Source organism: Bombina bombina, chromosome 5, assembly GCF_027579735.1.
Source record: "Bombina bombina isolate aBomBom1 chromosome 5, aBomBom1.pri, whole genome shotgun sequence".
Classification (NCBI taxonomy): Eukaryota; Metazoa; Chordata; class Amphibia; order Anura; family Bombinatoridae; genus Bombina; species Bombina bombina.
The window spans coordinates 72,396,307-72,540,485 of NC_069503.1; the positions used below are offsets into that span (position 1 = coordinate 72,396,307).

The 144,179-nt window shown below is 39.0% G+C and overlaps 1 protein-coding gene across 1 annotated transcript; it reads right to left on the reverse strand.

The window, feature by feature from the left end:
- Positions 1-17,230: 17,230 nt before the first annotated feature.
- Positions 17,231-117,908, reverse strand: LOC128661325 (uncharacterized). The gene is made up of 5 exons (XM_053715594.1): positions 116,252-117,908; positions 93,395-94,060; positions 91,311-92,548; positions 75,976-76,216; positions 17,231-19,193 (listed from the first exon to the last, which is right to left on the reverse strand). Exons 1-5 carry the CDS (start codon positions 117,872-117,874, stop codon positions 17,508-17,510), a joined length of 5,454 nt encoding a protein of 1,817 aa, XP_053571569.1. The 5' UTR covers positions 117,875-117,908; the 3' UTR covers positions 17,231-17,507.
- Between the last annotated feature and the right edge of the window lie 26,271 nt (positions 117,909-144,179).

Genomic DNA, 144,179 nt, shown 5'->3' on the forward strand with positions numbered 1-144,179 from the left:
TTAGCTGTCGGCCGCTTCGGTAGCTTACGGCTCCATTTTTAACGACTCAATGGAAGCGAGGCCTTAGTGAGGTGTAAGAAAAGATTAAAAAGCATAAAAAAGAGGAACAGGATAAAGTGCTTCATATAAAAAAAATCATAACCCCAAAAAATATTGGGTGGGTCTCATGGACTCTTGCCACTATGAATTAAATGAATTTATCAGGTAAGTTCTTATATAAATTATGCTTTTCTTCTTGTAAGTTGCAAGAGTCCATGAGCTAGTGACGTATGGGATAATAACCCAAGATGTGGAAGTCCACGAGTCACTAGAGAGGGAGGGATCAAATAAAACAGCTATTTTCGCTGAGAAATGAAATTTAAAAAAAAAAATTAAGTTAAGTTTTCTTAAAATTTTTTTTTTTTTAAATCATAGGCATTAGAATCAAACTGAGACAGCTGCCTAAAGAACCTTTCTACCAAAGGCTTCTTCCGAAGAAGCAAACACAACAAAATGGTAAAATTTTGTAAATGTATGCAAAGAAGACCAAGTTGCTGCTTTGCAAATTTGATCAACTGAAGCTTCATTTTTGAAAGCCCAGGATGTGGCGACTGATCTAGTAGAATGAGCTGTAATATGCTGAGGAGGAGACTGCCCCACCTCCAAATAGGTTTGTGAATCAAAATCCGTAACCAAGATGCCAAGAAAATGGCAAATACTTTCTGACCTTTTCTGAAACCAGAAAAAATAACAAATAGACTAGAAGTCTTTCTGAAACCTTTAGAAGCCTAAACATAATATTTCAAAGCTCTTACCACATCCAAAGAATGTAAAGACCTTTTAAGAGTATTCTTAGGATTAGGACACAAGGAAGTAACAATTTCCCTATTGATGTTATTAGAACTCACAACTTTTAGCAAAAATGTAAACGAAGTCCGCAAAACAGCTTTATCTTGATGGAAAATCAGATAAGGAGATTCGCAAGAAAGAGCAGGCGATTCTAGCAGATGAGATAGCCAAAAGAAATAACACTTTCCAAGAAAATAGTTAAATATGTAAAGAATGCATAGGCTCAAAAGAAGGATCCTGCAAAATCTTTAAAACCAAATTGAGACTCCAAGGAGGAGAAATTGATTAAATAACAGGTTTGTTACGAATCAAAGCCTGAACAAAACAGTGAATATCAGGAAGCTTAGCAATCGTTCTATGAAATAAGACAGAAAGAGCAGAGGTTTGTCCTTTTAAAGTATTTAGGCTGTGTGTGGTGGAGTTTATTCCATGTGTAATATGAAATTCATTAAAACATAACATTTATTATTAGTAAGTTAAAAATGTTATTGTTGTGGACCATGCCACCGTTTAAGCTAAAATTCTTCACACATTATTTACAAAAACGAAAAAAGAAAAAAAGTTCCACTATAATAAAGAAAAAAGAAGAAAAACACACTGTGTGCTCTCAAAAGCAGAGTGAAACTCCTTATACCGTATTGAAGTAAATCATATAAACAGTTAAATAAAATGCTGGCAGCTCTAACAATCCATTGAATTTATTATAATACACAGGGAGAGGTGCGGATAAAGGAGACAATTATTTAGCCTTTGACAAAGCTTATGCGAAACGCACATTAGGCGTTCGCACTGGTGCTCTCACTAATTGTTTTATAAAATATTAGAAACTCTAGACATAGCTGGTAACTTTTAAAAACTATATAATGGTAAACTTGTTGGCTCCGTTTTTGAGCAGTAACAACTTGATTTAATGGGAGATGGGGCGGTATTTGGTTGCGGTGCAGTGACTCACATTAATAGATAAAACTGGGATACAGGCGACTGATGTATAGATTTGATTCCATCAGCCAATCAGAATATTCCTACCTTAATTCCGATTGGCTGATAGAATCCTATCAGCCAATCGGAATTCGAGGGACGCCATCTTGGATGACGTCCCTTAAAGGAACCGTCATTCGTCGTCTAGTCATCGTTTGAAGAGAATGTTCCGCGTCGGCTTGGAAGAAGATGGCTCCGCTCCGCTCCAGAAGAAAGAAGATTGAAGATGCGGCTTGATAGAAGACTTCATCCCGATGATGGACTTCCGACTTCAGCCCGATGATGGATTTCTTCAGCCGCCGCTTGGATCCAGACTTCAGCCCGAGGATGGACATCACTCTTCAGCCCCCCGCTTGGGCTTGGATCAAGACTCTGGACCGATCTGTGAACCCGGCGAGGTGAAGACAAGGTAGGAAGATCTTCAGGGGCTTAGTGTTAGGTTTATTTAAGGGGGGTTTGGGTTAGATTAGGGGTATGTGGGTGGTGGGTTGTAATGTTGGGGGGGGGTATTGTATGTTTTTTTTTACAGGCAAAAGAGCTGAAATTCTTGGGGCATGCCCCGCAAAGGGCCCTGTTCAGGGCTGGTAAGGTAAAAGAGCTTTGAACTTTAGTAATTTAGAATAGGGTAGGGCATTTTGTTATTTTGGGGGTCTTTGTTATTTTATTAGGGGGCTTAGAGTAGGTGTAATTAGTTTCAAATTGTTGTAATATTTTTCTTATGTTTGTAAATATTTTTTTATTTTTTGTAACTTAGTTCTTTTTTATTTTTTGTACTTTAGTTAGTTTATTTCATTGTAGTTATTTGTAGGAATTGTATTTAATTTATTTATTGATAGTGTAGTGTTAGGTTTTATTGTAGGTAATTGTAGGTATTTTATTTAATTAATTTAATGATAGTATAGTGTTAGGTTTAATTGTAACTTAGGTTAGGATTTATTTTACAGGTAATTTTGTATTTATTTTAACTAGGTAACTATTAAATAGTTCTTAACTATTTAATAGCTATTGTACCTGGTTAAAATAATTACAAAGTTGCCTGTAAAATAAATATTAATCCTAAAATAGCTACAATGTAATTATAATTTATATTGTAGCTATATTAGGATTTATTTTACAGGTAAGTATTTAGCTTTAAATAGGAATAATTTATTTAATAAGAGATAATTAATTTCGTTAGATGTAAATTATATTTAAGTTAGGGGGGTGTTAGTGTTAGGGTTAGACTTAGCTTTAGGGGTTAATACATTTATTAGAATAGCGGTGAGCTCCGGTCGGCAGATTAGGGGTTAATAATTGAAGTTAGGTGTCGACGATGTTAGGGAGGGCAGATTAGGGGTTAATACTATTTATTATAGGGTTAGTGAGGCGGATTAGGGGTTAATACATTTATTATAGTAGCTGTGCGGTCCGCTCGGCAGATTAGGGTTTAATAAGTGTAGGCAGGTGGAGGCGACGTTGAGGGGGGCAGATTAGGGGTTAATAAATATAATATAGGGGTCGGCGGTGTTAGGGGCAGCAGATTAGGGGTTCATAAGGATAACGTAGGTGGCGGCGCTTTGCGGTCGGCAGATTAGGGGTTAATAAGTGTAAGTAGTTGGCGGCGACGTTGTGGGGGGCAGATTAGGGGTTAATAAATATAATATAGGGGTCGGCGATGTTAGGGCAGCAGATTAGGGGTACATAAGGATAATGTAAGTAGCGGCGGTTTACGGAGTGGCAGATTAGGGGTTAATAATAATATGCAGGGGTCAGCAATAGCGGGGGCGGCAGATTAGGGGTTAATAAGTGTAAGGGTAGGGGTGTTTAGACTCGGGGTACATGTTAGAGTGTTAGGTGCAGACGTAGGAAGTGTTTCCCCATAGCAAACAATGGGGCTGCGTTAGGAGCTGAACGCGGCTTTTTTGCAGGTGTTAGGTTTTTTTTCAGCTCAAACAGCCCCATTGTTTCCTATGGGGGAATCGTGCACGAGCACGTTTTTGAGGCTGGCCGCATCCGTAAGCAACTCTGGTATCGAGAGTTGAAGCTGCATTAAAAATGCTCTACGCTCCTTTTTTGGAGCCTAACGCAGCATTTTTGTGGACTCTCAATACCAGAGTTATTTTTATGGTGCGGCCAGAAAAAAGCCGGCGTTAGCTACGCGGGTCGTTACCGACAAAACTCTAAATCTAGCCGTTAATTTGAAAAAATACATTTTCCGTATCAGTTTCGGTTTTCGGCCAAGTGCATCCCGGATTTTCGGTTTCGGTCCAGAATTTCCATTTCGGTGCATCACTAATCAATTGAGTTCAAATAGTTAATAGTATAGCTGATTATTAGTATCATACTAACTAAGTGTTCAATTTCAATTCTCCCAATATTTAATGAATCATCACGTTCATCATGTCCTCGAAGTGAAAGTTCAAATGCGCCGGAAAATAGAATACAATTCATAATTTTGGAAAGAACATAACGATTTGTGGTTACTTGATCATTGTGTTTTTTAACATTCAAACAATATGCACTGACAAATTGTTGGCGAATATCAATCCTTCATAGCAAATTAAACTCTAATGGGGAGTATAAATGTGATTAGTAGCAATTATTTATATTTTTGGAGTTAAATGTGATAAATCGGCGACACCATAACTCACCCAACTTGAATCACCACTTTGTTTTTCAAACAGGAGACAATAAAAACAAGATCCTATTTGCAAAATGACTATTAAGTTAATCTCTTAAGATATTATCAGTAGGAAGTATATATATATATTTCTAATATTTAATATTATGACCAGGTCTAATATTTAAATTAATATACAAGAAGCCATACTCTTCAGTACACCCATGTCTAGTCTTTAAATATACATGCTCAGTTAAATTATATAATAATATATATATTAACCAAATGATTAATTAAAGCTGCGAAATAATAAGTATATTGAATGTACATTTATGAAAAAATATATAGTCCTGGATTTAAAGAACCTTCCACTTTATAGAGAAATAAAACCACATTTCAAATACTGTTGCCCCAGCCCCCAGTGTTCGATATTAGGCAATGCAGCCAAAGGCCGTGGCAACATTAAGATAAATGCACCAACATTTTACTGTCTACAAAAGAAGATTATTTCTATTACACTAGTGCTTGATAATTTACTTCAAAGGTAAACATTAAAACAATGTTGATAACTCAAGTACAAGTTTTGTAAATTAAGTCAATCCGCCTGTCTTTTTTTGAAGCAAATAAATCAATAACATTTTCGTTGAATTTAGTAATGTCATTTATCAATTGTTTTTCAATTGTGAGCATGGCTAGAGCTGTCAGTCTTTCCTCAGTCATGGTGCTCCTTAGAAATGTCTTAACTCGTTTTAAAGTTGAGAAACATCTCTCAGCCTCAGCAGTTGTCACGGGAATAGTTGAAATAATTTGCAACAGTTTGTAGGTCTCCGAGAAAGTACTGTCCAAGTTATTTTCTATTACAAACTGTAGAAGACTAATGGCACCATTCATATTTCTGAAATCTGGTCTTCTGTAAATTACTCCTAGTTCAGTTTTCAGGCGATCTTTCTGTAATATGTGATAAACAGCTGCTGTTTGGTCAAGAAGCTGATTTGGAAAAAATTTCTCGTAATCCGCAAATTTTTCCTCTTGGAGGGGAGAAAAAGCCGAGTAGTGAGTTATAAAAGAAAATCTGTCTTTTACTTGATTTGTGATAACATTGCATATCTCTTTAGCTGCCGTAGTCTGAGTAATGTGAATATTTTCTCTCTTCCTTTTCCTAGATGTTTCCTCTGTTTCTGATATCGTCATGGTCACTGTGTCCATTCTATTCCTTTCGTTTTCCATTGTCTGCTGGAAAGTGTTAACATGTTTCGAATAAGTGCCGCATCTGTTAGTGTTTTCTGAAGTTGGTTGTATAACCCATCTACATGTGGCATAATATTGTGAAAAACTGTAAGCCAAAACACAGAGTCTTGTAACATACGCCGAATAGCCCCTGCTTGATTTATAGCTATTTCTTTTTTCGATTTTGACTTTTTCCATGCATTCAATTAACTGTTCCCTGTTTTCAAAAACTGTATTGACGGTTCGACTCTTGAAATTCCACCTGGTGGCTGAACCATGAGGTATCCTTCTTCTAACAGTTTCATCTAGAATAGTTATCCTTTGTTGCGACTTACTAAAAAAGTTAGTAATGTCACTTAGGTTTGAAAAAAATACTCAAACTTGTTGATTCTGACTGCTTGCTTGCTTGTGAGCCTGAAACGTTGCTTTGTTTTGTTTGTATCCCTGTTTGCACAATAAAAGGTTTTTGCACCAGCTGGAACATTTCTGCTTTCTTCGTATTGATGCTGGGTTTGGTAAACCTGTTCCTTGCTGTGCAGTGAGTGCTGTGTTTCATGCTACATTGTTGCAGTATTGCTTGCTTGGCTGACAATTAAATTGAGCTGATGTGCGTAGCAATGCACAAAATGTGCATTCTTGTAGGTACGTTTAATTATAGCCTGAACACCTGCATGCTGACCACTCAAGCTTGCACCGTTGTAACTCTGGGATATCAGTTTCTCTGGGTTGTCTAGAACTTTTTCCAAAGTAGCTTGAATACACGTAGCTATAGATTCTGCATCATGTCCAGCTTGATTAGTGAATTCCCAGAATCTCTCAACCGGTTGTCCATTACCTATAATGTATCTAAAAACAACAACCAATTGGTGCTACAAAACTTGCATTTGAGATTTCCTTCTTTATTTGGTTCTGGCAAACAGTAAGCATACAGTCTAATAAATCGTTTTGAATTTCTTTTGACGTTCCTTTAAAAACAGTGGCACTAGCGAGATGTTCTTTTAGAGATGCATCAAGCTCTGCTGAGAAGTTTTTAAGACCTCTGAAAATGCCTGGATTTAATGAATCATTGCGTTCGTCATGTCCTCAAAGTGCAAGCTCAAATGCGCCGCAAAATAAAATACAATTAGATATTTTGGAAAGAACATAACGATTTTAGGTTACTTGCTCATTATCGCCTAGATTTAGAGTTTGGCGGTAGCCTCAAAAGCAGCGTTAAGGGCTCCTAACGCTGCTTTTGGCCGCCCGCAGGTATTTAGAGTCATGTTTTTAGAGGCCTACCGCTCACTTTCAAGCCGCAACTTTTCCATACTGCAGATCCCCTTACGTCAATTGCGTATCCTATCTTTTTCAATGGGATCTTCCCAACGCTGGTATTTAGAGTTGTGGCTGAAGGGAGCGGTAGGACTCTAACGACAAAACTTCTACCGCCCCTGAAAAGGCTGTCGCTAAGAGCTTTATGTGCTAACACCGGTATATAAAGCTCTTAACTACAGTGCTCTAAAGTACACTAACACCCATAAACTACCTATGTACCCCTAAACCGAGGCCCCCCACATCGCCACCACTAGAATAATGTTTTTTAACCCCTAATCTGCCGACCGCACATCGCCGCCACCTACATTATACCTATGAACCCCTAATCTGCTGCCCCTAACATCGCAGACACCTATATTATAATTATTAACCCCTAATCTGCCCCCCCCCAACGTAGCCGCTACCTAACTACAATTATTAACCCCTAATCTGCCGACCGGACCTCACTACTATTCTAATAAATGTATTAACCCCTAAAGCTATGTCTAACCCTAACCCTAACACCCCCCTAAGTTAAATATAATTTTATTCTAACAAAATAAATTAACTCTTATTAAAAAAAAATAATCCTATTTAAAGCTAAACACTTACCTGTAAAATAAACCCTAATATAGCTACAATATAACTCATAATTATATTGTAGCTATTTTAGGATTTATATTTATTTTACAGGCAACTTTGTATTTGTTTTAACTAGGTACAATAGCTATTAAATAGTTATTAACTATGTAATAGCTACCTAGTTAAAATAATCACAAAATTACCTGTAAAATAAATCCTAACCTAAGTTACAACTAAACCTAACACTACACTATCAATAGATTAATTAATTAAACTAGCTACAATTAACTACAATTAAATAAACTAATCTAAATTACAAAAACAAACACTAAATTACAAAAAAACCCCACTAAATTACAAAAAATAGAAAAGATTACAAGACTTTTAAGCTAATTACACCTACTCTAAACCCCCTAAAAAAATAACAAAGCCCCACAAAATAAAAAAATGCCCTACCCTATTCTAAAATTAAAAATAACCATCTCTTTTACCAGTCCTTAAAAGGGCATTTCCCCAAAGTAAACAGCTCTTTTGCCTATAAAAAAAAGATACAATAACCCCCCCAACATTACAATCCACCACCCACATACCCCTAATCTAACCCACCCAAAGCCCCCTTAAAAAACCTAACACTAACCCCCTGAAGATCTTCCTACCTTGTCTTCACCCAACTGGGTACCACCGATCCGTCCAGAAGAGGTCCTCCAGAGGGTCTGAAGTCTTCATCCTATCCGGCCAGAAGAGGACATCCAGGGCTGAAGAAGTCTTCATCCAGTCGGCATCTTCTTCCATCCGGAGCGGGTCCATCTTCACGACATCCGACGCGGAGCATCCTCTTCTTTTTTCATCCGACGACTAAATGACGGTACCTTTAAGTGACGTCATCCAAGATGGCGTCCCTTGAATTCCGATTGGCTGATAGGATTCTATCAGCCAATCGGAATTAAGGTAGGAAAAATCTGATTGTCTGATCCAATCAGCCAATCAGATTGAGCTTGCATTCTATAGGCTGTTCCGATCAGCCAATAGAATGCAAGCTCAATCTGATTGGCTGATTGGATCAGCCAATCGGATTGAACTTGAATCTTATTGGCTGATTGCATCAGCCAATCAGATTTTTCCTACCTTAATTCCGATTGGCAAAAGAGCTGTTTACTTTGGGGAAATGCCCCACAAAAGCCCTTTTAAGGGCTGGTAAAAGAGATGGTTATTTTTAATTTTAGAATAGGGTAGGGCATTTTTTTATTTTGGGGGGCTTTGTTATTTTTTTAGGGGGCTTAGAGTAGGTGTAATTAGCTTAAAAGTCTTGTAATCTTTTTTATTTTTTGTAATTTAGTGTTTGTTTGTTTTTGTAATTTAGATTAGTTTATTTAATTGTAGTTAATTGTAGCTAGTTTATTTAATTAATTTATTGATAGTGTAGTGTTAGGTTTAATTGTAACTTAGGTTAGGATTTATTTTACAGGTAATTTTGTACTTATTTTAACTAGGTAGCTATTAAATAGTTAATAACTATTTAATAGCTATTGTACCTAGTTAAAATAAATACAAAGTTGCCTGTAAAATAAATATAAATCCTAAAATAGCTACAATATAATTATGAGTGTTTAGCTTTAAATAGGATTATTTTTTTTTATAAGAGTTAATTTATTTCATTAGAATAAAATTATATTTAATTTAGGGGGGGTGTTAGGTTTAGACATAGCTTTAGGGGTTAATACATTTATTAGAGTAGCAGGGAGGTCCGGTCGGCAGATTAGGGGTTAATAATTGTAGTTAGGTGGCGGCAACGTTGGGGGGGCAGATTAGGGGTTAATAATTATAATGTAGGTGTCGGCAATGTTGGGGGCAGCAGATTAGGGGTTCATAGGGATAATTTAGGTGGCGGCGGTGTCCGGAGCGGCAGATTAGGGGTTAAAAGTCTAATGCAGGTGTCAGCGATAGTGGGGTCGGCAGATTAGGGGTTAATAAGTGTAAGGTTAGGGGTGTTTAGACTCGGGGTTCATGTTAGGTGCAGACTTAGGAAGTGTTCCTCCATAGGAAACAATGGGGCTGCGTTAGGAGCTTAACGCTGCTTTTTTGCAGATGTTAGGTTTTTTTTCGGCTCCAACTGCCCCATTGTTTCCTATGGGGGAATCGTACACGAGCACGTTTTTCCAGCTAGCCGTGTCCGTAAGCAAGGGGTTGCAGTGGCGGTAAATATGCCTCTACGCTCCTTTTTTGGAGCCTAACGCAGCCATTTAGTGAACTCTCAATACCAGCGTTGTTTAAAAGGTGGGGGGGGGGGAAAAAGATGCGTAGCTAACGCACCCCTTTGGCCGCCAAACTCTAAATCTAGGTGTATGTTTTTTAATATTCAAACAATATGCACTGTCAAGTTGTTGCCGAAATTCAACCCTTCCTAGCAAATTAAACTCTTATGTGGAGTTTAAATGTGATTGGGAGCAATTATGTTTATTTGTTTTTTGACTTAAATGTGGTAAATCGGCGACACCATAACTCACCCAGCTTGAATCCCCACTTTGTTTTGCAAACAGGAGACAATAAAAACAAAAGAACCTGTTAGATAATTCACAGCCACAAATCCATGGATATTTATCATATACCTCGGGTTTTAATTCTCTTTTGTAATCTCTAGTTTTACATTTTGTCACCTGGGTAAGGTTAAGCATAGGTGTTGGCCTGAGCATTTTAATTTAAATTTTTCTTTCAGTGGGCAACGTTGAAAAATGTAATTGCTTTAGCTCAGACACACTAATTTTACTAACTGCCATTTTAACTGTTAGTTTACACACAAAGAACAGTCCTTTGCTTTTATAAAATATATAACTTGTAGGTAAGTAGCTCTGCAGCTGTTATAAAATATACAACTAGAACTACTAGGTAAGTAGTTGTGCGGTTGTTATCTAATATATCACTTGTAGGTAAGTAGCTCTGCAGCTGTTATAAAATATACAACTAGAACTACTAGGTAAGTAGTTGTGCGGTTGTTATCTAATATATAACTTGTAGGTAGGTAGCTCTGCAGCTGTTAGAAAATATACAACTAGTAGTAATAGTTTAATAGTTTTGCGGTTGTTATCTAATATATAACTTGTAGGTAAGTAGCTCTGCAGCTGTTAGAAAATACACAACTGAACTAGTAGTAGGAAAGTAATTTTGCGGTGCCGGTTGTTATAAAATATATTGCAGCTAATAGAAAATATCAACTAGAACTAATAGGTAATATCTTATAATAATTATAATAATATAGCTCACTAGAGATAAAATATAAAATGGTAAATATGCAGGTTTACTGCCTAATTTTAGTATTAGCTCAGCAGCAGCACAGCAGTTAACTGTTTTTTGAAATAAAATAAAAAATTACCTTTTTTTTGCAAAACTTCTAATTGCCATCTGCAACTTAATTAATCTGCTAAAATACTTAAATGTTTAAATAGTAAGCAAGCAGCCGTGACAGCCGTCAACGGTCAACTAGTATATTAACTGCTTTTTTTAAAAAAAAAAACAAAAACAAAATTTATGCTTACCTGATAAATTTATTTCTCTTGTGGTGTATCCAGTCCACGGGTTCATCCATTACTTGTGGGATATTCTCCTTCCCAACAGGAAGCTGCAAGAGGACACCCACAGCAGAGCTGTCTATATAGCTCCTCCCCTAACTGCCACCCCCAGTCATTTGACCGAAGAAAAGCAAGAAAAAAGGAGAAACTATAGGCTGCAGTGGTGACTGTAGTTTAAAAATAAAAAACATATGCCTTAAAATGACAGGGCGGGCCGTGGACTGGATACACCACAAGAGAAATAAATTTATCAGGTAAGCATAAATTTTGTTTTCTCTTGTAAAGGTGTATCCAGTCCACGGGTTCATCCATTACTTGTGGGATACCAATACCAAAGCTTTAGGACACGGATGAAGGGAGGGACAAGGCAGGAAACTTAAACGGAAGGCACCACTGCCTGTAAGACCTTTCTCCCAAAAATAGCCTCCGAAGAAGCAAAAGTATCAAATTTATAGAATTTAGAAAAGGTATGAAGTGAAGACCAAGTTGCCGCCTTACAAATCTGTTCAACAGAGGTCTCATGTTTAAAAGTCCATGTGGAAGCTACTGCTCTAGAAGAATGAGCTGTAATTCTTTCAGGAGGCTGCTGGCCAGCAGTTTCATAAGCTAAGCGTATTATACTTCTTAGGCAAAAAGAAAGAGAAGTTGCCAAAGCCTTTTGGCCTCTCCTCTGTCCAGAGTAGACAACAAACAAAGCAGATGCTTGACGAAAATCCTTCGTAGCTTGTAAATAAAACTTTAAAGCACGAACCACATCAAGATTGTGTAATAGACGTTCCTTCTTTGAAGAAGGATTAGGACATAGTGAAGGAACAACAATCTCCTGATTGATATTCTTATTAGATACCACCTTAGGAAGAAACCCAGGTTTGGTACGTAACACTACCTTATCTGCATGGAAAATCAGATAAGGGGAATCACACTGTAAAGCAGATAACTCCGAAACTCTTCGAGCTGAGGAGATAGCTACTAAAAACAGAACTTTCCAAGATAAAAGCTTAATATCTATGGAATGTAAAGGTTTAAACGGAACCCCTTGAAGAACTTTAAGAACTAAATTTAAACTCCATGGCGGAGCAACAGGTTTAAACACAGGCTTGATTCTAACTAAAGCCTGACAAAACGCTTGAACGTCTGGAACCTCAGCCAGACGTTTGTGCAAAAGAATAGACAGAGCAGAAATCTGTCCCTTTAAGGAACTAACTGACAATCCCTTCTCCAATCCTTCTTGGAGAAAAGATAATATCCTAGGAATCCTGACCTTACTCCATGAGTAACCCTTGGATTCACACCAATGAAGATATTTACACCATATCTTATGATAGATTTTCCTGGTGACAGGCTTTCAAGCCTGAATTAAGGTATCAATGACCGATTCAGAAAAACCTACGCTTTGATAGAATCAAGCGTTCAATCTCCAAGCAGTCAGACGTAGAGAAATTAGATTTGGATGTTTGAAGGGACCTTGAAGTAGAAGGTCCTGCCTTAGCGGCAGAGACCATGGTGGAAAGGATGACATGTCCACCAGATCTGAATACCAAGTCCTGCGTGGCCACGCAGGGGCTATCAAGATCACCGAAGCTCTCTCCTGCTTGATCTTGGCAATCAGATGCGGGAGCAGAGGAAACGGTGGAAACACATAAGCCAGGTTGAAGGACCAGGGCGCTGCTAGAGTACCTATCAGCGCTGCCTTGGGATCCCTGGACCTGGACCCGTAACAAGGAAGCTTGGCGTTCTGATGAGACACCATGAGATCCAGTTCTGGTTTGCCCCATAGTTGGATCAACTGGGCAAATACCTCCGGATGGAGCTCCCACTCCCCCGGATGAAAAGTCTGCCGACTTAGAAAATCCGCCTCCCAGTTCTCTACTCCTGGGATATGGATAGCTGAGAGATGGCAAGAGTGAACCTCTGCCCATAGAATTATCTTTGAAACCTCCAACATTGCCAGGGGGCTCCTTGTTCCCCCCTGATGGTTGATATAGGCTACAGTCGTGATGTTGTCCGACTGAAATCTGATGAACCTGAGCGCAGCTAGCTGAGGCCAAGCCTGAAGAGCATTGCATATCGCTCTTAGTTCCAGAATGTTTATCAGAAGGAGGGCCTCCTCCTGAGTCCACGAACCCTGAGCCTTCAGGGAGTTCCAGACTGCACCCCAGCCCAGAAGGCTGGCATCTGTCGTTACTATAGTCCATTCTGGCCTGCAGAAACTCATTCCCTTGGACAGAGGGACCCGAGATAGCCACCAGAGAAGAGAATCCCTGGTCTCTTGATCCAGATTTAGTAGAGGGGACAAATCTGTGTAATCCCCATTCCACTGATTGAGCATGCAAAGTTGCAGTGGTCTGAGATGTAGGCGGGCAAACGGAACTATGTCCATTGCCGCTACCATTAATCCGATTACCTCCATACACTCAGCCACTGACGGATGAGAAGTGGAATAAAGAGCACGGCAGGAAGCTAGAAGTTTTGACAACCTGACCTCTGTCAGATAAATCTTCATTTCTACTGAATCTATCAGAGTTCCTAGGAAGGAAACTCTTGTGAGAGGGGAGAGCGAACTCTTTCTTTCGTTCACCTTCCACCCGTGAGACCTCAGGAATGCCAGAACAATGTCCGTATGGGACCTGGCAATTTGAAAAGTTGACGCCTGTATCAGGATGTCGTCTAGGTAAGGGGCCACTGTTATACCCCACGGTCTTAGAACCGCCAGAATGGACCCTAGAACCTTGGTGCCGTGGCTAACCCGAAGGGAAGAGCCACAAACTAGGAAGGCGAACCTGAGGAACTGATGATGATCCCTGTGTATCGGAATATGTAGATAAGCATCCTTTAAATCCACGGTAGTCATATATTGACCCTCCTGGATCATAGGTAGGATGGTTCGAATAGTCTCCATCTTGAAGGATGGGACCCTGAGAAATTTGTTTAGGATCTTGAGATCCAAGATAGGTCTGAAAGATCCCTCTTTCTTGGGAACTATAAACAGATTTGAATAGAAGCCCTGCCCCTGTTCCTCCTTTGGAACTGGGTGGATCACTCCCATAACTAGTAAGTCTTGAACGCAATGTAAGAATGCCTCTCTCTTTATCTGGTTTGCAGATAATTGTGAGAGATGAAATCTCCCCTTTGGAGATGAAGCTTTGAAATCCAGAAGATATCCCTGGGAAACAATCTCCAGAGCCCAGGGATCCTGGATGTCTCTTGCCCAAGCCTGGGCGAAGAGAGAAAGTCTGCCCCCCACTAGATCCGGTCCCGGATCGGGGGCTACTCCTTCATGCTGTCTTAGAGGCAGCAGCAGGCTTTTTGGCCTGTTTCCCCTTGTTCCAAGCCTGGTTAGGTCTCCAGACTGGCTTGGACTGGGCAAAATTTCCCTCTTGTTTTGTAGAAGAGGAAGATGAAGCTGCGCCAGGAACGAAAATTAGTCTGTTTGGTCCTTAACTTGTTGGACCTATCCTGGGGAAGGGCGTGGCCTTTTCCTCCAGTAATATCAGAAATGATCTCCTTCAGTCCAGGCCCAAATAGGGTCTGCCCTTTGAAGGGGATATTGAGAAGTTTAGACTTTGAAGTAACGTCAGCTGACCAGGATTTAAGCCATAGCGCCTTATGCGTCTGAATGGCAAAACCTGAATTTTTAGCCGTTAGCTTGGTTAAATGAAAAACGGCGTCAGAAATAAATGAATTGGCTAACTTAAGAGCTTTAAGCCTGTCAAGGATATCATCCAATGGGGTCTCTTCCTGTAGAGCCTCCTCCAGAGACTCGAACCAGACAGCCGCTGCAGCAGTGACTGGGGCAATGCATGCAAGAGGCTGGAGAATAAAGCCTTGTTGTATAAAGATTTTCTTAAGGAAACCCTCTAATTTTTTATCCATAGGATCTAGGAAAGCACAACTGTCCTCGACAGGAATAGTTGTACGCTTAGCTAGGGTAAAGACTGCTCCCTCCACCTTAGGGACCGTCTGCCACAAGTCCTGTGTAGCGGCATCTATAGGAAACATCTTTTTAAAAGCAGGAAGGGGAGAGAACGGTACACCTGGTCTATCCCATTCCTTAGTAATAATTTCTGAAAACCTCTTAGGGATTGGAAAAACGTCAGTGTAAACAGGCACTGCAAAGTATTTGTCTATTTTACACAATTTCTCTGGGACTACAATGGTGTCACAGTCATCTAAAACCTCCCTGAGCAACACGCGGAGGTGTTCAAGCTTAAATTTAAATGCTGTCATTTCAGAGTCAGACTGAAGTAACGTCTTCCCTGAATCAGCGAAGTCACCCACAGATAGAAGCTGTCCTGCTTCAACTTCTGCACATTGTGAGGGTATATCAGACATAGCTACTAAAGCGTCAGAGAGCTCTGTATTTGTTCTAGCCCCATAGCTGTCTTGCTTTCCTTGTAACCCTGGCAGTTTGGACAATACCTCTGTGAGGGTATGATTCATAACTGCCGCCATGTCTTGTAAGGTAAACGCATTGGACGCGCAAGATGTACTTGGCGTCCCTTGAGTGGGAGTTATAGGTTCTGACACGTGGGGAGAGCTAGATGGCATAACCTCCCTTTTGTCAGTCTCAGAAACCTCAGGTGATAAATCTGTAAAAGCCATAATATGGTCTTTATAACTTATAGAAAGGTCAGTGCATTTTGAAGGTAAAAACTACACTAAGTCACCACATCTCTTGTCGAGAGCTGCAAGAGAATGACTGGGGGTGGCAGTCTTGTCGAGAGCTGCAAGAGAATGACTTGTCGAGAGCTGCAAGAGAATGACTGGGGGTGGCAGTTAGGGGAGGAGCTATATAGACAGCTCTCCTGTGGGTGTCCTCTTGCAGCTTCCTGTTGGGAAGGAGAATATCCCACAAGTAATGGATGAACCCGTGGACTGGATACACCTTTACAAGAGAAAAACTTTTTGTGAAAAACTTCTAATTGCAATCTGCAAATTAATTAATCTGCTAAAATACTTAATTTTTTAAATAGTAAGCAGACGTGACAGCTGTCAACGGACTGCTGGCCCAGGCCCTCTCTCAGTCAGAAAGAATAAGAAATTAATAAAGCAAATTGTTTTAAAAAAATATATATATATTATTCCCAAATTACTCCACTTAAAGCAAATGCAAATTGTTTAAAGAACTCCCTATAAGTCCAGTAGTCCTCCTACTACATAAATACTAATCTATCTCAGACTGTATCTGTTGACTAATTTAAAAAGTAGAAAATACAATTATTATTTTTTTTACACACAATCTAGTACTGTTCTAGACTAAGACTCTGTCTGCTCAAGTTCAACACTGTCAGTGTCAACTTCAACAACTAATATATAATTATATTATAAGCTGCAGGGCTGCAGCCAAAAAAATGATTTGCCCACTAAGACAGGCCACCACAAGACAATCTTCCTCCCCGCCTGGCCCCCTTCTGCCCCTTATCTATCTCTCTGCAGATTGCAGTACTAAACACAATACCCTACCCTAACGTTGCACTGCTGCAGCAGCAATGCATTTAGAATTTTTTTTGGGTAATAACACTACCACAAGGCACAACACAGTTGAACACAGAGCTCTCTGTAAAAGGCTCCTCTCAGCTCAACGGCTATCTCCACAATGAGATTTTCATGCCGTTGAGCCGGGAGGAGCCTCGTGGGGGCCATCACGTGCAGCGTGCAGCCTATCAGAGCCAATCACAGAGGCTGGGGGAGGAGACAGAGCACAGGCTGAAACCAAGTTGCACAGTTTAGCCTGTGCGATTAAGCCTCTATAGGCATGGAGGCTGGGGAGGAGCTACGTCTGCACAGTGAATGCATAGAGATCACTGTGCAGGCATAGGGCTCTCTCTTATCGCACGTGCGATCGGATGGGGGTGGCAGTCTGGCAGAGACAGTGCACAGCAGCCTGAGGAAAGGAGTGGCTAACCCAGATGAGGTGGTGCTGTGGACAGGACTGTGACATCACGTCAGCGACTTGTCAGTCAGTGTCTCAGGCTCAGCTCAGAGCAAAATACTGTTGTGCGCTCTGAGTCACTGAGAGTGTCACCCGGTCCTAGCTCCTGCCTCCTGCTGCATCCTACTCCTCAGAGCTGCACTTGCAAGTTAAGTTAGTTAAGGCTTGTTATTTTTAATAATAAATAAGTGTGTCTGTGTCAATAAAATAATATAATAAAATAAAAAATAATATAAATAAATATATTTTATTCAAAAAATTTTGTAACTTTTTTTCTCATTTTTTTTCCCTCCTTGCCCCTGGCTGGGGGTTCACGTGTGACAGTGCACATATGGAGGAGCCTCCACTGCCTGGGACACTTTTTTCTGTTTAAATTATTGTTATAATAGATGTCCTGTGTGATGAAAATGATATTATGTAATTGGAAAATAAACAGAAATATTAAAAAAAACTATATTTGGTGTTTTATAATAATTGATTTCAATAAAAATATTTTTTCCACTTTCTAAACATGTGAAAGGTTTCTTCCCTTGTGAATCCTTTCATGGTTTTTCAGATTACTCATATGTGTAAAACTTTTCCCACACTCTGTACATGTGAAAGGCTTTTCTCCTGTGTGAATCCTTTCATGCTTTTTCAGACTACTCTTTTCTGTAAAACTTTTTCCACACTCTGTACATGTGAAAGGCTTTTCTCCTGTGTGAATCCTTTCATGCTTTTTCAGACTACTCTTTTCTGTAAAACTTTTCCCACACTCTGTACATGTGAAAGGCTTTTCCCCTGTGTGAATCCTTATGTGACTTTTCAGATCACTCTTTTGTGTAAATCTTTTTCCACACTCTTTACATGTGAAAGGCTTTTCTCCTGTGTGAATCCTTTCATGCTTTTCCAGAACACTCTTTACTGTAAAACATTTTCCACACTCTGTACATGTGAAAGGCTTTTCTCCTGTGTGAATCCTTTCATGCTTTTTCAGACTACTCTTTACTGTAAAACATTTTCCACACTCTGTACATGTGAAAGGCTTTTCCCCTGTGTGAAACCTTTCATGGTTTTTCAGATTACTAATATGTGTAAAACTTTTCCCACACTCTGTACATGTGAAAGGCTTTTCCCCTGTGTGAATCCTTATGTGACTTTTCAGATCACTCTTTTGTGTAAAACTTTTCCCACACTCTGTACATGTGAAAGGCTTTTCTCCTGTGTGAATCCTTTCATACTTTTTCAGATCACTCTTTTCTGTAAAACTTTTTCCACACTCTGTACATGCGAAAAGCTTTTCTCCTGTGTGACTCCTTTCATGAGTTTCCAGACTACTCTTTTCTGTAAAACTTTTTCCACACTCGGTACATGTGAAAGTCATTTCTCCTGTGTGAATCATTTCATGCTTTTTCAGACTACTCTTTTCTGTAAAACATTTTCCACACTCTGTACATGTAAAAGGCTTTTCCCCTGTGTGAATCATTTCATGCTTTTTCAGACTACTCTTTTCTGTAAAACATTTTCCACACTCTGTACACGTGAAAAGCTTTTCCCCTGTGTGACTACTTTTGTGACTTTTCAGATGACTCTTTTCTGTAAAACATGTTCCACACTCTGTACATGTGAAAGGTTTTTCTCCTGTGTGAATCCTTTCATGAGTTTTCAGATAACTCTTTTCTGTAAATCTTTTTCCACACTCTTTACATGTGAAAGGCTTTTCTACTGAGTGAATCTTTTTACGAGTTTTCAGATGATCTTGTGTAAAACATTTGCCACACTCAGTACATGTGTGTGGTTTCTCACCTGTGTGAATTTTGTGGTGTTCTAGCAAATTAGACTTCAATCTAAAGCTTTTCTCACTTTCTGTAGATTTGAAAGGATTCTCCTTTGTATGAATCATTTGGCTAGACTGTAGACTTTTCTCTTCTTTAATATGTTCTGAAAACTCAGTAAATATGTGTGGTTTATCCTCTGAAATAATAATTCCACTAGATAAGTCATAAATGTTGTCCTCTTGTTTGATGACTAAATTACACTCTGTACATAATGATTGCTTCCAAGTTCCTGCCAATTCACCATCTTCTTTAAATATCTGCTGTGCTATCCCCAATGTTTGTGAATAGCCATTGGTGTCTGAGACTATTGGATTTTGTGGTATCATTCTGAGGCTTCCTGGAGTAAAGGATGGATATGAACTATTCATGTGTTTGTCTAAATAAAAATAAATGTAATAAAGAAAAATAAGAATGTTTATTCTTTATAATATAATCCATCTCAATAAAAACATTTTGTTATACTCAAAAAAATGTATTCTGTTTTGTATTTTTAAATGTTTTTACCTGTAAATCACAAATTAAATAAGGATGACATAGAATGTAAACATTACTACATCATAGTAACCTAAATTACTGATTACTGATGAAAACAAGTTATAGGGCCGCATTAAACTAGGTGCGTGTGGATAATGTTCTCAGCCAGGGAACAAGTACATCTGTATTCTGGGCAAGAGGGGTGGCATCCACCATCCTCATTTAACATTGCACAAGCAACTGCACATACAGCCCTGCCCGGCTCATGCACAACCAGTTGGGTGAGAACATGATACATTAATCATCACAGACTCATAATCAGTGTGAGATGTTTTGAGAGGGTAAGAAGCAGTGACCTTATGATAATCTTTAGCTTTCGGCTGTGGTTGTTCTATTTCTATAAACAGCCAAAAACTTTATTAGTTTAATAATACTCACTGTAAAATTAAGCACACAAATCAGCAGTGGTTCTGAGGTGGGGAACACTGGGGAAGTTGTGGGTGTTCCACACATGGGAACAAGATAGGCATAAGTGCAGTTATGGGTGTTCCATGAGCGAGGACAGGGCAGGGGAAAATGGAGTTGCCAGTGTTCTAAGTAATGAACCAGGTCAAGGGGTAACTTTAGGCAGTTGTTGGACATGGTCTGTCTAAAAGGACAGAGGGGGGAGTAGTATTTTTTACCCTCCTCCTCAGCCTAATGGGGGTTGCTCCTTCTTTATAACGTCACTGACACAAATGTACTTAAAGACGCACATATAAATATAATAGTTTATATTTGTTTAATGAGTGATCTATTCTATTTTCCAAGTAATTAAAGTCAGCATAATATCTATTGTACTCACCTAACACATATGAGTTCATGCTGATAACAGGCTCCAATGTCTGTGCTCAGGAAGAAGGTTCCCTTATTCACTCCAGTTACATCAATACCTGATATCTCTCAGTGCTCTGGCCATGTCTGTAAAAAGTATATTAAATGGTTTAGACAGATAATAATAAATAATGGTTCTGATTAACTGTACGTATGGTATAATTAAAGGCACACATAACAATTTATGTGATACAGATCAGCTGTTTAGGTTATTACATATGTGCTATTGATTCAGCACAAGCATTTAGTACAGTTAGCTCTGTGGGTGTTATAATTGCCCCTTAAATATGAATCTCCCCAGATCTATACAAGATAATGGTAGAAAATCTATTTAAGTGGGGCCATATCACAACTTTACAAATATATTATAATCTTTGTTTTCTATCATTTATATGAAACAATATTTTCTCCTGAAAGAAATGTTAAATATCAGTTGTTTAAATATAAGTTACATTGGATACTGCAGTATTAGTATTGTACTTCCTACTAATTCTCACTGTCAGACATTTTGTCATGTGCTCCACCCCCAGTCCTTTAACTTCTCTTGGTCAATACTGAGTTTACTTAAATCACACTGCAATGGCGTGTGGGAGAGATAGGCACTAAAATGTTCATTTCAATTGTTATCTTGGATAGAGTTAAGAAAAACATAATTTATGTAAGAACTTACCTGATAAATTCATTTCTTTCATATTGGCAATAGTCCATAAGCTAGTGACGTATGGGATATACAATTGTACCAGGAGGGGCAAAGTTTCCCAAACCTCAAAGTGCCTATAAATACACCCCTCACCACACCCACAATTCAGTTTTAATGAATAGCCAAGAAGTGGGGTGATAAGAAGGAGTAGGAAGCATCAACAAAGGAATTTGGAATAATTGTGCTTTTTACAAAAAAATCTTAACCACCATAAAAAAGGGGTGGGCCTCATGGACTCTTGCCAATATGAAAGAAATGAAATTTATCAGGTAAGTTCTTACATAAATTATGTTTTCTTTCATGTAATTGGCAAGAGTCCATGAGCTAGTGACGTATGGGATATTCAATACCCAAGATGTGGAGCTCCACGCAAGAGTCACTAGAGAGGGAGGGATAAAAAATAAAATACAGCTAATTTTTGCTGAAAAAATAATCCACAACCCAAATAATAAGTTTATTCTTTAATGATAAGAAAAACTTAAAAACATTAGCAGAAGAATCAAACTGAAACAGCTGCCTGAAGAACTTTTCTACCAAAAACTGCTTCTGAAGAAGCAAATACATCAAAACAGTAGAATTTAGTAAATGTATACAAAGAAGACCAAGTTGCTGCTTTGCAAATCTGAGCAACTGAAGCTTCATTCTTAAAAACCCACGAAGTGGAGACTGATCTAGTAGAATGAGCTGTAAGTCTCTGAGGCGGAGTTTTACCCGACTCAAAATAAGCTTGATGAATCAAAAACTTTAATCAAGAATCCAAGGAAATAGCAGAAGCTTTCTGACCTTTCCTAGGACCAGAAAATAAGACAAATAGACTAGAAGTCTTTCTGAAATCTTTAGTAGCTTCAAAATAATATTTTAAAGCTCTTACCACATCCAAAGAATGTAAGGATCTTTCCAAAGAATTCTTTGGGTTAGGACATAAGGAAGGGACAACAATTTCTCTACTAATGTTGTTTGAATTCACAACTTTAGGCAAAAATTGAAAAGAAGTCCGCAAAACCGCCTTATCCTGATGAAAAATCAGAAAAGGAGATTCACAAGAAAGAGCAGATAGCTCAGAAACTCTTCTGGCAAAAGAGATAGCCAGAAGGAACAACACTTTCCAAGAAAGTAGTTTAATATCCAAAGAATGCATAGGCTCAAATGGAGAAGCCTGTAATGCCTTCAAACCCAAATTGAGACTCCAATGAGGAGAAATTGATTTAATGACAGGCTTGATATGTACTAAAGCCTGAACAAAACAGTGAATATCAGGAAGTTTAGCAATCTTTCTGTGGAATATGACTGAAAGAGCCGAAATTTGTCCTTTCAAGGAACTTGCGGACAAACCTCTATCGAAACCATCCTGAAGAAACTGTAAAATTCTTGGAATTCTAAAAGAATGCCATGAAAAATTATGAGAAGAACACCATGAAATGTAAGTCTTCCACACTCGATAATAAATCTCTCTAGAAACATACAGGGAGTGCAGAATTATTAGGCAAGTTGTATTTTTGAGGATTCATTTTATTATTGAACAACAACCATGTTCTCAGTGAACCCAAAAAACTCATTATATCAAAGCTGAATATTTTTGGAAGTAGTTTTTAGTTTGTTTTTAGTTTTAGCTATTTTAGGGGGATATCTGTGTGTGCAGGTGACTATTACTGTGCATAATTATTAGGCAACTTAACAAAAAACAAATATATACCCATTTCAATTATTTATTTTTACCAGTGAAACCAATATAACATCTCAACATACCCAAATATACATTTCTGACATTCAAAAACAAAACAAAAACAAATCAGTGACCAATATAGCCACCTTTCTTTGCAAGGACACTCAAAAGCCTGCCATCCATGGATTCTGTCAGTGTTTTGATCTGTTCACCATCAACATTGCGTGCAGCAGCAACCACAGCCTCCGAGACACTGTTCAGAGAGGTGTACTGTTTTCCCTCCTTGTAAATCTCACATTTGATGATGGACCACAGGTTCTCAATGGGGTTCAGATCAGGTGAACAAGGAGGCCATGTCATTAGATTTTCTTCTTTTATACCCTTTCTTGCCAGCCACGCTGTGGAGTACTTGGACGCGTGTGATGGAGCATTGTCCTGCATGAAAATCATGTTTTTCTTGAAGGATGCAGACTTCTTCCTGTACCACTGCTTGAAGAAGGTGTCTTCCAGAAACTGGCAGTAGGACTGGGAGTTGAGCTTGACTCCATCCTCAACCCGAAAAGGCCCCACAAGCTCATCTTTGATGATACCAGCCCAAACCAGTACTCCACCTCCACCTTGCTGGCGTCTGAGTCGGACTGAAGCTCTCTGCCCTTTACCAATCCAGCCACGGGCCCATCCATCTGGCCCATCAAGACTCACTCTCATTTCATCAGTCCATAAAACCTTAGAAAAATCAGTCTTGAGATATTTCTTGGCCCAGTCTTGACGTTTCAGCTTGTGTGTCTTGTTCAGTGGTGGTCGTCTTTCAGCCTTTCTTACCTTGGCCATGTCTCTGAGTATTGCACACCTTGTGCTTTTGGGCACTCCAGTGATGTTGCAGCTCTGAAATATGGCCAAACTGGTGGCAAGTGGCATCTTGGCAGCTGCACGCTTGACTTTTCTCAGTTCATGGGCAGTTATTTTGCGCCTTGGTTTTTCCACACGCTTCTTGCGACCCTGTTGACTATTTTGAATGAAACGCTTGATTGTTCGATGATCACGCTTCAGAAGCTTTGCAATTTTAAGAGTGCTGCATCCCTCTGCAAGATATCTCACTATTTTTTACTTTTCTGAGCCTGTCAAGTCCTTCTTTTGACCCATTTTGCCAAAGGAAAGGAAGTTGCCTAATAATTATGCACACCTGATATAGGGTGTTGATGTCATTAGACCACATCCCTTCTCATTACAGAGATGCACATCACCTAATATGCTTAATTGGTAGTAGGCTTTCGAGCCTATACAGCTTGGAGTAAGACAACATGCATAAAGAGGATGATGTGGTCAAAATACTCATTTGCCTAATAATTCTGCACTCCCTGTATTTACGAGCTTGTAACATGGTATTAATCACTGAGTCAGAGAAACCTCTATGACGTAGAACTAGGCGTTCAATTTCCATACCTTCAAATTTAATGATTTGAGATCCTGATGGAAAAATGGACCTTGAGACAGTAGGTCCGGCCTTAACGGAAGTGGCCAAGGTTGGCAACTGAACCTCCGTACCAGATCCGAATACCAAAACCTGTGTGGTCATGCTGGAGCCACCAGCAACACAAACGATTGTTCCTGCATGATTTTGGAAATCACTCTTGGAAGAAGAACTAGAGGCGGAAAGATATAAGCAGGATGATAATTCCATGGAATGGTTAGCGCATCCACTGCTTCCGCATGAACATCCCTGGACCTCGACAGGTATCTGGGAAGTTTCTTGTTTAGATGAGAGGCCATCAGATCTATTTCTGGAAGACCCCACATCTGGACAATCTGAAGAAACACATCTGGATGGAGAGACCACTCCCCTGGATGTAAAGTGTGACGGCTGAGATAATCCGCCTCCCAATTGTCTATACCTGGGATATGAACCACAGAGATTAGACAGGAGCTGGATTCCACCCAAACAAGTATCCGAGATACTTCTTTCATAGCTTGTGGACTGTGAGTCCCATCCTGATGATTGACATATGCCACCGTTGTGATATTGTCTGACTGAAAACAAATGAACGACTCTCTCTTTAACAGAGGCCAAAACTGAAGATCTCTGAAAATTGCACAGAGTTCTAAAATATTGATTGGTAATCTCGCCTCTTGAGATTTCCAAACCCCTTGTGCAGTCAGAGAACCCCAAACAGCTCCCCAACCTAAAAGACTTGCATCTGTTGTGATCACAGTCCAGGTTGGCCAAACAAAAGATGCCCCTTGAACTAAACTTTGGTGATTTAACCACCACGTCAAAGATTATTATTATTATTATTATTATTATTATTATTATAAAAGGTTATTTGTAGAGCGCCAACAGATTCCGCAGCGCTAAGAGAGAGTGTTGAACTTTGGGATTTAAGGATATTAATTGTGATATCTTTGTATAATCGCGGCACCATTGATTCAGCATACAAAGCTGGAGAGGTCTCATGTGAAAACGAGCAAAAGGAATCGCGTCCGATGCTGCAGTCATGAGGCCTAAAACTTCCATGTACAAAGCCACTGAAGGGAATGACAGAGACTGAAGGTTCTGACATGCTGCAATCAATTTCAAATGTCTCTTGTCTGTTAGAAACAGAGTCATGGACACTGAATCTATCTGGAAACCTAAAAAGGTGACCCTTGTCTGAGGAATCAAGAAACTCTTTGGTAAATTGATCCTCCAACCATGTTTTTGAAGAAACAACACTAGTTGATTCATGTGAGATTCTCCAGAACGTAAAGACTGAGCTAGTACCAAGATATTGTCCAAATAAGGAAGCACCACAATACCCTGTTCTCTGATTACAGAGAGTAGGGCACCTAGAACCTTTGAAAAGATTCTTGGAGCTGTTGCTAAGCCAAATGGAAGAGCAACAAATTGGAAATGCTTGTCTAGAAAAGAGAATCTCTGGAACTGGTAATGATCTGGATGAATTGGAATATGAAGGTAAGCATCCTGCAATTCTATTGTAGACATATAGTGTCCTTGCTGAACAAAAGGCAGAATAGTCCTTATAGTCACCATCTTGAAAGTTGGTAGTCTTACATAACGATTCAAAATTTTTAGATCCAGAACTGGTCTGAATTAATTTTTTTCTTTGGAACAATGAATAGATTTGAATAAAACCCCAGACCCTGTTCCTGAAAAGGAACTGGTATGATCACCCCTGAAACTTCCAGGTCTGAAACACACTTCAGAAAAGCCTGAGCTTTTACTGGATTTACTGGGATGCGTGAGAGAAAAAATCTTCTCACAGGAGGTCTTACTCTGAATCCTATTCTCTAACCTTGAGAGACAATGTTCTAAATCCACTGATTTTGGACTGAATTTGCCCAAACATCCTTGAAAAACTTTAATCTGCCCCCACCAGCTGATTTCGGTTTCTTAAAAGACTTGGATTTATTCCAAGTTGCTGAAGGCTTCCAATTGGAAACAGATTCCTTGGGGGAAGGATTAGATTTTTGTTCCTTATTCTGACGAAAGAAACAAAAACGATTAGAAGCTTTAGATTTACCCTTAGGCTTTCTATCCTGAGGCAAAAAAAACTCCTTTCCCCCAGTAACAGTTGAAATAATAGAATCCAACTGAGAACCAAATAAATAATTCCCTTGAAAAGAGAGAGATAGCAATCTAGACTTAGAAGTAATATCAGCATTCCACGATTTAAGCCACAAAGCTCTTCTGGCTAAAATAGCTAAAGACATGGATCTTACATCAATTTTGATGATATCAAAAATAGCATCACAAATAAAATGATTAGCATGTTTTAATAAACTAACAATGCTATATACGTCTGGATCCAACTCTTGTTGCACTAAATTCTCCAACCAAAAAATTGAAGCAGCTGCAACATCAGCCAAAGTAATTGCAAGTCTAAGAAGATGACCTGAATACAAATAAGCTTTCCTTAGAAAGGATTCAAGCTTCCTATCTAAAGGATCTTTAAAAGAAGTACTATCTTCCATAGGAATAGTAGTTCGTTTGGCAAGAGTAGAAATAGCCCCATCAACTTTGGGGATCTTTTCCCAGAACTCTATAGAAACAGTTGATAAAGGATACAATTTCTTAAACCTTGCAGAGGGATTAAAAGGAGTACCCGGCTTATTCCATTCCTTAGAAATCAAATCAGAAATAGCATCAGGAATAGGAAAAACCTCTGGAGTAACTACAGGAGGTTTAAAAACAGAATTCAAATGTTTACTAGATTTGGTATCAAGAGGACTAGTTATCTCAATATCCAAAGTAATTAATACTTCCTTTAATAAAGAGCGCATATATTCCATTTTAAATAAATAAGAAGATTTTTCAGCGTCAATATCTGAAGGAGGATCTTCTGTATCAGATAGATCCTCATCAGAAGAGGATAATTCATTATTTTGTTGGTCATCAGAAACTTCATCAACTTTATGAGAAGTTTTAAAAGACCTTTTACGTTTATTAGAAGGCGGAAATGCAGATAAAGCCTTCAAAATAGAGTCAGAAACAAACTCTTTAAAATTTACAGGTATATCATGTACATTAGAGGTTGAAGAAACTGCAACTGGCAATGTATTAATACTTATGGAAACATTATCTGCATGTAACAATTTATCATGACAGGTATTACAAATGACACTAGGAGATATAATCTCCACAATCTTACAGCAGATACACTTAGCTTTGGAAGACTTGATGTCAGGCAGCATTTTTCCAGTAGAAACTTCTGAGGCAGGATCAGATTGAGACATCTTGCAGAATGTAATAGAAAAAAACAACATATAAAGCAAAATTATCAATTTCCTTATATGACAGTTTCAGGAATGGGAAAGCAAAGGCATAGCCCTCTGATTAAGAAAGCAAGAGGCAAACAGCAAAATGGGGAATAAATAAAAATGTTGGCGCCAAAAATGACGCACAACGTGAGAAAGAACTTTTTTGGTGCCAAGACACATCCGGAAATGACACCCATGCGTCACTAGTGACGCAACCGTGTGTAACAACCTAGCGTTAACTATTACGCCGGAAGTGACGAACTTGCGTCAACAAACTTGCCTTCCCGCGCCAAAAATGACGCAATAAAATAATGCATTTTGCGCACCTGCGAGCCTAATTCAGCCCGCAATTTAAAGTAGTCAATTGAAAAAAGACAAACCCAGGTAAGAAAAAATATTTAAAATATTATACTTTTACCAAATATGAAACTGTCAATCTGCAAAAAAGGAAATACATGAACCTGACTCAAGGCAAATAGAAGTACAATACATATATTTAAAACTTTATATTAAAAGCATAAAGTGCCCAACCATAGCTGAGGTGTCTTAAGTAATTAAAAATATACTTACCAAAAAAGACACCCATCTACATATAGCAGATAGCCAAACCAGTACTAAAACAGTTATCAGTAGAGGTAATGGAATATGAGAGTATATCGTCGATCTGAAAAGGGAGGTAGGAGATGAATCTCTACGACCGATAACAGAGAACCTATTGAAATAGACCCCCGTTAGGAAAATCACTGAATTCAATAGGTAATACTCTCAACGTCCCTCTGACATTCGCTGTACTCTGAGAGGAATCGTGCTTCAACAAAGCTGAGAAGCGCATGTCAACGTAGAAATCTAAGCACAAACTTACTTCACCACCTCCACCGGAGGCAAAGAGTGTAAAAATGAATTGTGGGTGTGGTGAGGGGTGTATTTATAGGCACTTTGAGGTTTGGGAAACTTTGCTCCTCCTGGTAGGATTTTATATCCCATATGTCACTAGCTCATGGACTCTTGCCAATTACATGAAAGAAATAAAGAATGTGTGTTTACATAGAGAGATAATATGAGATGTTCTTTCAGTAAATTCAGTCCATTTAAAAGAACCATAAAATATAGAATTACAAAACCACAGATGCATAATAAAAATACAATGCAATAAAACTTACTATGATTTTTAAAAGAGCAACAGATTGTATTCTGATAAATGTAGTTCTGCACCTGTACCATGTGACAGCTATCAGCCAATAACAGACTCATATCTTTATAAAAACAGAATTTATGTTTACCTGATAAATTACTTTCTCCAACGGTGTGTCCGGTCCACGGCGTCATCCTTACTTGTGGGATATTCTCTTCCCCAACAGGAAATGGCAAAGAGCCCAGCAAAGCTGGTCACATGATCCCTCCTAGGCTCCGCCTACCCCAGTCATTCGACCGACGTTAAGGAGGAATATTTGCATAGGAGAAACCATATGGATACCGTGGTGACTGTAGTTAAAGAAAATAAATTATCAGACCTGATTAAAAAACCAGGGCGGGCCGTGGACCGGACACACCGTTGGAGAAAGAAATTTATCAGGTAAACATAAATTCTGTTTTCTCCAACATAGGTGTGTCCGGTCCACGGCGTCATCCTTACTTGTGGGAACCAATACCAAAGCTTTAGGACACGGATGAAGGGAGGGAGCAAATCAGGTCACCTAGATGGAAGGCACCACGGCTTGCAAAACCTTTCTCCCAAAAATAGCCTCAGAAGAAGCAAAAGTATCAAACTTGTAAAATTTGGTAAAAGTGTGCAGTGAAGACCAAGTCGCTGCCCTACATATCTGATCAACAGAAGCCTCGTTCTTGAAGGCCCATGTGGAAGCCACAGCCCTAGTGGAATGAGCTGTGATTCTTTCGGGAGGCTGCCGTCCGGCAGTCTCGTAAGCCAATCTGATGATGCTTTTAATCCAAAAAGAGAGAGAGGTAGAAGTTGCTTTTTGACCTCTCCTTTTACCGGAATAAACAACAAACAAGGAAGATGTTTGTCTAAAATCCTTTGTAGCATCTAAATAGAATTTTAGAGCGCGAACAACATCCAAATTGTGCAACAAACGTTCCTTCTTCGAAACTGGTTTCGGACACAGAGAAGGTACGATAATCTCCTGGTTAATGTTATTGTTAGAAACAACTTTTGGAAGAAAACCAGGTTTAGTACGTAAAACCACCTTATCTGCATGGAACACCAGATAAGGAGGAGAACACTGCAGAGCAGATAATTCTGAGACTCTTCTAGCAGAAGAAATCGCAACCTAAAAACAAAACTTTCCAAGATAATAACTTAATATCAACGGAATGTAAGGGTTCAAACGGAACCCCCTGAAGAACTGAAAGAACTAAGTTGAGACTCCAAGGAGGAGTCAAAGGTTTGTAAACAGGCTTGATTCTAACCAGAGCCTGAACAAAGGCTTGAACATCTGGCACAGCTGCCAGCTTTTTGTGAAGTAATACCGACAAGGCAGAAATCTGTCCCTTCAGGGAACTTGCAGATAATCCTTTTTCCAATCCTTCTTGAAGGAAGGATAGAATCTAGGAATCTTAACCTTGTCCCAAGGGAATCCTTTAGATTCACACCAACAGATATATTTTTTCCAAATTTTGTGGTAAATCTTTCTAGTTACAGGCTTTCTGGCCTGAACAAGAGTATCGATAACAGAATCTGAGAACCCTCGCTTCGATAAGATCAAGCGTTCAATCTCCAAGCAGTCAGCTGGAGTGAAACCAGATTCGGATGTTCGAACGGACCCTTGAACAAGAAGGTCTCGTCTCAAAGGTAGCTTCAAAGGTGGAGCCGATGACATATTCACCAGATCTGCATACCAAGTCCTGCGTGGCCACGCAGGAGCTATCAAGATCACCGACGCCCTTTCCTGATTGATCCTGGCTACCAGCCTGGGGATGAGAGGAAACGGCGGGAATACATAAGCTAGTTTGAAGGTCCAAGGTGCTACTAGTGCATCCACTAGAGCCGCCTTGGGATCCCTGGATCTGGACCCGTAGCAAGGAACTTTGAAGTTCTGACGAGAGGCCATCAGATCCATGTCTGGAATGCCCCACAGTTGAGTGACTTGGGCAAAGATTTCCGGATGGAGTTCCCACTCCCCCGGATGCAATGTCTGACGACTCAGAAAATCCGCTTCCCAATTTTCCACTCCTGGGATGTGGATAGCAGACAGGTGGCAGGAGTGAGACTCCGCCCATAGAATGATTTTGGTCACTTCTTCCATCGCCTAGGGAACTCCTTGTTCCCCCCTGATGGTTGATGTACGCAACAGTCGTCATGTTGTCTGATTGAAACCGTATGAACTTGGTCCTCGCTAGCTGAGGCCAAGCCTTGAGAGCATTGAATATCGCTCTCAGTTCCAGAATATTTATCGGTAGAAGAGATTCTTCCCGAGACCAAAGACCCTGAGCTTTCAGGGATCCCCAGACCGCGCCCCAGCCCATCAGACTGGCGTCGGTCGTGACAATGACCCACTCTGGTCTGCGGAAGGTCATCCCTTGTGACAGGTTGTCCAGGGACAGCCACCAACGGAGTGAGTCTCTGGTCCTCTGATTTACTTGTATCCTCGGAGACAAGTCTGTATAGTCCCCATTCCACTGACTGCGCATGCACAGTTGTACTGGTCTTAGATGAATGCGCGCAAAAGGAACTATGTCCATTGCCGCTACCATCAACCCTAGCACTTCCATGCACTGCGCTATGGAAGGAAGAGGAACGGAATGAAGTATCCGACAAGAGTCTAGAAGTTTTGTTTTTCTGGCCTCTGTCAGAAAGATCCTCATTTCTAAGGAGTCTATTATTGTTCCCAAGAAGGGAACCCTTGTTGACTGGAGATAGAGAACTCTTTTCCACGTTCACTTTCCAGCCGTGAGATCTGAGAAAGGCCAGGACAATGTCCGTGTGAGCCTTTGCTTGAGGAAGGGACGACGCTTGAATCAGAATGTCGTCCAGGTAAGGTACTACTGCAATGCCCCTTGGTCTTAGCACAGCTAGAAGGGAGCCCTAGTACCTTTGTGAAAATCCTTGGAGCAGTGGCTAATCCGAAAGGAAGCGCCACGAACTGGTAATGCTTGTCCAGGAATGCGAACCTTAGGAACCGATGATGTTCCTTGTGGATAGGAATATGTAGATACGCATCCTTTAAATCCACCGTGGTCATGAATTGACCCTCCTGGATGGAAGGAAGAATAGTTCGAATGGTTTCCATCTTGAAAGATGGAACCTTGAGAAACTTGTTTAAGATCTTGAGATCTAAGATTGGTCTGAACGTTCCCTCTTTTTTGGGAACTATGAACAGATTGGAGTAGAACCCCATCCCTTGTTCTCTTTAGTGGAACAGGATGAATCACTCCCATTTTTAACAGGTCTTCTACACAATGTAAGAACGCCTGTCTTTTTATGTGGTCTGAAGACAACTGAGACCTGTGGAACCTCCCCCTTGGGGGAAGTCCCTTGAATTCCAGAAGATAACCCTGGGAGACTATTTCTAGCGCCCAAGGATCCAGAACATCTCTTGCCCAAGCCTGAGCGAAGAGAGAGAGTCTGCCCCCCACCAGATCCGGTCCCGGATCGGGGGCCAATATTTCATGCTGTCTTGGTAGCAGTGGCAGGCTTCTTGGCCTGCTTTCCCTTGTTCCAGCCTTGCATTGGTCTCCAAGCTGGCTTGGCTCGAGAAGTATTACCCTCTTGCTTAGAGGACGTAGCACTTTGGGCTGGTCCGTTTTTACGAAAGGGACGAAAATTGGGTCTATTTTTCGCCTTGAAAGGCCGATCCTGAGGAAGGGCGTGGCCCTTACCCCCAGTGATATCCGAAATAATCTCTTTCAAGTCAGGGCCAAACAGCGTTTTCCCCTTGAAAGGAATGTTTAGTAGCTTGTTCTTGGAAGACGCGTCAGCCGACCAAGATTTCAACCAAAACGCTCTGCGCGCCACAATAGCAAACCCAGAATTCTTAGCCGCTAACCTAGCCAATTGCAAAGTGGCGTCTAGGGTGAAAGAATTAGCCAATTTGAGAGCATTGATTCTGTCCATAATCTCCTCATAAGGAGGAGAATCACTATCGAGCGCCTTTATCAGCTCATCAAACCAGAAACACGCGGCTGTAGTGACAGGGACAATGCATGAAATTGGTTGTAGAAGGTAACCCTGCTGAACAAACATCTTTTTAAGCAAACCTTCTAATTTTTTATCCATAGGATCTTTGAAAGCACAACTATCCTCTATGGGTATAGTGGTGCGTTTGTTTAAAGTAGAAACCGCTCCCTCGACCTTGGGGACTGTCTGCCATAAGTCCTTTCTGGGGTCGACCATAGGAAACAATTTTTTAAATATGGGTGGAGGGACGAAAGGAATACCGGGCCTTTCCCATTCTTTATTTACAATGTCCGCCACCCGCTTGGGTATAGGAAAAGCTTCTGGGAGCACCGGCACCTCTAGGAACTTGTCCATTTTACATAGTTTCTCTGGGATGACCAACTTGTCACAATCATCAAGAGTGGATAATACCTCCTTAAGCAGAATGCGGAGATGTTCCAACTTAAATTTAAATGCAATCACATCAGGTTCAGCTTGTTGAGAAATGTTCCCTGAATCAGTAATTTCTCCCTCAGACAAAACCTCCCTGGCCCCATCAGACTGGTATAGGGGCCCTTCAGAACCATTATTATCAGCGTCGTCATGCTCTTCAGTATCTAAAACAGAGCAGCCACGCTTACGCTGACAAGGGTTCATTTTGGCTAAAATGTTTTTGACAGAATTATCCATTACAGCCGTTAATTGTTGCATAGTAAGGAGTATTGGCGCGCTAGATGTACTAGGGGCCTCCTGAGTGGGCAAGACTCGTGTAGACGAAGGAGGGAATGATGCAGTACCATGCTTACTCCCCTCACTTGAGGAATCATCTTGGGCATCATTGTCATTGTCACATAAATCACATTTATTTAAATGAGACAGGAACTCTGGCTTCCCCACATTCAGAACACAGTCTATCTGGTAGTTCAGACATGTTAAACAGGCATAAACTTGATAATAAAGTACAAAAAACGTTTTAAAATAAAACCGTTACTGTCACTTTAAATTTTAAACTGAACACACTTTATTACTGCAATTGCGAAAAAACATGAAGGAATTGTACAAAATTCACCAAATTTTCACCACAGTGTCTTAAAGCCTTAAAAGTATTGCACACCAAATTTGGAAGCTTTAACCCTTAAAATAACGGAACCGGAGCCGTTTTTAACTTTAACCCCTTTACAGTCCCTGGTATCTGCTTTGCTGAGACCCAACCAAGCCCAAAGGGGAATACGATACCAAATGACGCCTTCAGAAAGTCTTTTCTAAGTATCAGAGCTCCTCTCACATGCGACTGCATGACATGCCTCTCAAAAACAAGTGCGCAACACCGGCGCGAAAATGAGGCTCTGCCTATGATTTGGGAAAGCCCCTAGAGAATAAGGTGTCTAAAACAGTGCCTGCCGATATAATCTTATCAAAATACCCAGATTAAATGATTCCTCAAGGCTAAATATGTGTTAATAATGATCGATTTAGCCCAGAAAAAGTCTACAGTCTTAATAAGCCCTTGTGAAGCCCTTATTTACTATCTTAATAAACATGGCTTACCGGATCCCATAGGGAAAATGACAGCTTCCAGCATTACATCGTCTTGTTAGAATGTGTCATACCTCAAGCAGCAAGAGACTGCACACTGTTCCCCCAACTGAAGTTAATTGCCTCTCAACAGTCCTGTGTGGAACAGCCATGGATTTTAGTTACGGTTGCTAAAATCATTTTCCTCATACAAACAGAAATCTTCATCTCTTTTCTGTTTCTGAGTAAATAGTACATACCAGCACTATTTTAAAATAACAAACTCTTGATTGAATAATAAAAACTACAGTTAAACACTAAAAAACTCTAAGCCATCTCCGTGGAGATGTTGCCTGTACAACGGCAAAGAGAATGACTGGGGTAGGCGGAGCCTAGGAGGGATCATGTGACCAGCTTTGCTGGGCTCTTTGCCATTTCCTGTTGGGGAAGAGAATATCCCACAAGTAAGGATGACGCCGTGGACCGGACACACCTATGTTGGAGAAATTTGAACTCCTGCATATGCTAAGTAGAAGCTGGTGCCTTATAACAGGTCATTAACCCTTTCAGTGCTAACGACGGCTCTGAGCCATCGCAGAGTTTCTCACTCAGGTGCTAACAATGGCACAGAGCCATTGCTAGCACTCTCCCACCTTGAGGGAGATCTGGGGGCTCCCACCCACTTCTACCCCGGCGATCAGGCCTGTATAGTGACAGACATCACCAAGGCTTCACGTTTTGCGCTGTGACGTCACATGCAATGATGTGATGACGTCACTGTGCAACTTTATTAAAAATAGACAATGGCAAGAATAGTGAAAGGAGGCGTGCTGCTTAGAAGCCTGTAACTCAGGCATCTAAGCAGCTACAGACTCCCAAGACCCAACAGTGTAAGTCGTGGGGGTCTGAAAGAAAGAATTAAACAAAAATATTAAAAAAAATAATAATAAAAAAACCCTTAGAACAGCTTAGCACCCAGGTAGGAAAGTGCTTAGCACTCAAAGGGTTAAAAAGGCTGTGTAGAATTTGATAATGAAAATAAATTACAAACAGTATAAAGTGTATGGCAAATTTCACCTTTAGGTTTATTTTTTATGTAAAATAACTGTTTGCTGTTTTATACACCGGTAAAACAAGTCATTAGAAACACATTAAAGGGACAGCAAAGTCAAAATTAATCTTTTATGATTCAAATTTAAATATCTTTCCAATTTCCTTCTATTATCAAATCTGCTTTATTCCCTTGGGGACCTTTGTGACAAAGTTTATAATGCACTATGGTGCGCTAGCTGCTGATTAGTGGCACATACTAGCCTCTTGTCATTGGCTCACCTTATGTGCTCAGCTAGCTCCCAGTTGTGCATTGCAGCTGCTTCAATAAAGGATATCTAGACAATAAAGCAAATATCAAATAGAAGTCAGTTGGAAAGTTGTTGAAAATTGTATGTTCTATTTAAATGATGAACATTTGGGGTTTCTTGTTATTTCACGGGAAAACCAAATTTACAGGACACTGTCCCTTTAAGTCTGTGATCATGTGACATAAACAGCAGCAGCTGAAGGTGCAGAATACACTTACTAAGGTCTTTACTAACAACAAGAATCAGTCACAGATCAGTGGGATAAACGTTCTGATGATAAACAGGTGCAGCTAATAGAAATAAGAAATGTATTATAAAATAACCTCATTAGAAATATAATAATATGCAGATCACAAGATATTTATGTTTAGATCAGTATATGTGATGAGACTGATACAACAGGGCCATAAGCTGAGTGATATTTATTACTGGAGCAAATAGCAGCTTCACACTAATATTAAATGAAAATGGTTAATCTGGGCTCTACAGTTAATTATAAACCTATAGGGAAATACATGATTCTAATTGGCTGATACTTAAAAATCTATTGAACATTGGATAACAGGAACAACCCCACAAATGTATTATAGGACAGACCTCCTCAAGCTTGAAAATATGGTTTGGTTCTGCTACAAACATTCATTTTACAAACTGCAGTAAATAATTATGTATTAAATTAGCCTTTTAATGAAATAACTAAACGTTAAATTCATTAACACAGCATGAAAAATATAGAAAACAAATTAAAAAAGTACAGTTGATTTTTTTTATATAAACTCTGTTTCTTATATAAAGGGAAATATTTTATCTTTATTATAACAAAAACATAATTTATGCTTACCTGATAAATTCCTTTCTTCTGTAGTGTGATCAGTCCACGGGTCATCATTACTTGTGGGATATTAACTGCTCCCCTACAGGAAGTGCAAGAGGATTCACCCAGCAGAGTTGCTATATAGCTCCTCCCCTCTACGTCACCTCCAGTCATTCGACCAAGGACCAACGAGAAAGGAGAAGCCAAGGGTGTAGTGGTGACTGGAGTATAATTTAAAAAATATTTACCTGCCTTAAAAAACAGGGCGGGCCGTGGACTGATCACACTACAGAAGAAAGGAATTTATCAGGTAAGCATAAATTATGTTTTCTTCTGTTAAGTGTGATCAGTCCACGGGTCATCATTACTTGTGGGATACCAATACCAAAGCAAAAGTACACGGATGACGGGAGGGATAGGCAGGCTCTTTATACAGAAGGAACCACTGCCTGAAGAACCTTTCTCCCAAAAATAGCCTCCGAGGAAGCAAAAGTGTCAAATTTGTAAAATTTGGAAAAAGTATGAAGCGAAGACCAAGTTGCAGCCTTGCAAATCTGTTCAACAGAGGCCTCATTCTTAAAGGCCCAAGTGGAAGCCACAGCTCTAGTGGAATGAGCTGTAATTCTTTCAGGAGGCTGCTGTCCAGCAGTCTCATAAGCTAAACGAATTATGCTACGAAGCCAAAAAGAGAGAGAGGTAGCAGAAGCTTTTTGACCTCTCCTCTGACCAGAGTAAACGACAAACAGGGAAGACGTTTGTCGAAAATCTTTAGTTGCCTGTAAATAAAATTTAAGGGCACGAACTACATCCAGATTGTGCAAAAGACGTTCCTTCCTCGAAGAAGGATTTGGGCACAAGGATGGAACAACAATCTCCTGATTGATATTCCTGTTAGTGACTACCTTAGGTAAGAACCCAGGCTTAGTACGCAGAACTACCTTATCCGAGTGAAAAATCAAATAAGGAGAATCACAATGTAAGGCTGATAACTCAGAGACTCTTCGAGCCGAGGAAATAGCCATTAAAAATAGAACTTTCCAAGATAACAACTTTATATCAATGGAATGAAGGGGTTCAAACGGAACACCCTGTAAAACGTTAAGAACAAGGTTTAAACTCCATGGTGGAGCCACAGCTTAAAACACAGGTTTAATCCTGGCCAAAGCCTGACAAAAAGCCTGAACGTCTGGAACTTCTGACAGACGCTTGTGTAACAGAATGGACAGAGCTGAGATCTGTCCCTTTAAGGAACTAGCGGATAACCCCTTTTCTAAACCTTCTTGTAGAAAAGACAATATCCTAGGAATCCTAACCTTACTCCAAGAGTAACCTTTGGATTCGCACCAATATAGGTATTTATGCCATATTTTATGGTAAATCTTTCTGGTAACAGGCTTCCTAGCCTGTATTAAGGTATCAATAACTGACTCAGAAAAACCACGCTTTGATAAGATCAAGCGTTCAATTTCCAAGCAGTCAGCTTCAGAGAAGTTAGATTTTGATGTTTGAAAGGACCCTGAATCAGAAGGTCCTGTTTCAGAGGTAACGACCAAGGTGGACAGAATGACATGTCCACCAGATCTGTATACCAAGTCCTGCGTGGCCATGCAGGCGCTATTAGAATCACTGATGCTTTCTCCTGTTTGATTCTGGCAATCAATCGAGGAAGCATCGGGAAAGGTGGAAACACATGAGCCATCCTGAAGGTCCATGGTGCTGTCAAGGCATCTATCAGGACCGCTCCCGGATCCCTGGATCTGGACCCGTAGTGCGGAAGCTTGGCGTTCTGTCGAGACGCCATGAGATCTATCTCTGGTTTGCCCCAACGTCGAAGTATTTGGGCAAAGACCTCTGGATGAAGTTCCCACTCCCCCGGATGAAAAGTCTGACGACTTAAGAAATCCGCCTCCCAGTTCTCCACTCCCGGGATGTGGATTGCAGACAGGTGGCAAGAGTGAGACTCTGCCCAGCGAATTATCTTCGATACTTCCATCATTGCTAGGGAGCTTCTTGTCCCTCCCTGATGGTTGATATAAGCTACAGTCGTGATGTTGTCCGACTGGAACCTGATGAACCCCCGAGTTGCTAACTGGGGCCAAGCCAGAAGAGCATTGAGGACTGCTCTCAATTCCAGAATGTTTATTGGAAGAAGACTCTCCTCCTGATTCCATAGTCCCTGAGCCTTCAGAGAATTCCAGACAGCGCCCCAACCTAGTAGGCTGGCGTCTGTTGTTACAATTGACCAGTCTGGCCTGCTGAATGGCATTCCCCTGGACAGATGTGGCCGATAAAGCCACCATAGAAGAGAATTTCTGGTCTCTTGAATGGAATGAAGGACACGGCATGCACTTTGAAGTTTTGTTAACCTGTCCTCTGTCAGGTAAATCTTCATTTCTACAGAATCTATCAGAGTCCCCAGGAAGGGAACTCTTGTGAGTGGAAAGAGAGAACTTTTCTCTTCGTTCACTTTCCATCCATGCGACCTTAGAAATGCCAGTACTATCTCTGTATGAGATTTGGCAGTTTGAAAGCTTGAAGCTTGTATCAGTATGTCGTCTAAGTACGGAGCTACTGAAATTCCTCGCGGTCTTAGTACCGCCAGAAGAGTGCCCAGAACCTTTGTGAAGATTCTTGGAGCCGTAGCCAGTCCGAATGGAAGAGCTACAAACTGGTAATGCCTGTCTAAAAAGGCAAACCTTAGATACCGGTAATGACTTCTGTGAATCGGTATGTGAAGGTAAGCATCCTTTAAATCCACTGTGGTCAAGTACTGACCCTCTTGGATCATGGGCAAAATTGTTCGAATAGTTTCCATCTTGAACGATGGAACTCTTAGGAATTTGTTTAGGATCTTTAAATCCAAGATTGGCCTGAAGGTTCCCTCTTTTTTGGGAACTACAAACAGATTTGAGTAAAACCCTTGTCCTTGTTCCAACCGCGGAACTGGATGGATCACTCCCATTAATAAAAGATCTTGTACGCAGCGTAGAAACGCTTCCTTCTTTGTTAGGTTTGTTGACAACCTTGACAGATGAAATCTCCCTCTTGGGGGAGAGGATTTGAAGTCCAGAAGGTATCCCTGAGATATGATCTCTAACGCCCAGGGATCCTGAACATCTCTTGCCCAAGCCTGGGCGAAGAGGGAAAGTCTGCCCCCCACTAGATCCGGTCCCGGATCGGGGGCCCTCAATTCATGCTGTCTTAGGGGCAGCAGCAGGTTTTCTGGCCTGTTTGCCCCTGTTCCAGGACTGGTTAGGTTTCCAGCCTTGTCTGTAGCGAGCAACAGCTCCTTCCTGTTTTGGTGCAGAGGAAGTTGATGCTGCTCCTGCTTTGAAATTACGAAAGGAACGAAAATTGGACTGTCTAGCCTTGGCTTTGGCCTTGTCCTGAGGCAGGGCATGACCTTTACCTCCTGTAATGTCATCAATAATCTCTTTCAAGCCGGGCCCGAATAAGGTCTGCCCTTTGAAAGGAATATTAAGCAATTTAGATTTAGACGTAACATCAGCTGACCAGGATTTTAGCCACAGAGCTCTGCGTGCCTGAATGGCGAATCCTGAATTTTTAGCCGCAAGTTTAGTTAAATGTACTACGGCATCTGAAATAAATGAATTAGCTAACTTAAGGAATTTAAGTTTGTGTGTGATGTCATCTAGTGTGGATGATTGAAGTGTCTCTTCCAGAGACTCAAACCAAAATGCTGCTGCAGCCGTGACAGGCGCAATACATGCAAGAGGTTGCAATATAAACCCTTGTTGAACAAACATTTTCTTAAGGTAACCCTCTAATTTTTTATCCATTGGATCTGAAAAAGCACAGCTATCCTCCACTGGGATAGTGGTACGCTTAGCTAAAGTAGAAACTGCTCCCTCCACCTTAGGGACCATTTGCCATAAGTCCCGTGTGGCGGCGTCTATTGGAAACATTTTTCTGAATATAGGAGGGGGTGAGAAAGGCACACCGGGTCTATCCCACTCCTTAGTAACAATGTCAGTAAGTCTCTTAGGTATAGGAAAAACGTCAGTACTCGTCGGTACCGCAAAATATTTATCCAACCTACACATTTTTTCTGGGATTGCAACTGTGTTACAATCATTCAGAGCCGCTAATACCTCCCCTAGTAACACACGGAGGTTCTCAAGCTTAAATTTAAAATTTGAAATGTCTGAGTCCAGTTTATTTGGATCAGAACCGTCACCCACAGAATGAAGCTCTCCGTCTTCATGTTCTGCAAACTGTGACGCAGTATCAGACATGGCCCTTGCATTATCAGCGCACTCTGTTCTCATCCCAGAGTGATCACGTTTACCTCTTAGTTCTGGTAGTTTAGCCAAAACTTCAGTCATAACAGTAGCCATATCTTGTAATGTGATTTGTAATGGCCGCCCAGATGCACTCGGCGCTACAATATCACGCACCTCCTGAGCGGGAGATGCAGGTACTGACACGTGAGGCGAGTTAGTCGGCATAACTCTCCCCTCGTTGTTTGGTGAAATATGTTCAATTTGTACAGATTGACTATTTTTTAAAGTAGCATCAATACATTTAGTACATAAATTTCTATTGGGCTCCACTTTGGCATTAACACATATAGCACAGAGATATTCCTCTGAATCAGACATGTTTAACACACTAGCAAATAAACAGCAACTTGGAAATACTTTTCAAAGTAATTTACAAATAATATGAAAACGAACTGTGCCTTTAAGAAGCACAGAAAAATATTATAACAGATAAAATAATTAAGTTATAGCATCAATCTTTGTCAGAATATACAGTTTTAGCAAAGGATTGTTCCCCTCAGCAAATGATAACTAACCCAGGCAGCAGAAAAAAAATACACAAATAAACGTTTTTTTATATCACAGTCAATACAATCAGCACAGCTCTGCTGTATGATTACTTCCCTCAAAAAAGACTCTTGAGATCCCTGAACTCTGTAGAGATGAACCGGATCATGCAGGAAGAAAATGAACCTCTGACTGAGTTTTTCTGATGCATAGTGAAAGCACCAAAATGGCCCCTCCCCCACACACATAACAGTGAGAGGGATCAGTGAACTGCTCTAATTTAAATCAAAACTATTGCCAAGTGGAAAAAAAGTGCCCAAAACATTTTTTCACCCAGTACCTCAGAGAAAAAAACGTTTTTACATGCCAGCAAAAAAACATTTTACCTCAATAATTAATTGTCATTTAAAACCTATTGCAAGTCCCTGCAAAATAGGTTAAGTCTATGTATACAGTTTAAAAGCCAGAGAAGTACCATTTCCCAGAAAACTGAAGTGTAAAATATACATACATGACAGCCTGATATCAGCTACATCTACTGCATTCAAGGCTGAGTTTACATTATAACGGTATGGCAGGATTTTCTCATCAATTCCATGTCAGAAAATAATAAACTGCTACATACCTCTTTGCAGATTAATCTGCCTGCTGTCCCCTGATCTGAAGTTTACCTCACTCCTCAGATGGCCGAGAAACAGCAATATGATCTTAACTACTCCGGCTAAAATCATAGAAAAACTCAGGTAGATTCTTCTTCAAATTCTACCAGAGAAGGAATAACACACTCCGGTGCTATTATAAAATAACAAACTTTTGATTGAAGATATAAAAACTAAATATATCACCATAGTCCTCTCACACATCCTATCTAGTCGTTGGGTGCAAGAGAATGACTGGAGGTGACGTAGAGGGGAGGAGCTATATAGCAACTCTGCTGGGTGAATCCTCTTGCACTTCCTGTAGGGGAGCAGTTAATATCCCACAAGTAATGATGACCCGTGGACTGATCACACTTAACAGAAGAAATACAGAACAATATTTTCTCATCATAATATAAAACACAACAGTGTGAGGCTGTTAATAAAGATTTATGTCAGGGTTTGCATATTACCGTTTAGCTGAAGCTCTGTAAGTATGAAGTCTCTCTGGTTCCTACTGTGATATCACTGAGTGTTACACAGATATTTATACTAATGTGGGAGTGTCACCTTTCTCTGTGTGACTCACATGAGTATAACTTGTCAGTTGGGAGACAATGAGAGGGTCACACCTGGACTTTTGTTCTCATGTAGATGTCTATTGTCCACTCTGGTGTCACATGAATACAGAGTCCCTGCCTCCCCCTCAGGATGTGATTATCATATGGATAAGTAAGGAGGAAACAAACTGTTTATTTAAATGTGAGAGATGTTTCTGTTGTGTCCTAAAATATCTCAGGATACAGCATTATATTATGTTTTTATTTATGGGAATTGTTATTCTAACATAATTTAGTTGCAAACAGACATATAATATTAACATGTTATTAGATAATACAGTATGTGATACAATGCTGAGTATTTCAATATTAATCATTTGACCCTTTTATTGTTTGTTTACTAAATGTAGTTTCTTTTTCTAATCTTTCTAGCATACATTATATTTCTTATATATACTGTGTGTATGTATTTGTGTGTGCGCGTGTATATATATATATATATATATATATATATATATACGCACACACATACATACATATATATATATATAAATCTAATTTCCCAAATATCAGCACTCACTGTTCCCTTGATCAAAGTGTGGGGTGCAATCCAGATAATATCCCAAATAAAGCCCAAGAGATGCACTCGCCGTGATTTTTTCACAGGAGTCTGAAGACGGGGGTCACTCCCCGAAAAGGTTAACTCACTTTTAATAATTTTTTTGTAACATGGCGAGTGCATCTCTTGGGCTTTATTTTTATTATATATATATAATTCTACACATAAATTGCTGCACTCTGCGACCAATTGTGTGCTTTTGTAATTAGTCACTGTATTACTTTTTGTATTTAAAAGAAGCTCCCGTCAGCTGTGTAACATTTTCCATACATATAATATATACTTCCATACATATAATATATACTTCCATACATATAATATATACTTACACACATATAATATATACTTACACACATATAATATATACTTACACACATATAATATATACATATAATATATACTTACATACATATAATATATACTTACATACATATAATATATACTTACATACATATAATATATACTTACATACATATAATATATACTTACATACATATAATATATACTTACATACATATAATATATACTTACATACATATAATATATACTTACATACATATATACTTACATACATATATACTTACATACATATATACTTACATACATATATACTTACATACATATAATATATACTTACATACATATAATATATACGTACATACATATAATATATACGTACATACATATAATATATACTTACATACATATAATATATACGTACATACATATATACTTACATACATATAATATATACATACATGCATATAATATATACTTACATACATATAATATATACTTACATACATATAATATATACTTACATACATATACTATACTTACATACATATAATATATACTTACATACATATAATATATACATACATGCATATAATATATACTTACATACATATAATATATACTTACATCCATGTACACAAAACATATTGCTAAAATATAAGATTTTACAGGAATTTCTAAAATAACAGACCTGCAGTATTGTGGGTTTGTTATAATTAGCATCATCTAGCATTTTTTAAAAAATAAGAAAATAGTAAAAACTATATAAATTGTTAAATGTCTGTAAAGCTGCATATATTTAAATTAACCCCTTAGTGACCAGACCATTTTCAATTTTCTTACCGTTGAGGACCAGTGCTATTTTTACTTTTCTGCAGTGTTTGTGTTTAGCAGTAATTTTCCTCCTACACATATACTGTACCCACACATATTATATACCCTTTTCTTGCCATTAAATGGACTTTCTAAGGATATCATTATTTTCATCATATCCTATAATTTACTATAATTTTTTAAATAAAATATGATGAAAAAAAAAATAACTTTTTCTAACTTTGACCACCAAAATCTGTTACACATCTACAACCACCAAAAAACACCCACGCTAAATTGTTTCTAAATTTAAAAATAACCAATGTTTACATGTTCTTTGCTTTTTTTGAAAGTTATAGGCCAATAAATACAAGTAGCACTTTGCTATTTCCAAACCATTTTTTTCAGAATTAGCAATAGTTACATTATAACACTGATATCTGTCAGGAATACCTGAATATCCCTTCACATGCAGTAGACAACCCAAAATACTGATCTAGGCCCATTTTGGTAAATTTCATGCCACCATTTCACCACCAAATGCGATCAAATAAAAAATGTTTTTAACTTTTTCACAAACTTTAGGTTTCTCACTGAAATTCTTTTGTGCAATAATAATTAAAAGGCCGCCAATTACAGCTGCGCACCACACTTATTCCCAGCAGTGAAGTGGTTAATTAGGTAGATTGCAGTGGCGGCTCGTGGGTTATTTAAATGGGCTTTCACAATACATTACATTATCATATAATGGACCTGCAGGGATAACCATGTCTCTGCCAGCAGCCTGAGAGTATGAAAGCTATTAAACACTCCAAAGGTTTGGAAAACAGCACACTTTTTCTTAGGCCTGTGGGGCACGGAATAAAGGACCTGCCACATCCAAAAATACAGTCCAAGTAACAAAGGATATCCCAGCCTCCAATATTTAAAAAGAACCTTTATTCTCTTACATGGGGTCCACAGCAATAGAACATACAACGTTTCAAGCCTTAAGTGTACATGATTAAGAGCCTATAGCAGGCTTGAAACATTGTATGTTCTATTGCGGAGGACCCCATGTAAGAGAATGAAGGTTCTTTTTAAATATTGGAGGCTGGAATATCCTTTGTTACTTAGTGTGAAAGCTGTGCCAGCAATGCACTAGCCATGAAGTGCCTAATGATGGTGCAGTGTTAGGATTATTCTGTGAGTTCATATCTAGGACGTGTGGAGATCTATGTGCAGAAACACTAGCACACAGACAGACACACACACAGACTCACAGACATTAACACAAAGACACACACAGGCATACACACACATACAGACACACACAGAGAGATACTAACATAGACAGACAAACACACAGACAGACAAACACACAGACATTAACACAAAGACACACACAGGCATACACACATACAGACACACACAGGGACACTAACACACAGTCACACACTAACACAGACAGACTAACACACACAGGCATACATATACAAAGACACTAACACACACAGAGACACAGAAACAAAGACAGACACTAACACACACAGATACACATACATGCATACGCTCAGTCATACACACTAACACACAGGCATAGACAGACACTAACACACACAAAGACACTAACACACACAGGCAGACACACACACAGATACACTAACACACACAGGCATACACTAACACACACAGATACAGACACACACTAACACACACAGGCAAACTCACAAACAGACATTAACACACACAGGCATACAGACACAGAGAGACACTAACACACACAAAGACACTAACACACACAGGCATACACACAGAGACACACACAGGCATACAAACAGAGATACTAACATACAGAGGCATACACGCACGCATGCACACACACACAGTGCTTGTTTATTTTTGGGGTTGTAATAGCAGCTAAGTTTAGCATTATGCTTGGTGATTGTATGGACAGTTTGCTCACACAGTGCTACATACATCAGCAGCCTTCATAAGTTGAGTAGTGCACGAGAATGCTGGTGCCCCAGCAACCAATCAACACCTGACCTGATTTCTGGAAGTAAAGATCTGCCTCTGAGGCAAAAAAACAAGCTTTCTTTAGCAGTGATCTTAGGACTGCAAAATATATTTTTTAAAACAAAATCTAATACATTACTGCTACTCTGACAATATAAAAATAAATAAAAACTTTCTGCATGCAGATTTGCTCACTGCCTAATTTAACTATTTAGGAAACAACTTGCAAGTAAAAAGCAGTGCTCTAGTTGTTCCCTAAATAGTTATGTTAAGCAATTAGCAGATCTGCACAAATTGTGCTTCGTTTCTCCACTATGAGATAAGCAGCAGTTTAGGTGAGATTTTCTTTTAAAACAAAGCTGCTGATATTACCATAGGAAGCAGATTTCACTGCTATCAGATCTGTATACACTCACTGCAGACACGGACTGATAGCAGATCTGTATACACTCACTGCAGACACGGACTGATAGCAGATCTGTATACACTCACTGCAGACACGGACTGATAGCAGATCTGTATACACTCACTGCAGACACGGACTGATAGCAGATCTGTGTACACTCACTGCAGACACGGACTGATAGCAGATCTGTATACACTCACTGCAGACACGGACTGATAGCAGATCTGTATACACTCACTGCAGACACGGACTGATAGCAGATCTGTATACACTCACTGCAGACACGGACTGATAGCAGATCTGTATACACTCACTGCAGACACGGACTGATAGCAGATCTGTATACACTCACTGCAGACACGGACTGATAGCAGATCTGTATACACTCACTGCAGACACGGACTGATAGCAGATCTGTATACACTCACTGCAGACACGGACTGATAGAAGATCTGTATACACTCACTGCAGACACGGACTGATAGCAGATCTGTATACACTCACTGCAGACACGGACTGATAGCAGATCTGTATACACTCACTGCAGACACAGACTGATAGCAGATCTGTATACACTCACTGCAGACACGGACTAATAGCAGATCTGTATATACTCACTGCAGACACAGACTGATAGCAGATCTGTATATACTCACTGCAGGCACAGACTGATAGCAGATCTGTATATACTCACTGCAGACACAGACTGATAGCAGATCTGTATATACTCACTGCAGACACAGACTGATAGCAGATCTGTATACACTCACTGCAGACACGGACTTATAGCAGATCTGTATACACTCACTGCAGACACAGACTGATAGCAGATCTGTATATACTCACTGCAGACACAGACTGATAGCAGATCTGTATACACTCACTGCAGACACGGACTGATAGCAGATCTGTATACACTCACTGCAGACACAGACTGATAGCAGATCTGTATACACTCACTGCAGACACGGACTGATAGCAGATCTGTATACACTCACTGCAGACACAGACTGATAGCAGATCTGTATACACTCACTGCAGACACAGACTGATAGCAGATCTGTATACACTCACTGCAGACACTCACTGATATCAGATCTGTATACACTCACTGCAGACACGGCCGGCATTGAACTACGGCGAGGAAGCTTTCTGTTTTGCAAGGCAACCACCAAGCCTCCTCCCCCATCTGCAACTCAGAATGTCTTGCAAAGTGCAAACTGACAACAGGAACATAAAGCAAACTAACAGAGGACTATATTTGTAATAAACTGAACCTGATAGCTTTTGGTTTTCTAAAGCCCCTTTACGGTGATTTTCTTCTGTTTGTGCTCACATTTAGGCTGCTTGACAAGAGAAACGGACGGTTTTCTTACTGAAAAGAAACATTATATTAATAGCTTATTTTCAGTTATTCACATGAATAGGAAGGACGTTTATTATTGCCCTTTAAAAACAGAGGCTTATATCATATGACATATTTATTGCCAGCAGATTATAAATGACAGAAGTAAACAAGCTGTTGTATCAGTACATTTGTATATGATGTGTACTTGTTCCTAACGTGCTGACAGCATGAACGAGTGAGGATCTCCAGAGAATAAAGAGAGGTGAAGCAATCACAACCAGCAATACAAGAAACGTTATGGTGATAATGAAAAGATATATCATCCTCTTACCAGAGTTCAATAAAACACGGCTCCAGCTCCGGCACCATAACAGTCTCATACACGGTGCAGCTCACAGATGACTCACAAGTTGTCACACACTAAGGTTCCTTATCAAGCTCGCACTCCTACTCATGCACACTGACAAGACCTCCTTATATCACATCCGCATTGCGCGCTCTGACTGTGCAGCGGTATTTGCAAATAAAGCACCATTCCTAACATGCACAAGGACCTTTGCCCTTCTTGACCCCATTTCCTCCTCTTATTGGGAGATACCATCACATCTGGAAAGTGTAATTTACTACTAGTTAAACTAGATGTGATGGTGTCTCCTAAAAAGAGGAGTTTAGTACTAACCTTCAGTGGCTTCTGTCACAGCTCAGCCTCAGCAAGCCATTCCTGTGCTGCAGTACAGCTGATTGCTGTATGAGGATTAAGCTATCTGTCTGACACCCCTCCCCCTTTACAGGCTCCCATGCAAATACACAGTGCCTTCACAGCCTGTAGTTCAACCTTTGCCTTGAATGAGCCTCATCACATGACCTGAGTGGTGAAGTTGACGTCTTACTCGCACAGCATAAACTGTGCGATTAGAGACGTATAGGGGCTGGGTTGGTGTGGCGCCTGCAGGCACTTATGAATAAGTGCAGAGGGATATGCCAGGCATCTAAACTATACCGCACGTGCAGTTTAAAAAAAAAAAAGTGTTTTTTTTAAACACAGTCTGGCTTGGACTTTTTTTGGCTGAGTATTTAAAGGGACAGTCTACACCCGTATTAACCTTTGCTTATATGTTAGAATAAGTGCTGATAGTTCTATCTCTCCCCCTTTACCCTACGGAGTTTGCCTCACAAACGGAGATCCCAGAAATAAAAACTTTGTTTTCAGACGTTAAAGATGGCCTACAAAGTCCGCCCATTCCCTTCTTCTGCTACCTTGAACTCCCCTTCTCTTTCGATATCATACTCGTGCACGGTCAACCTCATACATCATTTACGTGTAAACACGCATGCTCCTATATACGGAAGTGACGTAGATGAAGTCCGTCTGTGCTGCACGTCTGAAATCTATCAGATTGTGTTTTAGTTCCTACGCTGCAAGCGTCCATGTTATTGTTCAAACAGTAAGTTACGCTTTTTTAGTTCCGCATAAGGTGCGCATGCGCAAAACGACGAAAGCGTGATCATGATTTTTCATCAGTGAACAAATTTTGATTGGAGCGTTTCAAAGCAGAGAGTGTATAATGTACATACTAGGCGGAGCTGGTACGCCATTTATAATGATTATATACTGAGTTTGGATTAGGAATAATTTGGTTTGTGAAGCAGGATGGTTATGGTATAGGGGGTGAGTTATAACTATCAGCACTTATTCTAACATATAAGCAAAGGTTAATACGGGTGTAGACTGTCCCTTTAAATATAATTTTTCCAATAGGGGGGCTATTGGAAAAATTATATTTATTCAGCCCCCAAAAAAAATCTTCTTTTGTCTTTGGGGGTTCACATGCACCTGTGCACCTATGGAGGAGCCTCCACTGGTAGATTGTTAGGTTAATTTTAGCTTTAGTGTAGAGATCAGCCTCCCACCTGACAATTCTCACCCCTGATCCCTCTCAAACAGCTCTCTTCCCTCCCCCACCCCCAATATTTACCCCCATCTTAAGTACTGGCAGATAGTCTTCCAGAATGCAGATGTATTAGACCTTTTTTATTTTATTTTTATCTATTTATTTGTTTAAATATAATTATGTTCTTCAGTGTAGGATTACCCCCTTACTTTCCCACTTCCCTGATTCCTCCCAAAAAACATAATTTATGTAAGAACTTACCTGATAAATTAATTTCTTTCATGGTGGCAAGAGTCCATAAACTAGTGACGTATGGGAATATACATTCCTACCAGAAGGGGGCAAAGTTTCCCAAACCTCAAATGACTATAAATACACCTCCCACCTCACTCATACCTCAGTTTAATGTATAGCCAAGTTAGTGAGGTGTAAAAAAAAGGATTAAAAAGCATAAAAAAGAGGAACAGGATAAATAAAGTGCTTTATATATAGAAAAAAAAATCATAACCCCAAAAAATATTGGGTGGGTCTGATGGACTCTTGCCACTATGAATTAACTGAATTTATCCGGTAAGTTCTTACATAAATTATGCTTTTCTTCATGTGAGTTGCAAGAGTCCATGAGCTAGTGACGTATGGGAAAATAACCCAAGATGTGGAAGTCCCCGAGTCACTAGAGAGGGAGGGATCAAATAAAACAGCTATTTTCACTGAGAAATTAAATTTGTTTTAAAAATTAAGTTTTCTTAAAAATTAAAAAAAAACTCAAATCATAGGCACTAGAATCAAACTGAGACAGCTGCCTAAAGAACCTTTCTACCAAAGGCTGCTTCCGATGAAGCAAACACAACAAAATGGTAAAATTTTGTAAATGTATGCAAAGAACACCAAGCTGCTGCTTTGCAAATTTGATCAACTGAAGCTTCATTCTTGAAAGCCCAGTATGTGGCGACTGCTCTAGTAGAATGAGCTGTAATATGCTTAGGCAGAGACTGCCCCACCTCCAAAAAGGTTTGTGAATCAAAAGCTGTAACCAAGATGCCAAGAAAATGGCAGATACTTTCTGACCTTTTCTGAAACCAGAAAAAAATAACAAATAGACTAGAAGTCTTTCTGAAACCTTTAGAAGCCTTAACATAATATTTCAAAGCTCTTACCACATCCAAAGAATGTAAATACCTTTCAAGAGTTTTATTAGGATTAGGACACAAGGAAGTAACAATTTCCCTATTGATGTTATTAGAACTCACAACTTTTGTCAAAAATTTAAACGAAGTCCGCATAACAGCTTTAGCTTGATGGAAAATCAGATAAGGAGACTCGCAAGAAAGAGCAGGCAATTCTAGCAGATGAGATAGCAAAAAGAAATAACACTTTCCAAGAAAATAGTTAAATATTTAAAGAATGCATAGGCTCAAAAGAAGGATCCTGCAAAATCTTTAAAACCAAATTGAGACTCCAAGGAGGAGACATTGATTAAATAACAAGTTTGATATGAATCGAAGCCTGAACAAAACAATGAATATCAGGAAGCTTAGCAATCTTTCTATGAAATAAGACAGAAAGAGCAGATATTTGTCCTTTTAAAGTATTTGCAGACAAACCTTTATCCAACCCATCCTGAAGAAACTGTAAAATCCTAGGAATTCTAAATGAATGCCAAGAATAATCATGAGTGGAACACCATGAAATATAGGTTTTCCAACCCCTATGATAAATCTTACTTGAAACAGACTTACAAGCCTGTATCATTGTGTCAATTACTGAGTCAGAGAAACGTCTATGATTAAGAACTAAGTATTCAATTTCCATGGGCCTTGAGACAGAAGGTTTAGTCTTATAGGAAGTGACCAAGGCTGGCAACTGGACAAGGTTCGCATACCAGAACCTGTGAGGTAATGCTGGTGCTATCAGAAACACATAAGATTGCTTATTTGAGATCACTCCTGGAGGTGAAAAAATGTAAGCAGGTTGGTAAAACCATGAAACTGCTAGAGCATTCATCAATTCCGCCTGAGGATCCCTGGACCTGGAAAGGTATCTGGGAAGTTTCTTGTTTAGACGAGAGGCCATCAGATCTGCACAATCTTATAGAATACATCTGGATGGAGAGACTACTCCCCGGATGTAGAATCTGATGGCTGAGATAATCTGCTTCCAAATTGTCTACACCAGGTATATGAATCACAGCGATTAGACAAGAATTTGATTCTGCCTAAGAAAGTATTAGAGATACTTCTTTTATTGCTAGGGGACTGCGAGTCCCCTTTTGATGATTGACAAATGCCACTGTCTATATGAAACCGAATATAGGATTTTCTCTTTAATAGAGGCCAGGCCTGAAGAGCTCTGAAAATAGCACGGAGTTCTAAGATATAGATTTGGTAACCTCGTCTTTTGAGGATTACAAACTCCTTGTGCTGTCAGAGACCCCCAAACAGCTCCCCAACTGGAGAGACATGCATCTGTTGTGATCACAGTCAAGGTAGGACAAAGAAATGAGAGGCCCCTTAAACAATAAGGTGATGGTATAAACAAACAGCTTGTACAATCATGGCACAAATGGTTGTAAAGGCTTCTCTGGGATCCCTTTTGTTCAGAAATAGCAGACATATATGGCTTTGGCATTGCTTTTTGGCAATTAGAAGGCCGCTGAGCACCACACTTGCATTATGCCCAGCAGTTAAGGGGTTAATTAGTTAGCTAGTAGGGTTAATTTTAGCTTTAGTGTAGTGATCAGCCTCCCGCCTGATAGCTCTCATCCCTCCCACACCTCACAATTGTCACAGCCATCTTAAGTACTGGCAGAAAGTCTGCCAGTATTAAAATAAAAGCCTTTTTTTAATTTATTTTTTCTAGCTATTCTGCAGTGTTAGATCCCCCCTTAGCCCCCAACCTCCTTGTTCCCCCCCCAAAAAAAAAACATCTCTCTAACCCTCCTTCCTCTACTACCTAGTTGCCGCCATCTTGGGTACTGGCAGCTGACTAAAGTTAGAAGTTTAGATTTCCACTGGCGCTTATATATTAAGCTAGGATTTATGCTACCATTATATGTGTAACTTATCTAAGTGAGATATTCTAAGTGATGCTGATTCTTATCAGGTGAGAAAACAATAGTGTCTAAGTGTATCCGACAGCGGATATTTAGGATTTAAATCCTGTGTGTTGACTGGTATACAATATTCTCTTAATATTTTATGTTGTAAAAAATAATAATATTACTAATCTGTAATTACAGATGATGTGGATAGTGTTCGTGAATAGGTTATGAAGAGTAAATAAGTGTAAGTGAAGCTATTGACGATCCTATTAGCAGTGTTTAGAAATGGATATAACTATATCCAAATAATATAGAAAGTTGTAGAAGTGTTAAAACTGTTTTATTAAACTAAATTTACTGTCAACAATAAAACTTTAGAATAAACTAAAAATATACAGGCAAATAAAACAAATAAAAGCAAATAAAACAAGGGACATCTCCCTATGTGTTTTTTCTCAGTAAGTCGAGTGACTTGACAATATATGGTCTCTGAATATGACTTGATAAACAAAAAATGCCACCTTGGGATTAAAGCAAGCTGTAAGGTACCTTACAAATGTCTGTTGGGAATCGTATTAGTGCCGATGTTCTGTGAGCTTCCTTCTCAATTTTGTTCCTTCGCGGCTTAACGTGAGATAACAAACAAGCCTCCGTTCCTGATTGGTGGTTAAGGGTCACACCTCTCTTAGGATAGGCTGTGACTGTGCACGCTGGATGTTTAGCGTGTTCCGATGTAAGTAATCTTTTGCAAGATGTTTGAACTGCAGCTGTGAAAAACTTGTTTCTTCTGCACTTTGGTGTGCGGTGTTGGGGATCCACTGTTAGAAAGAAAAGCTGTACTCCACTTTCTCGCTGTTCAGATCCTTGGTCCTCCTTGTGGTTTTGGCTCCTAAATCATCAAAATTAGAGAGTCCACTTGAGGGGCTGGATCGCAGCTTGTTGGAGTTTGTAAAACTTTCTTTAGACGTGGTTGTAGAAAAGTGGTGGTAGAAAAGTCTGGAGTAAGATCTACGCGTTTCACCCTCTGGGGGCTTTATCAAGATACTCCAGACAGGTTGAGTGCTTCCTTATAAAGGTGTTTCTTGTGATATTATTGGTTAGGTAATTAAGGTAGGTTCCACAGAGACACACCTTCTTAGGTTTAAGGTGGAATTGCAGGTTAACAGTTTTTTTTTGTTTTTGTTTTTTTATATAAAGGTGGTAATAAAGTTCACTTTATGCTTTTAACAAAATTAGATATTCATTTATGGAATCTTATACACATAATAAATTAAATATTATCACATATGATATTTATAACAGGGAACACAATAATGTGAATTTATAAAAATAGGCAAAAAGACAAAAAGGAAAATAATGATTATAAAGATAGACAAAAAGACATTATATATAAATTGGGAGAACTTAGAAAAGACCTATTAAACACAAAATGGGGAAAATTAAAAAGAGATCAAAATGACTATCTAGAACAAACGATAGAATTAATAAATATAGACACAGAGCCAACAACACCTAAACCATCAACAAGTAAGAATAATGAAACTATTACTGAACACAAACAAAATGAACATTTGAAACATTATAGAGGTCAATATGCCCCTCAACATATAAACAATAGATCCAACAGGGATGATAACTATAGAAGAGATTCCCACCATTACCACACTAATGATACTAATGATAATTATAATAGAAGGGAGGGGAATCAATTCCACTATAATAGAGAAAGAAGGCAAAATTCTGGTAATACATACAATAGACAAAACTGGAATAAGACCAATTTTTTTAGAGAAAGAAGAAATGAGATGGATAATGCCCACACTAGATCTAATACGTATTATACAGAACCAAGAAATTATTATGACAACACACACCCACAGAGAAACTATAACTATAGAAATAATGATTTTAATCATTACCAAACACGATACAATGACAACTATGACAGGTATGATAATAAACAGGAGAGAAACGAAAATTATTGGACCTATTCTAAACGTAGAAATCACAATTACATTGAAGATAAACCACATTGTCAAATACCAACTAGGAACAGATTTGCAGCAATTGAAACTCTAAGATCAGATGAAATTACTTTACAAAACCATCATCATTATTTTTTATCCCAAGGTCCAGTAGATCCAAAATCACCAAGATTAAGACCAAGAATAGAAACAGAAAAAGATATACAAAGACCCCAAAAAAGTCCAAGAAAAAGATTAAGAGAGGTTGTAGAGGAAGAGGAAGAGACAAAAATAAGAGATTACAAAAGGACGAAGTAGTAGCTAAGGGTATTTTTAATTTAAGCAGTGTCAAGCTGAATAAAGATGAATTAAGTCCTAAACAGAGGTCTATCTTTTGCACCCTCTACAAGAATGAACAAATTTCAAACACACATACATATAAGTCAATTTGTCAGAAAACTGACTTTGAAAAAATATTTCATAAAAAATCCCATTGAAAGAAACTTCCAGACACCACTTAATCACACTACTAATGCTAATAATTCTCCAAAATATATACATACTGACTTAAAGAAAAATCTAAATTTTATCGAAGACATGAACGTGGAAGTAATCTCGAGTTATTCGAACAACTAGTTCAAAAAGATATACAAAATACAAAATCAAAAAACCATACTAAATACAATCTTTCATTAAAAGAAAAACAAGCATTGCAAAGTTTACAAAAGAACAAAAACATAGTAATAAAACAAGCTGACAAAGGAGGGGGGTTGTAATTCTGGATAAAACAGAATATTTGAAAGAATCAAATAGATTACTTGAAGATCAGACCACTTATACCATACTTAAATCAGATCCAACTAATACATACTCTAACAGATTGAATGCATTACTAGATGAAGCCAAACAGAAAGGCATTATTAATACTAAAGAATTTAGATATTTATCACCAACATTCCCAAAAATACCCATTTTCTATTACCTCCCCAAAATACATAAAGATATACAAAGTCCACCCGGCAGACCAATCATTTCAGGTATTGGATCAATAACATGGAACCTTTCAGAATACATAGATAAATTTTTACAGAAATATGTTAAAACTCTCCCATCATATCTGAAAGACACGACAGACGTACTACAAACTTTAGATAAAATTACATGGCAAGACAATTATTACCTCATCACTAGTGATGTTTCATCACTCTACACAAGTATCAAGCATAATTACGGTATAAAAGCAGTGGAAAATTATCTATCTAATGACAAAGAACTTGAGAAAGATCAGGCCAAATTCTTATTGGAGGGAATCTCTTTTATTTTAAATCAAAACTATTTTTCTTTCAATGGGAAATTTTACCTTCAGATAACAGGTACAGCTATGGGCACGAGGTTTGCGCCAAGCTACACTAACCTATTCATGGGCAACTGGGAACAAGAATTTATGCAGAGCCATGAGCTTGGCGCAAACCTTGTGCTATACAAACGGTACATAGATGAAATCCTGATGATTTGGAGAGGGGATATTGTCCATTTAGAAAAGTTTCTTGATGATATAAATCACAACACAATAGGTCTGCAATTCACAAACAATATAAGTAGAACAAAAATATTTTTCTGGATTTAGAAATTGAAATTATTGACAATTCAATAAACACAAAGACACATTTTAAGACAGTAGACGCCAACAATTTAATACATTCAGAAAGTTGTCATCTAAAAAGATGGAAAGAGAATGTTCCAAAGAGACAATGTATTTGATTACGTCGAAACTGTTCTAAAACAATAGATTATTTGGAACAAGCGGACTTTCTAGAAAGAAAATTTCTAGAGAAAGGCTATAAAAAAGAGATAGTACCAAAAGCAAAAAAAGATGTGGAAGCAACTGATAGAAATGAATATTTAAAATATAAAGACAAATCTAAAGTAAACACTTCAGAAAATTCTATTATTAATGTACCACTAATCACCAATTATAATGATGACTTCAAAACCTTGAAAAAGATTGTCAATAAACATTGGCATTTGGTACAAAATGATCCAATAATAGGCAATAAAGTATCTCCATATCCCAATATTCTATACAGAAAGGCAAAAAACTTAAAAAATATCCTATCCCCTAGTGAGTTTAAAACTGAACATCGAAACATTAAACAAACCAGCCTATCAGGTAACGATATTAAAGGTTTTTTTTCCCTGTTTTGGATGTAAGTCCTGCCAACATAGTTGTAAAACAAAAAATTACAAGTCCACACAAACTGGAAAAATATACGACATAGACTGCACAATTAGATGTCAAGATAAAGGGGTAATATATATGATCCAATGTACATGTAATAAACAATACATCGGAGAAACGACTAGGACCCTCAGGGAAAGAATCCGAGAACATCTATGGACAATTGAGAAAGGCAAAAAAGAAACCTACTTGTACCAACATTTTAAAGAACACCATAACAATAATTTATCAGATTTTAAATATTGGGGGATTAAAAAGATCACTCCGAATTGGAGGGGAGGTAACTTAGAAGTTGAACTCCTTAGAATGGAATCAGAAACCATATATACATTACAGACCCTCCAGCCACTAGGACTAAATTCAGAACTAGAGATATCCATTTTTCTTTGAAATTTCTATATTGCATGTTTTTTATATTTGCATTATGTACCCCTGATACTTTATATTTAGAAGCAAACTACAAAATGTAGGTACACTCATAATTGATATTGATATACATAACCGTTAATATCGCAATTAACTCTATGTGTCGAATTATAAGCAATCCAATCCCACAAATGGATTTAGAATTAGAAAACCTTTATATATGCAATATTTGGATATAATTCCAAATCCTAACATATGATAGACTCACTTCCTCCTTGTACACTATTCCATCAAGCCAACCTTTAGTGATGTCACTTATGTAGGTATAACGTCATTAATTCTGTATGATAATATTTACACCAACAATTCATCCTTAACACTAATCTATTGCCTCAGAGATCGCTTTAAAACTAGCATAATGATATGTGTAACACCTCACTACATAAGGTATTATTTCCAATGCAACACCCTTTTTTTAGTTAGAAAATACAAATTGCCTATTTTTATAAATTCACATTATTGTGTTCCCTGTTATAAATATCATATGTGATAATATTTAATTTATTATGTGTATAAGATTCCATAAATGAATATCTAATTTTGTTAAAAGCATAAAGTGAACTTTATTACCACCTTTATATAAAAAAAAAACAAAAAAAAAAACTGTTAACCTGCAATTCCACCTTAAACCTAAGAAGGTGTGTCTCTGTGGAACCTACCTTAATTACCTAACCAATAATATCACAAGAAACACCTTTATAAGGAAGCACTCAACCTGTCTGGAGTATCTTGATAAAGCCCCCAGAGGGTGAAACGCGTAGATCTTACTCCAGACTTTTCTACCACCACTCTTCTACAACCACGTCTAAAGAAAGTTTTACAAACTCCAACAAGCTGCGATCCAGCCCCTCAAGTGGACTCTCTAATTTTGATGATTTAGGAGCCAAAACCACAAGGAGGACCAAGGATCTGAACAGCGAGAAAGTGGAGCACAGCTTTTCTTTCTAACAGTGGATCCCCAACACCGCACACCAAAGTGCAGAAGAAACAAGTTTTTCACAGCTGCAGTTCAAACATCTTGCAAAAGATTACTTACATCGGAACACGCTAAACATCCAGCGTGCACAGTCACAGCCTATCCTAAGAGAGGTGTGACCCTTAACCACCAATCAGGAACGGAGGCTTGTTTGTTATCTCACGTTAAGCCGCGATAGTTATATCCATTTCTAAACCCTGCTAATAGGATCGTCAATAGCTTCACTTACACTTATTTACTCTTCATAACCTATTCACGAACACTATCCACATCATCTGTAATTACAGATTAGTAATATTATTATTTTTTACAACATAAAATATTAAGAGAATATTGTATACCAGTCAACACACAGGATTTAAATCCTAAATATCCGCTGTCGGATACACTTAGACACTATTGTTTTCTCACCTGATAAGAATCAGCATCACTTAGAATATCTCACTTAGATAAGTTACACATATAATGGTAGCATAAATCCTAGCTTAATATATAAGCGCCAGTGGAAATCTAAACTTCTAACTTTGTTCTCTACCCAAACTACTGAGGAGGAGTAGTTTCCCCCATCCACCAGGCATACAGGATTTTTAGTAAGCGCCAACCCTCTATCCACTCTATCACTACTGGCAGCTGACTGTCAGTTAGGGTTGCCACCTCAGCGATGTTTTCCTGGACACTTATGAGTTAAACATGCTGCAGGGTAAGCAGAGGGGAACATGCATTGCAAACTTAAACAGCACATGAATAGTGACCCTGGACAGCACTATTTATGTTCCTCCCTGCATATCCTGCAGCATGTGTAACGCATAAGCGTCCAGAAAAACATGGCCGAGGTGGCAACCCTACTGTCAGTACCCAGTATGTTAAAAAAAAACAACCTTATTTATAAATAAAAACCCAATTTTCTGTAGTGTAGCTGCCCCCCCTCATGTACCTACCCCCTCCCAGATCCCTTTCAAAATATTTATTTGCCCCCTCTCCCTCCATCCGTTAGACTTTTCTGTAGTGTAGTGGTCCCACCCGCTCCCATGCACTCCCACCCACCTGCGTGCGCTCTCGTGCACCTGCCCAATATCAAGGCATCACGGCAATATCTTGAAAATGGCTGGAAGCGATCAGGATTGCATCCAGCCGCTTTAAACCCTAACGTCATACAGGGTACATCGCTGGTCTTTAAAGACCAGTTTGTGTGTGACGTACCCTGTACGATATGCGTCATTAAGGGTAGTTTTTTTGTAGGACGCACCTGGTACGTCCTCGGTCATTAAGTGGATAATATAACACTTTAGCTGTTGTCTGGTTTACAAATGAATAAACTACACCTGTGTGATGACACGTGAGCTGCACATTATACACATTACATGATAGTGTCTAATACTGATTTATATAACGTTTTATCTTATTCCCCTGCCCTGTGTGTAGCTGCTGTAAATGACTAGCTCATAAACATAACTTGTGCTACAGTTGTGCTTCTGTGTGTATTAACCCTTCACTAGCACAAAGAGCAACACAGTGTGTATTAAAGGGATACTAACCCCACGTTTTTTCTTTCATGATTCAGATAGAGCATGCAATTTTAAGCAACTTTCTAATTTACTCGTATTATCAATTTTTCTTTGTTCTCATGTTATCTTGATTTGAAAAAGCAGTAATAAAAGGTTAGGAGCCGGCCCATTTTTTAGTTCAGCACCTTGGTAGAGCTGCTGATTGGTTTGCTACATTTAGCCACAAATCAGCAAGTGCTACCCATGTGCTGAACAAAAAATGGTCTGGCTCTAAAGCTTACAGTACTGCTTTTTCAAATCAAGATAGCATGAGAACAAAGAAAAATTGATAATAGGAGTAAATTAGAAAGGTGCTTAAAATATCATGCTCTATCTGAATCATGAAAGAAATAAATTGGGTTTAGTATCCCTTTAACCCTTCACTAGCAGAGAGAGCAGCACAGTGTGAATTAACCCTTCACTAGCAGAGAGCAAAACATTGTGTAATAACCCTTCACTAGCACAAAGAGCAACACAGTGTGTATTAACCCTTCACTGGCACAGAGAGCACCCCAGTGTGGATTAAACCTTCACTGGCACAGAGAGCAGCACAGTGTGTATTAACCCTTCACTAGCACAGAGAGCAACAAACTGTGTACTAACCCTTTACTAGCACAGAGAGCAACAAACTGTGTATTAACCCTTCACTAGCACAGAGAGCAACAAACTGTGTATTAACCCTTCACTAGCACAGAGAGCAGCACAGTGTGTATTAACCCTTCACTAGCACAGAGAGCAAGACATTGTGTATTAACCCTTCACTTGATAAAGGCTCAGGCCGAAACGCATAGATTTGCCCCTAGTGTGCACTCCAACAACTCAAGTCTGCATCTAAGACTACCCAGGACTGAATAAGAAAAACCCACTAACCATACCTGAAGCTCCAGCAAACCTTGAAAAAGGTAAACAGCTCCAGCAACTGTCAAGAAAATTTCTTTTTAATTACCAGTTGATCTGAAACTCCTGCAAACCACTTTAAGGTAAACAGTTTCACTATAGATCAACTACCAGCAACTGAAACTCCAGCAAACCCTGGGAGGGTATATAGTTTCAGCAACAACAGACGCCTACAAAAAGAATTGTTCAAACGGTTCTAAACAACAATACAGAGAACACCCCACGCAACTAGACAACTAGAAACTCCAGCAAACCAATACAAGGTAAACAGTTTCTATAACCAAGTTATACCAACAACTGAAACTCCTGCAAACCCAGTATAGGTAAACAGTTTCAGCATCTTTACCATCAAGTATGTGTTATCCTCATCTACAATCTTGATCTACAAGTTTTAAAGAATTTTAGTCAAAATTACAGCGGAATATATTATCTTATTCACATAAAGGCTTGTCTGTTCCAACCAATCAGACACCTTGGAAATTTTTTCATGCAAACTGTGAGTAATTACTTTTCCACTTAAAGTCACATCAAAAGATACATGCAAATCATCAGATGAACATTTATTTCCACCTTCCACAATAATTATTTTTACCTTTATTTTTGTTCTTATCAAATGCTTTGAATACTATAGTATGAATGTAATGTCATTTTAACTATACTATTTTCCTCACGGTAATAGAGCTCTTTACCACTAACTTAATCAAGTCAGAACTTATAATCCAGTCAAATAGTGTGTTTTTTATTGCAACAATTAAATATTCTGTTTTTTAACCTCTTATAGTCTTACCTCCATTATTTTTCACCTATTTGTTCACCCATTTCTTAGTGCAATATATATTGCAGAAAAATAAAAAATGAACACGAGAAGCTCATCTATAGGTCACGATCACACACATATATATGTATTGAAATACACACAGCTCCCCTCACCTGTTTTTTTTACCCCATCGATCCCTCACAGTTGTTTGCAGGAACAACTGTATATTAGGGTTGAGCTGTCTCATTCCAATAGGTGCACTCACTCTTAATTGTTTTTCACTATTAACCATTCACTAGCACAGAGAGCAGCACAGTGTGTATTAACCCTTCACTAGCACAGAGAGCAGCACAGGGTGTATTAACCCTTCACTAGCACAGAGAGCAGCACAGTGTGTATTAACCCTTCACTAGCACAGAGAGCAGCACAGTGTGTATTAACCCTTCACTAGCACAGAGAGCAGCACAGTGTGTATTAACCCTTCACTAGCACAGAGAGCAGCACAGTGTGTATTAACCCTTCACTAACACAGAGAGCAGCACAGTGTGTATTAACCCTTCACTGGCACAGAGAGCAGCACAGTGTGTATTAACCCTTCACTAACACAGAGAGCAGCACAGTGTGTATTAACCCTTCACTGGCACAGAGAGCAGCACAGTGTGTATTAACCCTTCACTGGCACAGAGAGCAGCACAGTGTGTATTAACCCTTCACTAGCACAGAGAGCAGCACAGTGTGTATTAACCCTTCACTAGCACAGAGAGCAGCACAGTGTGTATTAATCCTTCACTAGCACAGAGAGCAGCACAGTGTGTATTAACCATTCACTAGCACAGAGAGCAGCACAGTGTGTATTAACCCTTCACTAGCACAGAGAGCAGCACAGTGTGTATTAACCCTTCACTAACACAGAGAGCTGCACAGTGTGTATTAACCCTTCACTAGCACAGAGAGCAGCACAGTGTGTATTAACCCTTCACTAGCACAGAGAGCAGCACAGGATGTGTTAGCCCTTCACTTGCATAAAAGACAAGAATATGTCTTAGTATCCCATTGCCTGGCATGAGCAGATGAATAACATAGCATTAAAAGGACAACAACATTTATAACAATTATAAACTTTTTAATAAGACTAGAAAGTCACTAAAACGTTTTATCACACAATACACACAGCCTGACTCACTCACCGAGCTGCAGCTGCACAGGAAGTAAATGGGAGGGGAACAAAGGTCAGTTCCATACTGAACTACATCTCCCAGAATACATGCAGAGATCACATGTTAAGCAGCAGCCAATCAGACAAAATAAAATGTGCAACCATTTCAAAGACAAATTGGATGCTTTTTAACGTTTAAATGCTGCAAAATCATAAAATTAGTAACTGAGCACATAGTTGCCAACAGTCCCTGATTTCCAGGGACAGTCCCTAGATTTTGTTGTATGTCCCTGGATTTTTTTTGTCCCTGGAAATGTCCCTAAAAAACTATTTTGCACAAAATTTGTTGTTTGCGTATATATATATATATATATATATATATATATATATATATAAAATATACATATATATATATAAATATACACACACACACATACATATATACAGATAGATAAATAGATATAGTGTATTATTTAAATATAATTAATTCCTAATGGAATATTGTTATTATTGAATGGGTTCACATATTATTTGTCTTTCTAATTTTGATGCTGTGTTGTAAAAATAACCATATGCCCAGAATGTGTTCCAGAGACTGGGTAGGTGTAAGAGCTTGGTGCTGTAATCTGTATAATAAACTATGGATAAGGCTAAATTATACTATTACTATCAAATGGGTGTGTTTTGATTGCAGAACTGAGGGGGCGGAGCAGTTGAACAGTAGGTCGTCAATACTCCAGTAACCCGCTTGATTGCTCTTCTGCAAAGTGTCCCTGGAATTTTTTTTTAAATGTTGGCAACTATGTGAGCACATTGTCACTGTCATATCCTCTACTAGTGCATTACAGCTACACTATATACATAAAGCTACACTATATACATAAAGCTACACTATATACATTACAGCTACACTATATACATAAAGCTACACTATATACATTACAGCTACACTATATACATTACAGCTACACTATATACATAAAGCTACACAATATACATACAGCTACACTATATACATAAAGCTACACTATATACATAAAGCTACACTATATACATAAAGCTACACAATATACATAAAGCTACACTATATACATACAGCTACACTACATACATAAAGTTACACTATATACATTACAGCTACACTATATACATAAAGCTACACTATATACATACAGCTACACTACATACATAAAGTTACACTATATACATTACAGCTACACTATATACATAAAGCTACACTATATACATAAAGCTACACTATATACATAAAGCTACACAATATACATAAAGCTACACTCTATACATAAAGCTACACAATATACATAAAGCTACACAATATACATAAAGCTACACTCTGTACATAAAGCTACACTCTGTACATAAACCTACACTATATACATAAAGCTACACTATATACATAAAGCTACACTATATACATAAAGCTACACTATATACATAAAGTTACACTATATGCATACAGCTACACTATATACATAAAGCTACACTATATACATAAAGTTACACTATATACATTACAGCTACACTATATACATAAAGCTACACTATATACATTACAGCTACACTATATACATAAAGCTACACAATATACATAAAGCTACACTATATACATAAAGCTACACTATATACATAAAGCTACACTATATACATTACAGCTACACAATATATATTAGCACTTTCACTAGCACTGAGATCTGCACTTTGTATTAACCCTTCACTAGCACATAGAGCAGCACAGTGTGAATTAACACTTCACTAGCACAGAGCGCTGCAGATTGTGTATTAACCCCTTTACTAAGACAAAAAGCTGCACAGTGTGCATTAAAGGGACAGTCAACACCTGATACTTCATACCATACCTTACCATACCTTAGATCAGTAATAGAAGATGCAGCTGCACCGCATCGCATGTTGATGAGCTCTAAGTGTATGGAGTGATCACCCAAAATACAAACGTTTATTTCAGGTAGATATGGCCGACAAACTCCTCCCCCTTCTCCTTCGTCCACTTCTCTAATCTTTTCCCTGCTCGTTCCTGTTGAAAGGGTGACGTTGCTGTTTTGATAATGCGCATGCACATTATCTTCTACCCGCTCGCAAACTCAAGCCGAAATCGTAAGTGCTATCCATTGCGCATGCGTGATTCTCAGTGAACGCGTATTAACCTCAACCGAGGATTGGATTATGATTGGAAGATTCAATCAAAAAGAAAGTTATTACGTAACAGTGGGGGGAGTTTGACGGCCATATCTAAATGGAAAAAGCATATGTATTTAGGGTGATCACTCCATACCCTTAGAGCTCATCAACATGCGATGCAGGGTAGCTGCATCTTCTATTACTGATCTAAGGTATGGAGTTATGAAGTATCGGGTGTTTACTGTCCCTTTAACCCTTCACTAGCAAAGAGAGCAGCACAGTGTGTGTTAACCCTTCACTAGCAGACAGTAGCACAGTGTGTATTAACCCTTCACTAGCACAGAGAGCAGCACAGTGTGTATTAACCTTTCACTAGCAGACAGTAGCACAGTGTGTATTAACCCTTCACTAGCACAGAGAGCAGCAGTGTGTATTAACCCTTCACTAGCAGACAGTAGCACAGTGTGTATTAACCCTTCACTAGCACAGAGAGCAGCACAGTGTGTATTAACCCTTCACTAGCAGACAGTAGCACAGTGTGTATTAACCCTTCACTAGCAGACAGTAGCACAGTGTGCATTAACCCTTCACTAGCACAGAGAGCAGCACAGTGTGTATTAACCCTTCACTAGCACAGAGAGCAGCACAGTGTGTATTAACCCTTCACTAGCAGACAGTAGCACAGTGTGTATTAACCCTTCACTAGCAGACAGTAGCACAGTGTGTATTAACCCTTCACTAGCAGACAGTAGCACAGTGTGTATTAACCCTTCACTAGCACAAAGAGCTGCTCAGTGTGTATTAACCCTTCACTAGCACAGACAGCTACATAGTGTGTAATAAACCTTCATTAAAACAAAGAGTTGAACAGCACTTAGTATCCCATTGCCTGGGACAAGTAGATGAGTAACATGCATTAATAGAACAACACTTATAACATTTATAAACTTTTTAAGAAGACCAGAAAGTGACTAAAACGTTTTAGCACACATTACACACAGCCTGACTCACTCACCCAGCTATGGCTACTGCACAGTCAAGAAGTAAATGGGAGGGGAACAAAGAGCAGTTCAATACTGAACTACATCTCCCAGAATACATGCAGAGAAGTCACATGTTAAGCCGCAGCCAATCAGACAAAATAAAATCTGCAACCATTTCAAAGACAAATTGGATGCTTTTAAACGTCTAAATGCTGCAAATTCATAAAATTAGTAACTGAGCACATAGTTGCCAACAGTCCCTAATTTCCAGGGACAGTCCCTAGATTTTGTTGTATGTCCCTAGATTTTTTTTGTCCCTGGAAATGTCCCTGAAAATCTCTTTTGCACAACATTTGTTGTTTGTATATATATATATATACATACACACATATATACATATAGAAGATAGATGCTAAATAGATATAGTGTATTATTTAAATATAATTCATTCCTAATGGAATATTATTATTATTGAATGGGTTCACATATTATTTGTCTTTCTAATTTTGATGCTGTGTTGTAAAAATAACCATATGCCCAGAATGTGTTCCAGAGACTGGGTAGGTGTAAGAGCTTGGTGCTGTAATCTGTATAATAAACTATGGATAAGGCTAAATTATACTATTACTATCAAATGGGTGTGTTTTGATTGCAGAACTGAGGGGGCGGAGCAGTTGAACAGTAGGTCGTCAATACTCCAGTAATCCGCTTGCTTACTCTGCTGCAAAGTGTCCCTGGAATTTTTTTTTAAATGTTGGCAACTATGTGAGCACATTGTCACTGTCATATCCTCTACTAGTGCATTACAGCTACACTATATACATAAAGCTACACTATATACATAAAGCTACACTATATACATTACAGCTACACTATATACATAAAGCTACACAATATACATACAGCTACACTATATACATTACAGCTACACTATATACATAAAGCTACACAATATACATAAAGCTACACTATATACATAAAGCTACACTATATACATTACAGCTACACTATATACATAAAGCTACACTATATACATAAAGCTACACTATATACATAAAGCTACACAATATACATACAGCTACACTATATACATTACAGCTACACTATATACATAAAGCTACACAATATACATAAAGCTACACTATATACATTACAGCTACACTATATACATTACAGCTACACTATATACATAAAGCTACACTATATACATAAAGATACACTATATACATTACAGCTACACTATATACATAAAACTACACAATATATATTAGCACTTTCACTAGCACTGAGAAGAGCTGCACTTTGTATTTACTCCTTCACTAGCACAAAGAGCTGTGCAGATTGTATTAACCCTTCACTAGCACAGAGAGCAGTACAGGGTGTGATTAAGGGACACTAAACTGAAATTTCTTCTTTCGTGATTCAGATAGAGCAGCAATTTTAAGCAACTTTCTAATTTACTCCTATTATAAATATTTCTTTGTTCTCTTGCTATCTTTATTTGAAACAACAGGAATGTAGCTGGACCATTTTTGGTTCAGCATCTGGGTAGCTATTGCTGATTGGTGGCTAAATGTAGCAAACCAATGAGCAAGCACTACCCAGGTGCTGAACTAAAAATAGGCCAGCTCTTAAAGGGACATTAAACACCTGATGAAAATTGCTGAAACCTACTTTTTCTTATTAATAAAAATAAAGAAACCACTGCTGCCTATTTTATCTGTTCCTCTTAGCCCAAACTTTTGAAGGAGATTGTTTTGAAATACAGTGTTGATCCAGTGCTTTATATCCTATGTAAGCTGCCATATTGTAGCGTACTTTACAGGGGCACAGTAGTCACATGGTCATGATGCAGTCATGTGACACACACACACCATATTGTCTATACATATACAGTACTTAGAGGAATCACATCTCTGCCTGCATCGTGTGAGCTGCGGTTAGGGTTGCCACCTTTTCCTTAAAAAAATACCGGACATGTGTGGGCAGGGCCACAAAAGGGCGTGACCACAAAAAGGCAGGGCCAAAAAAGAGGCAGATTCTCTCAAAGTATTATAAATGTTTAACTAATATTTTCAGATATACAAGGCTGCTGTTTTTCATTAAAGTGCTTCAATTGCAATGTGAGTGCTGGTTTTTAAGAGGTTCTGATAAAACTTTATTTTTTAACATAAAACTTTGATGAGAACGGCTTCAAGGCAAATAAAGGTGTGTGTCAGCCTACACAGAAAGCAAGGGCTTGCATGAACATAAAAAAGTAAAATTAAAGGGAACAGTTGGCCCAATAGCATAACAAAAAGTCAGTCCACCAAACTTACAAAAACTAAAACATTCAGAAACTTTCTGTGTATAATAAATGACCAGAAGTCTTAAGGTCACAGTGTTCAGGCTAAAGTTATTTTAATTACAATAGAATATTAGCAGCTGTTAGTCACATTTTCTTTCCCTCATTATTTATGGATATGTGCAACAGAGTTATTTTTTCTTGAAGGTATATTTAGTGTTTGACTTCGCTGCTTTCATCAATTGGGTATTTTTTAATGCCATGTCATAAAACTCTGAGCAAGAATAAAGTAAATGATAGCGAATGCAAAGTTTGCTCTTGACTATCTGCGTACCTAACCTGTTTTCCCTTGTGTGCCCCTCTTGTATCTTGCCCCCCACATCTCCTCTTGGGGGGGGGGGCAATGGAAAAAACCTGATTTAATGGTGTTTTTTCCCCAGAATGTGCTTCTGTTACTGTGCTTTCTGATAATTTCTCCTTACTTTGTAAATTATACTTGGAATAAGAATGGGGCTAGGCATTTTTTAAAATAGGGTTTAAATAAACACTCCCATCATTGGGCCTAACTGCTTGTAGTGTTTGTGTAGTGACCAGTTGTTCTTGTAATGTATTACTGCTGAGGGGGTATGGAGTATAGTTACTGTCTGTATCCTCCCCTCCTGATGCTGAACTGACACCCTGGGAGTCAATCTCACTTTCTGAGAACTGTATTCTCCTGTGTCCCCTTCTTCCTCTGCCCCTACTTCTATTTCTATTGCCTCTCCTCTGATTACCTGAGCCTCTTCTGTTATCAAACTCTTTTCTCCTAAAGAAACAATCTTTTGTATTCCAAATGTATACTAGATTGCTATTGAAATCAGTTTGGTCCCTCACATATTTATTATGTTTAATCTCCAATAACATTTCTTTCGCCTCTGCCACAGTGTTTTTCAATATCTGATCTAGGGCTGGGCAATCCTTATCTACACTGCGTGTATTCAATTCCTCCTGAATTAGGCATATCTTGTCTGTTATTATCTTAAGTTGCGTTGTTTTGTATTGTACTTAAACCATCATTAATTTAGCTGAACTTTCAGAAAGGGTATCATTCCATAATTGTATAAATTCTTTATCTTCAGTTGCAAAAGTGGGGAATTTGTTTATACGTAAACCCTTTGGAATCAGTCCCAATTCATTTTATTTGTTAAGAGTCAGAATGTCCCATTTTAATCTTTTTACCTTAATTAGTAGTTGTTCCATGTCCTCAAAGATAGCCGTCAAGGTAAATTTTGTGGGATCAGTTGTGAAAATATTCTCTTTTTCTATGGTATGTTCATCTCTTTCTGAGGCTGTCTTTAAAGAATAAAAACTGTGTACTTGCATCTGTGGGTTGCAGTCAGTTTCTGACATCCTTAGATAAGTCCTCTTAACCTCCTCTGTATTCCGGAATAACACTGAGTAAGTATGTGTAAAGAGTGGGATTCCACATTCTGGATATAAATAAACCAAACTGCAAAAGTTCACATACTCCTCAAAGTGTAAGATACTGGTCAAAACGTCAATTGACTGTGTATATCGTCACTTGTGACTAGCTGCAAAGGCTAGCAACAGGGCAACGTAGTGTGTGAGTGGCTCTGTGTTCAATAACCAAGTTCAGAAAGTAGCTGTACTTGCTGTCTTACTGCGTCCGGTCCTGGGGTGTGATCGTATGAAATCTTGCTAGTCAATCCTACAGCACTTATCAGTCCCAGTAACCCAAAATTTTACAAAATATCCTCCATACCTTGAGCCCAGGTACATCTACTGGGTGGGTTCCGACTTTCTCCATTGGTGACTTCTTATAAACGTATCCAACAAGATGTTTCCAAAAACAACTAAGAGACCTAATTAATGATGGTCTGGAGTTGGGGTTCTTTGACAAAGAGACAAGTGAGTTTCTATATATCAGTCATCCTAAAATACCAATATTCAATCACCTCCCCAAGGTGCACAAATCTCTTATTGAGGTCAAGGGAAGACCCATTGTCAGCGGAATCGGGTCACTACTAGAACATATGTCGGAATGGCTGGACACTTTGCTACAGCCTATGATTAGGCCATTGGCAAGCTTTGTTTTGGACACAAAACATGTTCTCAACCTGACCTCCAACATTGAATGGTGTGTAAATTATATATGGGTTATAGTAGATGTTAAATAATTGTACTCATCCATTCCACATGACCAAGGCCTGAAAGCTATTGAATACTTTATGCACAAATATTACACTGATGAAAATATCCTGTGTGAATTTGTGATGAGTGCTACTAACTTTCTTTTGACCCATAACTTTCTTTAATTCAATGGCCAATTCTTTCTCCAAATGGTGGTACAGCAATGGGGGCTAAGTTTGTCCCCTCCTACGCCAACCTTTTCTTGGGTTGATGGGAGGAGGACCACATATTTGGAAAAAAGAATCCACACAGAGCATTGTTTTTTTACAAAAGTTTTATCAATGATCTCCTGTTTGTGTGGAAGGGGGACACTTCAGATTCCAAACAAATTCATTCATTCATTATTTGAACAAGAATGACAAGGGCATTGAATTCACTTTTGAACAGAATAAAACCAATATCAATTACCTTGATGTTACACTTACAGGGACACCAGGAACAAGAGTGTCCTCTACTATCTATTGTAAGCCTATCACAGGCAATACATTACTGCATGGTAAAAGCTGTCATCCCCTAGCATGTTTAAAGCAGTAGCCAAGGGGCCATTCATACGTGTTAAAAGGAACTGCACTCACTACAAACAGTATGTAGTGGAAAGCAAAGAATTGGAGGCCAGACTCAGAGACAGAGGTTAAGGACCTAGGATCATTGGCAAAGCTAGGGAAACTGTGAATACAATAGACAGGAGAGAATTGGTATTGCCTAAAAAGGATACAGCACACAAGAGCAATGCTTCTAACAAAGGATTATTATGTGCAACAGATTATTCAGGAGAGTATCCTCAGATTTGCAGCATCCTTAAGAAACATTTAGCATTATTATCAGCTGATGATGACCTAACTGATCTATCCAAGAACGGGTGCCAATTCTCTTACAAGAAAAATAAAATGATTGGCAACATGGTGTCACCTACTAAATTGAAGTAGAGAAGAAGGAGACAGCGCACGTCCGATTCAAGGTAGAGGTATTTTATTGCAAATGGCACACACTAGTAATAAACTTACTAGAAGATAGAATAAAAACAGCAAAAAACAGCGATGGTATGAGTCACTTCACCACAGCAAAGGAATAGCATCGGAAGAAACAGGAAGGCGTCTGCGTAGAAACAATTTCAAAAGTTCCCGGCAATGAAGACAATAGTATAGCCGTCAGGATACGTCATCAAACGTCCTCTCACCTTGTTCTATGGATGCTCAGTACAACCAAAAAGGCTCAACACGTTTTGCCGGTGACACCCCGGGGTTTTCAAGAGTAATAGGTTGTAGTCTGTTTATGTCCTTATATACCCATTCGCAAGGTTCCGATTGGTCTCAAGAAATCACATATGCGAGTTGAAGATGGGATGGGTAAACGGACAAATACTGGTTAGTATAACATATTAAAAAGTGGTGATCAAACACTAAGGCCTAGATTTGGAGTTTGGCGGTAGCCGTGAAAACCAGCGTTAGAGGCTCCTAACGCTGGTTTTAGGCTACCGCCGTTTTTTGGAGTCAGTCAAAAAAGGGTCTAAAGCTCACTTTTCAGCCGCGACTTTTCCATACCGCAGATCCCCTTACGTCAATTGCGTATCCTATCTTTTCAATGGGATCTTTCTAACTCCGGTATTTAGAGTCGTGTCTGAAGTGAGCGTTAGAAATCTAACGACAAAACTCCAGCCGCAGAAAAAAGTCAGTAGTTAAGAGCTTTCTGGGCTAACGCCGGTTCATAAAGCTCTTAACTACTGTACTCTAAAGTACACTAACACCCATAAACTACCTATGTACCCCTAAACCGAGGTCCCCCCACATCGCCGCCACTCGATTAAATTTTTTTAACCCCTAATCTGCCGACAGCCAACTACGTTATACTTATGTACCCCTAATCTGCTGCCCCTAACACCGCCGATCCCTATATTATATTTATTAACCCCTAACCTGCCCCCCACAACGTCGCAGCCAGCTACCTACAATAATTAACCCCTAATCTGCCGACCGCAAAGCGCCGCCACCTACATTATAGCTATGTACCCCTAATCTGCTGCCCCTAACACCGCCGACCCCTATATTATATTTATTAACCCCTAATCTGCCCCCCTCAACGTCGCCTCCACCTGCCTACACTTATTAACCCCTAATCTGCTGAGCGGATCTCACCGCTACTATAATAAAGTTATTAACCCCTAATCCGCCTCACTCTCGCCTCAATAACCCTATAATAAATAGTATTAACCCCTAATCTGCCCTCCCTAACATCGCCGACACCTAACTTCAATTATTAACCCCTAATCTGCCGACTGGAGCTCACCGCTATGCTAAAAAATGTATTAACCCCTAAAGCTAAGTCTAACCCTAACACTAACACCCCCTAAATTAAATATAATTTTAATCTAACGAAATTAATTAACTCTTATTAAATAAATTATTCCTATTTAAAGCTAAATACTTACCTGTAAAATAAATCCTAATATAGCTACAACATAAATTATAATTATATTATAGCTATTTTAGGATTAATATTTATTTTACAGGTAACTTTGTATTTATTTTAACCAGGTACAATAGCTATTAAATAGTTAAGAACTATTTAATAGCTAAAATAGTTAAAATAATTACAAATTTACCTGTAAAATAAATCCTAACCTAAGTTACAATTAAACCTAACACTACACTATCAATAAATAAATACAATTCCTACAAATAAATACAATGAAATAAACTAACTAAAGTACAAAAAATAAAAAAGAACTAAGTTACAAAAAATAAAAAAAATATTTACAAACATTAGAAATATATTACAACAATTTTAAACTAATTACACCTACTCTAAGCCCCCTAATAAAATAACAAAGCCCCCCAAAATAAAAAAATGCCCTACCCTATTCTAAATTACTAAAGTTCAAAGCTCTTTTACCTTACCAGCCCTGAACAGGGCCCTTTGCGGGGCATGCCCCAAGAAGTTCAGCTCTTTTGCCTGTAAAAAAAACCATACAATACCCCCCCCAACATTACAACCCACCACCCGCATACCCCTAATCTAACCCAAACCCCCCTTAAATAAACCTAACACTAAGCCCCTGAAGATCTCCCTACCTTGAGTCGTCTTCACCCAGCCGAGCCAAATTCTTCATCCAAGCGGAGCAAGAAGAGGTCTTCCATCCGATTGAAGTCTTCATCCAAGCGAGGCATCTTCTATCGTCATCCATCCGGAGTGGAGCGGCAGCATCCTGAAGACCTCCGACGCGGAACATCCATCCTGGCCGACGACTGAACGACGAATGACGGTTCCTTTAAATGACGTCATCCAAGATGGCGTCCCTCGAATTCCGATTGGCTGATAGGAAGACCTCTTCTGCCCCGCTTGGATGAAGACTTCTACCGGATGGAAGACCTCTTCTTGCTCCACTTGGATCCAGAATTTGGCTCGGCTGGGTGAAGACGACTCAAGGTAGGGAGATCTTCAGGGGCTTAGTGTTAGGTTTATTTAAGGGGGGTTTGGGTTAGATTAGGGGTATGTGGGTGGTGGGTTGTAATGTTGGGGGGGGGGTATTGTATGTTTTTTTTTACAGGCAAAAGAGCTGAACTTCTTGGGGCATGCCCCGCAAGGGGCCCTGTTCAGGGCTGGTAAGGTAAAAGAGCTTTGAACTTTAGTAATTTAGAATAGGGTAGGGCATTTTTTTATTTTGGGGGGCTTTGTTATTTTATTAGGGGGCTTAGAGTAGGTGTAATTAGTTTAAAATTGTTGTAATATATTTCTAATGTTTGTAAATATTTTTTTATTTTTTGTAACTTAGTTCTTTTTTATTTTTTGTACTTTAGTTAGTTTATTTCATTGTATTTATTTGTAGGAATTGTATTTAATTTATTTATTGATAGTGTAGTGTTAGGTTTAATTGTAACTTAGGTTAGGATTTATTTTACAGGTAAATTTGTAATTATTTTAACTATTTTAGCTATTAAATAGTTCTTAACTATTTAATAGCTATTGTACCTGGTTAAAATAAATACAAAGTTACCTGTAAAATAAATATTAATCCTAAAATAGCTATAATATAAATATAATTTATATTGTAGCTATATTAGGATTTATTTTACAGGTAAATATTTAGCTTTAAATAGGAATAATTTATTTAATAAGAGTTAATTAATTTCGTTAGATTAAAATTATATTTAACTTAGGGGGGTGTTAGTGTTAGGGTTAGACTTAGCTTTAGGGGTTAATACATTTATTAGAATAGCAGTGAGCTCCAGTCGGCAGATTAGGGGTTAATAATTGAAGTTAGGTGTCGGCGATGTTAGGGAGGGCAGATTAGGGGTTAATACTATTTATTATAGGGTTAGTGAGGCGGATTAGGGGTTAATAACTTTATAATAATAGCGGTGCGGTCCGGTCGGCAGATTAGGGATTAATAAGTGTAGGCAGGTGGAGGAGACGTTGTGGGGGGCAGATTAGGGGTTAATAAATATAATATAGGGGTCGGCGATGTTAGGGCAGCAGATTAGGGGTACATAGGGATAATGTAAGTAGCAGCGGTTTACGGAGCGGCAGATTAGGGGTTAATAATAATATGCAGGGGTCAGCGATAGTGGGGGCGGCAGATTAGGGGTTAATAAGTGTAAGTTTAGGGGTGTTTAGACTCGGGGTACATGTTAGAGTGTTAGGTGCAGACGTAGGAAGTGTTTCCCCATAGCAAACAATGTGGCTGCGTTAGGAGCTGAACACGGCTTTTTTGCAGGTGTTAGGTTTTTTTTCAGCTCAAACAGCCCCATTGTTTCCTATGGGGGAATCGTGCATGAGCACGTTTTTGAGGCTGGCCGCGTCCGTAAGCAACTCTGGTATCGAGAGTTGCAGTTGCGTTAAATATGCTCTACACTCCTTTTTTGGAGCCTAACGCTGACATTCTATGGACTCTCAATACCAGAGTTATTTTAAAGGTGCGGCCAGAAAAAAGCCAGCGTTAGCTACGCGGGTCGTTACCGACAAAACTCTAAATCTAGACGTATGTTAATACAATAAAAATGATACAATGATTTGATACATAAAAAATTCATATTTCATAATATAATAATGCATAATATTAAAAACATCATAAATAGAAAAATGAATGAATGGGTTAAAACAAGTTTATAAAAGACCATCTTATAAACTCATAATGGCTTAGAACAGAATTACAAAAGCACTTATCATAAAAAACAACTATCATATAAAACAATTTGAAAAATTTATTTGAGTTAAAACAAAATTACAGGAACGCTTAGACATCAAGATCAATATTCAAACCGAGTGGAGCCAGGCTTCTCAACCTGTATATCCACTCGGTTTCTTTTCTCCTTAAATGTAATAATCTGTTGGTAGTTCCAGGGGGTACCCAATCAATAATTTGCACATTTAAACCCCTGGTATCGCTACCATGTACTGTGGTGAAATGGACTGGTACACCGTGTTTATCAAACTTGATTTTAATGTTATAAAGGTGTTTGCTGAACCTTTTAGATGTTTTTCTTTTAGTGCGACCAATATAAATATGGTCACACTTGCAGGAAAGAAGATAGACAGTGTACGTAGTTTGGCAATTGCACCTATGTTTCATACTAAAAGTCTCGGATCCATTGTAATTAAAGAAAAGGTTTATTACATTTAAATGTACCTCTAGGGGCTGATAACCAGTTTTGTAAACTTCCTCTACATGTGGATATTTCTTCCCAATTTTCTCTTAGTTTACTGGGTGCTAGATGATTTTTAAGGTTCTTATTCTTCTTAAATGTAATCGTTGGTCTGTCACCTATTAAATTACCTAAAATGGGATCAGATTTTAAGATACCCCAGTGTTTATTTAAAACCTTACTAATTACAGGGGCCCCTTCATTAAAACTAGTTATAAAACGTATTGCATTCAGATTACCTTTGGAGTCTATGGTATTATTAAAAAAATTCTAACTTTTAGCCAGAAGTTTTTTCGATCACAGTCAGCAGCCTTAGTTTTAGCTTTATTTAAAATATCTATATTGTAGCCTTTCTTAATTAATTTTTCATCTAATATGGAGGTTTCCTTCTCAAAATCCTCAGAATTAGTACAATTCAGTTTAATACGAATGTACTGACTCACTGGAATGTTATTTTTCCAGCTCTTTAAGTGAGCACTACTCGCATGAACAAAACTGTTTTTGTCAACTGCTTTTCTGAAATTCCGGACAGATACTTTATTGTTTCTTTTATCCACAAAAAGTATAATATCAAGAAATTCAATACTCCTACTAGAGTTGTTACCATTAACCCTTTGAGTGCTAAGCACTTTCCCACCTAGGTGCTAAGATTTTTTAATGTTTTTTTTATTTTTTGAATAATTTTTTTTTAACTTTTGTTTCTTTATTTTGTTCAGACCCCCAAGACTTACACTGTTGGAAAGGTCAGGCAATTATCTTTCCAATGGTGTGTCTTGTGGGTCTGTAGCTGCTTAGATGCCTGAGATACAGGCTTCTAAGAAGCATGCCCCCTGCTCCTAGACTTAACATTATTAAGTATAAATAAAGTTGGCGGTGACGTCATCACGTTATTGCGCGTGACGTCACCACGCAAAACGGGAAGCCCCGGCAATGCCTGTCACTCTACAGGCATGATCGCTGGGGTAGGAGCGGGTGGAAGCCCCCAGATCTCCTTCAAGGTGGGAGAGTGCTAGTGACGGCTCTGAGCCGTCATTAGCACCAGAGTGTAAAACTCTGTGACAGCTCAGAGCCTCATTAGCACTCAAAGGGTTAAACTGTAAATTATAATTATTCTTGTTAATATACTCAGTAAAATTAGCTAAAGATTCCTCAGACCCTTTCCACAAAACTATTACGTCGTCTATGTATCTAAAGTATTTCAACATATTATTTTTATATGGATTGTTGTTCCAGATAAAACTCTTTTCAAAATTATCCATAAAAATATTAGCATACGATGGGGCAAAAGTCGTCCCCATCGCTGTCCCTTTAAGTTGCAAATAGAATTTTCCCAAAAACTAAAAATAATTATGGGATAATATAAATGAAATAGAGTCCAATAAAATGCAAGATGGATTTCTGGAATATCTTATCCAAGAAATGCTTCTTTAACAGCCTCTAGTCCCTTATTATGAGGAATAACAGTATATAATGATGACACATCATACGTTGCCCACCTTAGATCATCTCCCCAGGTCCGTCCCTCAAAAATTCTAATTGTCTCTGCGGTATCCTTAAGATATGCCTTAGTTTTAACTACTAAGGGTTGCAAAAAATGGTCCACATATTTGGACAAGTTATGGCACAGAGAACCAATACACAAAATAATGGGGTGTCCAGGTGGGTTCACAAGATCTGCATAATTAAAAAGAGAGAAGCGCTCAACCTGGGAACGAACAATAGCATAATAGCTTGTTCTATGGCTAGTTACCACCCAAGAAGCAGCCTCTTTTTGCTCAACATGTGCCTTTCACAGAGAAGAACTTTCCTGAAGCATATCAGTCTGATCCTGACTTCACAGTACAGTCCAGCCCCGAAATACCAGGCAATCCCTCTCTGAACGAGAGAAACAGCAAAACCCCAGACGTACGTTTCGGCCTATTGTGGGCCTCGTCAGTGAGGTGCAGCCATATCCCTCTAGGCACACTGAGCAACGGGTCCACGTCTGAATTCCCGCATCACACATAGGGAGACTTCCCTAAGTGTCATGATTTGCATAATTAAAAAGAGAGAAGCGCTCAACCTGGGAACGAACAATAGCATAATAGCTTGTTCTATGGCTAGTTACCACCCAAGAAGCAGCCTCTTTTTGCTCAACATGTGCCTTTCACAGAGAAGAACTTTCCTGAAGCATATCAGTCTGATCCTGACTTCACAGTACAGTCCAGCCCCGAAATACCAGGCAATCCCTCTCTGAACGAGAGAAACAGCAAAACCCCAGACGTACGTTTCGGCCTATTGTGGGCCTCGTCAGTGAGGTGCAGCCATATCCCTCTAGGCACACTGAGCAACGGGTCCACGTCTGGATTCCCGCATCACACATAGGGAGACTTCCCTAAGTGTCATGATTTGCATAATTAAAAAGAGAGAAGCGCTCAACCTGGGAACGAACAATAGCATAATAGCTTGTTCTATGGCTAGTTACCACCCAAGAAGCAGCCTCTTTTTGCTCAACATGTGCCTTTCACAGAGAAGAACTTTCCTGAAGCATATCAGTCTGATCCTGACTTCACAGTACAGTCCAGCCCCGAAATACCAGGCAATCCCTCTCTGAACGAGAGAAACAGCAAAACCCCAGACGTACGTTTCGGCCTATTGTGGGCCTCGTCAGTGAGGTGCAGCCATATCCCTCTAGGCACACTGAGCAACGGGTCCATGTCTGGATTCCCGCATCACACATAGGGAGACTTCCCTAAATGTCATGATTTGCATAATTAAAAAGAGAGAAGCGCTCAACCTGGGAACGAACAATAGCATAATAGCTTGTTCTATGGCTAGTTACCACCCAAGAAGCAGCCTCTTTTTGCTCAACATGTGCCTTTCACAAGATCTTTCTGGCTCTAAATTGAAGTAACACAGCAAGGAGGATCAGCTTGGTTAATGGTCAAAGGCATGCATAACTGCAACTTCAAAGATTGTGTGGCTTTTGAGAAATTTGTATGTGGAAGCACGTTCAAATCTTCAGCCACAGGGCAGCAGTTTAACATAAATACTTGTATTAACTGCAGGTCAAAATACGTAATTTATCTTATCACCTGTAACCTATGTTAGGTACAGTATGTAGGTTTAACTACTAGGGAAGTGCGGTCCCGAATCAGGGAACATTTGTCTACCATTAGAATTGGCAGATCAAGTACCCCCCTAGTACAAAATTGTGTGCAGGTTCACAATAAAAACACAGAAAGCTTCAAATGGACAGCCATTGAAAGGCTAACTACACCTTCGAGGGGAGGAGACAGAGAAAAGGTCCTGAGCAAACAGGAGGTTTTCTGGATCTTCAAACTAAAAACCAGAACACCGTTAGGTTTGAACTCCACATATGATTTAATAAACTACTGGCAGTAGTGACACTAATCCTCTATCACACAAGCAAGCACCCACAGCATATGATAGACAGCGCGTAACTAATAACCAGGTCAGTAGTGATGTCGCGAACCGCCATTGAATTCAATAGGCAGGCGAACTTTAAAACCTACAAGGACTCTTTCTGGCCACAATAGTGATGGAAAAGTTGTTTCAAGGGTACTAACACCTGGACTGTTGCATGCTGGAGGGGGATCCCTGGCAAAACTCCCAAGGAAAATTACATAGTTGATGCAGAGACGGCTTTTAAGCCATAATGGGTCTAAATCAACTAACATTCCCAAAGTGGCTGTCTCAAAACATCCCGGACAGAAGATAGATTGATAGTGATAGATAGGATAGATAGATATACATAGATTGATAGTTAGATCGAATCGATAGAAGAGAAATAGATAGATTTGTTAGATATATAATTACCCTAATAAATTCTAATAATCAAACATGCGTTCTTGGACCCAACTAGCTTGTGTCAACTAGTACTTTTCTTAGCACTTTAATCCCTGTTCCCCCCCCCCCCTATCAAGGGAGTTCTATATGGCCTGCCAGATTACCCTGAAAAATTATAATAATAAGACATGTGGTCTGCTACCTATTTTAACGAGGTTGTGTTTTAAGTACTACCATTCTTAGCACTTTAATCTCTGTAACTCCCCCTATTTGGTGAGGTCTATACGGCCTGGATGATTACCCATACAAAATATAATAATAAGACATCTGCTCTTGGTCTGCGACCCATGGTAACTATGTTGTGTTAATTAGTAATGTCCTTCGCATTTTAATAGCTGTTACTCATACTCACCCTATCGGTGGAGGTCTATATGGCCTGCATGATTACCCTTACAAAATATAACAACCAAACATATGCTCTGGGACCCATGGTAAGTAGGTTGTGTTAAGTAGTACTGTTCTTTGCATTTTCATACCTGTTACAACACCAAATGGTGGCAGGTCTATCTGGCCTTCATGATTAGCTGCACCCAAACCCAAAAAAAAGCTGAGTGGTCTTAGACTAACACCCATGGCTAACTCGGTTGTTTCAATTAGTACTATTCTTACCACTTTCATCCCTGTTACGGGCGGTCTACATGTCCATCATGATTAGCCGAACAAAATACTACAATCCAACCTTTGCTCAGTCTTCATAGGCCCTTCATTGTCTGTATTTTGATAGTACAGTTCTTATTATTTTCATAGCTGATACAACACCGAATGGTGGCAGCTCTATATGGCCTGCATGATTAGCCGCACCCAATACAAAAATAAATCCAAGCGGTCTTGGATTAACACCCATGGCTAACTCTGTTGTTTCAAGTAGTACTATTCTTAGCACTTTCATCTCATCATCCCTGTTACTTCCAGGACTCTCGGTGGTGGTGGTGGTCTACATGGCCATCATGATTAGCCTAACCAAATACTACAATCCAACCTTGGCTCAGTCTTCCTAAGGCCCTTCATTGGCTGTATCTTGATAGTACTGTTCTTATTAGTTTAATAGCTGATACGACACCGAATGTTGTCAGCTCTATATGTCCTGCATGAATAGCCGCACCCAAAGCCCAAAAAAAGCCAAGCGGTTTTGCACTAACACCCATGGCTAACTCTGTTGTTTCAAGTTCTACTATTCTTAGCTCTTTCATCTCATCATCCCTGTTACTTCCAGGACTCTCGGTGGTGGTGGTCTACATGGCCATCATGATTAGCCTAACCAAATACTACAATCCAACCTTGGCTCAGTCTTCCTAAGGCCCTTCATTGACTGTATCTTGGTAGTACTGTTCTTATTAGTTTAATAGCTGATACGACACCAAATGTTGTCAGCTCTATATGGCCTGCATGAATAGCCGCACCCAAAGCCCAAAAAAAGCCAAGCGGTTTTGCACTAACACCCATGGCTAACTCTGTTGTTTCAAGTTCTACTATTCTTAGCTCTTTCATCTCATCATCCCTTCCAGGATTCTCGGTGGTGGTGGTCTACATGGCCATCATGATTAGCCTAACCAAATACTACAATCCAACCTTGGCTCAGTCTTCCTAAGGCCCTTCATTGGCTGTATTTTGGTAGTACTGTTCTTATTAGTTTAATAGCTGATACGACACCGAATGTTGTCAGCTCTATATGGCCTGCATGAATAGCCGCACCAAAAGCCAAAAAAAAGCCAAGCGGTTTTGCACTAACACCCATGGCTAACTCTGTTGTTTCAAGTTCTACTATTCTTAGCTCTTTCATCTCATCATCCCTGTTACTTCCAGGACTCTCGGTGGTGGTGGTCTACATGGCCATCATTATTAGCCTAACCAAATACTACAATCCAACCTTGGCTCAGTCTTCCTAAGGCCCTTCATTGGCTGTATTTTGGTAGTACTGTTCTTATTAGTTTAATAGCTGATACGACACCGAATGTTGTCAGCTCTATATGGCCTGCATGAATAGCCGCACCCAAAGCCCAAAAAAAGCCAAGCGGTTTTGCACTAACACCCATGGCTAACTCTGTTGTTTCAAGTTCTAGTATTCTTAGCTCTTTCATCTCATCATCCCTGTTACTTCCAGGACTCTCGGTGGTGGTGGTCTACATGGCCATCATGATTAGCCTAACCAAATACTACAATCCAACCTTGGCTCAGTCTTCCTAAGGCCCTTCATTGGCTGTATCTTGGTAGTACTGTTCTTATTAGTTTAATAGCTGATACAACACCGAATGTTGTCAGCTCTATATGGCCTGCATGAATAGCCGCACCCAAAGCCAAAAAAAAGCCAAGCGGTTTTGCACTAACACCCATGGCTAACTCTGTTGTTTCAAGTTCTACTATTCTTAGCTCTTTCATCTCATCCCTGTTACTTCCAGGACTCTCGGTGGTGGTGGTCTACATGGCCATCATGATTAGCCTAACCAAATACTACAATCCAACCTTGGCTCAGTCTTCCTAAGGCCCTTCATTGGCTGTATTTTGGTAGTACTGTCATCCTTTTGAATAACAGATTACAGGAAAGGCATTGATTTTAGAATCCCAGAGATCATTTATATGACCCGTGAAATAAAAAAAAAAAATTCATTAGATACCCGTTACACAATTATTTATCCTCAGGCCTTTTTAATACGAGGGTCCCGGAGCCTCAAACGAAACAATAGCATGAAAGAGGAGATATGTCATCCTTTTGAATAATAGATTACAGGAAAGGCATTGATTTTAGAAACCCACAGATCATTATTTGCAAACGTGAAATTAGAAAAAAACATTGATTACACACCCGTGACACTTATTTATGCTCAGGCCTTTTTAATACGAGGTCCCGGAGCCTCAACCGAAACAACAGCATGAAAGAGGAGATATGTCATCCTTTTGAATAAAAGATTACAGTAAAGGAATTGATTTTAGAAACCCACAGATCATTATTTGCAACCGTGAAATTAGAAAAAAATATTGATTACACACCCGTGACACTTATTTATGCTCAGGCCTTTTTAATACGAGGGTCCCGGAGCCTGAACCGAAACAACAGCATGAAAGAGGATATATGTCATCCTTTTGAATAAAAGATTACAGGAAAAGCATTGATTTTAGAAACCCACAGATCATTATTTGCAACCGTGAAATTAGAAAAAAACATTGATTACACAACCATGACACTTATTTATGCTCAGGCCTTTTTAATACGAGGGTTCCCAGGAGCCTGAACCGAAACAACAGCATGAAAGAGGAGATATGTCATCCTTTTGAATAAAAGATTACAGTAAAGGCATTGATTTTAGAAACCCACAGATCATTATTTGCAACCGTGAAATTAGAAAAAAACATTGATTACGCACCCGTGACACTTATTTATGCTCAGGCCTTTTTAATACGAGGGTCCCGGAGCCTCAACCGAAACAACAGCATGAAAGAGGAGATATGTCATCCTTTTGAATAAAAGATTACAGTAAAGGCATTGATTTTAGAAACCCACAGATCATTATTTGCAACCGTGAAATTAGAAAAAAACATTGATTACACACCCGTGACACTTATTTATGCTCAGGCCTTTTTAATACGAGGGTCCCGGATCCTGAACCGAAACAACAGCATGAAAGAGGAGATATGTCATCCTTTTGAATAAAAGATTACAGTAAAGGCATTGATTTTAGAAACCCACAGATCATTATTTGCAACCGTGAAATTAGAAAAAAACATTGATTACACACCCGTGACACTTATTTATGCTCAGGCCTTTTTAATACGAGGGTCCCGGAGCCTGAACCGAAACAACAGCATGAAAGAGGAGATATGTCATCCTTTTGAATAAAAGATTACAGTAAAGGCATTGATTTTAGAAACCCACAGATCATTATTTGCAACCGTGAAATTAGAAAAAAACATTGATTACACACCCGTGACACTTATTTATGCTCAGGCCTTTTTAATACGAGGGTCCCGGAGCCTCAACCGAAACAACAGCATGAAAGAGGAGATATGTCATCCTTTTGAATAAAAGATTACAGTAAAGGCATTGATTTTAGAAACCCACAGATCATTATTTGCAACCGTGAAATTAGAAAAAAACATTGATTACACACCCGTGACACTTATTTATGCTCAGGCCTTTTTAATACGAGGGTCCCGGAGCCTCAACCGAAACAACAGCATGAAAGAGGAGATATGTCATCCTTTTGAATAAAAGATTACAGTAAAGGCATTGATTTTAGAAACCCACAGATCATTATTTGCAACCGTGAAATTAGAAAAAAACATTGATTACACACCCGTAACACTTATTTATGCTCAGGCCTTTTTAATATGAGGGTCCCGGAGCCTGAACCGAAACAACAGCATGAAAGAGGAGATATGTCATCCTTTAGAATAAAAGATTACAGTAAAGGCATTGATTTTAGAAACCCACAGATCATTATTTGCAACCGTGAAATTAGAAAAAAACATTGATTACACACCTGTGACACTTATTTATGCTCAGGCCTTTTTAATACGAGGGTCCCGGAGCCTCAACCGAAACAACAGCATGAAAGAGGAGATATGTCATCCTTTTGAATAAAAGATTACAGTAAAGGCATTGATTTTAGAAACCCACAGATCATTATTTGCAACCGTGAAATTAGAAAAAAACATTGATTACACACCCGTGACACTTATTTATGCTCAGGCCTTTTTAATACGAGGGTCCCGGAGCCTGAACCGAAACAACAGCATGAAAGAGGAGATATGTCATCCTTTTGAATAAAAGATTACAGTAAAGGCATTGATTTTAGAAACCCACAGATCATTATTTGCAACCGTGAAATTAGAAAAAAACATTGATTACACACCCGTGACACTTATTTATGCTCAGGCCTTTTTAATACGAGGGTCCCGGATCCTGAACCGAAACAACAGCATGAAAGAGGAGATATGTCATCCTTTTGAATAAAAGATTACAATAAAGGCATTGATTTTAGAAACCCACAGATCATTATTTACAACCGTGAAATTAGAAAAAAACATTGATTACACACCCGTGACACTTATTTATGCTCAGGCCTTTTTAATACGAGGGTCCCGGAGCCTGAACCGAAACAACAGCATGAAAGAGGAGATATGTCATCCTTTTGAATAAAAGATTACAGTAAAGGCATTGATTTTAGAAACCCACAGATCATTATTTGCAACCGTGAAATTAGAAAAAAACATTGATTACGCACCCGTGACACTTATTTATGCTCAGGCCTTTTTAATACGAGGGTCCCGGAGCCTCAACCGAAACAACAGCATGAAAGAGGAGATATGTCATCCTTTTGAATAAAAGATTACAGTAAAGGCATTGATTTTAGAAACCCACAGATCATTATTTGCAACCGTGAAATTAGAAAAAAACATTGATTACACACCCGTGACACTTATTTATGCTCAGGCCTTTTTAATACGAGGGTCCCGGATCCTGAACCGAAACAACAGCATGAAAGAGGAGATATGTCATCCTATTGAATAAAAGATTACAGTAAAGGCATTGATTTTAGAAACCCACAGATCATTATTTGCAACCGTGAAATTAGAAAAAAACATTGATTACACACCCGTGACACTTATTTATGCTCAGGCCTTTTTAATACGAGGGTCCCGGAGCCTGAACCGAAACAACAGCATGAAAGAGGAGATATGTCATCCTTTTGAATAAAAGATTACAGTAAAGGCATTGATTTTAGAAACCCACAGATCATTATTTGCAACCGTGAAATTAGAAAAAAACATTGATTACACACCCGTGACACTTATTTATGCTCAGGCCTTTTTAATACGAGGGTCCCGGAGCCTGAACCGAAACAACAGCATGAAAGAGGAGATATGTCATCCTTTAGAATAAAAGATTACAGTAAAGGCATTGATTTTAGAAACCCACAGATCATTATTTGCAACCGTGAAATTAGAAAAAAACATTGATTACACACCCGTGACACTTATTTATGCTCAGGCCTTTTTAATACGAGGGTCCCGGAGCCTCAACCGAAACAACAGCATGAAAGAGGAGATATGTCATCCTTTTGAATAAAAGATTACAGTAAAGGCATTGATTTTAGAAACCCACAGATCATTATTTGCAACCGTGAAATTAGAAAAAAACATTGATTACACACCCGTGACACTTATTTATGCTCAGGCCTTTTTAATACGAGGGTCCCGGAGCCTGAACCGAAACAACAGCATGAAAGAGGAGATATGTCATCCTTTTGAATAAAAGATTACAGTAAAGGCATTGATTTTAGAAACCCACAGATCATTATTTGCAACCGTGAAATTAGAAAAAAACATTGATTACACACCCGTGACACTTATTTATGCTCAGGCCTTTTTAATACGAGGGTCCCGGATCCTGAACCGAAACAACAGCATGAAAGAGGAGATATGTCATCCTTTTGAATAAAAGATTACAGTAAAGGCATTGATTTTAGAAACCCACAGATCATTATTTACAACCGTGAAATTAGAAAAAAACATTGATTACACACCCGTGACACTTATTTATGCTCAGGCCTTTTTAATACGAGGGTCCCGGAGCCTGAACCGAAACAACAGCATGAAAGAGGAGATATGTCATCCTTTTGAATAAAAGATTACAGTAAAGGCATTGATTTTAGAAACCCACAGATCATTATTTGCAACCGTGAAATTAGAAAAAAACATTGATTACACACCCGTGACACTTATTTATGCTCAGGCCTTTTTAATACGAGGGTCCCGGAGCCTCAACCGAAACAACAGCATGAAAGAGGAGATATGTCATCCTTTTGAATAAAAGATTACAGTAAAGGCATTGATTTTAGAAACCCACAGATCATTATTTGCAACCGTGAAATTAGAAAAAAACATTGATTACACACCCGTGACACTTATTTATGCTCAGGCCTTTTTAATACGAGGTTCCCGGAGCCTGAACCGAAACAACAGCATGAAAGAGGAGATATGTCATCCTTTTGAATAAAAGATTACAGTAAAGGCATTGATTTTAGAAACCCACAGATCATTATTTGGAACCGTGAAATTAGAAAAAAACATTGATTACACACCCGTGACACTTATTTATGCTCAGGCCTTTTTAATAAGAGGGTCCCGGAGCCTGAACCGAAACAACAGCATGAAATAGGAGATATGTCATCCTTTTGAATAAAAGATTACAGTAAAGGCATTGATTTTAGAAACCCACAGATCATTATTTGCAGCCGTGAAATTAGAAAAAAACATTGATTACACACCCGTGACACTTATTTATGCTCAGGCCTTTTTAATACGAGGGTCCCGGAGCCTCAACCGAAACAACAACATGAAAGAGGAGATATGTCATCCTTTTGAATAAAAGATTACAGTAAAGGCATTGATTTTAGAAACCCACAGATCATTATTTGCAACCGTGAAATTAGAAAAAAAACATTGATTACACACCCGTGACACTTATTTATGCTCAGGCCTTTTTAATACGAGGGTCCCGGAGCCTCAACCGAAACAACAGCATGAAAGAGGAGATAGGTCATCCTTTTGAATAAAAGATTAGAGGAAAGGCATTGATTTTAGAAACACTGAGATAATTACTTGCAACCGGGAAATAAAAAAAAACATTGAACAGACACCCAGTACACTTTATTATCCATAGGCCTTTTCAGCAGAGGCTCCAGGACCCTCAACAAAAACAAGAGCAGGGAGCTGGGCATAGGAGTACAATGGAGTGTGACAATAATAATCTGAAGGTGAAGATTGCATAGTTGTGGCATTTTAATTTTGTTATCGTGGGAACTTAGTACTTGCAATGACCTTGCTCTGGTGAATCCATATCGCAAATGTGTTATTTAAGGCACTGTTTGTCTATTTTTTTTAATATCAGCATTTGGTAAATGAAGCTCAACTTAAGGATGGTGAGAAACGACCTTTCTTCTGGCTGTTTGCAAATGTTGTGGCTCTGGACAAACATGTGAATAAGGGGCCATCAGCCATATTCTACACGCAACCCCTTTGATGATTGACGATAAACATGTGTCACCTGCAAGCAGAGCTCGTTACTTCTGTCTAAATCATCTTCCTGGTATGGACAGGCCACTGTTTCCCACAGCAAGTACGAATTTTGAAATACAAGATTGTCTTGAGTATGGTAGGAAACCAAAGTTTATTTAATTCTGTACTATCTATCACCACAAAAAATGAACTTCTTGAAGCAACAAAAATGCCAGCAATTTCATGTGCTTATGGATGACAAGGACGTCATGTTCTTTGGTGCACAGAGATGGAGACGATTTTTGCCCTACCTGTACACTACCCAGATGTCTCAAACATCACCAGAAACACAATACAGCCACTCTTGTGAAGTTCCTGGAGTTTTCCGGTAGCCATCTCTTCGCGCTCCTAAAGGAATACTTTATCAGTGTTTTTGTATACATCCGACAACAGCTTCGGAGACTGTGGTGACGCACATGTTATTTACTGTTGTTCCAGCTGTGGCAATATCAATTGGCATGAAAAAGTTAAGATTTGTGGGTTGGGGAGCCTATAGCTGTTGCGGTAGGACGTGTGTTTGAGGAGCTCCAGGTCTTACAAGTTACTTTGGAGTTAGTTTTCAACCTTAATTTAATTTTCTTTTTGGGATTCATAGTCACACTTTCTGGGGCTATCCAAGAGGAGCCTGGTAAAAGCAGTAGTAGTCACCCCTTATATCAACGGGTACCGAGACCTGTTTTTTGCCTTTGCAATATTGCGCCGTACCCAAAAATAATCCTGAATGAAAAAAAAAATAAAAAAATTTGGACTAGTGACGCACATTTTATGCACGCTGTGGCAATTGCAATAAAAATAATCTGCTAACAACAACCACTACCTACGACCACACCTGACTCCTGAAGTCATGCTTCAGTTATTAAGTCAAGTTAAATACATTTTTTTTTTTTTAAGCTCAGCAGAGGCTCCAGGACCCTCGACAAAACCAGCAGCAGGAAAGAGGACATATGGCATCCTTTAGAAAAAATGATTATAGGAAAGGCATTGATTTCAGAAACACAGAGATCATTAGTTGCAAACGGTAAATAGAAAAAAAAATTGATTAGACACCCAGTACACTTATTTTTCATTAGGCCTTTTTAATAAGATTAAGAGGCTCCCGGAGCCTCAACAGAAACAACAGCATTAAAAAGTACATATGGCATCCTTGTGAATAATAGATTACAGGAAAGGCATTGATTTTAGAAACCCGTGGATAATTTTTTGCAACCATGAAATCTAAAAAAACATAGATTAGACACCCAGTACACTTCTTTATCCTTAGGCCTTTTAAGCATAGGCTCCAGGACCCTCAACAAAACCAGCAGCAGGAAAGAGGACATATGGCATACTTTTGTAAATTATATTACAGGAAAGGCATTGATTTTAGAAACACAGAGATCATTTATATGACCCGTGAAATAGAAAAAAAAAATGATTGGACACCCAGTACACTTCTTTATCCTTAGTCCTTTTTAATACGAGGGTCCCGGAGCCTCAACAGAAACAACAGCATGAAAGAGGACATATGTCATCCTTTTGAATAATAGATTACAGGAAAGGCATTGATTTTAGAATCCCACAGATCATTTATATGACCCGTGAAATAGAAAAAAACATTGATTAGACACCCAGTACACTTATTTATCCATAGGCCTTTTTAGCAGAGGCTCCAGGACCCTCAACAAAAACAAGAGCAGGGAGGTGGGCATAGGAGTACAATGGAGTGTGACAATAATAATGTGAAGGGGAAGATTGCGGAGTTGTGTCATTTTAATTTTGTTATTATGGGAAATACTAGCAATGACCTTGCTCTGGTGAATCCATATTGCAAATGTGTTTTTTAAGGCACTGTTTGTCTATTTATTGAATATCAGCATTTGGTAATTGAAGCTCAACTTAAGGCTGGTGAGAACCGACCTCTCTTCTGGCTGTTTGCAAATGTTGTTGCTCTGGACAAACATGTGAATAAGGGGCCATCAGCCATATTCTGCACGCAACCCCTTTTATGATTGACGATAAACATGTGTCACCTGCAAGCAGAGCCCGTTACTTCTGTCTAAATCATCTTCCTGCTATGGACAGCCCACTGTTTCCCACAGCAAGTCCGAAGCTTGAACTACAAGATTGTCTTGAGTATGGTAGGAAACCAAAGTTTATTTAATTCTGTACTATCACCACAAAAACTGAACTTCTTGAAGCAACGAAAATGCCAGCAATTTCATGTGCTTATGGATGACAAGGACGTCCTGTCCTGTGGTGCACAGAGATGGAGAGGATTTTTGTCCTCCCTGTACACTACCCAGATGTCTACAACATCACCAGAAACCCAAGACAGCCACTTTTGTGAAGTTCCTGGAGTGTTCCGGTAGCCATCTCTTTGCGCCCCAAAAGGAATTCTTTATTGTTGTTTTTGTATACATCCGACAATAGATTCGGAGACTGTGGTGACGCACATGTTAGTTACTGTTATTCCAGCTGTGGCAATATCAATTGGCATTAAAAAGGTAAGATTTGGGTGGGCGGAGCCTATACCTGTTGCGGTAGGACGTGTGTTTGAGGAGCTCCAGGTCTTACAATTTACTTAGGAGTAATTTTTCAACCTTAATTTAATTTTCTTTTTGGGATTCATACTCACACTTTCTGGGGCTATCCAAGAGGAGCCTGGTAAAAGCACTAGTAGTCACCCCTTATATCAACGGGTACGGAGACCTGTTTTTTGCGTTTCCAATATTGCGCCGTACCCCAAACTAATCCTGAATGAAAAAAAAATAAATTAAAATTTGGACTAGTGACGCACATTTTATGCACGCTGTGGCAATTGCAATTTGCAATAAAAATAATCTGCTAACAACAACCACTACCTACGACCACACCTGACTCCTGAAGTCATGCTTCAGTTATTAAGTCAAGTTAAATTATTTTTTTTTCTTTATTATGCACAGCAGAGGCTCCAGGACCCTCGACAAAACCAGCAGCAGGAAAGAGGACATATGGCATCCTTTAGAAAAAATGATTATAGGAAAGGCATTGATTTCAGAAACACAGAGATCATTAGTTGCAAACGGTAAATCGAAAAAAACATTGATTAGACACCCAGTACACTTATTTTTCATTAGGCTTTTTTTTTTTTTTTAAATATATTTTTATTGAGGCAATAACAAAGTTCGGTTTACAAACATAGCAATAAGTACAGTATTGTAGGTGATAATACAAGTCATTAACTTCCCAGAGTTACAAACATTCTCTGACTGACGATGAGGTCAGGGAGTTGACCCTAATGCTGCCCTGTTTTAGAACTTTAATAAACAAAACATACAAACGTCAACGATATCAAATAGATCCACTCTTGGGATCTGCAGTCTGGTTCCTTCGGGAGACTTAGTTTTCACAGACATAGATGCTCATTGGGAATCACATAGAATAGTAAATGGTTTTTATGCGTATAGGACCATCTAAGGTTTGTTGAGGTTTAGATAGGAACTACTGAGTGTAAACCACCCAATGGACACAGTTTGGTAGTGGGGAAGAATTAGGTGGCCCGAAGAACTATTGGCAGAGAAAAGTATGAGAGGGGGGTAAGAAGAGAAAGAGAGAAAAAAAAAAAAGGGGGGGGAGGGAGGGAGGGCAGAGAAGTGGAGGGAGGAGACTCGGCCACTCGGCGGAGCGGCCAAATCTGCAGTTATTTAGTTTCACCGCAAACTACTCGCCTAGCTGGTGGTGAGCTTACTCATTAGGGTCTTTAGTCCTCCTATATTCTTCCCAAGGGAGCCAGATTGAGCAGTAAAGGTCGTGACGACCTTCAACTCTCAGTGCGTACTCTTCCATTTTCTGGATGTAGTCTATAGACTCCAGGACTGAGTTTAGAAGGACCGGGGTGTGTTTCGCCCATTGTCTAGCAATGGTGAGTTTCGCCGCCAAAAGGATAGTAACTCCCAGTAGGCGGGATGGTTTTGGAAGGTTCTGAAGCCCAAGATGGAAAAGCGCAGTTTCGCTAGTGAGAGTATCAAGAAGGTCCAGCTTCTGTAGCAGGGCTGTCACCTGGGCCCAGAAGCGCCCCAATTTGGGACATTCCCACCAGATGTGCAGATGGGTTCCACATCGCTCGCAGCCTCTCCAGCAGTCTAAGGACCGGGTGGGGTACATTTTGTGTAGCCTGGTCGGGACCCAATGCCACCGAAGCAGAAGTTTGAGGTAGAGTTCAAACAAGTTAGAGCATCGAACTGCTGCAATTACGTCTTGAAGGGCTCGTTGCCATCTTCCATCAGGAGTTACCGCCCCCAAGTCCCTCTCCCAAGCCACCACCGACTGAGTTTTCGTGAAGTGAGGCGTGTTAAGAAGGGTTCTATAATGGAAGGATAGAGTGCCCCGCAGGGATTTACCCCCCAACCATCTCCTCTCCCAATTGGTGAGAGTTCTCAAGTTTGATCTCCGGAATCCCCAGGACAGGAGAAGTGATATCAACCGAAGGTATTCGAAGCGTAATTCCCGAGGAAAGTCCTCTAATGGGTAAGTGTGAGGAGGAATAGCTAGTACATCTCCTCGGTATAGATCTGAGAGTAATCTGATCTCTAAGACCTCCCATCTCCCGGGGTGGGAATCCGGAAGGCAGTGTAAAAGGGCTCGGATAGAATGTATTGGGGAGGGATGCGGAGCAACCTGTTCAGAGGACCTCAGCTCTCTCCAGAGTTTCAGACAAGTTTTAATTATGCGGTTATGGATTGCACTCAACACTTCAGCATGATCCGGTATCCAGATGAGCTCGGCTAGGGCCACGCCCGCTGGTAATGATCCCTGCTCTAGCCGAAACCACCCTGAGGAGCACTCTTTGGTTCCCCAGGCCGTGATATGAGAGAGCATGGCAGCTTTGTAGTATATAGAAACGTTGGGGACTGACATGCCCCCATGTCTCTTAGGCTTCTGTAGCTGAGCCAATGGGAGTCTCACATGACCTCCTTTCCATATGTACTTTGTAAAAATGGATTGGAAATGATTAAGCAGGTATGCTGGAACGAGAACCGGGAGACACCGGAAAAAGTAGATCAGTTTGGGTAACAGGAGCATTTTCACTGCCGCGACCCTACCCGTCCATGAAACCTCCGCGACCCTCCAACCCGCGATTGTCTGTTGAAACTCTGTAAGGAGAGAGCCATAATTATCAGAAATAATTCTTTTGGGGTTATGGGAGAGGACAACCCCCAGGTGTTTCAGGCTATCTCTAGACCACCTGAACGGGTATGTCCCTTTCAGAGAGTCAAATGTAAAGTCAGATATGCCAATGGCGTAAGCCTCAGTTTTAGTGTAATTAAGTTTGTAATATGTCAGGTTGGCAAATTGTGACAGAATTTTAAATAGTGCAGGTAGTGAATCTTCCGGCTCGGTCAAAAAGATCCTTAAATCATCCGCAAACAACGCCAGAACTTGCGGAATGTCATGCAACACCAGGGGATGAATAGCAGAGGTAGCCCGAAGTTTGGCGGCCAGGGGCTCCATCATTAGGGCGAATAGAAGTGGGGACAGGGGGCACCCCTGTCTCGTACCATTCTTAATCGCAAAGGCTCTAGAAACGAAACCCATTCCTCTCACCCTAGCAGATGGTTCTGAGTAAAGAGCCATGACCGCCTTAATAAAGGCGTGAGGGAAACCGAAGGATCGTAGGACCTCCACCATGTACTCCCACAGAACCCTGTCAAACGCTTTTTCAGCATCGAGTGACAGGGTAACCAGTGGGATTTGGAGAGCAGTAGATTCAAAGAAAATATTCAATAGACGCCTGGTGTTGTCCGAGCCCTGACGTCCCGGGGTGAACCCCACCTGATCTGGGTGTACCAGAACCGGGAGGATTTTGTTCAATCTGGATGCCAAGATTTTCGCATATAGTTTCACATCGCCATTGATGAGAGATATTGGGCGATAACTCTCGCAGAACTCAGGATTCTTTCCTGGTTTGGGGATGGTTATAATTGATGCCTCCAAAAATTCCAGAGGAAACTTGCCCGTAGCCATTGCTTCCCCAAACGCCCGGGTAAGAAGAGGGCCGAGTTGGCCCACAAATTTTTTATAAAACATGGCGTCAAACCCGTCAGGCCCTGGAGATTTATGAGGCTTAAGATTCTTTATCGTCGATGCGATCTCTTCCACCATAATGGGAGCGGTCAGGGATTCTATCGTGTCCTCAGGGACCTTCGGCAGCTGAAGTTCACGAAGGAACTCTAAAATGGCTGATACCGGTGCGTAACTAGCGGAGGGGTCGTTGGAGATCTGGTAAAGTTCGCTGTAGTAGTCAGTGAAAGCTTCTCCAATGTCATTGGGAGAGTAGAATTTTCGATTATTTCTCGTGATGTATGCTATTTTACTTAGTAAAGTTTTTTGTCTGAGTTTATGGGCCAGGAGCTTGTCCGCTCTGTCTCCTTTGTGGTAGTACCTCTGCTTCAGGTAGTAGAGCCCTCTCTGAACCCTTTCCATTTCCCGGGTTTCTATCTGTTTTTTAAGAGCCTGAACTTTCTTTACCAAAGAGTCCGATCTGAGACCCCTGAGCCAAGCCCTGGAGAGAGTGTAATCATGATGTAATCAGGTGAGCCAAGCTGGCTCCTCTGAGCCGTTTGGATTTCGACGCCTTTTGGATGAAGAGTCCGCGGAGGTAGGCCTTAAGCGTCGCCCATAGAGTTAGAGCTGATATGGAGCCAGTGTCATCATTAGGCCTTTTTAATAAGAGGCTCCCGGAGCCTCAACCGAAACAACAGCATCAAAAAGTACATATGGCATCCTTGTGAATAATAGATTACTGGAAAGGCATTGATTTTAGAAACCCGTGGATAATTTTTTGCAAACGTGAAATCTAAAAAAACATAGATTATACATCCAGTACACTTCTTTATCCTTAGGCCTTTTTAGCAGAGGCTCCAGGACCCTCCACAAAACCAGCAGCTTGAAAGAGGACATATGGCATCCTTTAGAAAATTAGATTACAGGAAAGGCATTGATTTTAGAAACACAGAGATCATTAGTTGCAACCGTGAAATCTAAAAAAACTTCGATTATACACCAAGTACACTTATTTATCCTTAGGCCTTTTTAGCAGAGGCTCCAGGACCCTCCACAAAACCAGCAGCATGAAAGAGGACATATGGCATCCTTTAGAAAATTAGATTACAGAAAAGGCATTGATTGTAGAAACACAGAGATCATTAGTTGCAACCGTGAAATCTAAAAAAACATAGATTATACACCCAGTACACTTCTTTATCCTTAGGCCTTTTTAGAAGAGTGTCCCGGAGCCTCAACAGAAAGAACAGCTTGAAAGAGGACATATGGCATCCTTTTGAAAAATAGATTACAGGAAAGGCATTGATTTTTGAAAGACAGAAAAAATTTGTTACAACCGGGAAATCTAAAAAAACATTGAATAGACACCCATTACACTTCTTTATCCGTAGGCCTTTTTAGCAGAGGCTCCAGGACACTCAACAAAACCAGCAGTAGGAAAGAGGACATATGGCATCCTTTGTGAAAAAAAGATTATAGGAAAGGCATTGATTTTAGAAACCCGGGGAAAATTTGTTGCAACCGTGAATTTGAATCAAAAAAATTATTGGATGGACACCCAGTACAATTCTTTCTCCCTCTGCCTTTTTATAAGAGGGTCCAGGACCCTCAAACAAAACACCAGCAGGAAAGGGGACATATGGCATACTTTTGAACAATAGAGTAAGAGTACAGGAAAGGCATTGATTTTAGAAACCCATAGATAATTTTTTGCAAATGTAAATTTGAATAAAAAAAATGATTCGATGGACACCCAGTACACCTCTTTCTCCTTAGGCCTTTTTATAAGAGGGTCCTGGACCCTCAAAAAAAAACACCAGCAGGAAAGAGGACATATGGCATACTTTTGAAAATTAGATTACAGGAAAGGCATTGATTTTAGAAACACAGAGATCAGTTATATGACCCAGGAAATAGAAAAAAAATATTGATTGGACACCCAGTACACTTCTTTATCCTTAGTCCTTTTTATAAGAGTGTCCCGGAGCCTCAACAGAAAGAAAAGCATGAAATAGGAAATATGGCATCCTTTTGAAAAATAGATTACAGGAAAGGCATTGATTTTTGAAAGACAGAAAAAATTTGTTACAACCGGGAAATCTAAAAAAACATTGAATAGACACCCATTACACTTCTTTATCCTTAGGCCTTTTTAGCAGAGGCTCCAGGACACTCAACAAAACCAGCAGTAGGAAAGAGGACATATGGCATCCTTTGTGAAAAAAAGATTATAGGAAAGGCATTGATTTTAGAAACCCGGGGATAATTTGTTGCAACCGTGAATTTTAATTAAAAAAAATGATTGGATGGACACCCAGTACAATTCTTTATCCATAAGGCCTTTTTATAAGAGGGTCCAGGACCCTCAAACAAAAAACCAGCAGGAAAGAGGAAATATGGCATACTTTTGAACAATAGAGTACAGGAAAGGCATAGATTTTAGAAACCCATAGAATTTTTTTTTTAAATGTAAATTTGAATAAAAAAAATGATTCGATGGACAGCCAGTACACCTCTTTCTCCTTAGCCCTTTTTATAAGAGGGTCCTTGACCCTCAAAAAAAAACACCAGCAGGAAAGAGGACATATGGCATCCTTTTGAACAATAGAGTACAGGTACAGCATTGATTTTACAAACCCAGAGATCATTTTGGTCAATTTTTAAATAGAAAAATAAAAATGAGTGGCCAACCAGTACACCTCTTTCTCCTTAGGCCTTTTTATAAGAGGGTCCTGGACACTCCAAAAAAAAAACACCAGCAGGAAAGAGGACGTATGGCATCCTTTTGAACAATAGAGTACAGGTACGGTATTGATTTTACAAAACCAGAGATAATTTTGGTCAAATGAGAAATAGAAAATAAAAATGTACAAACCCAGTACACCTCTTTCACCTTAGGCCTTTTTATAAGAGTGTCCAGGACCCTCAAACAAAAAACCAGCAGGAAAGAGAACATATGGCATACTTTGGAACAATAGAGTACTGGTACGGCATTGATTTGTGAAACCCACAGATAATTGTTTGTAAAAGTGAAATAGCCCCAAAAACCATGCTTGGACTCCCACTCCAGGTCGTTCGCCTTCAGCTTTTTTATAAGAGGGTCCAGCACCCTCAACAGAAACAACTGCAGGAAACACCACCACATTTGCCATCCTTTTGCACAAGCGAGTACAGGTATGGCATCCATTTTAGAAACCCAAAGATAATTGAGAGGAACCAGGAACATTTTTCAAAAAACTGGATGGGGCACCCATTACTACAGGTCGTTCTCCTTCAGCCTTTTTATATGATGGGCCACCACCCGCAACAGGCACAACAGCATGAAACACAACATATGCCACCCTTTTGCACAATAGAGTACAGATATGGCATAGATGGAACACGGAGATAATTTAGAGCAACCAAGAGACGGATAAAGATGCTTGGTCGGTCCTACTCTTTCAAATTTGTTGCATTTTGCGTTCAATTGAATGGTCCACTGGATATGAGTGGTGTGTAAAGTTGTACAATTCGTAACAGTTTAATCACTAGTGTTATGTGCCTTATTTTTTTTTATTTGAGTTTTGTACCCACAGAGATGCAGCAGAGGCCAGAAAAATTAGGAATGTACAAATGACTGAAAAATTGGGGTATTGTTGTAGCAACTGCTGTAGCAGCGGCCAGAAAAATCGATGTTTGTAAAACATTTATAAAGTGCCCTAAAAGCTTGTGGCTTGAACACTAGTTGTTGGCGGATAAGTCAAGCAAGTCCTCCGTCTTTATAACCAAAAAAAAAAGGCCAGCCTGTGTACCAGTTGTAGCCCAAGGCAGCTCATATCATCATCAGTAGTTTTTTATTCAAATGTATCACCCAATGTCAGTCCCTTCGGGATCCAGCCCTCATTCATTTTTATAAAAGTGAGATAGTCAAGGCTTTTTTGACCTAGGCGACTTCTCTTCTCAGTGACAAAACCTCCTGCTGCACTAAAAGTCCTTTCGGACAGGACACTTGAAGCGGGGCAGGCCAGAAGTTCCATTGCAAATTGGGATAGCTCAGGCCACAAGTCCAGCCTGCACACCCAGTAGTCAAGGGGTCCATCGCTCCTGAGAGTATCGAGATCCGCAGTTAAAGCTAGGTAGTCTGCTACCTGTCGGTTGAGTCTTTCTCTAAGGCTGGATCCCGAAAGGCTCTGATGGTGCATGGGAGTTAAAACGGTACGCATGTCCTCCTTCAACAAGACGTAAGGAAAGCGCCCGGTCCTTGTCGCCGTGGTCGTGGGAGGAGGAGGATTAATTTAATCTCTTCCCCTGTTACATTCCCGTGGTGCTGTGACATCACCCTTATACGCTGTGTAAAGCATAGTTTTTAATTTAGTATGAAAATGCTCCATCCTTTCCGACTTGCGGGAATTTGGTAACATTTCAGGCACTTTATGCTTATACCGGGGGTCGAGGAGCGTGGACACCCAGTACAGGTCGTTCTCCTTCAGCTTTTTTATACGAGGGTCCCTCAACAAGCACGACAGCATGAAAGAACCCATTTGAACAAGGTTGGATGCTGAGCTAATCATGTCGCGTTCCTCCTCCTCACTGATCTCACTGATGGTATCTTCTTCCCCCCAGCCACGTACAACACCATGGGTACCAGAGAGGTGACAACAACGAGCACCCTGGGATGACTGTTGTGCTCGGTCTTCCTCCTCCTCATCCTCCCCAAAGCCACATTCCTCCTCTGACTCCTCTTCCTCACAATCCTCTTCCTGCGTTGCCGCAGGTCCAGCAAGCAATGCTGATTCGGCTGTTTGCGGGGGTGATGGACACCACAACTCTCCCGCTTCCTCTTCACGCTCATCTACTGCCTGACCAGCACTCTTCGCAGGGCACGCTCCAGGAAGAAAACAAATGGTATGATGTCGCTGATGGTGCCTTCGGTGCGACTGACAAGGTTTGTCACCTCCTCAAAAGGACGCATGAGCCTACAGGCATTGCGCATGAGCGTCCAGTAATTTGGCAAAAATATCCCCAGCTCCCCAGAGGCTGTCCTAGCACCCCGGTCATACAAATACTCATTAACAGCTTTTTCTTGTTGGAGCAGGCGGTCAAACATTAGGAGTGTTGAATTCCACCGTGTCGGGCTGTCGCAAATCAAGCGCCTCACTGGCAGGTTGTTTCGATGCTGGATATCAGACAAGTGCGCCATGGCCGTGTAGGAACGCCTGAAATGGCCACACACCTTCCTGGCCTGCTTCAGGACGTCCTGTAAGCCTGGGTACTTATGGACAAATCGTTGTACAATCAGATTACACACATGTGCCATGCACGGCACATGTGTCAACTTGCCCAATTTCAATGCCGCCACCAAATTACTTCCATTGTCAGAAACAACCTTGCCAATCTCCAGTTGGTGCGGAGTCAGCCACTGATCCACCTGTGCGTTCAGGGCGGTCAGGAGTGCTGGTGCGGTGTGACTCTCCGCTTTCAGGCAAGTCAACCCCAAGACGGCGTGACACTGCCGTACCCGGGATGTAGCATAGTACCTGGGGAGCTGGGGGGGTGCCATAGATGTGGAGCAAGACGCAGAAGTTGAAGAGGACTCAGCCGAGGAAGAGGTTATGGAAGAGGATGGAGTAGGAGGAGTAGAGGAGGTAGCAGCAGGCCTGCCTGCAAGTCGTGGCGGTGTCACCAACTCTTCTGCAGAGCCACGCATTCCATGCTTGTCAGAAGTCAGCAGGTTTACCCAATGCGCAGTGTAGGTGATATACCTGCCCTGACCATGCTTTGCAGACCAGCTATCCGTGGTCATATGGACCCTTGCCCCAACGCTGTGTGCCAGACATGCCATAACTTCCTTTCTCACAACAGAGTACAGGTTTGGGATTGCCTTTTGTGAAAAGAAATTTCTGCCAGGTACCTTCCACTGCGGTGTCCCAATAGATACAAATTTTTTGAAAGCATCAGACTCCACCAGCTTGTATGGTAAAAGCTGGCGGGCTAAGAGTTCAGACAAGCCAGCTGTCAGACGCCGGGCAAGGGGGTGACTTTGAGAAATTGGCTTCTTACGCTCAAACATGTCCTTGACAGACACCTGACTGTGAGCAGATGACCAGGAACTGCTACATAAGAGAGACTGAGTGGAGGATGGTTGAGAGGGGGAAGGAGGACAGCACTGGTTGACGTGGCTGAAGATGCTGGAGCAGGAGGAGGAGGGCGGCTTTCACTTTGTGTGCTGCTTCTACTCATGTGTTCTTCCCATCGGCCTTTGTGATGGGAGACCATGTGCCTTCGCAAAGCAGTTGTACCTAGGTGGCTGTTGGACTTCCCACGACTCAGTTTCTTTTGGCACAGGTTGCAAATGGCATCGCTGTTGTCAGAGGCAGACACACAAAAAAAATGCCACACTGCTGAGCTCTGCGATGATGGCATTCTGGTGGTGGCAACAGCATGCGTTGATGGGCGTCGACGGGCTGTCTGGCTGACCCCTGGTGACGATGCATGCTGTCTGACTGTGCCACTAGCTCCTTGAGACGACCTCCCAGTGCTGCCAAATCGTCTCCTCCTCCTCCTCCTCTCTGTCTCCCCATCTGAACTTTCCCCCTCTTCTTCTTCTCTTCTAGCAGGCACCCACGTGACATCCACCGACACATCATCATCAACCGCTTCACTTGTATCTAAAACATCAAGAAAGGAAGCAGCAGCGGGTACAACATTATCATCATCATCACACCGTACCTCCATGTCGGTAATGCTGCCTGACTGAGACTGATCACTATTATCTACATCCCCTGTCAATGATGGTTGCGCATCACTCATTTCTTCAAAATGATGTGTCAATAACTGCTGTGACAGATCAAGTGAAGCGGCTGTGGTGCTAGTGTTGGTGGTGGCGACAGGCGGCGGAGTGGCACTGGTCACTTGAGACCTGCCCAAAGCACAGCTGGATGTAGATGGTGCGTCAAGGTTAGGAGGACTAGCAGCGGAAGCTGAAGAAGATTGGGTTTCCTGTGTTAGCCATTCAACTAGGTCCTCCTCAGAAGTTTTTGCATCCCCCCTGGCACCCGGCGTCTGAACAATGTGCATATTTGTAGGGTCTAAAGGAATCACAGCACCACGACTACGGAACCTGCGGGGTGGCTTGCCTCTGCCTGTCATTTTTTTTTAAATGGACACTAACAATACTATTACACCAATTGAGTGGTGGCACTGTGAAAGTGGGCACAGTATACGCTGTGAGACTGACAACAACAAAAAAGACAGATGTTTTAAAAATCACAAATTGTTAATTTTTTGAAATATTACTAGTACTGTGGCAACAAATATGATTGTTTGGCACTATTTGGCAAATGGGCCTGTCTGGCACACACGCTGGGAGAAAGGAAACTGCAATTCAATGGCACTAGGAGACTGAAGAATCACAGTCAAAACAGTTATGATTAACAAAAATTCCAATCCTGTTACAATAAATATGAGTGGTGGCACTAATTGGCTAGTTGGGACTGGCACACAGGCAGGCAGGCAGGAGGAAAATGCAATTCAAGGGCACTAGTAGACTGCAGATTGACAGTCAAAACAGTGTGATTGACAAATTTTGCAATACTGTTAAAAGAAATATGATTGCTAGCACTAATTGGATAGTTGGGCCTGGTACACAGGCTGGCAGGCAGTAGAAAAGTGCAATTCAATGGCACAAGCAAAAAGAGGATTAAGATCAACAATCAAGATTTTTTTAATTTTAATTAGTAACTATACTGTGACAAAATATTTGGATTGGTGTAAATAGTTGGCAAGACGGCCTGTCACAAAAGGATGGCAGGCAGGAGGGAGATGCAATTCAAGGAAACTAGGAGACTGATTACTGACAGTCTAAACAGTGATGATTGACAATTTTTGAAATACTGTTAACAGAAATATGATTGCTGACAACAATTGGCTAGGTGGGGGCCTGGCTCACAGCAGGCTGCAAGGCAGGAGGAAAGTGCTATTCAATGGCACCAGCAAACTGAGGATTCAAATCACAGCAACTATTACCAAAAATTTTAATTTTTAATTATTAGAATACTGTCACAACAAATATGATTGGTGTAAATATTTTTTAAGTAGGCCTGGCACACAGGCTTGGAAGGCTGTAGAAAAGTGCAATTCAAAGGCACGAGCAAACTGAGGATTAAGATCAACACTAAAAAAATTTTTTATTTAAATTAATAACTATACTGTGACAAAAAAATTGGATTGGTGTAAATAGTTGGCAAGACGGCCTGGCACAAAAGGATGGCAGGCAGGAGATGCAATTCAAGGAAACTAGGAGACTGATTACTGACAGTCTAAACAGTGACGATTGACAATTTTTGAAATACTGTTAACAGAAATATGATTGCTGACAACAATTGGCTAGGTGGGGGCCTGGCTCACAGCAGGCTGCAAGGCAGGAGGAAAGTGCTATTCAATGGCACCAGCAAACTGAGGATTCAAATCACAGCAACTATTACCAAAAATTTTAATTTTTAATTATTAGAATACTGTCACAACAAATATGATTGGTGTAAATATTTTTTAAGTAGGCCTGGCACACAGGCTTGGAAGGCTGTAGAAAAGTGCAATTCAAAGGCACGAGCAAACTGAGGGTTAAGATCATCAACAATAAAGATTTTTTTTAATTGTAATTAGTAACTATACTGTGACAAAATATTTGGATTGGTGTAAATAGTTGGCAAGACGGCCTGGCACAAAAGGATGTCAGGCAGGAGGGAGATGCAATTCAAGGAAACTAGGAGACTGATTACTGACAGTCTAAACAGTGATAATTGACAATTTTTGAAATACTGTTAACAGAAATATGATTGCTGACAACAATTGGCTAGGTGGGGGCCTGGCTCACAGCAGGCTGCAAGGCAGGAGGAAAGTGCTATTCAATGGCACCAGCAAACTGAGGATTCAAATCACAGCAACTATTACCAAAAATTTTATTTTTTAATTATTAGAATACTGTCACAACAAATATGATTGGTGTAAATATTTTTTAAGTAGGCCTGGCACTCAGGCTTGGAAGGCTGTAGAAAAGTGCAATTCAAAGGCACGAGCAAACTGAGGATTAAGATCAACACTAAAAAATTTTTTTATTTAAATTAATAACTATACTGTCTGACTGTGACAACAATTATGATTGGTGTAAATAGTTGGCTAGACAGCCTGGCACAAAAGGCTGGCAGTGGCAGGCAGGAGGTAAATGAAATTCAATGGCACTAGGAGACTGAATATTTGCAGTCCAAAAAATTAGTCGTGGATGGTAGGTAGGGCAGCAATTTAACACAGTATGCTGTGTAAGTGACAAAAACACAGGACTGATAGAAAATTAAGTTACTTTACACTAGCAAAATATTTTAAAATTTTAGATTTTAATATTAAAATTATGTTAAGAAGTGCAATGCACATATGACTCTATGAGTGGTCCCACTGGCTGGCTGCTACGTAGGGCAGCAATTATAACAACAGTATGCTGTGTAAGTCAGATAGACAGTTAGACACAGGCCTGATAGAAAATACAATTAGATTACACTAGCATAATGATTTAAAGACTTTTTTTTGGAAATTTTAAGAAAAAGGTTAAGCACATACATATGAGTCGTGGCTGATAGCCTTGGAAGGGCAGCTATTAAAAACAGTAGGCTCTGTATGTCGGATACACACACGCCTGATAGAAAATACTATTAGATTACACTAGAAAAATGATTGAAATTATTTTTTAGCGGGGGGGGGGAATTAAAAAAAGGTTAAACACATATGAGTCGTGGCTCATAGACTAGGGAGGGCAGCAAGTAAACACAGTAGGCTCTCTATGTCAGCAAAACACACAGGCCGGATAGAAAATTATATTACATTACACTAGCAAACAAATTTAAACTTTTTTTTTTTTTATATTAAAATTAAGGTGAAAGAAAAATAGATATGAGTGCTGGGTGGGTGACAGCCTGGCACAGACCAATTAACCAAAAGACTGGAAAAAAAAGAGGTATATTAATGCTGAGTGAGCCTGACAGACACAGGCATGATAGTAAATGTAATTAGATTACACTAGAAAAATATTTTTTTGTGTTTATTTTTTAAATTAAAAATAATGTTATAAACGGATATTAACACTGGTGGCTGCTGGCTGGCACAGAGCAATGAACCAGAGTATATGCTGTGTGACACTGGCCTGATAGAAAATGAAAAAAAATTACACTAGAAAAATAATTATATTTTTGGGTTAGTTAAATTTAAACTAATGTTGTTAGGGAGATATCAGTGGTGGCAGTAGTCACAGCATATGCTGTGAGCCTTAAACACACAGCTGAAAGCCAGGCAAATGCTAATAAAAAAGAAAAAAAAAAAAAAAAAAACGGCATGAAATATAGCCCTAAAAAGGGCTTTTTGGGGTGCTGTGCTTGCAGCAGAGATGAGTGGAGTCCTTCTGGACTGTAAATACACTAGCCTAGCTATGTTTTTCCTATTAATGTCAGGAACAAAAACACAACACGTCCTCTCATTAAAAAAGCAAGGTCGTTATGAGTCTAAAATGGCGGATTCCGAGTAGCTGGGAGTGTCTGTGAGGGAGTGTCTGATGTTGATTGGCTCTAATGTGTCAGGCGGCTGTGACATAAAGGGTCAAAGTTTCCACAATGATGACACATAGGGGCGGATCGAACATTGCCATGTGTTCGCCCACAAAACGCGAACAAGCTATGTTCGCTGTGAACCGTTCGCGGGCGAACAGTTCGGGACATCACTACAGGTCAGTAATGCAGCGAATATCCCTAAATTGCATTACTGTTATCATTTTAGAAAGTATAGTATGAATAGAATTGCAAACTTAACAGTAGTGAGATTATGAGTTTGTTTATGTTGAGAAAATTTCAGCTCTTGTATAAACTAGCGTCCAATGTTGTCTAAAAGGGCACATATGATATATATTTTTTGAACTTAAATGGTTAAGTGATAAGACAGTCATGTAGACCATACATGCAAAAACAAATTTGTAAAGTGACAACGATTATTATTTCTATGTAAATTGGTATAAGTGGTGCTACCAACTGTCTGGATGTTAAAGTGTATTGCATTGTGTACATGTGATTTGATTGGTTTTATAGGTTAACCAATGGGAGACATGAAGACCCTACAAAAAGGGCAGTTGTTTTAAATATTTTATTCAGCTTGGATTACGGCTGTATGACGAAACGTGTCAGCTGTTGTACTTCATTCCTCCCTTTGCAAGCAATCCCTTTGTTGCTGACAGTTTCCTTGAGGAATTTTGTACTTTGTACCACTCGTTTTAATTGTGGCATTATCGTTAGTAATAAATGCTACTTGGACGTCCTCCGGTGCTCCTGTCTATTCTTTATATTAATTCTGACATTGGATTACATTGAAGTGAGCACGGACGTAGGCACTGTGGAGACGCTCCGGACAGTGCCCCCTCCCCTTCCAGATTGGCCAACAGGGTGCGAGTGACTGTGATGAACAGAGCTTCTCAACCTATCTTGCTAGGAAACGCTGCATGCGTTTGAAGAGGGCGTGATCATCACTTTGTTGCTTTCTGTCATCCTACCAAGCAGAGAGGACGGCCGCGTAGGGCGTTCAAAGAAGTCACCAACGGAGAAAGACGGAACCCACCCAGTAGATGTACCTGGGCTCAGTGTATGGAGGATATTTTGTAAACTTTTGGGTTATTGGGACTGATAAGTGCAGTAGGATTGACAAGCAAGATTTCATACGATCACACCCCAGGACCGGACGCAGTAAGACAGCAAGTACAGCTACTTTCTAAACTTGGTTATAAAACACAGAGCCACTCACACACTACGTTGCCCTGTTCCTAGCCTTTGCAGCTAGTCACAAGTGACGATATACACAGTCAATTGACGTTTTGGCCACTATCTTACACTTTGAGGAGTATGTGAACTTTTTCAATTTGCCTAGATGCAGCCCAGATCATGATGTCATCAGTGGGCTGAGCTTGGCAGCCATTTCAAAGTGGCCAGAGACAATATTCATTTTAAAATAAATTTTTTACTGTTCTTGCTGAACGATATAGAAAAGGTGCAGGAGGCTATTTGCAGCTTTATCTAAGGTAAGACTTTAAGATGACTAAGGTGTAGACTGTCCCTTTAACTCCTGCAAAGTCAGCTATAGAGCAGCAATTAACTACTGGGAGCTAGCTGAGCATATCTGGTGAGCCAATGATGAGACATGGGTGTAGCCACCAGTCAGCTCTCAGTAGTACATAAGTTTGATAACAGAAGTGAAATTAAAAGTATCATAAAATTCCACATTCTATCTGAATCATGAAAGTGTAATTTCCTATCCCTTTAAGTATGAGTTAAGTAACAGAAAATGTCTGTGTATAAAGTCTTGCTGGTGATAAATAATCTGGGTTGGTGTAGGTGGGGGGTTAATTTGATATTGTTTATGTACTGTTAAAGGAACAGTAACATCAAAATTAGACTTAAATGGATTGGATAGAACATGACATTTCAAACAACTTTCCAATTTTCTTATATTATCCATTGTGCTTAGTTCTCTTAGTATCCTTTGTTAAAGAGTAATCCTAGGTGAACTCAGAAGCGTGCACGTATCTTCAGACAGCAGAGTTTGCAAGATTTATAGCATTGTTATACATAGTTACAAACACTGTTGCACAGAGTGCTAAATACACGTGCACGCCTCTAAGCTCATATAATATCAGCCTCCTAGGTTTACTCTATAACAAAGGATACCAAAAGAACAAAGCAAATTAGATAATAGAAGTAAATTGGAAAGTTGTGTAAAATTGCTGCTCTATCTGAATTATCAGCGTTTAACTTTCACTGTCAGATTCGGCTTCTGTCTGATGTTGTTTTCCTAATTATTCTGTGATATTGGGTTTTTAATTATACAAAAAACACAAAATACTGGTCTGGATTACAATCACTTTTTATTTGCATGAAAAAACATTGTATATCATTATATAGTAAACAGCAGCATTACATGATATATGCACACAATGGTATAAATATACCTAACACTTGTGCTCTTGATACAAAGGGATTCATCAGACATATAGGGGGGTAGTTATCAAGCCGTCAACCTCAAATACGCTGGAATTCCGCAGCGTATTTGTGGCGAGGCTGATTCGCCTTAGTTATCAAAGGCTCGAGACCGGCAAAAGTAGAATTTTGTGACGTAAGCTTCGATCCGCCGGACACAGTCCGACACAGATCGATTCTTACGTCACTCCAGATGTTCCGCACACAAGTGCGGCACATTCTCACTACTTTTGCTAGCTATCAAAAAACTAGCAGGTACGCTCGGCACTTTTACGGCCCAGCGTACCTGGTTTTCAATCCGCCACCCCTGGAGGCGGCGGATCCCATAGGAATCAATGGGAGTCTGACCATAGCGAAAGTACAAGTTTGCTGCTGACATTGATTTCTATGGGAGCTGTCTACACCTAACACCCTAACATGTACCCCGAGTCTAAACACCACTAATCTGACCCCCCCTACACCGCCGCAACTAAATAAAGTTATTACCCCCTAAACCGCCGCTCCCGGAGCCCACCGCAAGCTACTCTATACATATTAACCCCTAAACCGCCGCTCCCGGAGCCCACCGCAACTATAATAAATCTATTAACCCCTAAACCGCCGCTCCCTCAACCCGCCGCAACCTATATTAAATGTATTAACCCCTAATCTGCCCCCCCTACACCGTCGCCACCTATAATAAATTTATTAACCCCTATCCTGCCCCCCACTACGCCGCCGCCACTGTAATAAAATTATTAACCCCTAAACCTAAGTCTAACCCTAACGCCCCCTAACTTAAATATTAATTAAATACATCTAAATAAATTAACTCTTATTAACTAAATGAATCCTATTTAAAACTAAATACTTACCTTTAAAATAAACCCTAATATAGCTACAATATAAATAATAATTATATTCTAGCTATCTTAGGATTTATTTTTATTTTACAGGTACCTTTCAATTTATTTTAACCATGTACAATAACTATTAAATAGTTATTAACTATTTAATAGCTTACCTAGCTAAAATAAAGAGAAATGTACCTGTGAAATAAATCCTAACCTAAGTTACAATTACACCTAACACTACACTATACTTTAATAAATTATTCCTATTTAAAAATAAATACTTACCTGTAAAATAAACACTAAGATAGCTACAATGTAATTAATACTTATTTATAGCTATCTTAGGATTTATATTTAGTTTACAGGTAACTTTGTATTTATTTTAGCTAGTTAGAATAGTTATTAAATAGTTATTAACTATTTAATAACTACCTAGCTAAAAGAAATACAAAATTACCTGTAAAATAAATCCTAACTTAAGTTACAATTAAACCTAATACTACACTATCGTTAAATTAACTAAATAAACTACCTACAAATAACTACAATGAAATACAATTACATAAACTAACTAAAGTACAAAAAATAAAAAAGCTAAGTTACAAAAAATAAAAAATTAAGTTACAAACATGTTAAAAATATTACAACAATTTTAAGCTACTTACACCTAATCTAAGCCCCCTAATAAAATAACAAACCCCCCAAAATAAAAAAAATCCCTACCCTATTCTAAATTACATAAATTTCAAAGCTCTTTTACCTTACCAGCCCTTAAAAGGGCCATTTGTGGGGGCATGCCCCAAAAAGTTCAGCTCTTTTGCCTGTAAAAGAAAAATACAACCCCCCCCCAACATTAAAACCCACCACCCACATACCCCTAATCTAACCCAAACCCCCCTTACAAAAACCTAACACTAATCCCCTGAAGATCATCCTACCTTGAGTCGTCTTCACTCAGCCGAGCCACCGATGGAACTGAAGAGGACATCCGGAGCGGAAGAAGTTAATCCTCCAAGCGGCGCTGAAGAAATCTTCCATCCGATGAAGTCATCATCCAGGCGGCGCTGAAGAAGTCTTCGATCCGGCCGATGTCATCTTCAAAGAGGCGCTGAAGAGGTCTTCTATCCGGGCGAAGTCATCTTCCAAGCCGGGTCTTGAATCTTCCTTCCGCCGACGCGGAACCACCTTCTTCACCGACGGACTACGACGAATGACGGCTCCTTTAAGGGACGTCATCCAAGATGGTGTCCCCTCAATTCCGATTGGCTGATAGGATTCTATCAGCCAATCGGAATTAAGGTAGGAAAAATCTGATCGGCTGATGGAATCAGCCAATCAGATTGAGCTCGCATTCTATTGGCTGTTCCGATCAGCCAATAGAATGCGAGCTCAATCTGATTGGCTGATTGGCTGATTGGATCAATAAAAGCAATAAAGCTCAATCTGATTGGATGATTGGCTGATTGGATCAATAAAAGCAATAAAGCTGGGAAAAAGCCGAAGGGCAGCGAGATCGGATGAGTGATAACTCTCACAGTCCGCTGCTCATCGCCCCGCGGCTTTTTGACAGCTTTATTTGATAACTTAGGCGAACGTATTCAAGGTCCGCGGCGGCGAAGGTAGGCGAGCTTAGGCGGACGTATTGGGCCGGCGAAGCCAGAAAAGTAGACGGCTTGATAACTACCCCCCATAATGTTCCCTTTATATATACAGTATGTGCTATTATCAGTTCTTGTGGCTTCTAACTAACATGAAATCATCTAACAGACATAATATCAAGTTACAGAACATGACACACATATTACATACCCAGTATACATGTAGGTTATAGTAGCCATTTAAATTAAACTGATTATGATCACATGACACACATATTACATACCCAGTATACATGTAGGTTATAGTAGCCATTTAAATTAAACTGATTATGATCACATGACACACATATTACATACCCAGTATACATGTAGGTTATAGTAGCCATTTAAATTAAACTGATTATGATCACATGACACACATATTACATACGCAGTATACATGTAGGTTATAGTAGCCATTTAAATTATACTGATTATGATCACATGAGACACATATTACATACCCAGTATACATGTAGGTTATAGTAGCCATTTAAATTATACTGATTATGATCACGTATGTACCTGTTACTGATATTGTGTCTCATGAAATAAAATCAGTTTCCCCTCAGTAATTCCTCTGGTATATAACATGTACAATGCTAAGCATCTATTGCTATAAGAAAAGGTTTATCCACATGATGTGCACATTAAATATATTTCCCAGATGTCAATCATATGAGACTGATGTTCTTGTTTATATAATTCTCTAACACTAGGGTGACCATATTGCCGCTTTAAAAAGGGACACATATGAAAAATACATATGTCAGGGTTCTTATAAAAAACATTTCTTTAAACAGCCCTGAAAACGGCCCTGACATATGTATTTTTCATATGTGTCCCTTTTTAAAGCGGCAATATGGTCAGCCTATCTAACACTCTATTCATATAAAGACTCCTTTATTCTGTAAATATAATTATTTTCTCCCCTATGTAAAACAAATGTACAACTCCTAATACTGACATATTAATAAACAACACTGGGGGTGCTGTGGGGTGAATGGTTGTGTAAACTGGTCAGTATGAGGACAGATCTGTATATTCCTGTGTGGTGTTTGGATTCTATCACATTGGTACGAGAGAAACTGAGGTGCACATATATAGAGGAACAAAGGACAGCAGGAGAGCTCTTCCAATCTGGGGATTTTATAACTGGGATTAGAAAGTATTATTTACAATAGGATCGTTTTTGATGCTTCTATTTAGAGAGTTTGTCCTCTTTAGGATAACTGTAAAAAGGTTTGTACACTGGGTATATAAATTTTATTTGTGTATAAATATTTGGTGTTTTGAGGCTTCCGGTGTGGACGGTAGCAGAAGAACAGCACGCTTGCATGACTCCCAGGAGCACTGAGCACCAAGTGTGTTCGGCGGACGTCGTACCAAGCTTACCCTAATCCGTAATACTCCTAGTCAGGGAAGTTTTTGTAACCTTCCGGAGCAAGGTCCTGACTATGAACCAGGTGTAAGGAGGAAGCCTCTAACATGCCCAGAATTGCCTACTGGTGCAGGCAGCAGTCCTTCTTCCAAACGTACCAATACCTCAGGTGGAAAACACAGACATTACTTGGAAGAGTGCAGCGGGCATAAGGCTTTGTAAAATCACAGAGCTTGTGAAAACATTGTGGTCCAAAAACCTTTTTCTGCTTAGAATTGGATGCACTAAGAGGTCTAAGAGCAGTGGTGTAAGAGACTCTCCCTGTAAATCAGACCTCCCAGGACCCGCAGAGACCTAGTAAGCAGAGGTGAGTCGGGAGTTCACCTGATCCGCCCTTGCTATATTTCCTGGTCTCGAGAGTGGGTAGGAGGTGTTTGCTGAGTATACTTACACAGGAACTGGCGATGTGCAGACTAAAGCCCATAAAAAGTTACTGACTGCAGTGAGCCTATATGGACCCTCTGAAAAAGACTCCCAGGACCTGCTGAGACCGAGAAAGCAGACTTGAGTCAAGCACATACTCGGGTCACCCTGCTATTATCCTCTGGCCTAGAGAGCGGATAGGAGACAATTAACATTGAAGCAGAGAATATTTGCATAGGAAGTTTTTGCCGTGCAGACTAAAGACAAAGAGGAAAAATCCACTGTAATAAAACACACAAGATTCTGCTGGACATTGAACCATAAGTTAAGTACTCTTCCTTTTTTTCACTAATATAGCTGGCCACCTCAAAATAACCGGCTTGATAATACTACATAACCCATATACTATTGTCCCAGGTTTTTTTTTGGCTTCTTTTCGTCTCTATTACTATGCCTATCATGACATAGGTCTGAAATTTAATACAGCATGTGGCTTGCTAGACTATACCCAGTCAGATTAAGGATAAGTCTACACACTGGGGTTACCATTATTAGCCCAGTTGAAGAAGCTAAACAATTTTTAGACAACAGCAAAAAAGGAAATAAATGATGTTATTAAGATATAAGGAGTAAAGCTGTGGAATAGGTAGAATGACTGTACGTGCTGTATTTGTTTGGTTCTCTTTTTTATTTTATTTTTCCTCCCCCTCCTCCTCTACTTTGTCCTCCATAACTTAGCACTAGTCCAGGCTCCTTCTTTGTATATATATATATATACATAAATGTTGAAGCTAAAATTGACGTAGTGGAATGTAGGTGGGATAACCTCCCCCATTAAAAGAAAAGCCATACTCAATCATTTGAAAACCCTAAATACAAGCATTGCTCTATTACAAGAGACCCATCTTTCTATTAGTGAGGCTCAGAAATTAAAATAGAGATAGGTGGGAGAAATATTTGCCACTCCGTGTATGGGTAGGAAGAGAGGTGTGGCTATCCTAATTCATAAGGATCTGGAGTATAACATTTTAAAAGTAGAAACTGACAAAGAGGCCAGATATATAATTCTTAGCTTGGAATATAATCATAAAAATATGCAATTTGTAATATTTATGGCCCAAACACTCATGATGGGAAGTTTTGGGCGCTTACTAACTGTAACAAATAATAACCAGATAATAGGAGGTTTTAATTTAGCACCCAAGGCTATCCTAGATAGAAGCTACAATAGACTGGGCCCTACAATTAATACAAATTCAAGATGGGAAACTCAGATAAGTAGAACAATTAGCAATAATCTCAATGTAGTGGATATTTGGTGTATCCGGAATCCAGATGTTCACAACTATACGTGTAGATCCAAATCACATCAATCTCAGTCTAGGATAGATTATTTTCTGATATCAGATCACTTAACCACATCCATAGAGAAGAACCATTTCTGATCATGTGCCAATAACTTTGTTTATTACCTTCCACAAATTGCAAACTAGTAATACATTAAGATTTCCTACTTTTCTATATATGGACATGCAATTTAAAAACTTCTTGAAAATTAAATGGTCGGAGTATGTGGAAAATAATATATAGAATACCGGACTAAGAAAATAGATACTTTCTGGGAAGCTTTCAAAGCAGTCATGAGAGGGGAAATTTTGGCAAATAACAGGAAAGTCAATAAAAAAAAGAAAAAAGGAGAGAGAAAATCAATTGTACAATCAAGTTACAAATATGTTCATTAAACATAAAAAGAACTCCACCCTAGCAAACTGGAACAAATATTTGGATTGTAAAAAGGAAAGAGATTACAGAAAACTGAAACACAAAATCTAAAAGCTAGATCTGCCTTTTTACAACATGGGAATAAAATAGACAAATTTCTTGCCAAATTAAATAAAAATTATTCTAGTTATAAGAGCAGTAAAACTATACAAATGGAAACATTATTATTAACTCATAAATCTCAAATTAAAGAAGCATTTAAAAAAAATATTATGAACAAATATATACACAGCCTTCTATAGATTTTGCGCAAAAGGAAATATTCTGGAAAAATGTGTCCCTCCCACAACTTAATGTGGGGCAGTTAGAAAGTTTAAATAAAGAAATCTCTCAAGAAGAAGTTTGTGAGGTAGTTAGGAGCCTAGCCCTAAATAAGACAGAAGGACCGGACCAATTACCTAATGAGTATTATAAGCTATTGATAGAGGTTGTTACACCAATTCTTACAAAACTTTACAATGAATATTTAAGTAATACAAAAAAATGTTTTCCCAAATCCTTTTCTGAATCTTTTATTACTTTAATTTTAATACCTAATAAACAAGCTGAAAAAATGGACTCTTATCGTCCAATCTCTCTTCTAAACTCTGATTATAAGATCTTCCCCTCTATCCTAGCAAATAGGTTTCAAAAAATCATTATACACCCATATAAAACAAGCTTTATTAAAGGACGGACCTCATTTACTAACTTTAGAAAAGGTTTTTTTAACCGTCTCCAATATAGCATATTTAAAGGATATATCAGACCCTTTACTGCAAAAAACAGATAATGCTATTTTATGCCTAGACGTGGAAAAAGCTTTTGATTTCCTGTCATGGGATCATATCTTTACCACACTTTCAGAATTTGGTTTCAAGGGTCCCATGTTTCAGCTACTTCAGAAGCTATATCATTTTCCTAAAGCTGCTCTTATAATTAATAGAGAGAGATCTGATTCTGTTTAAGTAGAGGGACCAGACAGGGTTGCCTTCTTTCGCCACTTATATTTGACTTGGCAATTAAACCTCTTGCAGCTTATATTCGAAATAGCATAAATGTTATACAAATTGGTACTAAGGCAGTTAAACTGTCCTTATATGTGGATGACCTACTTTTATTTACCAATAATACTTTTAACTAAGATAGTGAATTTGATGCATGAATTCAGTACTTTTGCCAGATATAAATTAAAATTAAATAAATCAGAAGTTTTATGGTTAAACAAAAATATGCAATCATGCTCGAATCACCCTTTCAAAGAAGCTAAGGGACATATATCTGGGTATAAATATTTCAAATTCCCCAAATCTTTGGTATGACCTGAATTATAAGATCATAATTAAAAAGATATTATTAGAAATAGCCAGATGGACAGCTCTACCCTTAAATATATTTGGCAAAATTAACTTGTTTAAAATGATAGCATTTCCAAAGCTATTGTATATTCTGCAAAATATACCTTTGATAATTAACAAACAAGATCTTAAAGGGACACTGAACCCAATTTTTTTTCTTTCGTGATTCAGATAGAGCATGAAATTTTAAACAACTTTCTAATTTACTCCTATTATCAAATTTTCTTCATTCTCTTGGTATGTTTATTTGAAAAGCAAGAATGTAAGTTTAGATGCCGGCCTATTTTTGGTGAACGAATCGGGTTGTCCTTGCTAATTGAACAGCACCAATAAACAAGTGCTGTCCATGGTGCTGAAACCAAAATGTGCTGGCTCCTTAGCTTAGATTCCTTCTTTTTTTTAAAAAAGATAGCAAGAGAACGAATAAAAATTGATAATAGGAGTAAATTAAAAAGTTGCTTAAAATTGCATGCTCTATCTGAATCATGAAAGAAAAAAAATTGGGTTCAGTGTCCCTTTAACTTACTGAATAAGTCTATTACAAAAGATTTATGGGGTAAAAAATCTCCTAAAATTACCTTAAGAAAGCTTCAACTAGATAAGAACTCAGGTGGCTGGTCACTACTGAACACTGAAGCATACTCTATTGCATGTCTCTCTAAAGTAGCTTTGGATTGGCTGACTCAAATGGGTCATTTTGCTTTATTGGAAATAGAATCAGAAATGGTAAAACCTCATACCTTGCAAGTAATATTACATATAAAACCACATAAACTCCCAAAGCCACTTCAAAATTTACAAATCTTTAAAGAGCAGGTTGTTGCTTGGAGTAAGATGTGTACTCGCTGTTTAATTAATCCTAGTGTTTCAAATTATTTACCTATTTTAGGCAACCCAGATTTTACACCTATCTTACAAGACTACCCTTTAGCTCTTTGGAAGAATAAAGGATTAGAGTATGTACACCAATTTATAGATTTAGTTAACCGAAAAGTGAAAACTTTTCAACAATTAAAAAAGGAATTTCAAATCTCGAACCTAAATTACTTTGCTTTCTTACAGGTCAGACACTTCTGTACGAAATTAATTAATATTAATACTATTAACAGGGAATGGCAGGTTATTGATAGCCTTATAAATATTTACATGACTGGGAATTATAAAATTTCTTATTTATATGCTAATCTAACCAAAGAAAATAATATAAAAAAAATCTGATCTCGCTTTCAACTAATTGGGTAAAAACAGATCTAAATGAGACCTCTCCTACTCTCATCAAAAAAAGTGAAAAAAGATACTGCTTTAATGGATAGAATTCAGTCTCAATTAAAATTATTACACCAAGCATGTATGACCCCCCGTTGGTTAAAAAAATGGTCTAAAACTAAGGATATAGGGTGTGTAAAATGCCGGTTGCCAGACGCTAACTTAATTCGCTGCATATATAACCGCCCCAAAATAAGACAATTCTGGGCCAAATTACAGTTTTTTATGAGTAAAATTTGTAAGGAAGAAATTCAATTTTCTATTTACGATATCATATTTCTCTGTAATGGGAAACTATGGGGATCCAGAACTAAGTTACTTAATTTAAGTATAATCTTGGGTCACAATCTAATTTGTAGGACCTGGAAAAATATAAAACCTCCCACTTTAAGCATGGTTATTAATTCCTTGAAAGATTAATTCATTTTGGAACAATACAGCCCATGTAGCTCTGGAGAGACATTTGTTGCTAAAACTCTATCCAAATGGGAGTGCTTTATCAAATACCTACCACTAGCAGAATTAAACCAAATTCTCTCCCCATTCAGATCATCTAAACTTTTAGAGCAATGGGAGATAATCTCTAGAGATCTTTGCTAGGGGCGGTCATGGTGGTGGGTCCTTTTCTTCTTTTTTTTTCTCTCCAGGATGAAGTTAAGGCTTATACTGGACTTCTTTTTTCTGCTTTATTTTTTATTTTTTTATTATGTTATTTTATAATGTATTATACTTGATCAAATACCCTGGGACAGTTTTTTGTGTTTAAATTATTGTTATAATAGATGTTGTCCTGTGTGATAAAAATGCTTTTTGCTTTAAATGTATTATGTAATTGGAAAATAAACAGAAATATAAAAAAATATATATTTGGTGTTTTATAATAATTGATTTCAATAAAAACCTTTTTTCCACTTTCTAAACATTTGAAAGGTTTCTTCCCTTGTGAATCCTTTCATGGTTTTTCAGATTACTCATATGTGTAAAACTTTTTCCACACTCTGTACATGTGAAAGGCTTTTCCCCTGTGTGAATCATTTCATGAGTTTCCAGACTACTATTTTCTGTAAAACATTTTCCACACTCTGTACACGTGAAAGGTTTTTTCCCTGTGTGAATCCTTTTGTGACTTTTCAGATTACACTTTTCTGTAAAACTTTTCCCACACTCTGTACATGTGAAAGGCTTTTCTCCTGTGTGAATCCTTTTGTGACTTTTCAGATGACCCTTTTCGGTAAAACTTTTCCCACACTCTGTACATGTGAAAAGCTTTTCCCCTGTGTGAATCCTTTCATGACGTTTCAGATAACCCTTTTCTGTAAAACTTTTCCCACACTCTGTACATGTAAAAGGCTTTTCCCCTGTGTGAATCCTTTCATGACGTTTCAGATGACTCTTTTCTGTAAAACTTTTTCCACACTCTGTACATGTGAAAGGCTTTTCCCCTGTGTGAATCTTTTCATGAGTTTCCAGATTACTCATATGTGTAAAACTTTTTCCACACTCTGTACATGTGAAAGGCTTTTCTCCTGTGTGAATCCTTTCATGAGTTTTCAGATTACTCTTTTGTGTAAAACTTTTTCCACATTCTGTACATATGAACGGCTTTTTTCCTGAGTGAGTCCTTTCATGAGTTTTCAGATAATCCATTCGTGTAAAACTTTTTCCACACTCTGTACATGTGAAAGGCTTTTCTCCTGTGTGAATCTTTTCATGCTTTTTCAGACTCCTCTTTTCTGTAAAACTTTTTCCACACTCTGTACATGTGAAAGGCTTTTCCCCTGTGTGAATCTTTTCATGAGTTTTCAGATTACTCTTTACTGTAAAACATTTTCCACGCTCTGTACATGTGAAAGGCTTTTCTCCTGTGTGAATCCTTTTGTGACTTTTCAGATTACTCTTTTCTGTAAAACATGTTCCACACTCTGTAGATGGGAAAGGTTTTTCTCCTGTGTGAATCCTTTCATGAGTTTTCAGATAACTCTTTTCTGTAAAACTTTTTCCACATTCTGTACATGTGAAAGGCTTTTCTCCTGAGTGAGTCCTTTCATGAGTTTTCAGACAATACATTCGTGTAAAACTTTTTCCACACTCTGTACATGTGAAAGGCTTTTCTCCTGAGTGAATCTTTTTATGAGTTTTCAGATGATCCATTTGTGTAAAACATTTGTCACACTCAGTACATGTGTGTGGTTTCTCACCTGTGTGAATTTTGTGGTGTTCTAGTAAATTAGACTTCCATCTAAAGCTTTTCTCACTTTCTGTAGATTTGAAAGGTTTCTCCTTTGTATGAATCATTTGGCTAGACTGTAGACTTTTCCCTTCTTTAATATGTTTTGAAAACTCAGTAAATGTGTGTGGTTTATCCTCTGAAATAATAATTCCACTAGATAAGTCATAAATGTTGTCCTCTTGTTTAATGACTAAATTACTCTTTGTACATAATGATTGCTTCCAAGTTCCTGCCAATTCACCATCTTCTTTAAATATCTGCTGTGCTATCCCCAATGTTTGTGAATAGCCATTGGTGTCTGAGACTATTGGAGTTTGTGGTATCATTCTGAGGCTTCCTGGAGTAAAGGATGGATATGAACTATTCATCTGTTTGTCTACATAAAAATAAATGTAATAAATGTAAATAATGTTTATTATTTATAATATAATCCATCTCAATAAAAACATTTTGTTATACTCAAAAATGTCTTCTGTTTTGTATTTTTAAATGTATTTACCTGTAAATCACAAATTAAAAAAGGATGACATAGAATGTAAACATTACTACATCATAGTAACCTAAATTACTGATTACTGATGAAAACAAGTTATAGGGCCGCATTAAACAAGGTGCGTGTGTATAATGTTCTCAGCCAGGGAACAAGTACACAAGCAACTGTCCATACAGCCGTGTCCGGCTCATGCACAACGCATTAATCATCACAGACTAATCATCAGTGTGAGATGTTTTGAGAGGGTAAGAAGCAGTGACCTTATGATAATCTTTAGCTTTCGGCTGTGGTTGTTCTATTTATATAAACAGCCAAAAACTTTAGTTTAATAATACTCACTGTAAAATTAAGCACACAAATCAGCAGTGGTTCTAAGGTGGGGAACACTGGGGAAGTTGTAGGTGTTCCACACATGGGAACAAGATAGGCATAAGTGCAATTATGGATGTTCCATGAGTGAGGTCAGGGCAGGGGAAAATGGAGTTGCCGGTGTTCTAAGTAATGAACCAGGTCAAGGGGTAAGGTTAGGCAGTTGTTGGACATGATCTGTCTAAAAGGACAGAGGGAGGAGTAGTATTTTTTACCCTCCTCCTCAGCCCAATGGGGGTTGCTCCTTCTTTATGACATCACTGACACAAATGTACTTAAAGACACAGATATAAATATAATAGTTTATATTTGTTTAATGAGTGATCTATTCTATTTTCCAAGTAATTAAAGTCAGCATATCTATTTTATTCACCTAACACATATGAGTTCATGCTGATAACAGGCTCCAATGTCTGTGCTCAGGAAGAAGGTTCCCTTATTCACTCCAGTTACATCAATACCTGATATCTCTCAGTGCTCTGGCCATGTCTGTAAAATGTATATTAAATGGTTTAGACAGATAATAATAAATAATGGTTCTGATTAACTGTACGTATGGTATAATTAAAGGCACACATAACAATTCATGTGATACAGATCAGCTGTTTGGGTTATTACATATGTGCTATTGATTCAGCACAAGCATTTAGTACAGTTAGCTCTGTGGGTGTTATAATTGCCCCTTAAATATGAATCTCCCCAGATCTATACAACATAATGGTAGTAAATCTATTAAAGTGGGGCCATATCACAACTTTACAAATATATTAAAATCTTTGTTTTCTATCATTTATATGAACCCATATTTTCTCCTGAAAGAAATGTTAAATATCAGTTGTTTAAAATTAAATTAAAGTTAAATTGGATACCGCAGTATTAGTATTGTACTTCCAACTAATTCTCCCTGTCAGACATTTTGTCATGTGCTCCACCCCCAGTCCTTTAACTTCTCTTGGTCAATACTGAGTTTACTTAAATCACACTGCAATGGGGTGTGGGAGAAATAGGCACTAAAATGTTCATTTCAATTGTTATCTTGGAAAGAGTTAAGAAAATAAAGAATGTGTGTTTACATAGAGAGATAATATAATGAGATGTTCTTTTGGTAAATTTAGTCCATTTAAAAGAACCATAAAATATAGAATTACAAAACCACTGATGCATAATAAAAATACAATACTTACTATGATTTTTAAAAGAGCAAGATTGTAGATTCTTATAAATGTAAATGCAGATTGTATTCTTATAAATGTAGTTCTGCACCTGTACCATGTGACAGCTATCAGCCAATAACAGACTCATATCTTTATAAAATTTGAACTCCTGCATATGCTAAGTAGGAGCTGGTCCTTATAACAGGTCATTAACCCTTTCAGTGCTAACAATGGCTCTGAGCCATCGCAGAGTTTCTCACTCAGGTGCTAACAATGGCACAAAGCCATTGCTAGCACTCTCCCACCTTGAGGGAGATCTGGGGGCTCCCACCCACATCTACCCCGGCGATCAGGCTTGTATAGTGACAGGCATCACCAAGGCTTCACGTTTTGCGCTGTGATGTCACATGCAATAATGTGATGACGTCACTGTTCAACTTTATTAAAAATAGACAATGACAAGAATAGTGAAAGGAGGCATGCTGCTTAGAAGCCTGTAACTCAGGCATCTAAGCAGCTACAGACCCCCAAGACCCAACAGTGTAAGTCGTGGGGGTCTGAAAGAAAATAAACAAAAATATTTAAAATAATAATAATAAAAAACCCTTAGATCAGCTTAGCACCCAGGTAGGAAAGTGCTTAGCACTCAAAGGGTTAAAAAGGCTGTGTAGAATTTGATAATGAAAATAAATTACAAACAGTATAAAGTGTATGGCAAATTTCACCTTTAGGTTTATTTTTTATGTAAAATAACTGTTTGCTATTTTATACACCGGTAAAACAAGTAATTAGAAACACATTAAAGGGACAGCAAAGTCACAATTAAACTTTTATGATTCAAATTTAAACATCTTTCCAATTTCCTTCTATTATCAAATCTGCTTTATTCCCTTGAGGACCTTTGTGACAAAGCAAATAATGCACTATGGTTTGCTAGCTGCTGATTAGTGGCGCATACAAGCCTCTTGTCATTGGCTCACTGTATGTGCTCAGTTAGCTCCCATTAATGAATTGCTGCTGCTTCAGTTAAGGATATCTAGAGAATAAAGCAAATATCATAATAGAAGTCAGTTGGAAAGTTGTTGAAAATTTTGTGTTCTATTTAAATGATGAAAAACATTTGGAGTTTCTTGTTATTTTAAGGGAAAACCAAATTTACAGGACACTGTCTCTTTAAGTCTGTGATCATGTGACAAACAGCAGCAGCTGAAGGTGCAGAATACACTTACTAAGGTCTTTACTAACAACAAGAATCAGTCACAGATCAGTGGGATAACGGTTCTGATGATAAACAGGTGCAGCTAAAAGAAATAAGAATTGTATTATAAAATAACCTCATTAGAAATAAAATAATATGCAGATCACAAGATATTTATGATTAGATCAGTATATGTGATGTGACTGATACAACAGGGCCATAAGCTGAGTGATATTTATTACTGGAGCAAATAGCAGCTTCAGACTAATATTAAATGAAAATGGTTTATCTGGGCTCTACAGTTAGTTATAAACCTATAGGGAAATACAGGATTCGGGTTGTCTGATACTTAAGAATCTATTGCTCATTGGAACAACCCCTTCAAATGTATTATTGTATAGACCTCCTCAAGCTTGAAAATATGGTTTGGTTCTGCTACAAACATTCATTTTACAAACTGCAGTAATTAATTATGTATTAAATTAGCCTTTTAATGAAATAACTAAACGTTAAATTCATTAACACAGCATGAAAAGTATAGAAAACAAATTAAATAAGAATAGTTGAGTTTTTTTATATAAACTCAGTATCCTATATGAAGTGAAATATTTTATCTTTATTATAACAAAATACAGAACAATATTTTCTCATCATTATATAAAACACAACAGTGTGAGGCTGTTAATAAAGATTTATGTCAGGTTTTGCATATTACCGTTTAGCAGAAGCTCTGTAAGTATGAAGTCTCTCTGGTTCCTCCTGTGATATCACTGAGTGTTACACAGATATTTATACTAATGTGGAAGTGTCACCTTTCTCTGTGTGACTCACATGAGTACAACTTGTCAGTTGGGAGACAATGAGAGGGTCACACCTGGGCTTTTGTTCTCATATAGATGTCTATTGTCCCCTCTGGTGTCACATGAATACAGAGTCCCTGCCTCCCCCTCAGGGTGTGATTATCATATGGATAAGTAAGGAGGAAACAAACTGTTTATTTAAATGTGAGAGATTTTTCTGTTGTGTCCTAAAATATCTCAGGATACAGCATTATATTATGTTTTTTATTGATTGAAATTGTTATTCTAACATAATTTAGTTGCAAACAGACATATAATATTAACAAGTTATTAGATACATACAGTATGTGATACAATGCTGAGTATTTCAATATTAATCATTTGACCCTTTTATTGTTTGTTTACTAACTGTAGTTTCTTTTTCTAATCTTTCTAGCATACATTATATTTCTTAAATATACTGTGTGTATGTATGTGTGTGCGCGTATATATATATATATATATATATATATATATAAATAATTTCCCAAATATCAGCACTCACTGTTCCCTTGATCAAAGAGTGGGGTGCAATCCAGATAATATCAAAAATAAAACACAAGAGATGCACTCGCCGTGAATTTTTCACAGGAGTCTGAAGACGGGGGTCACTACCCGAAAATGTTAACTCACTTTTAATAAATTTTCTGTAACATGGCGAGTGCATCTCTTGGGCTTTATTTTTATATATATATATATATATATATATACATATATATATATATATATATATATATATATATATATATATATATACATACATACATATACACACACTGTACCCACACATATTATATACCCGTTTTCTTGCCATTAAATGGACTTTCTAAGGATATCATTATTTTCATGATATCCTATAATTTACTATAATTTTTTTAATAAAATATGATGAAAAACAATCACTTTTTCTAACTTTGACCACCAAAATCCGTTACACATTTACAACCACCAAAAAATCACGAAAAATAAATTGTTTCTAAATTTAAAAATAACCTATGTTTACATGTTCTTTGCAAGTTATAGGGCAATAAATACAAGTAGCACTTTGCTATATCCAAACCATTTTTTCCGAATTAGCAAGTTATATTGTAACACTGATATCTGTCAGGAATCCCTGAATATCCCTTCACATGCAGTAGACAACCCAAAATATTGATCTAGGCCCATTTTGGTATATTTCATGCCACCATTTCACCACCAAATGCGATCAAATAAAAAATGTTTTTAACTTTTTCACAAACTTTAGGTTTCTCACTGAAATTATTTACAAACAGCTTGTGCAATAATTATTAAAAGGCCGCCAATTGCAGCTGCGCACCACACTTATTCCCAGCAGTGAAGTGGTTAATTAGGTAGATTGCAGTGGCGGCTCGTGGGTTATTTAAATGGACTTTCACAATACATTACATTATCATATAATGGACCTGCAGGGATAACCATGTCTCTGCCAGCAGCCTGAGAGTGTGAAAGCTGTTAAACACTCCAAAGGTTTGGAAAACAGCACACTTTTTCTTAGGCCTGTGGGGCACGGAATAAAGGACCTGGCACGTCCAAAAATACAGTCCAAGTAACAAAGGATATTCCAGCCTCCAATATTTAAAAATAACCTTAATAATCATGTATACTTAAGAGCCTATAGCAGGCTTGAAACGTATGTTCTATTGCGGAGGACCCCATGTAAGAGAATGAAGGTTCTTTTTAAATATTGGAGGCTGGAATATCCTTTGTTACTTAGTGTGAAAGCTGTGCCAGCAATGCACTAACCATGAAGTGCCTAATGATGGTGCAGTGTTAGGATTATTCTGTGAGTTAATATCTAGGACGTTTGGAGATCTATGTGCAGAAACACTAACACACAGACAGACAAACACACAGACATTAACACAAAGACACACACAGGCATACACACATACAGACACTAACACACTGGCATACACACACATACAGACACTGACACACACATACATACACATACAGACACACTAACACATACAAAGACACTAACACACACAGAGACACACAAAGGCATACACAAAACAAAGACAGACACTAACACACACACAGATACACACACATACAGACACACTCAGTCATACACACTAACACAGAGGCATAGACAGACAGACTCCTCTCTCCTCCCTCCCGTCTCACTCTCACAATTTATGTTGGCCATTTTTTGGTGTCGAGAAAATATCTAACCCTTTAGGGATAAATGAAAAATTCAGTTAAAATTTTGTCGTGGAATGTGGGGGTATAACCTCACCTATTAAAAGAAAGAGAATAGTATATCAACTTAAAAAATCTGCCCCATATATAGCTCTCCTACAAAAGACACATTTGAATGAACATGAAGTTGCTAAACTAAAAATGGGATGGATTGGTGAGGTAATAGCAGCCCCAGCAGTTGGTAGGAAAAGAGGTGTGGCCTGTCTTCTCATCAAAAAATTGGAATATGAGATCAAAACAGATTTAATAGATAAAGAAGGTAGGTATACAATACTTAATGTGTCTACTTTAAGGTCGTAACTTCTGTATTTGTAACATCTATGCCCCGAATGAATTCTGTCCTACTTTTTGGAAGGATCTCTTTACTAAACTTTTAGATTGTATAGATGTCGAACTGATAGTTGGAGGCGATTTCAATAGTGTATTTAACCCATATTTGGATCGTTTGAAATACTCTCAAACAAATAGATACCGAAAAGAAGCAGAAAGCTTAGGTAAATTTGTTAAGAGTTTGAAATTAAAAGATGTTTGGAGACTTCAGCACCCAGACGAGAGAGCATTTACGTGCGAATCTAAATCGCATAAAAAAATTTCACGAATAGATATATTTTTAATTAGTGAATCCCTTCTGTGTACTGAAATTGTGACAGACATCACTAACGTAGTGATTTCAGACCATGCAATTATCTCATTAATAATTAAACAAGATACTGTTAGACAAAACAAAAGAGTAGGGTTTTACTTCCCCTCATATCTTATCTCTAATATTAAATTTAGGTGCTGGATGCAATCTAAATGGAGAGAATATCTGCATTTTAATAAGAGTTATCTTCCAAAAATTGAAATTTTCTGGGAGACTGCAAAGGCCTTTTTTAGAGGCCAAATTAAAGCATATATGATAGCAAGAAGAAAGACCTTGGCTAGAAGGGAAATCCAATTAGCAAATCAGCTAAAATATAAATATGCTAAATATTTAGAAAATTCCAATAAGCTTAATTGGTCTAAGTATCAGAGAGCTAGAACAGAGAGAGAAGCCTTTCTCAACCAACAATTATCAAAATCTGATATAAGCAATGATGCAAGATTCAATAGATTCTCACCAAAATTAGCTAAGTCTTTAGCGAATCTAGTCAAAAGCAAAAAAATAAATAACTTTATTGGAGCTATTAAGGTTAAGGATAAAATATATACTTCCCCTAATGATATATTAGCACAATTTCATAGGTTCTTCCAAACAATATACTCCCCTGAGAAGATTGATTTAGAAGCAAAAGAACATTTTTGGAAAAACAGTAAAATCCCCAAGATTAACGATGAGCAACGTGAATTCTTAAATAAAGAGATCTCGAAGGAGGAAATAGCAGTAGTAATCAATAAATCTCCAAATGGTAAAGTCCCAGGCCCAGATTCAATTCCAATTGAATTTTATAAGATATTGCAGGAGGATGTTGTCCATGTTCTGGAAAGACTATATAACAGTTATTTTTTTTTTTTTTTTTTTTTTTTATTTAAGTTGAAGTAAAGATTAACAAACAAGATTCGCCCTTGAGCCAATATTACATCAAAGTGAGCAATACATTGTCTATAAGCTAATATTGTAGACAAAACAAAATGCACATGTAAAAAGAAAATCACATATCAAATCTTAACATGGTGATAGACAAGAGTTTAGGCGAAATGGAATAGAACTTCATTTTATGTTATATTATTGACGGATGATCTCCACAATGCAATAGAAAACACTCTTTAAATTATCTGAGTTAAAGGTATCAGCCTGTGGAGAATTAGCGTATGTATCGGCCACTCTTGGGCCGAGGTATATAGGGGTGGAGGGAAGATCAGCGGGCAAGAGCCGCTCAGATATATATGGGGGAGTGTGGGGGGGCGGAGCCATATGTAAGGGTGACAAAAGAAATGTAATGGGATCTCTACGATAGTAACTGAAGAATTAGGGGTAAATCAGAGAGTCAATAAAGAACATGTGATATTTGGCATCTAGGAATATAAGGGCGTATAAGAGGAATTATGTGGTTGGGGGGTTATTACCATATATGCAAGCTGTTGGCTGGAGGGATCATGGATTATACTACTGAGGGGGATCTATAACTTATAGAAAATATGGGATGAGGTGAGCATTGTACTAGCTTCTAGACCCCAAAGTAATAGATACCACTGCCAGAGTGAATAGCAGTTGGAAGATAGCTATGACATTAGCACGACCAGATGAGTAATATTTTCTAAAACCTAGGCCACATGATGCCCCCAACTGAACACTGTGTATAAACCTATTTAGTTTCCTTTTTATAGTATGGGAACAAAGAGACCTTTGCAAACTGTAATATTGGGGGGTAATCCAGGGCAGAAATAGGAATTAAATATTTGGGGTATACATTATAATAGGTAGAAATAAGCCTTCAGCTATGAAAATTGCAACACTACTACACTAATATGAACATAAAAAGATATGCATTTAGCAAGTACCATTCACTCTAAGCAAGCATAGTGCATAGGATTTTATTGTAAATAATGTGTACATGTTTCCTCTCCCAATGTCAAATATAATAAGTAGTTGGAAGATAGCTATGACATTAGCACGACCAGATGAGTAATATTTTCTAAAACCTAGGCCACATGATGCCCCCAACTGAACACTGTGTATAAACCTATTTAGTTTCCTCTTTATAGTATGGGAACAAAGAGACCTTTGCAAACTGTAATATTGGGGGGTAATCCAGGGCAGAAATAGGAATTAAATATTTGGGGTATACATTATAATAGGTAGAAATAAGCCTTCAGCTATGAAAATTGCAACACTACTACACTAATATGAACATAAAAAGATATGCATTTAGCAAGTACCATTCACTCTAAGCAAGCATAGTGCATAGGATTTTATTGTAAATAATGTGTACATGTTTCCTCTCCCAATGTCAAATATAATATAAATATCTTACATCCATTAGCTAGTAACAATGAATCTAAGCTAGGGAGTATGTCATGTCCTCCAGTAATTAGTATTATATAAAGGGCCCTGTCCATTAAGAACACACCAATTACCCCTATATGTTAGTAGCAGGTATAAATACATACATTTCTCAAACGGTATAGCAGAGCAATATACAACAATAAATGTGAAGGCTAGGCTTAGAAGCAGGTGAAATATCAGAAACAGATCATATAGAAAACTAACAACAGTGATACCATCATAATTATGGTACTTAGAGCAGTGAACATGTATTTCTCAGAGACTTACACTGTAAGCAATTACCCTGTGCGTAAACAGTAAAAATACAAGGACATGTAACAGTTAAGGGGCAACATGACATATGACTCATAGACATCACGCTCATGCAACAGAGACACCATCTGGGCGTATTATGTAAGTGGGAGCTATAGAAGTTTTGACTCAAATAAGGGACAATGGATAATAGGGGGACAAGGACAAAGTGTACTCTGGTGTTAAACTATGTTGGGCTTCTTTAAGAGATCTTGGGTATCGTAGCTATAGGTGAGAGAGGTGAAGGCAATGGTCAGTAATATATTTGTGGACATATTAATGCTATAAGCAAAATTGCCTTAGTATACAAGGTTGCAATCCCCCACCTGAAGTAATTGGGAATACAAACAGATGCTAGGGCCCTATATCAGAGTCCAGATTATGGGCGGAATATCTATCAGCTCCTGATATAAAATAATATAGCTACCATGATTTATTAATGAGAGACCCTGCAACAATATTTTATGGTGCGTGGGCTGCTGGGGATTCAAGTCTTGTAAGATATAGAGTTTTGTAAGGCCTACAAGATCATGTCTATAGACCTAGTCAATATATAGAACATACAAATAGTAAAGTCAAACAGGTTGAACCATAGAACAATAAAATATGAAGGTGCAGAAAAAGAGCAGGGGTGCTAGTAAGTCTGCACTTTCTGAAAAGACATGGGGGGTATCAAAAACAACTCTAGAGACATATAGCATAAGGAATGGTATCGGTACAAGATTGTCATATGGTAAAAAGGGCATAAAAGCTGTTATTGTTCAGCTTACATGTATTAACATGAAAAACAAAAGGGAAATGTTGATGAGACATATAAGTTTCCAGCTTGATATAGGGGCCAGAGAATAAAATGGAGATGTAGAGAGGCCGGTGAACCCAAGATCCATTTAGTGCATACATAAACTGAGCAAGCTGCACTACTATGAGCACTATATGTTGACACGTAATATTTAGTGAGGGAAGTGTCACTAGGAGTAAGTTTAGTTAGGACAGAATAATTATTACTATATATATATCCTATAGAGGGAGCCTAAAAACATATGCACACAAGCTAAAACAGCAAGTAAAATTAGGTCGACTTTAAATGTATTTCAGAGTATTAACTAGGTTCATGAGACAGAGTCTAATTTAGTCATTTAGGTGGAATGAGCGCACATGTGCTACTATCTAATGAAGCTAGGCTGACATCTCATAGTAGTCAAAAGGTTAATTGTCAGGGGTAAGGGTAGACTTGGAAATAAAATATCTAGATATGCTTTCCTCCGTGACAATATAGATTATCCGTGCGCCATAGATATACATAGTTAAACAGACGCATATAATATAAGCTTTAAACGTACTGCGACAGTTTGCACCATCTAACTAGGGTTGTGTAATAAGTACTATCTCCTACAATCTGCTTTACATGAGGATATATACCTAAGTAAAACTGAGTGCTACCTAGCTCATTAAATTCACTCATATATAAGATAGATAAACTTTAAGTACCAACACATGCAGGAGCTTACATATATGTGTATCCAAGTCCACTGGAAAGCTATCTATTATTAATTTAGGTGACTAACAAAAATATAAATACTAGCGGTAGTTAATATCTACATTGCTACCAAATACTAATAGCATACTTAGATATGATACCAAGCTAATAGTTAAATAGGTATAAGCTTATGTGTTTAACACTAGAATAGAAGCCATTAAACATAAATCAGTCTGTAAGAGTCCTGTGTACAAGGGAAATGGAACAGTAAAATCCCCCTGTTTACCCTGTAAAATCTGAAACATCAGACAGTAATGTCTTCATGACGGACTTTATCCTTTGACTTCCAAGCTGTATAGATATAAATGTTAGTCTAGCTGTGAGAGGTCTCAAAAAGAGAGAGTGTTAGGGTGACCCATCAACATGCCGCCTTACCCCACTCCAGTTCTGACAGTAAGTAAAGGAACAAGCTGCATGAGCGAGGAGGATGTGTCTGTGTAAGACCGGATCCATCTGGGGCCATAGCAGCAGAGCTTCTCAATAAATCTCAGGTGCCCGCCACGCTCAGCACCAACCTTTCTCTGCGACCAGCTCTGCGACCAGCTGTAATTAGCTCCCTGTAGAGCAGTATGCCTCGTAAATGGTATGCTCCGCTTAGGTCTCAGTCCAGGCCATGCGCTCAGCTTAGTCCCCATATCTAAAGACGGTTCTCTATGTGTAACGACCGTCACAATAGCTCTCTGCTGCGTCGGCTCAACAAAAACAGAGAAGGGCCGCAAGGGACTATGCCGCCTGTCTGTGTCTCCCCGCTCCGCCGTCTGGCGACTGAGGCCAGTGTTGTCCGCCATGAGCTTCTCCGGTGGATCTCTAAAATCATCCTTGTGACTTTGCGGTAGGACTGATTCAGACCAGTCAGTTTCTCTCCCAGCCTCACTCAACAGCGCTGCAGTCTGTGGTTTACCCATAGCGTCCCTCAGGTCAGCGACAAGGGCCTGGTGGTGTAAATCCATGGAGCTTAGTAGATCTGTCAGTGCAGCAAGGATTTGTTTCTCCATTCTGCTGTTGTAGAGGTGGCGAGAGTATAGGTGCAGTTTCACTGTCAGCCGATTTGGTGCGGAGGTTACTGCAGGTGCATTGCTATATCCTCAGCCGCGGTCTCAGCTAGCCAGTAGGCCTCAGTGGTATTTTTATATTACTTATGCTTTTTCTTGAACCTAGAATACAAATCTGGGTCCTGGAGAGTCAGATGAGCAAAAAAGTAAGGTATTTGCATACTTATGATACCAAAAATCCATATTTTAAGAGCTAACTTTCAGGAGCAGTAAGATGGTGCGTCTTGTTCTTTAGGCAGTTGGCTCCGCCCCCCTATATAACAGTTATTTTGTTGATAATATTAAACCTTCTAAATACTTTGTAACAGCAAATATTGTACTAATACATAAAAAAGTTAAGGACATAGAATCTATGGATGCATATCGCCCAATCGCCTTACTGAATGTTGATTATAAAATTGCTGCAAGTATAATGGCGAATAGACTGAAAAAAATCATAGGGGAAATTATACATACAGATCAAACTGGATTTATTCCAGGCAGGACTTCTCAGAAAAATATAAGAACTGCTATGTTCCTATTGGAACAAGCAACATGGGTGAAGAGTAATAATAAAACAAAGAACTATTTAGACTTTGCCTTGTTAACGGTAGATGCTGAAAAGGCTTTTGACTGTATCACGTGGGACCATCTCTTTACAGCGCTGAACAGTTTTGGGATAGTGGGTAATTTTAATAACTATATTTAACTAATTTATCAAGACCCTATCTCTTACATTAATATAAACAGTCTAAGCTCCCCAGGTTTAACACTTCAAAAAGGCACAAGGCAAGGCTGTCCGCTTTCACCATTACTCTTTAATATTTCACTAGAACCACTAGCCATTAGCTGCAGGGATAGATTGGAAGGGGTGTTATTGGGAAATAAAAAAATTGTGCTTTCTATATACGCGGACAATATCCTCTTTTATATATCTAATTCTAAGGTTAACATACCACGTATTATGGACATAATCGGGGAATACAGTAAATTTTCAGGATATAAAATCAACTTAAATAAATCGGAGATCCTTTGGATTTAAAAAAAAAAGAATAGCCTACTGGATAACCCGTTTAAAGTAGCACTGGGGAAAATCAAGTATTTAGGGATAATTTTATCAAAGAACTTAGAGGATTGGTATAGCCTAAACTACACACCGGTATGGCAGAAATGTATTGATAACTTGAAAAATTGGGCTAAACTACCTCTGTCCCTTTCGGCTAAAGTATTTCTTATTAAAATGATGATTTTCCCAAAAAATCCTATTTCTTATGCAAAACATACCAGTCTTTATTGTGGCAAAAGACCTTCAAAAATTTAATTCACATTGTACTCAATTCTGTTGGGGGAGTAGCAAGCCGCGCATGGGATTGAAGAAGCTATCTTATCTGAGAACCGATGCAGGGTTCACCCTGCCTAACTTAAAAGTGTATAATTGGGTATGCCTAGCAAAAACGGCTTTAGATTGGTTAACAGGGGCAGAATATATATCTAATTATCCAGATGAGGAGATAGCAATATCGCCACTCTCTCTTAGAGCATTACTACATTCTCCAGTATTAAAACCAGCGGAAAGGCCCAATTTCAAATATACAATACATAATATAATCCTAGCCTGGAAAAAAAAATGTCAAACATTGCAAATAGATTACAAGATATCACAATATCTGCCTATAAGGGGGAACCCACATTTTCTAAGTGGAATGGAATCATATATATTCTGTGAGTGGGCTCAGAAAGGATTAATATGGGTTAATCAACTAATTGATACACAGACTAACAGGGTTAAACCCTTTGATTTGTTGGCCAAAGAATTTAGGTTGGAGAATAAACAATTTTTTGCCTACTTACAAATCCGACATTTTATTGACACAAACAAACTAGCGGAGTTTAACCCAACTAATATGAGAAATATTGACACGATTATCAATATTTATCAGGCAGGGAATCATTCCATATCCTTCTTGTATAGAAGTGTTATATCCTTAGAAGCTAAAGACAAATTCCTAACACTATTCACTAAATGGCGCTGAGACTTTAGTAATTTAAGTATTGATCATTTTAAAAAAAAGTCTGCTATTGATCTCAGAATATTCGCAAAAAATTTCATTTAGAGAGTCCCATATTAAATTATTGAATAGAGCGTATCTGACTCCGCTCTCCATGTCAAGATGGAAGAATGCAAAAGTTATGAAATGTACGAGATGTAGTTCTTTAGATGCAGATTTGTTACATGTTTTTATTCCTGTCCTAAAAATTTATCAGTTTTGGTGCAAAGTAGAATATTGGCTTAATAGATTTATCCCAAGTAAGATCAAGCTAAAGAAGGAGCAAGTTATATTTCTTATACAAGAGAAAACAGAATTTATGCTTACCTGATAAATTACTTTCTCCAACGGTGTGTCCGGTCCACGGCGTCATCCTTACTTGTGGGAATATCTCTTCCCCAACAGGAAATGGCAAAGAGTCCCAGCAAAGCTGGCCATATAGTCCCTCCTAGGCTCCGCCCACCCCAGTCATTCGACCGACGAACAGGAGGAAAAATATAGGAGAAACCATATGGTACCGTGGTGACTGTAGTTAGAGAAAATAATTCATCAGACCTGATTAAAAAACCAGGGCGGGCCGTGGGCCGGACACACCGTTGGAGAAAGTAATTTATCAGGTAAGCATAAATTCTGTTTTCTCCAACATTGGTGTGTCCGGTCCACGGCGTCATCCTTACTTGTGGGAACCAATACCAAAGCTTTAGGACACGGATGAAGGGAGGGAGCAAATCAGGTTACCTAAACGGAAGGCACCACGGCTTGCAAAACCTCTCTCCCAAAAATAGCCTCCGAAGAAGCAAAAGTATCAAATTTGTAAAATTTGGCAAAAGTGTGCAGTGAAGACCAAGTCGCTGCCTTACATATCTGGTCAACAGAAGCCTCGTTCTTGAAGGCCCATGTGGAAGCCACAGCCCTAGTTGAGTGAGCTGTGATTCTTTCAGGAGGCTGCCGTCCGGCAGTCTCATAAGCCAATCGGATGATGCTTTTAAGCCAAAAGGAAAGAGAGGTAGAAGTCGCTTTTTGACCTCTCCTTTTACCAGAATAGACAACAAACAAAGAAGATGTTTTCTGAAATCTTTTGTAGCCTCTAAATAGAATTTTAGAGCACGGACTACGTCCAAATTGTGTAACAGACGTTCCTTCTTTGAAACTGGATTCGGACATAAAGAAGGTACAACTATCTCCTGGTTAATATTCTTGTTAGAAACAACCTTTGGAAGAAAACCAGGCTTAGTACGCAAACCACCTTATCTGCATGGAACAACCAGATAGGGCGGAGAACACTACAGAGCAGATAACTCTGAAACTCTTCTAGCAGAAGAAATAGCAACCAAAAACAAAACTTTCCAAGATAGTAACTTAATATCTATGGAATGTAAAGGTTCAAACGGAACCCCTTGAAGAACTGAAAGAACTAGATTTAGACTCCAGGGAGGAGTCAAAGGTCTGTAAACAGGCTTGATCCTAACCAGAGCCTGAACAAATGCTTGAACATCTGGCACAGCTGCCAGTCTTTTGTGTAGTAAGACAGATAAAGCAGAGATCTGTCCCTTTAGAGAACTTGCAGATAATTCTTTCTCCAAACATTCTTGTAGAAAGGAGAGAATCTTAGGAATTTTTATCTTATTCCATGGGAATCCTTTGGATTCACACCAACAGATATATCTTTTCCATATTTTATGGTAAATCTTTCTAGTTACGGTTTTCTGGCCTGAACCAGAGTATCTATCACAGAATCTGAAAACCCCACGCTTTGATAGAATCAAGCGTTCAATCTCCAAGCCGTCAGCTGGAGGGAGACCAGATTTTGATGTTCGAATGGACCCTGAACAAGAAGGTCCTGTCTCAAAGGTAGCTTCCATGGTGGAACCGATGACATATTCACCAGGTCTGCATACCAAGTCCTGCGTGGCCATGCAGGAGCTATCAAGATCACCGAGGCCCTCTCCTGTTTGATCCTGGCTACCAGCCTGGGAATGAGAGGAAACGGTGGAAATACATAAGCTAGGTTGAAGGTCCAAGGTGCTACTAGTGCATCTACTAGAGTCGCCTTGGGATCCCTGGATCTGGACCCGTAGCAAGGAACCATGAATTTCTGACGAGATGCCATCAGATCCATGTCTGGAATGCCCCATAATTGAGTTAGTTGGGCAAAGATCTCCGGGTGGAGTTCCCACTCCCCCGGATGGAATGTCTGACGACTCAGATAATCCGCTTCCCAGTTTTCCACACCTGGGATGTGGATCGCAGATAGGTGGCAGGAGTGATCCTCCGCCCATTGTATTATTTTGGTCACTTCTTTCATCGCCAAAGAACTCCTTGTTCCCCCCTGATGATTGATATACGCAACAGTCGTCATGTTGTCTGATTGGAATCTTATGAATCTGGCCTTTGCTAGCTGAGGCCAATCCCTGAGAGCATTGAAGATCGCTCTTAGTTCCAGAATGTTTATCGGGAGAAGAGACTCTTCCCGAGACCATAGTCCCTGAGCTTTCAGGGATTCCCAGACCGCACCCCAGCCCACTAGACTGGCGTCGGTCGTGACAATGACCCACTCTGGTCTGCGGAAGCTCATTCCTTGGGATAGATGGTCCAGAGTCAGCCACCAACGGAGTGAATCTCTGGTCTTCTGATCTACTTGAATCATTGGAGACAAGTCTGTATAGTCCCCATTCCACTGTTTGAGCATGCACAGTTGTAATGGTCTTAGATGAATTCGTGCAAAAGGAACTATGTCCATTGCTGCAACCATCAACCCTACTACTTCCATGCACTGCGCTATGGAAGGACATGGAACAGAATGAAGAACTTGACAAGCGCTTAGAAGTTTTGACTTTCTGACCTCTGTCAGAAAAATCCTCATTTCTAAGGAATCTATTATTGTACCCAAGAAGGGAACTCTTGTTGACGGAGACAGAGAACTTTTTTCTATGTTCACCTTCCATCCGTGTGATCTGAGAAAGGCCAGAACAATGTCTGTATGAGCCTTTGCTTTTGACAGGGACGACGCTTGTATTAGAATGTCGTCCAAGTAAGGTACTACTGCAATGCCCCTCGGTCTTAGAACCGCTAGAAGGGACCCTAGTACCTTTGTGAAAATCCTTGGAGCAGTGGCTAACCCGAATGGGAGGGCCACAAACTGGTAATGTTTGTCCAGAAAGGCGAACCTTAGGAACTGATAATGTTCTTTGTGGATAGGAATATGTAGGTACGCATCCTTTAAATCCACGGTAGTCATAAAATGACCTTCCTGGATAGTGGGTAGAATCGTTCGAATGGTTTCCCATCTTGAACGATGGTACCCTGAGAAATTTGTTTAGGATCTTCAAGTCCAAAATTGGTCTGAAAGTTCCCTCTTTTTTGGGAACTACGAACAGATTTGAATAAAATCCCATTCCTTGTTCCTTTAGTGGAACTGGGTGTATCACTCCCATCTTTAACAGGTCTTCTACACAATGTAAGAACGCCTGTCTCTTTATTTGGTTTAAGGATAAGTGAGACATGTGGAACCTTCCCCTTGGGGGTAGTTCCCTGAATTCCAGAAGATAACCCTGAGAAACTATTTCTAGTGCCCAGGGATCCTGAACATCTCTTGCCCAAGCCTGAGCAAAGAGAGAGAGTCTGCCCCCTACTAGATCCGGTCCCGGATCGGGGGCTACTCCTTCATGCTGTTTTGTTAGCAGCAGCATGCTTCTTGGCCTGCTTACCCTTGTTCCAGCCTTGCATCGGTTTCCAGGCTGGTTTGGGTTGTGAGGCATTACCCTCTTGCTTAGAGGATGCAGAATTAGAGGCCGGTCCGTTCCTGAAATTGCGAAAGGAATGAAAATTAGACTTATTCTTGGCCTTGAAAGGCCTATCTTGTGGAAGGGCGTGGCCCCTTTCCCCCAGTGATGTCTGAGATAATCTCTTTCAATTCTGGTCCAAATAGAGTTTTACCTTTGAAAGGGATGTTAAGCAATTTTGTCTTGGATGACACATCTGCTGACCAAGACTTTAGCCAAAGCGCTCTGCGCGCCACGATTGCAAACCCTGAATTTTTTGCCGCTAATCTAGCTAATTGCAAAGCGGCATCTAAAATAAAAGAGTTAGCCAACTTAAGTGCGTGAACTCTGTCAATAACCTCCTCATATGGAGTCTCCCTACTGAGCGACTTTTCTAGTTCCTCGAACCAGAACCACGCTGCTGTAGTGACAGGAACAATGCACGAAATGGGTTGTAGAAGGTAACCTTGCTGTACAAAAATCTTTTTAAGCAAACCCTCCAATTTTTTTATCCATAGGATCTTTGAAAGCACAACTATCCTCGATAGGAATAGTAGTGCGCTTGTTTAGAGTAGCAACTGCCCCCTCGACCTTAGGGACTGTCTGCCATAAGTCCTTTCTGGGGTCGACCATAGGAAATAATTTCTTAAATATAGGGGGGGAACAAAAGGTATGCCGGGCTTTTCCCACTCCTTATTCACTATGTCCGCCACCCGCTTGGGTATAGGAAAAGCGTCGGGGTGCACCGGAACCTCTAGGAACTTGTCCATCTTGCATAATTTCTCTGGAATGACCAAGTTGTCACAATCATCCAGAGTAGATAACACCCTCTTAAGCAGTGCGCGGAGATGTTCTAATTTAAATTTAAATGTCACAACATCAGGTTCAGCTTGTTGAGAAATTTTTCCTGAATCTGAAATTTCCCCATCTGACAAAACATCCCTCATGGCCACTTCAGATTGGTGTGAGGGTATGACAGAACAATTATCATCAGCGCTCTCCTGCTCTTCAGTGTTTAAACAGAGCAATCGCGCTTTCTCTGATATGTAGGCATTTTGGATAAAATATTTGCTATGGAGTTATCCATTACAGCCGTCAATTGTTGCATGGTAATAAGCATTGGCGCGCTAGATGTACTAGGGGCCTCCTGCGTGGGCAAAAACTGGTGTAGACACAGTAGGAGATGATGTAGTATCATGTTTACTCCCCTCATCTGAGGAATCATCTTGGGCCAATTTCATTATCTGTGGCAGTACTGTCCTTACTTTGTTTGGACGCTATGGCACAATTATCACACAAATTTAAATGGGGAGACACATTGGCTTTCATACATATAGAACATAGCTTATCCGAAGGGCACAGACTTGTTAAACAGGCTTAAACTTGTCAATAAAGCACAAAAAAACGTTTTAAAACAAAACCGTTACTGTCTCTTTAAATTTTAAACAGAAAACACTTTATTACTGAATATGTGAAAAAGTATGAAGGAATTGTTTAAAAATTACCAAAATTTCACCACAGTGTCTTAAAGCATTAAGAGTATTGCACACCAATTTTAACCCTTAAAGCTTTAACCCTTAAAATAACGGAAACTGAGCCGTTTACAAATTTAACCCCTATACAGTCCCAGCTATAGCCTTTGCTGTGACCTAACCAAGCCCAGAGGGGAATACGATACCAAATGACGCCTTCTAGAAACTTTTCCAGCTACTTTCAGATCCCCACACATGCATCTGCATGTCTTGCTCTCAAAAGCAAACTGCGCAGTAATGGCGCGAAAATGAGGCTCAGCTACAACTGGGAAGGCCCTCCCTGACTGGAAAAGGTGTCTAACATAGTGCCTGCCGTTAAAAAACGTTCCCCAAGTTTATAAATGAGAATTATCAGCATAAACATGTATAAAATGCCCAAATAAAGCAATCGATTTAGCCCATAAAAGTGTCTACCAGTTTTATAGCCCATATTAAGCCCTTTATTCTGTTTGCTTGACTAAGAAAATGGCTTACCGGTCCCCATGAGGGAAATGACAGCCTTCCAGCATTACATGGTCTTGTTAGAAATATGGCTAGTCATACCTTAAGCAGAAAAGTCTGCTAACTGTTTCCCCCAACTGAAGTTACTTTATCTCAACAGTCCTATGTGGAAACAGCAATCGATTTTAGTTACTGTCTGCTAAAATCATCTTCCTCTCACAAACAGAAATCTTCATCCTTTTGTTTCAGAGTAAATAGTACATACCAGCACTATTTTAAAATAACAAACACTTGATAGAAGAATAAAAAACTACATTTAAACACCAAAAAACTCTTAACCATCTCAGTGGAGATGTTGCCTGTGCAACGGCAAAGAGAATGACTGGGGTGGGCGGAGCCTAGGAGGGACTATATGGCCAGCTTTGCTGGGACTCTTTGCCATTTCCTGTTGGGGAAGAGATATTCCCACAAGTAAGGATGACGCCGTGGACCGGACACACCAATGTTGGAGAAAGAGGTACAAAATAAACAACTAGCCAATACAGCAATTTTGGTTGCGAGACAACTAATTCTAAGAAATTGGAAAGCGAATAAAGCACCAAGTATAGCTACATTTATAAAAAACATGTCTATTCAACTAGCGTTGGATATTAAAGACCCGCTGATTTTCTAGAGAGTAAAATGAAATGGGATAATTTCCTATTGTCACACTCGCAGGAGATACAAAAACAAATTATAGCCCCATTACAAGATTCTCAGGCATTTCAACAGTTAATTTTGTTAAATAAATATCATCACTTGGCCGATTGTTCGAACTAGGGGAGTGGGGTCGGGGTGGGGAGGGGGAGGAAAGAGATAATTCTAATTTTTAATTTATTATTTTTTTTTTTATGTTGCTATTCATGTTTTAGTTATGATGATGTTGCTGTTTGTTTGTGTGGCTGGTAGGTTTGATATGTTATGAGTTAGATATAGGATAATAAAGAGGAGGGGTACACACCATAATGCAAGGTGGAAATTTAGGGTGGTATGACTTCAAAAACTTACTTGAGAGAAGAGAATGTAATAGGATAGTTGAAAGCTGAATAGCTGATGAACAGATCTTGACAGCATCAGATAGAGCTTTAGATTGTATTAGTAAAAAAGCTTAGTTGGGTAAATTATATTTGCAAGGTGAGGTTAACTGAGTGTATTTTGATTTTTTTATCCCTTTACATCTAATTATGTTCAGGTAAACACCCTGCGAGGTGAAAAGTAAGCCCGAATGAGAGGCTGTCTTTTTGTTTTCCCTGCTCTACCCTATATACCATATTTTTTTATACCGTATGTGGTAAATTGTAAACCCGTACAGGGGATTGGTTAGGGGTGGATTTTTGTTGCACCCCTGTATGGTGTAATGCTAGCCTTTGAAAGGTGTGTATTGTTTTTCTCTTTGTATATCAATAAAAAAAACATTGGAAAAAAAAAAAAAAGGAAAAAAAAAAAAACAACTCAGGCATACACACACAGAGACACTAACACACACAGAGACACTAACACACACAGCATACACACATACATACAGGACAGACACTAACACACACAGATACAGACACACACAGTCATACACACTAACACACAGGCAAACACACAGACATTAACACACACAGGCATACAGACACAGAGAGGACACTAACACACACAGACATACAGACACAGAGAGACACTAACCACACAACACAGGCATACAGAACACAGTAGAGACACTAACACACACAAAGACACTAACATACACAGGTATACAGACACAGAGAGACACTAACACACACAAAGACACTAACATACACTAACACACACAGGTATACAGACACAGAGAGACACTAACACACACATACATACACTAACACACCACAGAGACACACACAGAGACACACAGAGGCATACACACAGAGACACTAACATACACAGGCATGCACGCACACAGTGCTTGTTTATTTTTGGGCTTGTAATAGCAGCTAAGTTTAGCATTATGCTTTGTGATATTATGGACAGTTTGCTCACACAGTGCTACATACATCAGGAGCCTTCAGAGGTTGAGTAGTGCACGAGAATGCTGGTGCACCAGCAACCAATCAACAACTGACCTGATTTCTGGAAGTAAAGATCTGCCTCTGAGGCAAAAAAACAAGCTTTCTTTAGCAGTGATCTTAGGACTGCAAAATATATTTTTTAAAACAAAATCTAATACATTACTGCTACTCTGACAATATAAAAATAAATAAAAACTTTCTGCATGCAGATCTGCTCACTGCCTAATTTAACTATTTAGGAAACAACTTGCAAGTAAAAAAGCAGTGCTCTTGTTGTTCCCTAAATAGTTACATTAAGCAATTAGCAGATCTGCACGAATTGTGCTTCGTTTCTCCACTATGAGATAAGCAGCAGTTTAGGTGGGATTTTCTTTTAAAACAAAAGCTGCTGATATTACCATAGGAAGCAGATTTCACTGATATCAGATCTGTATACACTCACTGCAGACAAGGACTGATAGCAGCTCTGTATACACTCACTGCAGACACGGACTGATAGCAGATCTGTATACACTCACTGCAGACACGGACTGATATCAGATCTGTATACACTCACTGCAGACACGGAATGATAACCGATCTGTATACACTCACTGCAGACACAGACTGATACCAGATCTGTATACACTCACTGCAGACACGGACTGATATCAGATCTGTATACACTCACTGCAGACACGGACTGATATCAGATCTGTATACATTCACTGCAGACACGGACTGATAACCGATCTGTATACACTCACTGCAGACCACCAGACTGATATCAGATCTGGTATACACTCACTGCAGACACGGACTGATAGCAGATCTGTATACACTCACTGCAGACACGGACTGATAGCAGATCTGTACACACTCACTGCAGACACGGACTGATATCAGATCTGTATACACTCACTGCAGACACGGACTGATATCAGATCTGTATACACTCACTGCAGACACGGACCGATATCAGATCTGTATACACTCACTGCAGACACGGACTGATAGGAGATCTGTATACATTCACTGCAGGACACGGGACTGATAGCAGATCTGTATACACTCACTGCAGACATGGACTGATAGCAGATCTGTATACACTCACTGCAGACACGGACTGATAGCAGATCTGTATACACTCACTGCAGACACGGACTGATAGGAGATCTGTATACACTCACTGCCAGACACAGGACTTGATAGCAGATCTGTATACACTCACTGCAGACACGGACTGATAGCAGATCTGTATACACTCACTGCAGACACGGACTTATAGCAGATCTGTATACACTCACTGCAGACACAGACTGATAGCAGATCTGTATACACTCACTGCAGACACAGACTGATAGCAGATCTGTATACACTCACTGCAGACACGGACTGATAGCAGATCTGTATACACTCACTGCAGACACGACTGATAACAAGATCTGTATACACTCACTGATAGCAAGGATCTGTATATAACTCACTGCAGACACCGCCGCGGCATTGAACTACGGGGAGGAAGCTTTCTGTTTTGCATGCAAACCACCAAGCCTCCTCCCCCATCTTGCAAACTCAGGAAGTCTTGCAAAGTGGCAAACTGACAACAGGAACATAAAGCTAACTACAGAGGACTATATTGTAATAAACTGAACCTGATAACTTTTGGTTTTTCTAAAGCACCTTTTACGGTGATTTTCTTCTGTTTGTGCTCACATTTAGGCTGCTTGACAGAGAAACGGACGGTTTTCTTACTGTAAAAGAACATTATATTAATAGCTTATTTTCGTTATTCACTTGAATAGGAAGGACATTTATTATTGCCCTTTAAAAACAGAGGATCTATATCATATGACATATTTATTGCCAGCAGATTATAAATGACAGAAGTAAACAAGCTGTTGTATCAGTACATTCTGTATATGATGTGTACTTGTTCCTAACGTGCTGACAGCATGAACGAAGTGAGGATCTCCCAGAGAATAAAGAGAGGTGAAGCAATCACAACCAGCAACACAAGAAACGTTATGGTGATAATGAAAAGATATATCACGCCTCTTACCAGAGTCAATAAAACACGACTCCAGCTCCAGCACCATAACAGTCTCATACACGGTGCAGCTCACAGATGACTCACAAGTTGTCCCACACTGAGGTTCCTTATCAAGCTCGCACTCCTACTCATGCACACTGACAAGACCTCCTTATATCACATCCGCATTGAGCGCTCTGACTGTGCCGCAGTATTTGCCAAATAAAGCACCATTCCCTAACAGCACAAGGACCTTTGCCCTTCTTGACCCCATTTCCTCATCTTATTGGAAGACACCATCACATCTGGAAAGTGTAATTTACTACTAGTTAAACTAGATGTGATGGTGTCTCTAATAAGTGGAGTTTAGTACTAACCTTCAGTGGCTCCTGTCACAGCCTCAGCAAGCCCTTCCTGTGCTGCAGTACAGCTGATTGCTGTAGGAGGATTAAGCTATCTGTCTGACACCCTTCCCCTTTACAGGCTCCCATGCAAATACACAGTGCCCTTCCACAGCCTGTAGTTCAACCTTTGCGTTGAATGAGCCTCATCACATGACCTGAGTGGTGAAGTCGAGGTCTTACTCGCACAGCATAAACTGTGTAATTAGAGAGGTATAGGGCTGAGTTGGTGCGGTGAATAAGTGCAGAGGGATATGCAGGCATCTAGACTCTACCGCATGTGCAGTTTAAAAAAAAAAAAAAAAAGTGTTTTTTTTAAACAAAGTCTGGCTTGGATATAAATTTTCCAATAGGGGGGCTATGGAAAAATTATTCTTCTTTTGTCTTTTGGGGTTCACGTGCACCTATGGAGGAGCCTCCACTGGTAGATTGTTAGGTTCATTTAGCTTTAGTGTAGAGATCAGCCTCCCACCTGACAATTCTCACCCCTTGATCCCTCTCAAACAGCTCTCTTCCCTCCCCACCCCCAATAGTTAAGCCCATCTTAAGTACTGGCAGAGAGTCTTCCAGAATGCAGTATTAGACCTATTTTATTTTTATTTATTTATTTGTTTAATTATAATTATGTTCTTCAGTGTAGGATTACCCCCTTACTTTCCCACTTCCTGATTACTCCCAAAAAACCTTAATTTATGTAAGAATTTACCTGATAAATGAATTTCTGTCATAGTGGCAAGAGTCCATAAGCTAGTGGTAAAATTTTGTAAATGTATGCAAAGAAGACCAAGTTGCTGCTTTGCAAATTTGATCAACTGAAGCTTCATTCTTGAAAGCCCAGGATGTGGCGACTGATCTAGTAGAATGAGCTGTAATATGCTGAGGGGGAGACTGCCCCACCTCCAAATAGGTTTGTGAATCAAAAGCCGTAACTAAGATGCCAAGAGAATGGCAAATACTTTCAGACCTTTTCTGAAACCAGAAAAAATAACAAATAGACTAGAAGTCTTTCTGAAGCCTTTACATAATATTTCAAAGCTCTTACCACATCCAAAGAATGTAAAGACCTTTCAAGAGTGTTCTTAGGATTAGGATACAAGGAAGTAAGAACTTCCCTATTGATGTTATTAGAACTCACAACTTTTGGCAAAAATGTAAACGAAGTCCGCAAAACAGCTTTATCTTGATGGAAAATCAGACAAGGAGATTCACAAGAAAGAGCAGGCAATTCTAGCAGATGAGATAGCCAAAAGAAATAACACTTTCCAAGAAAATAGTTAAATATGTAAAGAATGCATAGGCTCAAAAGAAGGATCCTGTAAAATCTTTAAAACCAAATTGAGACTTCAAGGAGGGGAAATTGATTAAATAACAGGTTTGTTACGAATCGAAGCCTGAACAAAACAGTGAATATCAGGAAGCTTAGCAATCTTTCTATGAAATAAGACAGAAAGAGCAGAGATTTGACCTTTTAAAGTATTTAGACTGTGTGTGGTGGAGTTTATTCCATGTGTAATATGAAATTCATTAAAACATAACACAATTCTCACCCTTGATCCCTCTCAAACAGCTCTCTTCCCTCCACAACCCCCAATAGTTACGCCCATCTTAAGTACTGGCAGAGAGTCTTCCAGAATGCAGTATTAGACCTATTTTATTTTTATTTATTTGTTTAATTATAATTATGTTCTTCAGTGTAGGATTACCCCCTTACTTTCCCACTTCCCTGATTCCTCCCAAAAAACATAATTTATGTAAGAATTTACCTGATAAATGAATTTCTGTCATATTGGCAAGAGTCCATAAGCTAGTGATGTATGGGAATATACATTCCTACCAGAAGGGGGCAAAGTTTCCCAAACCTCAAATGCTTATAAATACACCTCCCACCTCACTCATACCTCAGTTTAATGTATAGCCAAGTTAGTGAGGTGTAAGAAAAGATTAAAAAGCATAAAAAAGAGGAACAGGATAAAGTGCTTTATATATAAAAAAAAAAAAAAATATTGGGTGGGTCTCATGGACTCTTGCCACTATGAATTAAATGAATTTATCAGGTAAGTTCTTACATAAATTATGCTTTTCTTCTTGTAAGTTGCAAGAGTCCATGAGCTAGTGACGTATGGGATAATAACCAAAGATGTGGAAGTCCACGATTCACTAGAGAGGGAGGGATCAAATAAAACAGCTATTTTCGCTGAGAAATTAAATTTTTAAAAATATTAAGTTAAGTTTTCTTAAAAATTA

Coding starts and splice junctions, on each gene's coding strand:
- LOC128661325 (XM_053715594.1), bottom strand. CDS start 117,874: ATGATACCACAAACTCCAATAGTCTCAGACACCAATGGCTATTCACAA. Junction 94,061..116,251: donor AAAGGATTCACAAGGGAAGA/AACCTTTCAAAT, acceptor CTTAAAAAACAG/ATAGAAACCCGGGAAATGGA. Junction 19,194..75,975: donor GAAAAAACTTCTGGCTAAAA/GTTAGAATTTTT, acceptor TTTTATTTAGAC/AAACACATGAATAGTTCATA.